The sequence below is a fragment of the Thamnophis elegans genome, chromosome 6, assembly GCF_009769535.1.
Source record: "Thamnophis elegans isolate rThaEle1 chromosome 6, rThaEle1.pri, whole genome shotgun sequence".
In the NCBI taxonomy this organism is placed as follows: domain Eukaryota; kingdom Metazoa; phylum Chordata; class Lepidosauria; order Squamata; family Colubridae; genus Thamnophis; species Thamnophis elegans.
Window position 1 is genome coordinate 54,212,423 of NC_045546.1, and position 144,179 is coordinate 54,356,601.

Consider the following 144,179-nt stretch of genomic DNA (forward strand, 5'->3'; position numbering starts at 1 on the left):
GTATTTTCTATTGTTGGTTTGTTGTCTCTGTTTGGACCAGGGCCAGAGACCAATGTGGTTGGCCATTTCCCGACTGACACTCACATGCCCAATGATAACTCTTCTGACACTTTGGACATTTTACTTTTGGTTTCAACCCCTGATGGAAAAGACTGTGGGATGCTGCAGACATACCCCCCCACACACACACACACCTGAATTCCAACATTCCCTTTTAAAACGACCGGGTTTGCCACAGTTGTAACACTTTCCTTGAGGCTTGCTGCCTTGTGATAAAGCGGCCCCAAATAAATTGGTTTCATAAGAGGCTGTTCCTATATCTTGACATGCTTTAATCATATCTGCCGAATCAGGATTATTCCCAAGACCGATAATTGTCCTTCGGCATTCGAAAGTGGCGTTGTCCTTTGCCAACTTCATCAACTCCTGCTGAGCTTCAGGATTGCTTATCTGCTGCCGCAAAGCATCCTGTAATCTGTTAATAACATCAGGATATGGCTCAGTAGTCTTCTGCCTAATATTAGAGAAAGCTTGATGAGGCTTGCCAGAAACAGGCACTTTTCCAAATGCTCGGTAGGTGCATTCAGAAGAAACCTGTAAAGTGGCAGTTGGTAAAACAATCTGAGCATCAATTGGAGCAAAGGGCCCAGACCTATACAATTGATCAGGAATGAAGACACACACACACACACACCGAATAAAAACCACACACAGCACATTAGTGTTTAAATTCACTGTCCCAAACCACATATTGCGCTGGAGTAAGCAACATGCGAAAGGTAGTTTTCCAATCTTCAGTTACCAAAATTTGATTTCTCATAGTGGCTTCCAGGATTCCCTGCACATAGGTACTACCCAATCCCATATCTCTAATACCTTTTCTAAGTTCCGTTAAAATTGCATAACATAGAGGACGATATTCTACTATCTGAGCTCCATTCTGGTCTACTTGTCCTGTAGCATGTACTGGAAAAACAGACAACATATCAGCAATTTCTTCTGTACCCCCCCCCCCCCTTTGCTACTTGTTCCTCTAAAATTTGCCTCATGGGGGCATACAATGGTCATGGAGAAGCAGAAGAATTAACCTCTTCATGAGGAGCTGAGGGTCCAATTGAAGATGATTTCGGAGGAATAATTTTTATTTACAATACAATACAATAGCAGAGTTGGAAGGGACCGTGGAGGTCTTCTAGTTCAACCCCCTGCCTAGGCAGGAAACCCTATACCGTTTCAGACAAATGGCTATCTAACATCTTAAAGACTTCAAGTGTTGGGGCATTCACAACTTCTGGAGGCAAGCTGTTCCACTCATTAATTGTTCTAACTGTTAGGAAATTTCTCTTGAGTTCTAAGTTGCTTTTCTCCTTGATTAGTTTCCACCCATTGTTTCTTGTTCTACACTCAAGTGCCCTGGAAAATAGTTTGCTCACTCTTCTTTGTGGCAACCCTGAGGTATTGGAACATTGCTATCATGTATCCCCTAGTCCTTCTTTTCATTAAACTAGACATACCCAGTTCCTGCAACAGTTCTTCAAGTTTTACTCTCCAGTCCCCTAATCATCTTTGTTGCTCTTCTCTGCACTCTTTCTAGAGTCTCCACATCTTTTCTACATCATGGCTACCAAAACTGAATGCAGTATTCCAAGTGTGGCCTTACCAAGGTATTATAAAGTGGTATTAACACTTCACGTGATCTTGATTCTATTTCTTGCTTTGATCGTAATCAGGTGGAGGTTTTGTTCTTTGGTCACTAAGCCCATTATACCACCTTTCTTGCCACAGTGCTTAAGTGAATAATTGCAGCTGGTATTTTGTATTTTGGATAGAATCTTTTTTAAATTGTCTTAGACTATTTTAAAAAAGATTCAATACAAAATACCAGCTGCAGTTATTCACTTAAGAACTGTGGCAAGAAAGGTGGTATAGTGACCAAAGTTACAATGGCATTGAAAAAAGTGACTGATGACCATTTTTCACACTTAGCGACCATTTTCACACTTAGCGACCGTTGCAGCATCCTCATGGTCACGTGATCAAAATTTTGATGTTTGGCAACAGTTACAATTTATATTTGTAAATTGTAGTTATGTTGAAATAAAAAATATTACAATACTATTTTTGCGTTGTATGAAAATTTTTGTTGCTCCATATAAAAATTTTAATCAAACACCCCACCCCCACCCCCGTCAAAGGTGTCCCTCTTTACCAATCTGAAAATCTGGTCACCTTATGCATACTGAAAGTTATTATACGTATGTTGCTACTGCCTGGAAAAAAAAAAGGAACAAACTTACAAAATGAATTGCCTTGTGGATTTCCTACAAGCTAGCTTTGTGTGTGTGTGTGTGTGTGTGTGTGTGTGTGTGTGTGTGTGTATCGCTTATCTTAAACAATATTGCCCTCTTGTGTTTGTTATCTAAAAAGCTATCACAATATTTGCAGTAGAAAATCTAGAATTCTTTAACACAATGAATTCTTTCTTTCATTTTTTTGATGTGGTAATGATTACTTGTTTCAAAAAGAAAAAAAAGTGAAATGTAGTAAAATCTTGTACATGCAGTTATGTGCAAAAGCAACATTTCATAAACCTCTAGTTTCACTTGTATATTAATCTTCAAACTCTTCTGAATCAGTGTATATATTTGAATCCAAAATTTTCTAAATTTTTACATGTACATCAAACATGGTAAAATGACCGTTCATTTTGTTGTTAACAACATAAATTTGAAGTGCCTTTATATATTCTAGATAATTTCTCTGGTGACATACCAAGGGTATATCATTTTATAAACGTTCTCTTTAAAATTATAACATAGTCTAAATTTTAACCCTTTCATCCACTTATTTTCTCAATTGTTCATAATTTCTACACAATTCTCCTTCAAATCCAGTCTTACAATATTCAAACATGTATTGTTTTATCTACTTAAATTTAATAATTGAAAATAAGAGAACCCTAGGCAACTATATTCATTTGCCACCAGTTTTTCTTTAAATTGTATTTTACATTTCCCTTGACAGATTTTAATATTTTGTGATAAATTAGCTTTTTGTTTGCCTATTATTTGTCTATAAAATGCTTTTTGTGCTGAGAGCTACTGTTTTGGGACACAATCTATTCCATATTCACAACACAGCATGTTTAACATAGTGATTTTTAAAATTCACATTACCCTTGACTACCACAAGTATCCATGCCACCCAAATCTCAGCTCATGTCCTTCTAACTCGAGGTGCCTTCTAATTCTCATCAACACCTACTCTTTCATATAAACCAAACAGCAAGCTTCAAAGTACACTATTTGGAGAAAAAATCTTCAACTCAAGCCTAGAAAAACCAAGAGTTTGTGGGTTTCAACACTCCTGATTTTTTTAAAAATTGTAAAGTTTCTCCAAAGTTGCTCATTCCAGTTTTTCATTCCACAGTTCATATATACCTTTTAATTCTGTAAAAAAATGGATTTTCATTAGACAGCTAGATACAGTAGTAGATTCTCTTGAAATAATAGGATTTACAGAACTCCCTGGAACAGTTCTGAATGCAATGCAGAGGCATTGAATTGAGATCATCCAAAGTCTGTATCTAAGAGAAGGTAAAGCACTACAACTATTCCTAATACAAGGCTTTCAGGTTTCTCAAAGTAAGGACTACTGTGTCAGATTTATTCCCTATAAGGATACAAGGAAGTGTGCAAGGGTATTTAAGTGCAATAAGTCTTACAGACATATTTTAAACTTATCACACCAATGGACACAAAGGTATGGATTGAACCAAAGCAAAAGTAAAAAAAAATCTGCAGTGGGACTAAATATGCAAAATCCAGTGGTAATTGTCAAAAAGTAGGGAACTGCAAGGACTAAGTGAATGAACCATTCCAGCCCTAGAAACACCATATGGGACAATATACGTCCTGGGAATATCTAACCCAAAATCGTGTGTGTGTATGTTTTATATCTATCTATCTATCTATCATCTATCTATCTATCTATCTATCTATCTATCTATCTATCTATCTATCTATCTATCTATCATCTATCTATCATCTATCTATCTATCTATCTATCTACCTACCTACCTACCTACCTACCTACCTACCTACCTACCTATCTACCTAATATGTATTATGTCACAACCCCTGGTATGCCCAAATATGGGAGGGAGCATACTGCTTCCCTTTTCTGTCTATCGAATCACCCTAGGAGCCATCCAGGCAGAAAGCCATTTTTTTATGTTGCCTTGTTACATTTGTGTTGTATTTGTGCTGATAAATAAATAAAGGGAGACTAGTATAGATCTATTTCAAGCTATTTAGCTCTTATCAGCTAGCCATACCCTTACTGGGATTCGAACCTGGGCTGTATTACATATTAGGCAGATGTGTTAACCACTAAGCCACAAGGTTCTCCTCCTTTATCAGCTGAGCCAGGGAAATAGGTATGTATTTAGTGTCACAACCCCTGGTATGCCCAAATATGGGAGGAAGCCTACTGCTTCCTTTCTCTGTCTATCGGCTCGTCACAAGAGACCATCCAGACAGAAACCCAATATTTTTACTGTTGCCTTTGTTACATTTGTGTTGTATTTGTGCTGATAAATAAATAAAGGGAGACTAGTATAAATCTATTTCAAACTATTTAGCTCTCATCAGCTAGCCATACCCTTACTGGGATTCGAATCTGGGCTGTATTACATATTAGGCAGATGTGTTAACCACCTTGTGGCTTAGTGGTTAACACATCTACCTAATATGTAATACAGCCCAGATATATATATATTCTCAATCTTGCACGGGAAAAGATCCGAATACAACAAGATCAGCATGTGTGTGTGTGTGTGGTGATTTGAGAGCTGACCAGCTGCTATGATGATGCACTGATGTAATGATGGGAATGAGTCAGTAAGGTTATCCCTTCAACAGCCTATATAAGAAGAGGCCTTGTTAGGGCGTCTTTCTTGCCCTTGTGTTCTTCTCTGCTGTAATTTATTGATTGTTTGACTTCTGCCTATAGTACATGTATGTATAGTATATATTCTCCTGGGTTGTCTCACGTAATAAAGCTGTGTGCACTCTGAGACACACAAGCAAACAAATTCATCCTTGTGCCATGATATGGCCTGAAAAAGTACCTCTAACTTAAACGGATACTAGGAATAAATTAAACCTTAATTTTTTGGCAAGAAAAGGTAGCTGCCCACTATCCCGACAAATGCATTGCCCATTTTATTGTCAGGGTGATGGAAAAGAGGCTGCTTATGGGTCAGAAAAAGTCAGACAAGTCCCTATCATCATGAAATAAACGGCTCAATGAAGAAATTCAGTAGAACATGAATGTCACTATTAGAATGGTTATTAAAGAATGTGTCAACAATTCGATACCTACATATAAGGTTGTATTATCCACAAAATGGAATTTTCATTTTCAAACTTGTACATGCAATGATGTGAGGGCTACTGGAGCTGATTGTTAGGGAGAGCAAAGTCTTTTGGAATAAGTATCTTGAGCTTCGTGAAACAGGAACAGAATATCCTGAGAGAGTTGATTGCCCAACAAAATCTGAGACACACGTTGAAAGATACCAAAGTGGTGTAATCTGCATGCAGATGTGCAAGCTGAAAAATTAGATCCTGAGACTGGGCAGTATCAAAACTCAAGCAGCCTGGAAAGGTTCTACAGATTAGAAAGATGGCAGACCAGTTGAAGTGTCAGAATTTGCAGGAACTCAGTTCAATGTTGGTTTGCATCAGAAGTGGCTTTCAAATAAATAAAAGCAGTACAGGGAATTCTACAGGGTGATCTTTTTTTGGACTAGATGTTAGAATGATGCTTGATTAGAAAGGCCATCTTGTTCTACTACATGGTAATTTTTACTATTAATCCAGTCCATTAGTTTCAGAGAGATGGCTGGCATATAATTTACTTTCATATTTAATAAATTGATTGGATGATACATTTGTTGGATTGTCTCCTTTTAAAAAAAAGATAGCTGTGACTTCCACTCATTGGACAGCTACATCAAATGGATTTTGTGTAAAAGGGGATGCTAGTATAGCATGAAATTCATTTGTTTGGACTAAAGAGGATAGCAATAGCAATAGCAGTTAGACTTATATACCGCTTCATAGGGCTTTCAGCCCTCTCTAAGCAGTTTAGAGTCAGCATATTGCCCCCAACAACAATCCGGGTCCTCATTTTACCCACCTCGGAAGGATGGAAGGATGAGTCAACCCTAAGCCGGTGAGATTTGAACAGCTGAACTGCAGAACTGCAGTCAGCTGAAGTAGCCTGCAGTGCTGCATTTAACCACTGCGCCACCTCGGCTCTTAAAGTGGATTAATCCTTCAAGAGGATTAATTAAGAAAACATAGTTTCCAATGTTGTGCATGCTGGAGCAGCTAAAGGGAATCAATGAAATTTCCACACTGAAAGTAACTAGACTAATTGCATGTGTGCAATGGCCGAACAAGATAAACAGAAGTTAATGTTTATCATGCACAGTGGATTGCTTGAATGTAATGTTTTCTCCATTAGTCTCAGAATATTTCTGGAATTTTCTAAAACTTGATGTTTTACACAGCGATTTACAAAGACACAGGTATTAAGCCAAGAAACGCAAAACTGGCCTTATCAGGTAGGCCACGTGGGATCATACCACATTGGAAGCCTATAAAGAAAAGATGCAATTATTCTGGCCATCTACTAGATGTTTGCACCCAAATGCAGTTATCTATCAGACCAAACCTGGAACAGAACCTATTAACCTATGTGTTGTTTCCATGTTCTATGTAGTAGCATTATTATCTTAACATGATTGTATACCTTTCAGGTACTCCCAGGTCAGTCCAAATACTGCTTTAATTCCTTAGCGTTTTTCAAAAAGTTGTCTATTTTTCTAGTTTGTTTGCCAGGTTTGTATTTTGAACTGCAGTCCAGTCGTGATACATATGTGCAGCCATGTATCTCAGTCCTGCCTCTGATGGAAATAGAAAAGGGTCAGCCCTTTGGAACATAAAAACAGAATTTGGACAAACTCAATAAAAGACCTGACTCTTTATACAAGCCTTTGGCTGGAATAATTGAAGCCCTTTCTGAAGTGTGTTGTTGTTGCCCAGCATTGGCCTATTTTGTTCCTTTTGCCTTTATTTTGTTCCTTTCGTTTTACTATTTTTCTGTTTTAGTCTGTGAACTGTGCAGAGTTGCTGAGTCAAGCTGTGTACAAATTAAGTAGGTAGGTAAATGTGTGTTCTGCAATTGAGAAAAGCACAGGGCGACCCTTGTACCTCACAGCCTTTGTTCAAATTTGATATGTTCAGGAATCTGGAGGAAGTTCTGTTAAATGAAGTAGAAAAACTTTTTGTTTGAAAATTCTATTACTGTAGACATTGATAAATAATTCAGCCAATAATTTTTGTTAGGATTTTGATTTTTGCTATGGTACACATCTCCTGTCTTATTTTTCTGCATAACTTAACTTGGATGTCTAACTTCACAAGCATTATTTGTATTTCAGGTTGAGTTCAAATGCATTTTTTTAAATATCTACTTGTGATTAATAATATTTTGAATTCATTCTCTCTAGTATAAATCTGGTAATTCTTAAGAGAAAATTTATTTCATTTCTAACATATGCGCACCATGTGATGAGAACAGAACAATAGATTTCTTTTCGACTTTTAAATTGCCATGATTTGGGAAACTCTGCCCTTTATATTACCCTATAAGTAAATATTCATACTTTAACATCCAACATTAAAAGGGACATTTACATGTTATCTTTCCTTGTTAAAAATTGTTTGATGTTTCTTAATCTCAATTGGCCTGTCTCCCAAGGAAGGAAGAGTCTGCACCACATGCCTTCATGTTATACAGCCAGAGGATTGCATTATAAATTTTTGACTTTCTAATCAACAAGGGCAAAGTAAAGATTGTGTAGGCCTTCCCTCTCATATCACCTGGGATTTAAGGTGGATACCAGGTGAACCCCCTCATCCTCCGCAAACACAGATGGTTGCAGCGTCAAGCTTCCGTCCCAACATACTTGCACACATAACCATCTGCCATTTTCCCTTCTCTTTCCCCAATTTTGTTCTTTCTACAAATTACACATTGGGGGTAGGGGGGAAAAACAATGTAGAGCAACTAATTGTTGTGTGCTATTTTTTGCAAAATAGCTATCTGCAATCTTATGCTTTCTGCGTACATTAAGCTGCAACTCAACGGAGTTCCCATTGGAAACTCACTCTTTTAATCTAAGGCTTAAATAATTACCTTTTTCCAAGCAAGGGTTGTTGAGGTTTTTTGAGTATTACTTAGATAAAATATGGATAGTATTTTTTTAAAAAAACTTTTAAAATGTGAACATGAAAAGTAATTATTTCTTCCCTTTAACTGCCCATAGCAGTAATATATAAGGTGTGAAAAGAAATTATTGAACCAAACCTAGCATTCCACTAGTTACCATAACATGGATTTGTCTTCTAATGTTTGCAAACAGTAGTTGAAACAAAAAAACTTCTACTCCTTTGCTTTTTCAAGGTAATTTGCAGCCATTACTACAATAATGATGTCATTTGAGAACATTCCATTTATTGTATGTCATTGGGAAAATTCATTATTCATTCTAATACTTTAAACGCTTTGAGTGAAACTATTTAATGTTGTATTAGTTTTCTATAATATATATAGAACACAGACAGTTAAAATTCAAGATTATTCCAAAATTGCAAATAAAAGTGCATTTTATGGGCAGCGCACTTCAGAAAAATAACTGAACTTTGGGATTTCTTTTTATCATTTGTTACTTTAAAAACAAAATTACACTTTTAAGTTCGTAAATAAAATGTATTACATTCATCTTCACTTAAAATTCAGAAATGTGCAATTTTTCTCTGAAGCACATTTTAAACAACATACAAAAATAAAGAATTCTGAATATTAGAATTTGTAGACAACCATCTTATCGGGATAATTTTATTTTGAGAAATCAAAAAAGTGGAAGACAAAACCAACATTCAGGGTTTTGTTTCATAAAAATATCACATACGTAACCCTGAATAAATAGTTCTCAAAATAAAATTTCAGGAGGCCTGAAGAGAAAAATAAAACTGAAAGTCGTTAATAGTACTTTTGAAAAGGAAGTCACTAACATCTCATTATGTATACGCTTACAAAGCAGCATGTACTTCCCATTTTTCATGTTACATGAAATGTAATGATTTTATTATTTCAACAATAAACACCACCAACATGAAGGTGCTTTATTTAGTTAAATCAAGCGGTGGAGTGGTTCAATTGCACTACCAATCTGAATTATAAATAATTAAATTTGAAGAACTTTAGTAAATATTAAACTTTACCAATAACACTTTAAATATAGTATTCTACAGAACAGAAGCTTTAATCGTTTTAAAGAAAAAGCACAAAACAACAAATTTTCACACAAAATAAAGACCTGTATCCTAATGAACTTAAATTTACAGCATGGGTGCCATATGTTAAAAGGAGATGACAACAAATTTTAATCCACATATTTATAAAATCAATAAGCATTTAATTATCTATTTGTTCAAGCTGTTTTTTTTCTCAAATCAACAGCACTGCTCATTTTTACAAGTTGCTATAATATTTGGTAGCCATTTTTCACATTTTTGTTCTTTAAAATTAGTAACTATTAAGATTTGTTTACAATATATACTAGTTAATTCTATTCATTACTGATCAATTAAATATTAAACACTGTGGTAGTCAGATTCATCTGGTTCTTAACACACTAATATAGTATGACATAGGTAGTCTCAATCTGCAGCACCATGCTATTTAATCAAACAGCATTAAAGCTGTTATCTAATGTTTACCCCTCTTGCCACTTACTACACTAACAAACAAAATATTATTAAAGACAACAGTTCTGCCTTCACAATGAGGCACATTTTGGCATATGTGCACAGATAGGCAAGTGCAAGTCATGTTATCAAAACAGAGCTTCCACATTTAACTTTTTCATAGAAAAATATAAATATATTCCCTGAATTAGAGGAAGAGAAGTTCCAACGTAAGTCTAGTATCACTAATAAAAGGAAAGTGGGCTAGATCTTCATGTTTCACAATCCTCTTCATCATCTGCATATCTTACCGTTCGCCTGCCCCTATTTCTAGTTTTGACTTTGGAGCGTCGATTTATTGGTTTGTATTTTGTGTAATGTAATTCGTCAGAATCATTCTCTTCATTCACTTTTGGCCGTTTCCTTCTCTGAGGTATTCTGAAAGATTCAGAAAAGCCATTTTTATTTGCTGGTGTGGCTTTCCTTTTCCTTTTAGTTGTTTTTACGCCTCCATTATTATTGATGGGTTTGGATTCTGTTTGAGTTTCCGAATCAGAAGAAAAATGGGAACTTCTATCAGGTTCAGATTTTGAGCTCTCTGGAATGCCTAGTTGTTTATTCTTTGACAAAGCACTTTGTTCCATGTTGTCCTTTTCTCCATTGTGCCTGGTGTTCCTCACATTTGTAAAATTATATTCCTTTTCCAGTTCAGAGTCTGCAGCAGAGTCACTTGTTACATTATCTTGACTTGAACTTTTTTGTTCCTCAGATGTAATGCTGCTGGAAGAGTCATCAAAATGTTTTACTGTGATTTTTTTATATTCAGATTTGATAGAAACTTGTCTTGAGCCATTGCTATGACTCCTCCTCCTCTGTTTTAACACACTTTCTTCTTCAGCATCTAAACATCTTGTTTTTAGTGTTTTATTAGATTGCCTAGGTGAATAAGAACAAGTTTGATTATTTCTCCCCTTTATCTTATGTACTTTCAGTTCTGTTCCACTATCTGAGAGTGAAGGTAAATCATCCAGTACTTTTCTAGCTGCAACAGAGGCACTGCGGAGTGGACGTATTCTGTTCTTTTTTCTACAGTATCCAACTTCTGAGCCTGAGAATTCTTCCTTTGCATCACTAATAAGTTTTATTTTGCTTGCAGCTACAGCAGCACTTCGACGTGGAATTTTCTTTCCATTGAGGGCTTTAATAGTCATTGATATGTTATTCAACTCTGTACAACTTTTGTAAATATTTCTGTTCCTGAGTACTATTGGGCTTTGGTTCAATAGCTGAGAAGCTGATTCTGTAGAAGGAAGAATTTATAGATTAAATATTATTTCTAAAACAAGTTAAGACAAATGATACAATAGTTTAATCATAATTAATCCAAATTGTTATACCAGTGGTAGTCAACCTGGTCCCTACTGCCCACTTGTGGGCGTTCCAGCTTTCATGGTGGGCGGTAGGGGTTTTTTCCAATACTGAAGCACTTTGCTTTTTTTAATTGACTTCCCTACTTTATAAATCACCATTACTGTGGAACCAGTGGGCAGTTAGAAAATTTTATTACTAACAGAGATACAAAAGTGGGCAGTAGGTATAAAAAGGTTGACTACCCCTGTGTTATACACTTGGTTGTGTACTCTGCCTAACAGATTATCTTGGCCTTTCCCTTCACTGTGAAAACATGCTATATTATACTGAAAACTACAATGAAATTCTCAAATTCAACTACCATTTAGGTATTTTTGTTGCTAATCTTCTAAGTGATTTTTGGAACTGCAAGTACTCATCAGTAATGTTAATATAAGAAACATTTTCTTTAAATTTTCCTCAGCTTAGTTTGCAATTTTTTGGTCTTCCTATTTCATAGCTTTGTATATGAAAATCATATGTGCATTTTGTACTGTACAATCCTTAACTACTGTCTTTTTTTGACAAACTTATTTTTTTGCAAATGTTCATTTATTTTAAATAAATATAGGCAGCCCCTGAATTACAAGCAATCACTTTGTAACTGTTTGAAATACAATGGCACTGAAAAAAGTGGCTTATGAGCGTTTTTCACACTTATGACTATTGTAGCATCCCCAAAATGTAGACACTTGACAACCAGCATATATTTATTACAGTTGCAGTGTCCCAGGATCATGTGGTTACCTTTTGTGATCTTCTGATAAGCAAGGTCAATGGAAAAGACAGATTCACTTAATAATGGTTATGGTTATAGTAACATGGTTATGTTACTAACTTAACCTGATTATAAAATGGGGCAAAGCTCACTTAAACAACTGTCTTGCTTAGCAATGGAAATTTTGGGCTCAATTTGTAATCATAAGTCGAGGAATTCCTATAAGTCCATTGGAGTTGGGCAGCCAATAAATTTAAATAATTTTAACAAACACAAAAATTAAAAGCAGCACAAACCCCAACATACAAAACATATTGAAGGAAAAGTAAAAATTAAAAAAATATTAACTATCTATAGCAAAACAGATACATGTTAAACAATATTTAATAATTTCTAGATGAAAAAGGAGAATATTGTAAAATATCAAGAAATCTGCACCCAAAACACTTCATAATTTTCTAATTTGTAGATAAAATTGCATTTTCAAAAAAACAAATAAATTATATATCCCTTGAATGCAATCCTTAAGGAATATTATATTTATTTCATATAAAATATAATATACATTATAATTTACATATAACAAACATAACTTTTAATATTATCAATGAAAAGATCAGTATTATAAAAATTACCTTCCTTAATGTCATCTGTTTTTTCTTTCTTTTTCTTGGGTTGTGTTTTGATAACACTGTAATTGCTAGCATTGTTGCAAGATTTGATTTCCAAATCAGACTGGCAGCTGGAATCTACTCTGGTTTTAGATTTTGGAGTTTTTGAAGATTCTTTGCTATTTGGCAGAGAATCAGTTCCATTTCCTTTGTGCTGTATTTCAGATTCATTTTTTGATTTTCCTGAAGAATCTACAGTCTTCTGAAACTCTTTAATATTGTCATTATATTGGTTTAATTCTGAATCTCCCTCTAAGTCAGAAGTGACTATAGTATTATGTGTAAATATAGGATGTTTATCAGGATTTCTATCCTTTGACAGGTGGCTTTTCAGATTTTTCTCTAGAATGGGATTTATACTTCTATCATATGGAGTTCTAGGCTTGTGCATATGGGCTTTTTTAATATGCATTTTTTTTCTTTCAGCACTTTCAGAATATGAACTGTTTTCAGAGTCACTACCATCTATCTTGGCAGCTGTGGAAGACTGAATACACTTTCTTCTACAGTACTGTTTCCTTTTTGCTTCACCAGACTCTTGGCTTCCATCTGCTGAGCTATCTAATTGCTTTCTAGTTGCAGAAACAATACTGCGACAGTTCAGTTTTCTATTATTGTCACTGTAGGTTCTAGTAGTTTCTGAATTGGTGAAGTCTTCCTCATCATTCGCAAGACTTAATTTATTAACAGTAACAGTATCACTTCTAAGGGGCAATTTTCCATAGATATATTCCGATTTACAAGCTCCTGTCTGACAATCACTTTGGAATGGTCTTTTTCTGGTAGATTTGCTGAGCCCATTTGCTTTGGCAACAGAATCTATAAAGGCACATAGAATAATTATATTAAAATACACAAATAAAAGCATTAAAAACTCATAAATAAACATATTTATTAGCAACTGTGAATAACCTAGTTGAAGATAATAAAGATAAGTAAATACCCTTGCAGTTAAGGCAAAATTTACTCATCATTATTATCAACCTCAGAAAGTTTCATGACCTGAATGCAAAAACTAACAAGATGTATGATGACATTTCAGTATGTCAAACCATTAAATAAGAGATTTAGTAGATAGTCAATCAAGGTTGAGATTTTGAGCACTGCAATTTGAAGAAATACTCAGTGCAGCATCAAAACATGACTGCCAATGAGTTTCATAGGAAGAAAAACTGTCAAAGCCTGAAAAAAGTAATGGATATATAAGGGAGATGGGAGTTTTGAGCCTACCTCTGCCAATTCTATTTCTTGCAGAATTGGTGTTCTAAGCTAGAACACCATTTCCAGCAATCTTCATTCTCAGACACACACAATCCCTTGTAACATATACATAACATGTACCTTGCCTATTGCTATTTAGCCCAATTTCTTATCTTTCCTTCTGTATTCCAGTAACTTGCTTCCACAGCTTAATCTCAACCCTGCGCTATACTGTATGACACCAACTTTCCCACATGTGATGCTCAATACGTATTTAAATTTTCCTGCTTCGAGCCTCCCTTCAAATTAGGCAATGGCAAAATCAGTGTAACTCATGTAGAGCAAGAAGTAATTGAGAAGATTGGGTTGGAAGCAAGATACTGGATCACAAAAGGGTCAATCTATTCCTTCTTTTTATGGGGCGAAGAAGTGAGGGATAAAGTCAGAAATAGGCTAACCCTAACCCTGCATCAGTAACTGTCTACTGCCTTTTTTAATGTACCTCTCAAACAATATATTACAAACATTTGTTTGATGTGACTAAGGCTGTATTCCTAAAATAAATTCAGGTGGATAAATTGCCCATAAATCAGTAGATCTAGAATACTTTGTTATGCTAAATGATACTAAAGAAAAATATGCATGCATAACATTACACCCATTTATTCTAATGCATCATATATTTTAAATAAATCACCTTTCCTGATGCCTTTCCTTCCCTGACTTTTTCTTGAGTGGCTGCTGTCAGTTCCAGATTCTAAATTAGATGAGTCATTTTGGCCAAGTTTTGAAGTTTCAGAAAATATTCTGATCTTTGAAGAAGAAGGTGTCTCATCATCCCTTCCTGATTCCACTTCTGAATCACTCAATATTTTACCTTTCCTGAAGCGAAATGATGCCCTTGTAAAAGCGTGTCTTGGTAAAACTTTACATTCTTGTTCAGAATCTGTCTCAGAGCTGCTATTGGCATTAATTTCGTATGAAGATGACAATTGATGAACTGTTTTCTGAACACTCTCATCATCTGATATATGGTGTTTAGAGTCATCTTCTGAACATTCTGGGATGTGTTTCATTTTGGGAGATACACGGCAAACAGTTCTCAAACGTTTTTTATAATCTTTAACAGAGTACCTCTTTGGTGTTTTTTTCATCCCACTCTCAGAATTTGAATTACCACTTTCAGATCCACTACTATGCCTTTTTTTAACAGCAAAATGTTCAGTTTTAGGAGCTTTTCTTCTGTCAGACTGATCTTCCAATTCTTTGTCACTTTCAGAATGCATGGAACTTTCTTCTTCAGAATCATTTAATAATAACTTTCTGGCTGCAGCAGAAGCATTGCGATGAGGTCGTTTTCTGTTTTTATTTCTGGTACCACCACTTTCTGAGCTGAAGAACTCTTCTTCCACATCACTCATCATTCTTAATTTATTAGCTGCCACAGTAGCACTTCTGCGTGGTATTTTCCTATACCTACAAAATCTATTGCTCAAAGTTTCATAATGTTCATTTGAAGTATCAGTTTTTCTTTCCCATATCCTTTTCCTTGTAGTCCTTTGGCTATCTGCATCCCCTTGTGAAGCTGGACATATAAATGAATAAATGAATACACACACAAAAACACATACTTACAATAAACATTCTAAAAAATAATTTTGTCTATTTCTAAACTCTTAAATTAGGCTAAGTGTTGAGGTTTGGCCTTTTTAAAGTAAATGTAGGTGTTTTTTTTTTCATCTTTTATAAGCCATTTGGAGGAATATTTTCCATAGTTACATTTTACTGACTGACTACATGCGATAAAGATTTCAAATTTGCATTTAAATACATGAAGGGTGAATGGACTGAGAGAAAAAAGAAGATGAGAAAGTTGTCCTTAGAGGTAGTTGATAAAATCCCAAAAAGAGTTGAAAAACTTTAAAGACTTAAAGGGTAAAATGAATGAAATGCACGGATGTGGTAAAAGTAAGCATGGTTTGCAAAGCTAGAAAGAGATGTACAGTGAACAGCACTAATATAAGCTAGGTCAGCAGTTGGTTTTACTATGAAATACCTTTCTGAATACCAGCAAGAAAGCTTAATCTCATTTCTAGTCAGAATGCAGGGTTTAAGGCTTCTACCTGGAAAAAAGTCCCTTCCTCACTTCTAAATTCTGCCTTCCAGGAAGAAGTAGTAGCTTTCTCCTTGCCACATTTTCAGGGCTCAGGAGGGGAGGGGGGGCATATAAAAACAATTTTTGGCAACCATATACCAACTAATTCAGGGGTCACCAACCTCCTGGACCACAGCCTGTTTGGAATCAGGCTAAATGGTGGGCATGAGCGCTTGCACCTGCTATTCACACAGTATCACCACCACTATTGGTAGGCTAAAGAACAACAGACTGGAGTAAGAAATTATATGGAATGATGCTAAGGACTAGTCAACGGAGGAAAGGGATAATTTTCACAGGTTGCCTTTTGAGTAATTTCCTGTCTTTAATTTCTTATGTGTACATACTCTTCTGTATTTTATTGAGTAATGCCCTTACTTACAAAGGAATATGTATGCATGTTTATTAATAGACCTCTAATTACCGTATTTTTCAGAGTATAAGATGCACCAAGATTTTAAAGAGGCAAATTAAAAAAAAAAGTTTTTGCACTCTGCAGACCTCCCAAAAATGGTCAGTTTTTCACAAAAATGGGCCCGTTTTTTGTCAAAAAAGGGCATGCATAGCCTTTCGGAGGCTTGTAGAGTGGTCCTCGGGGCTGGGGTAAAAAACAGTCTGTTTTTCGCTCATTTCTGCCCTCCCAAACCCCCAGGGGCACTCTGGAAGCTAAAGGCTATGCACGACCATTTTTGCAAATGGGGCGGGGTTTCAGGAGACCAAAAATGCTGTATTCAGTGTATAAGATGTACCCAGATTTTCAGCCTCTTTTGGGAGGGAAAAGGGTGCGTCTTACACTCTGAAAGATATGGTAGTTTTCTGATGCCAATTGAAAATAATAAAGTTATTAGCTAACTGTCTGAAGTCCAATTTATCACCAGGAATTTTCCTTTAGTAAGACATCTCTCACATTACTTGGGCATCCAATAATAGGTGGTGCTATTACATCACATGATGCCATTACATGGGCATCAAAATGCCTTTATGCCCACAAGTACAAGGTTGCATTAAGATGTACTTTCATGTAATTATCCCATTATATCCTAGATGGAACATTTGAGGGGGAAATGATACACAACAATATTACAGAAGGCTTTTGGAACAAGAATTATAGAATTCCATTATTTTTTCTTTTTTGCATTACTTAATGTAATCTCTTTACATTTTTGAAATTATCCCAGTAGACCACTCCAATTTGGGCTATTGTAATATGTTCTATCTAAGGCTGCACCTGAAAACCACCTGGAAGCTGCAACTGGTCTGGAATGAAGGAGTAGTAGTAGCATTAATATTAGTAATAGTGTTAAGTAGGTGGATCACATCATGAGCCACAATGGCTTCCTATAATTACTAGCACCTTGAACTCTGGGTACTGCTAGTAATCACCTATTAAGCCTTCATTGCGCCAGGCCAGGTTATTTGTGGGGCTGATTCTTTTCAATTCCTTATTTTCATCCCATGGGAATCTAAAACAGTAATTATGCTTCAGGTTTCTTATATGGAATGATGCCATCTGGTGGGAACGAAGAGGCATGGCTTCTCTGTTGCAACCACTTCCAATCCTGTCCCTGCTAACCATCAGAAATGTCCTGGAAACCTGGTTTTCCCCCCAGACATTGAGCTAAAGTATTAGATGAGCCCATCCAAATGGGAAAAAGACTTGAATGGAATATGTTGTGGTTGGCATTTATTTTGTTTTGGATGGTGATTGTTTTTTACTTTTAATAATTTCTAAGCTGCCAAGCTGCCACTTTTATGCGTTGGTAGTCATATAATTCAAATAAATACAATCTTGTAACAATGTTTTCATGTTGCGTTTATCATACTTTTTAATAAATTTGATTGTCATTAAGTTGCTCAGGACTTAAAGACATGACATACATTTTAATATATATATATATATATATATATATATATATATATATATATATATATATATATATATATATATATATATATATAATATACATACCTATTTGTTTTTGCTGATATATTTTACTTCTAGTAATCCTGAATATACTTTGTTTTTCTCCAGAAGTTCCATTATGTAGCACTGGAGATGACAGAGTTGTAGAACTCTCTTTGCTCTCTTCTGAACTACTCAAAGATGAAGTAGTTGATGAATGTTCTAACTCACTTTCTGGAAGAGTTAAAAGATATAAAGCTAATCAGAATTTTAAATATTTCTCTCATGTATTTTAATATAATAAGAAGTTGCAGACAGTCTGCATTTTGCACCCTTTTTTAATAACTGCGCAATTTTCTTTTCCCCTCTTTTTCTCTCTCTCTCTTTTTTCTTTCTTTTGTATGGGATATGCATGGGATATGCATGTGATTGAGTGAATGATCCCACTTTTATTGACCTATTATTGCTGTATTTTGTGTGTTTTAATTATTACGTGGGGATTGCTTGGGCGAATGAGTGTGTTTGATTCGGAGGACCTGCCGAGGAACGCGGGGGTCGTTGGGGTGGTTGGAGGAATTGCGGACACGGGAGTGGGCCGGAGCATTACGGTCATAACAGGGAGGGGCAGATATGGCGGGGACTTTAGGGCTGGCCATTACCGGGGAAGGAGGGCTCGCTACGTTACAGAGATCCCTCCTTCCGGACCTATGAGTCCCACTCCAAGGCCAGATGGCGCGAGTAATCAGGACCCTGGTCTCCGGCTGTTGTCGCTAAATGCCAGGTCTGTAGTTCATAAGGCTCCCCTCGTCCGGGACTTAATTTTAGATGAGAGGGCAGACCTGGCATGTATTACTGAAACCTGGCTGGGCCCGGAGGGAGGAGTCCCCCTCGTGGAGATGTGCCCAGAAGGTTTTCAGGTGCTCCATCAGCCGAGAGCTCAGGGAAGGGGTGGCGGTGTGGCCATTGTTATCCGAGAGTCTCTAGTACCTCGTAGGATCCCTGCTCCGGAGCTTGTCGGGTGTGAGTTCCTGCTGGTGAAGTTGGACCTCAAGGGTCAAGTGGGTCTGCTGTTAACGTACCTGCCTCCCAACAGCGTTGCAGCAGCCCTCCCCTCGCTCCTCGAGTCGGTAGCCGAGCTGGCAATTGAGTTCCCCAGGCTTATGGTACTGGGGGATTTCAATTTGCCTTCGCTCGGTGAACACTCTGATGGAGCGCAGGAGTTCATGGCTTCCATGACAGCCATGGGCTTGACCCAAGTAATTCGGGGCCCAACCCACTCGGCGGGTCACATGCTCGACCTCGTATTTCTCTCGGAGCAGTGGACTTGTGATCTTGGTCTGAGGGGTAGTGAGATCGTACCCCTGTCGTGGTCAGACCACTACCTACTGAGGCTTGACTTTCGGAGACCACACCTCCACTGTAGGGAGGAGGAACCGACCAGGTGGTTTCGCCCCAGGCGACTTATGGACCCTCTGAGGTTCCAGACGGAGCTTGGGGTTATTCCTGATACCCTCGCCCACAGTCCGGCAGAGACTCTGGTTGCTGCTTGGAACTCGGCAGCGACGGAGTCTCTTAACCGGATTGCGCCTCTACGGCCGCTCCGAGGCAGTGGATCCAGGAGGGCTCCTTGGTTTACTGAGGAACTCCGGGAGAGGAAGCGCCGGAAGAGACGCCTAGAGCACCAATGGAGATCCAATAAATCCGAATCGAACCGAGCACTTTTAACATTTTGCATCAGAGAGTACATCCGGGCAATTAGGACGTCAAAAAGAACTTACATTGCCACTCTGATTGCTTCCGCTGAGTCGCGCCCGGCTGCCCTGTTCAGGATAACCCGCTCCCTCCTAAATAGGAGGGATGCGGGTGATCCTTTGCAGGGCAGGGCTGAGGATTACGTCCAGTTTCTCGCGGATAAAGTTGCTCGGTTTCGGACGGACTTGGACTCCAATTCTGCAGAACCAGCCGAGGCACCAAGGGATAATCTGGTAGGCCATCGCTGGATTGAGTTTCAGGCTGTTGCCCCTGAGGACGTGGACAAGGCCATGAGAGCTGTAAGTGCCTCCACATGTGTACTGGACCCGTGCCCCTCCTGGCTGGTTGTTAACAGCAGGGAGGTGACACGGGGCTGGATGCAGGCGGTTGTTACCGCCTCCCTTCGGGAGGGGGTCTTTCCCCCCGCCCTTAAGGCGCCGGTGGTGAGACCTCTCCTGAAGAAGCCATCTTTGGATCCAGCCGTTCTAAACAACTATCGTCCAGTCTCCAACCTCCCCTTTGTGGGGAAGGTTGTTGAGAAGGTGGTGGCCTTTCAGCTCCAGCGGTCCTTGGACGAAGCTAGTTATCTTGATCCATTCCAGTCTGGCTTCAGGCCTGGCTACAGCACAGAAACCGCTTTGGTCGCATTGACCGATGATCTCTGGAGAGCCAGGGATGGAGGCCATGCCTCCATCCTGGTACTCCTTGACCTCTCAGCGGCTTTTGATACCATCGACCATGGTATCCTTCTGCGACGACTGCGGGAGGTGGGGGTGGGAGGCACTGTCTTACGGTGGTTCTCCTCTTACCTCTCGGACAGGTCGCAGTCGGTGTTAGTCGGAGGGCAGAGATCGACCCCTAGGCCCCTAACATATGGGGTGCCGCAGGGTTCGGTCCTGTCCCCCCTACTTTTTAATATCTACATGAAACCGCTGGGCGAGATCATTCGGCGGCACAGGATAAAATACCACCAGTATGCGGATGATACACAGCTGTATCTGTCCGCCCCGTGCCAACTCAATGAAGCGGTGGACGTGATGAGCCAGGGCCTTGAGGCTGTTAGAGACTGGATGAGGGTTAACAAGCTTGTGCTCAATCCGGATAAGACCGAGTGGCTGCTGTGCTTCCCTCCCACAAATTTGGCTAGTGTTCCATCACTCAGACTGGGGGGTCAAATACTACGCCCCTCAGACAGGGTCCGCAACTTGGGAGTCCTCCTGGACCCACAGCTGACTTTTGAACACCATTTGTCAGCTGTGACCAGGGGGGCATTTGCCCAGGTTCGCCTGGTGCACCAGTTGCGGCCCTACCTGAACCGGGAGGCTCTCACAACAGTCACTCGTGCCCTTGTGACCTCTAGGCTGGAGTACTGCAATGTGCTCTACATGGGGCTGCCCTTGAAGAGTATCTGGCGACTTCAGCTAGTCCAGAATGCGGCCGCGCGAGCGATCGTGGGTGCACCTTGTTTCACCCACATAACACCTATCCTCCGCGAGCTGCACTGGCTACCTGTCGCTCTCCGGGTGCGCTTCAAGGTGCTACTTGTCACCTACAAAGCCCTGCATGGTATTGGATCTGGGTACTTGAGAGACCGCCTACTGCCAATTACCTCCACTCGACCAATTAGATCCCATAGATTAGGCCTCCTCCGAGTTCCATCAGCCGGTCAATGTCGACTGGCAACCACGCGGAGGAGAGCCTTCTCGGTTGCAGCTCCGACCCTATGGAACAAACTCCCCGTGGAGATTCGTACCCTCACCACCCTCCGCCCTTCCGCATAGCCCTTAAAACCTGGCTGTCCCGACAGGCCTGGGGCTAAAGACCTTAACCCCACCCGAATTGTATCAATGTTGTGCTTTTAACAATGTATTGTCTTATGTGTTTAACTTGGTTTGTCCTCCCTCCCTTTGAACTGTGAGCCGCCCTGACTCCCCCCAGGGAAAAGGGCAGCATACAAATAAAATACCTATACCTATTTTGTATAGCTAGATCTTAATGTATTATGTCAACAGAATAGCCATCAGTACTTTATTATGTGCGGTGTTTTGGGAGCTCACCAGAAAAGGTTTAAAAAAAATATAGAATAAGAAGAAAGCAATGTCAAATCCTGCCACACAAAAATTCAATTGTTTAAGAATGATTCCTGCATAAATGAGCTTTATATAACCTTAAGGTAAACATCTCTCAAACTCCAATAATTAATGTTAACTATAGATTTAAAAGATTCTTAACTAGATCCCACTCCAAAGCCATTTTAGAAATCCTTGGAACTTATTTGCTTTTTAGTTACTTACATATGAAACACAGGGGTGATATATTAGGATTCAAAATAGGAATATTGTAATGTAAAATATAGAACATTAGAAGAACTTTAGAAGAATAAAAATATGTTGATAAGCTGTAATATTTAAAAATAAAATTATCAGTCTTAAAAACGCCAAATATTAAACCCCAATAATGGTGACTGTTTCTCCTACATTTTAACAATTGGTAGATTTGAAGCAATTTGACTATTTGGAATATTGGTTTATTTTCCTGTAATTTAAATATAGGGGTTCTAAATAAATACAAAATATTAAATTTTATGGAAATATAATAATCACATTGGAAAATGAGAAACGCTTCCATGATTATTTGACATGTACCTGAGAGACCACCTCCTGCCAATTACCTCCCATAGACCGATCAGATCGCACAGACTAGGCCTTCTCCAGATTCCATCTGCCAGCCAATGTCGGCTGGCAACTCCCCGGGGGAGAGCCTTCTCTGTTGCCGCTCCAGCCCTTTGGAACGACCTCCCCGTGGAGATCCGGACCCTTACTACTCTTCCGGCCTTCCGCAAAGCCACTAAGTCCTGACTGCTCCAGCAGGCCGGGGGGCTGGTGAAGTACCCAGCCCCACGGTAACTATGAATGTTGTGTATTTTAAATTGTTGTTTTGTCTATTTATCCCCTTCCCGTGACATGCAGAGTCCTTCGGGAGTGGGCGGCATACAAGACCAATAAACTACTACTACTACTACATGTAATTACTTTGCAAAAGATTGACACTGGCATATTCCAATCTTAGGAGGATAGACCAAGAGATCCTGGAGGTTTCAGCTTTACCTCTCTAAAGCCAGTGATAATTATTCACATACAGACACAAGAAGATATTATGACTTCTGAAGAAGTTATGGCATCCAGGTAATGAAAGGACTGTGGTGGGGTACATGTCCCTACAAATGAGAGATTGAAATATCATGCCCTTGCGTTCTGATTATTTGCTCCTCGTAAGGAATCTACAGAAACTGAGTTTCTTATGGTTTTGTGAGTTGAGTATCTTGGGAGCCAAATGATTATAATCATGCTCAAAATCATGTGCATCCTTGATGGACACTTGACTTGCAAACCCCCCCCCCCCACCCTTTAGGATCTAATAATTTTACAACCTAACACAGATTTTCTGACCAGCAGAAAATAAATGAAGAAAATCATTGAGTCAACTTCTTTTTGGAATTAAGAAGAAAAAAACCATTATCCTGAAGATTTTAAATTAAAAGAAAAAGCTTAACAGGTCTATATTTAAGAATTTTTAAAAACAGATAAAGGAACAATTATTTTAGAAGACTGTTTTTTTTTTTCTTTCACAAAAGTACTTTTGAAAATAGAGCTAACTAGAAAATCATGGGATTGTTGTTCATTATTAAGTTGCTAAGATATATTTTACAAAATAACATGTTTTGTTACAAATCTTTAAGCTTAGAAGTAAAGCACTTTTTAAAAATATCTGATGACATCCTGGTCTATAAATTGTCCTCCCTTCTATTTTTGATGCGTTTCTTGTGGTCGCCATTGTAATATTTATGGCCCAAAAGTGAAAATGTAATTACCAGAATGAAAGAAAAATTCAAGGTATTCAATGTTTTGATGGCTCTCCTTCTGTGGCCCCATGGCCGTGTTTTACAATGATTTTGTAGAATGTCAACATTTACCTACAGTCTTTGGCAAAAGTGTGCCCATAGTGAACCATTGGTTCACTTAACAACCATGGCACTTGCTTAGCTCTCTTTAAAAAAAGGTCATAAAATCATGGGAGGAATGTTCTGAAGGATAGATATTCCCAAAGACTGATGGTCAAAACTGAATCTGAATTGACTTATGTTTGTTTAAAAACTGGACACTGTTACTACATTGACTGGTATTTCATGACCAGTATTTCAAAAATATAACTTAAAAGTAGAAAGAACTCTGAAAACAAGGGATGCTTTAAAGAATTTATAAGTAGAACAACATGGCAGTGCTGTCCCTCCTTGCAAAAACATTTGTAGGGACGTTTAACCCACCATAGTCCTTTCATGTCCTTGGATATCAAAGAGGTCACTTGGAGCCTCCTCCCCATGTTGTTGGGGGTCCTAAGTGCTCTCCTGACCTTGGTTGTTTTCTTGCAGATGTTTCATTACCAAATTAAATAATAGTCATCACCTTTAAAAACTGTAAATTCATAAAGTATTTTTTTTCTCAATATCATTTTTAAAGAAAAAAACTCCTTTGAAAGAATCCCACCAATTCTTTACTCTCATCATAAAGCCAAGCAGAAAAGAAAGCAATATTAAAATAAACTGGGGAGGGGTTTTTTAAACCAAGTTCTAATTCAGTTTCATTTACCTGTTGATAATGTACTACTGTGTGCTACTGCTGTGTTTCTGGTCCTTGTATTTGATCCAAAATACGATGCAGAGGTAGAGTCAGAAGACATTCCAGCAATACTACGAGTACAACTGGTAGTATACACCTTATGGCTTGTGACACAGGATTTTTTGCCTGATGTATTTTGATTAGAAGAGTTTTCTGCCTCAGACTGAATTTCTGTTTGAGATTTACACTGCTTCTGTTTTGCGTTTCTTAACATACAGAATGAAAACAAAATGTATTTGATTAATGTAATTTATTTTGTAAATGCCTTGGTAATTAATTATGCTGTACTGGTTAAGACTTTGGGCTAAGATTGGGGGTACCCAGGCATTATTTATTTATTTCTCACTTTTATAATTTTTATAAATAATTCAAAGTTGCAAACATACCTTATACTCCTTCTCCTCCTATTTTTCCCCACAGCAACCCTGTTAGGTGAGTTGGGTTGGGAGAGAGTGACTGGCTCAAAGTCAGTCTGGTTTTCATGAATAAGATGGGACAAGAATTCATAATCTCCTGGATTCAAGTCTGGTGCCTTAATTACTACCATGTTTTCCCCAAAACAAGACAGGGTCTTATTTTCTTTTCACCCACAAAATATGGCTTGGGCCTTATTATCAGGGGAGGGCTTATTGTTTTGGGGTTGCTGGGTGGCTGCTCCCTTGTGAGCAGGCTCCCAAAGAGCCGGGCACAGCTTCAGGGGCGAAGCAGTCATGAGGTGACCACCCTCGTGAGCAGCCGCCCGACAACCCCCGTCTCCAGTCGGGCAGTGCGCCATTCACTGACCTAGGGAGTATCCCTAAGGCGCCAAGCCACATGGCGCTCTGGCGACCCTCGAGTTCCCGTGGCTTGGCACATTAGGGATACCTCCTAGGTCAGTGCATGGAGCTCTGCTCGGCTGGAGAAGGGGGTTGCGCGAGCACCTGTTCATTCCCCAGCAAGCATGCCTCCCAGCCTCACCATGCCCTGGCCCAACTCTCCCTGCAGGGCCAAGGCACTGCCACCGCTGCACTCCAAGCATAACTTCTTCTCCAGCTTCCAAACTCCAAAACTGAGTCTTCCAACAGTGGCCGCTCTAGGAGTGTGCTCTATGGTTGTGGGCTGGCTGCTGGACAGAGTCTTCTGGCAGCCGGCCCACAACCATAGAGCACATTCCTAGAGCGGCCACTGTTGGAAGACTCAGCAACTGAGTTTTGGAGTTTGGAAGCCGGAAAAGAAGTTATGCTCGGAGCGCGGCAGCGGTGCCTTGGCCCTGCAGGGAGAGCTGGGCCAGGGCATGGTGAGACTGGGAGGCATGCTTGCTGAGGGCGGAACAGGCGCTCGTGCAACCCTTGTAATAAATAAAATAAAACAATCAATGAAAGATATAATTACTTTATTACCGTATTTTTTGGAGTATAAGATGCACCAGTCTAAGACACACCAAGGTTTGAAGAGGCAAATTTAAAAAAAGTAGGTAGGTAGGTAGATAGAGGAATAGAGTGGGAGAAATACAGTAGGTAGGTAGGGAGAGAGTAGGTAGGTAGAGGGAGAGAGAGAGACAGAGAGAAATACAGTAGGTTGATAGGGGGAGAGAGAGTAGGTAGGTAGATAGAGGGAGGGAGAGAGAGAGAAATACAGTAGGTATGTAGGTAGAAAGAGAATAGGTAGGTAGATAGAGAGATAGATAGAAAAATACAGTAGGGAGGGAGGGAGGGAGAGAGAGAGAGAGAGTAGGTAGGTAGATAGGTAGAGAGAGAGAGAAATACAGTAGATAGGTAAAGAGAGAGTGAGTAGGTAGGCAGGTAGATGTTTCCAGGTGTATTTATCCATGTGCTGGAAAAGGCAATTGCTGACAACCTGCAGCACCTAAGACTTGTTTCTGCTGGCACAGCACTTGATCAATGCAATTCTCATCAATCACTCTAACTAAAGAGCTTTCCAAAGGGGAGGGGAGTTTTTGCACTCTGCAAACCTCCCCAATGGCCCGTTTTTTTCAAAAACGGACCCACGTTTTTCAAATAAAAGGCATGAATAGCCTTGAGGGGGGGGGGTCGTGCAGAGTGCTCCTGGAGGCTGGGGGGGGGGAACGACAAAAAACAGCCCATTTTTTGCTCCTTTCTGCCCTCCCTAGTCCCCAGGAGCTCTTTGAAAGCCTCCATAAGGCTATACACGGCCATTTTGGTGAAGGGGGTGGGGCTTCAGGAGGCAAAAACAGTATTCGATGTATAAGACGCACCCAGATTTTCAGCTTCTTTTTGAGGAAAAAAGGTGCATCTTATACTCTGAAAAATATGGTAGATATTTAAAAATATTAAAATCGTATTAAAATGATGCAATATAACATAATATTCTTAAAAGTATTCACTGTTTGTAGTTTAAAATTTAAACTTTAGAGTTTAAAGACTAACAAACAGAAAAGGGAAATTAGTTATTAATTAAGGAATTTGTTTGAGGTGAATTACAGTTTAGCACCAATGATTCTAAAAGATTAATAGATTAAAAAAATTACCTCAGTATTTTGGCAGAGCGTTGTACAGATTTATTCAGACTTTGCAACTTTCTGCTGGATCTCTCACTTCTCCATATTCTTTCATTGTGCTTTTGCCCAGTTCTAAAGTCAGAGATAATTCTGCTAATTTTTTCCTCAAACAGTGCAGATAATCTCAGTGTCATACTATATATCTAGATTAAGAAATGCAGACTGAATTAATAACTATGAAGGTTATGGAACTCACAAATTAATTTTATTTTTAAAAGTATAAACTAACAAATATACAATTTATTACACTATTCCTTCTCAGTCAAACAGTAGTAAACCAAACAAAAGGAGCAATAAAACAGTAAACCGTATAAGAAAAATGATGAAATTGATTATTTTCACTTCTCTTCACCTAATTTGACAACAATTTATTTCCATCATAACTGCTTGGTTTATTTCTATCACATTAATTGAACCAGCCCCTGTTCTCTTTGACTCAATTCATACTAAAATATGAAGTATTTTCTCTTCCTCAATTTTTCTGCAGCGGTAATTATCTTTTAAACTTCTTTTCTTCATCCATAATCTTTTTCACTTTTACTTTCCACCAAGCATCCATTTTATATCCTATATTAGCATAACTTCAGAGACTTCTGTAGAATGTAATACAATTTTTTTACTCTGTTAAAAGCCATTTCACACATCCTCTTTCCTTATCCCCACTTGCTATTCATTCTGTTGAAATAGTAATTTATTTTCTAATACCTTTTATATAACAATACAATACAATAGCAGAGTTGGAAGGGACCATGGAGGTCTTCTAGTTCAACCCTCTGCCTAGGCAGGAAACCCTATACTGTTTCAGACAAATGGCTATCCAACATCTTCTTAAAGACTTCAAGTGTTGAGGCATTCACAACTTCTGGAGGCAAACTGTTCCACTCATTAATTGTTCTAACTATCAGGAAATTTCTCCTCAGTTCTAAGATGCTTCTCTCCTTGATTAGTTTCGACTCATTGTTTCTTGTTCTACACTCAAGTGCCCTGGAGAATAGTTTTGACTCCCTCTTCTTTGCGGCAACCCTGAGATATTGGAACACTGCTATCATGTATCCCCTAGTCCTTCTTTTCATTAAACTAGACATACCCAGTTCCTGCAACCGTTCTTCATATGTTTTAGTCTCCAGTCCCCTAATCCTCTTTGTTGCTCTTCTCTGCACTCTTTCTAGAGTCTCCACATTTTTTCAACATCGTGGCGACCAAAACTGAATGCAGTATTCCAAGTGTGGCCTTACTAAGGCATTATAAAGTGGTATTAACACTTCATGTGATCTTGATTCTATCCCTCTGTTTATGCAGCCTAGAACTGTGTTGGCTTTTTTGGCAGCTGCTGCACACTGCTGGCTCATGTTTAAATAGTTGTCCACTAGGATTCCAAGATCCCTCTCACAGTTACTATATTGAGCAAGGTACCACCTATACTGTACCTGTGCATTTCATTTTTCTTGCCTAAATATACAACCTTACTCTTTTCACAATTGAATTTCATTTTATTAGATAGTGCCCAATGTTCAAGTTTGTCAAGATCCTTTTGTATCTTAAGCCTATCTTCTGGAGTATTGGCTATTCCTGCCAGCTTGGTGTCATCTGCAAATTTGATGAGTTCCCCATTTATTCCCTCATCCAAATCATTGATGAAGATGTTGAAGAGTACTGGGCCTAAAACAGAGCCTTGTGGTACTCCACTGCATATCCTTGTGGTACTCCACCTCCATGTAGATGCAGTTCTAGTGAGGACTACACGTTGAGTGCGGTTGGTCAGCCAGTTACAAATCCATCTGGTGGTGATGCTGTCTAACCCACATTCTGCTACTTTATAGGATTTGCACTTTCTCTTCCTGCGGTTATTCAATTATGGTTGTATGCAAATTTACCTAAAAGTATGACCTATTCAATCACAGGACATTCTTTAGAGGAAATATGTATATAGTATCACTGGTTACCATACTGAGCACAATACTATGTATACTCACATATAGGTCCATGCATGAAGAATAATATTTTTAAACCAATCATCAGATTTTTATCCATATTACCATTATCAATGTTCTATTTGTAAAAAGCTGGCCGTAAAAAATTACTGTATGTTTTATTATTCAGAAGTGTCTTATCTTCTGGTAATACATTTTTATTGTATTTTGGTTAAAAAATATATCAAAGATTGGCTTAACCACCGATGACTTTATCCGCAACTATATATGGGATATATGGATACTTTAAAAAGTAGTACTGTATAGTCTCACAGATAAACTGAACCCAATTTTAGGTCTGTATTTTGGCACTCAGCAATAGCAATAGCAGTTAGACTTATATACCGCTTCATAGGGCTTTCAGCCCTCTCTAAGCGGTTTACAGAGTCAGCATATCCCCCCCACAGTCTGGGTCCTCATTTCACCCACCTCGGAAGGATGGAAGGCCGAGTCAACCTTGAGCCGGTGAGATTAGAACCGCTGAACTGCAGATAACAGTCAGCTGAAGTGGCCTGCAGTACTGCACCCTAACCACTGCGCCACCTCGGCTCCTCACATAAAATTCTCCATTTATCTGCAAACATGTGACAGTGCTTCTTTGGTAAACTAATCTTGTATTTAGGCATTATATTTCTCATTTTGGCTATAATGAACATCTGCAACAATTTAGCCATAACAAATTGATGTTGCCTAAGAAAAGTGAACATACTGGAATCGAATAGTAGTTGAAAATATTATCCAAGACATCTTAATTAAAACACATTTAATCACATAGTTAAAAGAAGCTGCTTACACATTCAGAGCCTGTATTAAGGAATGTATAAAGTATTGTGCTTATTCTCCTTTAAACTAAATATGTTTTAAAGTAAAATTATTTACCAATTGTTCCTTAAGTTCTCATAACAGAGTTTTGATTGATTTCACACTTTCAATGATCTTCCAACAACTTTCATTTCCTATCCATCTAACCTTTGCCTAACTGCTAATAATACTTACTTGGTTATTGCAGTGAATAGTATAGAAATGTTACCTTAGACTTTTTGTTTGGGGTATATGCTTTAGCATTGCTAAATATTAGTCTGACATCTTTGCACAGTTCCATTGGAGTATCATAGTTTTCAGCTTCTAGTGTTTCCTTTATTGTGGCTAAGTCCATTGGTGTGTCTATAATTTCTCTGTAGTCCTAAATAAAGATAACCAAATGGCTCCATTATTAAAAGGCTGGGGTGGAGTTTCTCGTATACAGGTGAAAGCCTGTAGATAGATAGACAAGACAGACACAGAGAGGAAGTGTGCAGACTAAGTAACTTTAATACACTTTTTTAAAGGATTTAAAAACAAGCACAGCTAAGTATCATAGGACTATGCAGCTTGGAATGAAGTCTAAGATGGGAATCGTGGGAAATTAGTATGTCTACTGTCTCAAATAGCGTTTGAAGAACTGTATTATAATATATAAAATATATATTAACAATCATTGTTTATTAAATTCTAAAATCCTAGTGGAATTGGCTAATCCAGTATAATTTGTTTTTCTAATAATTTTACCATTCCTTTGCAAGGCTATTTAACAAGTCTCATGCTAATGAAACACATTTCCTTAGTCCAAAAAATATCAAAATTTCAAAAGTGAAGTTCTCTTCTTAACTGTGATGATAAAAAGGGGACAAAAACTACAGCAGTTTCTTTCTGAAGATTGAAGAAGCAGAATAGAAAGTGAGAACAAGAAAAAAAGACAAAGCTAGGGAAAGCATCTTTAATATATTTGCAAAAATTTGCAAGCATCTTAATTTCAGATTATTTAGAATGTTGTTCATTAAAATAGCATTAGTACAGTACTAATATAACTGTCAACCCTGAAGCTGACCTGACCAGAGCCATACTGGAGCTTCAGTGTTGCCATACACTGGAGCTAAGGGAAAGGGAGGGGGGATTAGAGATAAAAGGGATTGTGTAGCCAATAAAATACTTTCTCTTGAGAACCAAGGACATTCTCACACCTGCACCATGGAAGGAAGAGTGAGGTCACCAGACAACCAGACAGCATCTTGATTGGACCATATGACTGATTGTTCGGGGTTGTGGGGAAACTTTGTCTTTTAATTAGGTGAAAACCGTGGGAACCTTCAGAGTCGCTTTTTACCAGATTTGTGTCAATATGATATATCCAATAAAGCTATTCTTTGAGGAATTCATCTGCCTCGGAGTTTTGTTTAGTATGGGTCTATTACTTGGAACCCTGACATTAAACCGACTCTCCTAAAACTCAAGCTCCAACAGGAGCCGCTATCTGGGGTCCTGAGCCCCAGCTGCTTACCCAATCTACCCAGGCAGCAGGAAGACTCAGGGAAGATAACAATAATGTAATATATGGACTGTTTCATATCTAATAGGCCTATAAGTGCATTTAACTTATGAAGGGGTAGCTGATAACTGTACTCAGATTCTTCAACTACCTTCCAACAAGGCTTCTCCAATGGTCTTCCGCCAAAGTGTTAAAAGTTTTCCTTCTCCAGAACAGTTTGGGCAGATTCATGCTTCAGACATTACATAATCTTCAACTTACTGGATATGTTAAATTAAATTATTTTCAGCAAGTTTTACCCTGATGCTGATAATATTTGTTTTATTAAGATTGTACTCTGTGACTCAGAAACAAATATGGATGTAAATGCTTAGTGTGTCCATCTCCATTTCCATAACAAGCTTTGAAGTTCACAACATGGAAAAGGTTGTATTGCATGGTAAAAATGTGTTCTTTTTGTTTAAAGTACCCTTTCTGTGCTTAGGAAATACTAGATTCAAGGTTTAGCAGCTGTATATAAAATATAGAGTAACTTGTCATCAAAACAACTGTAACCTCATTTGCTTTTGGGGCAGTGGCAAGATCATGAGAGATTCAGAAGATATGTATTGTTTTATGTCTGTGTTATGAACCATATTCAAAAGAGAAAAGGAGACTGCACATGATCATGGAATTGTAGGCATTCTGTTTGCTTAGGAAACAAAATACTGTATATCCCTTAGGTGTACAATGATTGAACAAGGGTGCCTTCAGACTTATCCACCAGAGATTTCTAACTGAAGCAGACATTTTTCTTGTTTTGAATAAGAAAGTACACCGGATAAGAGAATGTTTTAAAATGTGGCATGTTTGATGTTACTGTAGAATAATTACTTACAGGGTACCGCTCCAGATCAACAGGCTGTCTAAAGGGTTCTGAATCCTCACACTGGAAAATTAGATTAACAAGTTCCATACATTGTTTCCTCCATCTGTTTTCATCATAACGTGATTTTGTAATATTTTTTCCTTTCAACAATTGTCTCTTTTTTTTAAAAAAAAAAAGTAAAATACCCATAAATATTTGATGACTTTTAAAAATGCAATTACATCAAATGAATTGCATTCAGCTACTTAAAAATACAAAATTCCTACTCATTCATATAGAAAAAAGTTATATAGATAAAATTAACTTACTTTCCTAGAAGATGTCCTTAGTTTATAATCATCATCCTAGGAAGTGAACCAGATATATTAATCATACATTTATTTTGAATTAAGGCAGAAAACACCATTTTGCTTAATATGTTTACTGGGTTGAATCCAAATTAATATTAATATTAATAATTAATAACTGCAAAATATATACAAAGCTAGCTTTATTACCGATTCAGTAGCAGCTGTGCTGTCTTCATTTGTTGCAGTACACAACTCAAAAAAGTTAGTACAATTTGGATTCCTGAAAAATAAAAGTGCATTTTAGACACAAAAGTATGACTCTTTAACTTTATCAGTGCAAGTTTGAAATCAATTTTTCTGAATACTAACATTGCAGATGGCTTTTAGAAATAGAAATCCATAAAATGTTTCAAAGTGCAACAAAAACATACAGGTGGGTCTTGACTTATAACCACAACCAGGTCTGGAATCTCAATCACTAACAACCACAATCCTGGCTGCTGTTGTGAAGTGAAAATTACAGGTCATAGTCGAGATCCAGTAAGGAGTGCAAAAGTGCCTCAAGGGAATTGGGGGCAGGGGGAACTGGAATAGACCATGTGCAAGTTAGGGAATGCTGCAATATGGAAGCCTCAGCCACCCCAGATTGGCCCAGTAGTATTGCCACATCACAGAAGGTTCGGCTGCCCAGATAGCTCTACAGGGCTTACAACTAAAGGGGCACTCCAAATTCTTCCACTAGTTTATCTCCCCAACCAATCAGTTTTTTAGCTAACCTGCACAGCAGCACTCAGTGGTGGCAATGTTGGAATGGAAATAGAAGCCCAGGGCCTCTAGCAGTATCAGGTCCCCACTTCAGCTCCAGTACCACCATTACCACTCAGAAATATTGCCTCAAGCCCCAGACCATTGGACTTGCTTGCCTCACACCATTCTCCAAACTAATGTCATGTTTCTTTTATGAGCCAACCTCCTGTTCTTTCTGCAAGATGGCCTAGTATTCTCAGAAACCTCTGGCTCTTCCCCAGGTCTTGTGAGAATAGGACAATGGTTTTTAGAACAGCAGAAGCCCTGTTCTCATCATGCTTCAATGCCTCATTCCCAAAATCATGTTTGCTATTCTGCAAGCCAGTGAAGGATTGAGAGAATGAGATGCTGGCCTGCAACAGAGACGCTGGCATGCATAAATAATGGGGATATGCAGCTTGGAGAATGATGGTATCATGTGGGCAGAAACATATGGAGAAGTACAGTAAATAGTATTATATTAAGCTAGATTTAATTGGATTTTACAATAATACAATAGCAGAGTTGGAAGGGACCTTTGAGGTCTTCTAGTCCAGCCCCCTGCCTAGGCAGGAAACCCTATACCATTTCAGACAAATGGCTATCCAACATCTTCTTAAAGACTTCCAGTGTTGGGGCATTCACAACTTCTGGAGGCAAGCTGTTCCATTAATTGTTCTAACTGTCAGGAAGTTTCTCCTCAGTCTTAAGTTGCTTCTCTCCTTGATTAGTTTTCACCCATTGCTTCTGGTTCTACACTCAGGTGCCCTGGAAAATAGTTTGACTCCCTCTTCTTTGTGGCAAACACTGAGATATTGGAACACTGCAATCATGTCTCCTCTAGTCCTTCTTTGCATTAAACTAGACATACCCAGTTCCTGCAACTGTTCTTCATGTTTTAGTCTCCAGTCCCCTAATCCTCTTTGTTGCTCTTCTCTGCACTCTTTATAGAGTCTCCACATCTTTTCTACATCATGCTGACCAAAACTGAATGCAGTTTTCCAAGTGTGGCCTTACCAAGGCATTATAAAGTGGTATTAACACTTCACATGATCTTGATTCTATCCCTCTGTTTATGTAGCCTAGAACTGTGTTGGCTTTTTTGGCAGCTGGCTCATATTTAAATGGTTGTCCACTACTGAGCAAGGTACCACTTATACTGTACATGTGCATTTTGTTTTTCTTGCCTAAATGTAGAACCTTACTCTTTTCACCATTGAATTTCATTTTATTAGATAGTGCCCAATGTTCAAGTCTATCAATATCCTTCTGTATCTTAAGTCTGTATTCTGGAGTGTTGGCTATTCCTGCCAGCTTGGTGTCATCTACAAATTTGATGAGTTCTCCATTTATTCCCTCATCCAAATCATTGATGTTGAACACTACTGGGCCTAAAACACAGCCTTGGGGTTTTCCACTGCATACGTCTCTCCATATAGATGCAGTTCCATTGAGGACTACACGTTGAGTGCAGTTGGTCAGACAGTTACGAATCCATCTAGTGGTGATGCTGTCCTCTCGAAGTTCCCTGGTGCTCCAGGATTTCTGAAAGATATAGTTCAGTGGTTCTGAGATCTCATCTGCCAGTTTCTTCAGAACCCTGGGGTGTAATCCATCCGGTCCTGGTGATTTGAACTCGTCTAGGGTAGATAGGTGCTCACTTACCATTTTCTTCCCTATTTCAATTTGTGTTCCTAATTTGATTTTTGTGGATCTATTTTTGATAGGTTGGACTGTTTTATCCCTTTGTGTAAAGACAGATGCAAAAAATGAGTTAAATACTTCTGCTTTGATGGGATTTTGCTGTCAGCAGATAAACCTGTTATCACTATAAACAAGCTCACATTTTGCTGTTCTATGGATATATTGCTTACCTAATAAATTCTAAGAGTTGATCAGTGATTTTCTGAGCAGTCTTAGCAATTTTGCTATTGGGTTCATTGAAGGTTCGAGCATTGCTTTCAATACATCTTACTTCCCAAATCAATGCAGAAAGTCTCCTATATATTTAGCAAATAAACAGTTAAACTTGCAGTCTCTAAAACTCAAAATCTATAAGCAAATATATATATTTGCCTATAGATTTATATATATATATCAACAATACATTCTTTTTTATTCTGGATACTACCAGGACTCTAACAAAAGTGGTCAGTATATACTGTTATATAACTACCAAAAATCCCCCAGCCAATTAAAAATCCTTTTTAAAAAAACAATACTTTTAAATTTTATTTACAAACATGTAAAATACACACACACAAAACTTAGACGTACACCACGTTTACACAATACAATACGAACAGGAGCTTCCTGTTCTTTCTAATAGCAATTGCCAATCGATATTGCTCACCTTATATTGTTTCCCCTTCTATTATATTTCATTTGTATTTCACCATTCGTAACCCTCTTATCTTACTCCTTTGTCTGCTATATTGGCTGATTACCTCTAGTAAGTTTAAACCACTTGGATACATATATAAAAAATCCTTAAATGACATATTTTAGCAAAATAATGCACTCTTCCCTAATGCAAAATATACTTCAATGAAAGCACTGTACTTCAGATTAAGCTAAACCTGGTGTGTGTGTGTGTGTGTGTGTATATGTTTTTTTTTATTTGTGCTGATAAATAAATAAAGGGAGACTAGTATAGATCTATTTCAAGCTATTTAGCTCTCATCAGTTAGCCATACCCTTACTGGGATTTGAACCTGGGCTATATTACTACTAGGCAGACTTCTTAGCCATTAGGCCACAGGCTCTTATCCGTTATCAGCAAAGCCAGGGTGAAAGGTATCTATTAGATTTTTACAACCCCTGGTAAGCCCCAATTTTTTTTATTTATTTATTTATTTATTTATTTATTTATTTATTTATGTATGAATGTATGTATGTATGTATGTATGTATGTATGTATGTATGTTATATTTATGCTGATAAATAAATAAAGGGAGACTAGTATAGATCTATTTCAAGCTATTTAGCTCTCATCAGCTAGCCATACCCTTACTGGGATTTGAACCTGGGCTATATTACATACTAGGCAGACTTCTTAGCCATTAGGCCACAGGCTCTTATCCGTTATCAGCGAAGCCAGGGTGAGCCTGGATGGTCTCTTGTGACGAGCCGAAGGACAGAGAATGGAAGTAGTGATCTTCCTCCCATATTTGGGCATACCGGGTGTTGTAAAAAAATCTAATAGATACCTTTCACCCTGGCTTCACTGATAACAGATAAGAGCCTGTGGCCTAATGGCTAAGAAGTCTGCCTAGTATGTAATATAGCCCATATATATATATATATTTCTTTTACTAGTCTCCCTTTTATTTATTTATCAGCACAAATACAACATACATACATACATACATACATACATACATACATACATACATACATACATACATAGATATATACACACATATACATACATACACATACACATACACACACACACAAAATTTATTTAGAGTTACAACCCCCGGTATGCCCAAATATGGGAGGAAGATCACTACTTCCATTCTCTGTCCATCGGCTCGTCACAAGAGACCATCCAGACAGAAACCCAATATTTTTACCCAATACACACACACATACACACACACACACACATACACACACACCATATTTTTCGGAGTATGATGCACCTTTTTTCCTCAAAAGAGGCTGAAAATTTGGGTGCATCTTATACATCCAATACAGCATTTTTTTTTGCCTCCTGAAGCCCCGCCTCTTCACCAAAATGGCCGTGCATAGCCTTATGGAGGCTTTCAGAGACATCCTGGGGACTGGGGAAGGCAGAAATGAGCAATGGGCCATTTTTGACCCCACCCCCACCCCTCAGCAGCACTCTATAAGCCTCCATAAGGCTATGCATGCAATTTTTTTTGACAAAAAACGGGCCGTTTTGGGGAGATTTGCAGAGTGCAAAAAAATTTTTTTCCTTTTGGAAAGCTCTTTAGTTAAAGTGATTGATGAGAATTACATTGATCAAGTGCTGTGCCAGCAGAAACAAGTCTTAGGTGCTGCAGGTTGTCAGCGATTTCCTTCTCCAGCCCATGGATAAATACACCTGGAAACTCCTACCTACCTACTCACTCACTCACTCTCTCTCTCTCCCCTTACCTACTTGTATTTCTCTCTCTTCCTCTCTCTCTACACTGGGGCAAAAAAGTATTTAGTGAGCCAATAATTGTGCAAGTTCTGTAATTGACTCTCATAGTTGAGGTCTACCTATGATGTCAATTACAGGCCTCTCTCATCTTTTTAAGTGGGAGAACTTGCACAATTGGTGGCTGACTAAATACTTTTTTTGCCCCACTGTACCTACCTACCTACCTACCTACTCTCTCTTCCTCCCTTACTGTATTTCTCTCTCTCTCTTTATCCCTCTATCTACCTACCTACTCTCTCTCCCTACACACCTACTAAATTTCTCTCTCTCTCCCTCCCTACTTTTTTTTAAAAAAATTGCCTCTTCAAAACCTTGATGCGTCTTATACTCCGGTGCGTCTTATACTCCGAAATATACGGTGTCTCTGTGTGTGTGTGTTTACAGTATATGTATATGTATACACAGCTATGTATCTATGAATCTATGTGTATAAGTAAAAGGCAAGAATTTACTTTTTCTTTTTTTTCAGAACCTAGCGAGGGTGGATCCTACATATTAAATGTTACATTTATTTGACCACTTTTTCCTCTCTTTTTCGGTACTATTTTTTTCTGTTTGTTGTTGTTAGGGTAGAATGTATGCTTTTGTTTTGTTTGTTTTTCTGTTTTGTATTTTACTTTTTATGATAAAAAATAAATAATATTTACAAAGTCAATGTACTCCTAAATGTTTAATTGTATTATGCAAAACTACAGGGTGGGGCATAACCTTTTCCTAGGGGGTCACAGCAACACTTGTAATAACAACACAAATAATTCATACACCATTCGAAAGCCCATCAAAAACTGAGTTTATTGACACGATTTAATAGTCAGTATGACCACCATTAGCCCTTCGAACAGCATTCAAACGAGGTGGATAAGAACACAACAAATCTTCAAACAGTTCCGTTCGATTTTCCAGATTTTTCAACACAGTTTCCAAATTCATTCTCAAAGTTTCAACCGAATATCGATTTTGACCTTGCTCCTGAATCATCAGAGCTTCCACTTCATCCTTAATTATGGCCCCAATGTTCTCTGCCGGATTGAGATCTGGCGAATTGAGATCTGGCTCCAGCATCGCGAGCCTCTCGAAAGGCAATGCATTTTATTCTGTCAATGATCCTTTGTTCTTCCGAATCGAATTTTCCAGCCATTCTTAAAGCAAATTTAACATTTAATAGCTCATTCAATTCAGTTTTTTATGGGCTTTAAAATGAGGTGTCGCGGAAGTTGTAAACTGCTGTCGATCTTGCTGTGACCCCCTAGGAAAAGGTTATGCCCCGCCCTGTAGTGTTTTAAATATCTGTTTCCTAAGTGAAAAAAATTCTGATTTATCTTGGTCAAGGAAAATGATGTTTCAAAATCTCCTGCAGGATATTTTTCAATTGATGGAATAATTTTTCCTCTAAGAATTTGTGGGCAGGGCATTTGTTGCTCATCAGTGCTAGAATGCCCAATGTCTCTTTTTCTTATATTAATTTTATTCTATTTTAAATAAAATAATCAGAAAACTGGTATGGTGCAATGCTGGCTACCAGGTTCTTTATTTAAATTTAAATTCAAATTGGCCTCATGGTATTCTTAGAAACTAGTTTGTCATGATGAGATGCTAAAGCTTTTTCTACTTTTTCAAAAAGAGACAAAAATAATAGCATGCAACCTGAGAAGATAGAAGGCACACATTTTCACCAGTTTGCCGTCTGGTATACTTGCCATTTTCACCATTTTATGAATACACAAGTTACTCTTTTACAGCAACCATATTTTAAAATATGTAAACTCTGAAAATAACATATGTGTTCATCTCCCCACAAAGATCATCAATCATCTGAGCTTTAACTTCAGAGCAATTTTAGAAGCTAGTTCTATTAAATGGATTCTAGTACCAAATCAGACTAACCTGTAGAAACGATTCGTCAGTCTCAGCTGAATAGTCCAAAGATCTGTTGGATAAGCTACTACTGTACTGTATTTTGGATATGTATAGAGATCAACTGGACCAGCAAAAGCTGCTGAAATATCTGTTAAAATAATAGTTTTAGTTAAAACAACTAAATGCATTGTCAGTAAATAATGGAGTATATAGTAAATTGCAAATTAAATTTATTTTACAAAATCTGTACTGCTTACAACATCCAAGCAACCAAATTCAGTATAAAACACTATATATGTCTTTATATTTATCAAAACACAGCCATCAAATCTTTAAAATCTTACCAAGTCTCAAAAGTTGTTGAATTCCAGAAATAATTCGTTCACACTCTTCACTCTGTGAATTCCCCTGCCATTCTCCCTTTTGAGGTTTATACAGTAGTTTTGCCATCTCTTCAGCAGTTACAGAAACACTTGCTCCCAGTTCTTTAGGCTGATCAACTAATTTAAAGAAAAACAGAGGAAAAGGAGAACAAAAATCAAATGTAGTAAGGTTAGCAATTCATTTTATGCAAGCTTTTATGTCAGAAATTAGTGTCACACACAAATAATCAGGATCATTCATGAAGATGCAGCATCAAAGATTTATTCAAACCTATACACAAGAATCTATCCAACTAACAGTCAGTGTTAAATTGGCACTAGAAAAAAATGAACGGAAATCACAGGGGCTTGGATCTGTTATAGCAACACAAGGACTCTAATCTGGTGAAACCTTTATCTCCACACACAAACACAACCCTGGCTGATCTTTTTCTACAGTTAGTGGTGTTTTAGCAACAAAGTCGTTCCAAATTTTGCTTTCTAAATATTTTATCTTCAGAATTTTCCATGCTAATTTTTTTAGGACTAGGAATGGAAGTATTTACAGAGTTAAGTATCTTCTTTTATTTATTTATTTATTTGTATGTATGTGTCCATGCACAAACCATGTTTTCCCGAAAATAAGACTGGGTCTTATTTTCTTTTGGTGCCCAAAATAAGCACTTATTTTTTCCCATGTACAGGAGGCCCACTTCTGCTTGCTTGCGGCAGGGCAGGAGGCCGCGTGGTGTATTGCCGCTGCCACAAGACGGGGTGCAGGGGCATACCTCAGGGCCCCTGTAGCCAGGCCACCCACACCCCAACACCTGCCTTGCCTAGCTCTAAAAGGATGCCACCTGGGGGGGGGGGGAGAGAGACAAGAAAAAAAGAATTCTGTCTCTGCCTACCAGCACCAGGAAAGAGGTGAGTCTGCGGAGAAGGAGGGCTCTGCATGCTGTAAGATCGGTGTCTCTTGGAACCTGCCGAAAACGCCACCCTGTGTTTTCATGAGGGCAAGTGGCTCTGTGAATTGCATTGGGAATTGGGCCAACAGGCGGCGGTGGCTGGAAAGGAGGGACATTTCACTTTCAGGGCTGCCGCTTGGCTCAGCTCATGGGCACGGATAGGGCTTAAGCGGTGGCTCCACACATTGCTGGGGAGTGAAGTGCCCAAAACAAGCATTGCTTTTTTGGTCTCCGTACACTGGGAGATCGGTGGCAGCAGCGGTTAGGGTGCTGCTTGGAACCTGCCAACAACCGCCACCCGAAAAGCACAGCTTTCTTTCCCAGTTACTCAGAGGCTTTGGTTTAAGGTGGCGTTGCTTTACACTGCTCTCCTCCTGCAAGTGAGAGGTGTCTAAGAGGCTTGGCTGGAGCAATAAAGGGCCAATTTGAACTGCCAGCTACTGTTATCTCTGGGCCGTGCTCCAGGTTATCACATCGGCTTACCTCAGGGCTCCTGCAGCCAGGTCATCCATCCCCTGACATTTGCCTCACCTCACAGCTGCAGCACTAGCAGTAGCACATCCCTAGCGGCCGCAAGCAAGCAGAAGAAGTGGGCCAGTCGCTACTTGGGTTCCTGCTGCACATGGCTGTTGATGCTGCCATTGCGAAGGCAGGTGCCAGGGCATAGATGGCCTGGTTATGGGGGCACTAAGGAAAGCCGTTGCAGGGTGTGTTGGGCAGCTCCACCCTCCCACCTCACCTCGTGGCTGTGACACAAGTGAGCAACCAAATGGAATGAGCGCCTGGCTGATTGGCTGCACAGGCTCATATAACAGCTGCAATGAAATTCTTTTTTGTTTCAATTCTTTTTCTACCAGCTGCTTTTGTTCTCCTAGAAAAATGATTTAAATGCCTATTTATTTTCTCTATCCAAAGGAAAGTGACAAAAGGAATGGTTTTGAGTATATATTATTAGGCAAGTTGTATTTTGGAGGATTAATTTTATTATTGAACAACTACAGTGCTCTTGGTCAATCCAAAATGTTAATAAACCTTAAACATGAATATTTAAGAAATAAATGTGTGTTTTTGGGTTTCTTAGGAGAATATCTATGTGTACACAATTATTGAACAACTACTAGTGTGCAGAATTATTATGCAACTAAATGAAAAATAAAAATTTGGTCATCCCATTTATTTGCATTTGTTAAAGTGAGAATAATAAATAAAATGTACAAATAAATATTTCTGATATTTTTTAAAAAAACAATGACCAATAGAGCCACTCTTCTTTTAAATAACAATCATAAGCCTTCCATTCATGTCAGTTTCTTGATCTCTTGATGATCAACTTTTTGTGCAGCAGCAACCACAGCCTTCCAGACACTGTTCAAAGAGATGTACTGTTTTCCTTCACTGTGGATCTCCCATTTAAAAAGGGCCCACAAGTTCTCAATAGGGTTTAGGTCAGGTGAGGAAGGGAGCCATGTCATTATTCTTTCAGCTTTAAGGCCTTTACTGGCTAACCATGCAGTTGAGTACTTCAATCCATGTGATGGACAATTGGTCTCCATAAAAATCATGGTCTTTTTGAAAGATGCAATGTCTTCCTGTACAGAGTCCTTCCTGGACTGTGCAGTACACATAAAGGAAGACAGACGCCTTAACATTGAAGTTTACAGAAAACTCTCACAACAGATCAATATTTACATTTTGATTCCCACCATCCACTGGAGCACAAAATGGGAGTCATCAGAACCCTACACCACTGAGATAAAGGCCTGCCTATGAGCAAAGATGGGAAAGAAACACATCAAGGAAGTCCTCAGAACATGTGGCTATCCCAAGTGGGCCTTCATCAAATTAAAAAAAGACTCTACAGGAGCTCCTCCATAACAGACAATGAAGAGAACAATAAACGAAACAACATTGTTATTCCATACATTGCAGGAATATTGGAAAAGCTCAGGAGGATCTTCAGCCAACACAACATATGTGCACACTTCAAACCCAAGAATACACTATGGCAGAACCTTGTCCACCCCAAGGGTAAAAACACCCAGATACAAACTGAGCAATGTGGTATATGAAGTACAATGCAGTGAACCATGCGCAGATCTGTATGTTGGGGAAACAAAACAACCACTTCATAAACACCCGGTACAACAAGGAGAACATACCCATCAGGACTAGATTCAGCAGTTCCTCTGCATTTAAAAAAACAAAGGCTACTCTTTTGAAGATAGCAAAGTCCACATTTTGGACAGAGAAGACTGCTGGTTTGAAAGAGGTGTCAAAGAGGCCCATCTATATCAAAATTGAATAGCCCTCTTTCAACAGAGATGGAGGGATACAACATCATCTATCTCTAGTCTACAACACAGTCCTTTCAAAAGCTCCGAGAAGGCTACACACCCATTTGCACCACTCAGGTGACCCTGATAACACAGATAAACCTCCAGGTTGCCTAAAAGACTCACTAAAGGAATGCAAATGACCAGTTGTCTGCAAGGAGCATAAATCGTTTGATTCCCCACCATTCTGTCAGAGCGGAAGAAGCTTCTTGGATGAGAAGCTAAACATCTTCAAGGACAAACCAAAAAGTTCAGTTGCCTCTTGTAAAAGCACCTCTGAGACAACCACAACCTGGATGACTGAAAATGGATGACATAGACGTTAAAAAAAGTATCTTCTAAAAACTGGCAGTAGGTTTGGAAGTTGATTTTGAGTCCATCTTGAACCCGAAAAGGTCCAAGAGGGCTTAAACCGACCCTATGAGCAAACCGGAAGTCCGTTCCTGAACTTCTGGTTTGCCCATAGAGCTGGGTTTTTGAGCTCCGGAGGCTTCAGGAGTTTCCCTCGGGAGGGGGAGGCTCTTTTTGCCCTCCCCAGGCTCCTATAAATCCTCTGGAGCCTAAGGAGGGCAAAAAATGGCTTTAAATTAGGCTGAACTGGCAGGTCAACACCTTGCGTGCCCTGACAAATGGGTCCGCGTGCCACAGGTTCGCCATCCTGGGCCTTTACCATTATCCCATCTCCATCTTGCTGGTATCTGCATTGAAGTGGAGCTCTGGGCCCATTATTGATCCAGCCACAAGCCCATCCATCTGGTCCATCAAAAGTCACTCTCATCTCATCAGTTAATAAAATCTTTGAAAAATCTGTTTTCAGGTATTTCTTGGCTCAGTCTTGCCGTTTCAACTTATGTGTCTTGTTCAGTGGTGGTCAGGTTTCAGCCTTCCTTACCTTGGCCATGACTCTGAGCACTAAACATCTTGTACTTCTGGGCACTCCAGGTAGGTTGTAGTTTTGGCACATGACAGCACTGGAGAATAATGGGTTCTTGGCAGTTTCACAGTTGATTCTTCTCAAATCTCTTTGACAGTTAATGTGTGTCTTCTCCCCACCCCACCTCCCAAATATGTATCTTGCGACCCTGTTGACTATTTGCAACAAAATGTTTAATGGGTCTGTGATAATGCCCCAATATCTTAGCAATTTCAAGAGTGCTGCTGCATCCATCTGAACGACTTTTTACAATTTTTGACTTTTCAGAGTCAGTTAAATTTCTTTTTTAGCCTATTTTGCCTACCTAATAATTATGCATACCTTGATATAGGGTGTTGATCTCCTTAGGCCACACCCTCCCTCATTACACAAATACACATCACCTGATATGCTTATATCCACTAAGCATTCAAGTCTATACAGCTTGGAGGTGGAAAATATGCATTAAAATGATTACAGGATCAAAATGCTCTCTTGCCTAATAATTATGCACACAATGTATGTACAAGGTTAATTTTATCCAAATGCAAATTATGCTTTACATTTTTAGTGCATCACTTGAGATCAAGAGCATGTGTATCTCAGCAAGGTATTATTCAAGCAATATCAAAAGGAATGCATGTGTTGTGCTATTGCTACTGTTATGTCTATAATGAGAAAAACCATTAATGCTTCAGTTACCTAGTTTGCATTTATAAAAAAGAATAGTTGATACATGTAATGGGCTTTATCAATGTCATGAAATTAATTATTCCTATAAGGCAGATATAGCTGTGAAGACATATTACTAACCTGCCAATTTATTTTTTAAGAAACCAGCTGGCAAACATCACAAAAATGTTTAAAAAAACATACTGATTTTTGTTTCTTATTACAATTTATATGTGCTATACTATCAGAGACTTTGGCAGCTTAAGGGGCAGGGTTGGAATCAGGAAGAAGGTCCTTGAAGGTGGCATTTTCTCAGAGCCTCTAAAAACCCTCTTCCCAAGATCTCACTGGACAAGCAGATTCAACTTCCAGAATTGTGATACCGATACATCATGACCTGGACCATGTAGGGTTTTAAAGGTAACAAACAGTGCTCTGAATTGCACCTGAAAGTTAAACGGTGACAATTCCTCAGTAGCTAACTGCTACTTACCGTATATACTCGAGTATAGGCCGACCCGAATATAAGCCGAGGCACCTAATTTTACCACAAAAAACTGGAAAAGTTATTGACTCGAGTATAAGCCTAGGGTGGGAAATGCAGCAGCTACCGGTAAATTTCAAAAATAAAAATAGATACCAATAATGTTTTTGAATATTTATTTCAAAGAAAAACAGTAAACTAGCGGTGTATTCAATGAAATACTTCACTCACCTCATGATGCTGATGTCCCGCTGTGATGATGATGTCCCGTGCAGCCGCGGGAGCGATGTCCCGCCTCCTATGACACACGGCACAGTGATTCCTATCATTGGATCACTGTACCAGAGGAGGTGGGACATCGCTATGTGGCTGCTTGCCATAACAAGGAGGAGGTGGGACATCGTTGCAGAGCGGCAGGAGGGGGAGGAAGGGGAATCGTAAGGCAGCCCTGCATTACATTAGAACGTGAGGAGGGGGGATGGTGCGGTGCGCGCTGCGCGGCAAACTGACACAGAGGGAGGGGAAACTCACAGGGGCACTGGGCCATTCACGAGTGTCACCCAGCGGCATGGCCCCGCCCCTTTTTCTCCTCCATTTCGGGCAAATTTTTCACTGACTCGAGTATAAGCCGAGGCGGCTTTTTTCAGCCCAAAAAGTGGGCTGAAAAACTAGGCTTATACTCGAGTATATACAGTAACTACTACTAGCAGTTCTTAACTACTGGTATTAACTGAATCAAGTGACTACTGGGAAAAATATGAACAAATTAGATTAACATACCATTTTCTGGAATTGGTTCCATGTCCCATGGGCTAAGTCGCTCAGTTTCACCATTGTCCCATCTATTTAACAAATTAGAAAAAACAGTGAAGATATTTCTATGTAGAAAAATCACATTCTAGATGTAAAATTGGACTTTTTTTGTGTGTGTGTGTGCGCGCACGCGCATGCAATCATACATACATACATACACACACATACATATATATGTATTTAGTGTCACAACCCCTGGTATGCCCAAATATGGGAGGAAGTCTACTGCTTTCATTCTCTGTCTATCGGCTCGTCACAAGAGACCATCCAGACAGAAACTCAATATTTTTACTGTTGCCTTTGTTACATTTGTGTTGTATTACAGCACAGGTTCTAATACAGCACAGGTTCTAATCCCAGTAAGGGTATGGCTAGCTGATGAGAGCTAAATAGCTTGAAATAGATCTATACTAGTCTCCCTTTATTTATTTATCAGCACAAATACTACATACATACATACATACATACATACACACACACACACACACACACACACACACACACACACACAAAATCTGGAGATCAACCCTCAGGGTTGACTCAGATTGTTGGGGGAAATATGCTGACTCTGTAAACCATTTAGAGGGCGGTAAAGTGAAGTGGTATATAAATCCTGTAAGTCCTATTGCTATCAGTACTCCCCAACTCCAATGTGCAGGACTTCAATGGTGTGGGTCTAGCAAAGGTTGCATTTCCCCCCATACTCTGGAAACCTAAGCCAAGGAGTTTCTTTATAGCTATAATGGCCATTAGGATCTCTTTAGAGCTACAATGGTCTAACTACAATGGTCTAATTACTATCTCATTACATTTTCTGATGTGTAGCAGTCACATCACTGTAGTCACTATATTAGAAGAAACTATGAAGCTCACTTTCTAGTAAGTGTTTAGGATCAAAGCCCAGGTTACAAATGTCTGCATAATCCATCCATCGAAAGCAGACCTCCTAGATTTATCTTATCTGGCAATCTTTTTTTCTCTTTCTTTCTAAATATATTCAGAAATTTCTAAAATTTGTTTTACTTTATGAAAATCTGCAGAAACTTGTCCAAACACTCAGAAAGAGTCAACTCTGATTCAAAGGAACCTCCAACCAACCCCCACCCGCCCCCAATTCTTCATTATAGGAACTGACATGCTTTCATAAAATTGTAATTTGCAGTTAAGAAACACAACGTTTTTAAAGTTATTAATAAATACAACTATCCTGAAGCAAACATATACATACTTAACACTATAACACTGAAAAGGGCTATCTGGATATTGTGGCTGATATGGCTCTTGGCTCAAAACAATTCCAAACCACCAGGCATCATCAATAATTGAACGAAACCGATCATCTGTAAAGAAAAAAGTCCCACAAACATACTGTACTAAAAGTTATCCAATCTCTTCTGTAAAAATTTCTATAGTCATTCTAGAACAGTGGTTCTCAACCTTCCTAATGCCACAACCCTTTAATATAGTTCCTCATGTTGTGGTGACTCCCAACCAATTTTTTTTCGTTGCTACTCTATAACTGTAATTTTGCTACTGTTATGAATCGCAATGTAAATATCTGATATACAGGATGTATTTTTATTGTTATAAATTGAACATAATTAAAGCATAGTGATTAATCACAAAAACAATATGTAATTATAAATTGTGAAATATTTCTTAATATATCTATATATTAAGAGAATATATCTTTCTGTGTGTGTGTGTGTGTGTGTGTGTGTGTGTGTGTGTGTGTCTGTCTGTCTCTGGGTGTATGGCTCTTTGTCCCTCTCCCCCTCCCTCCCTCTGTCTCTGTCATTCTCTCTCTGTATCTCTGTCTCTCCCCTCCCTCACCCATCTCTATCACTGTGTGTGTATGTGTCTGTCTGTCTGTCTGTCTCTCTCTCTCTGTGTTTCTCTCTCCCTCCCTTATCTCTGTCACTCTGTGTGTGTGTGTGTCTGTCTCTCACTCTGTGCATGTGTATGTGTGTCTCTGTCTGTCTGTCTGACTCTGTGCCTGTCTGTCTGTGTCTCTCTGTCTCTCACCTATCTCTGTCACTGTGTGTGTGTGTGTGTCTGTCTGTCTGTCTGACTCCTTCACTCACACACACAGACACATATACTGTGGTCACCTTTAATCACAGGTTAAAAGTACCTAGCAGTGGCGTTTTTCCCTGGGGGAATCTCCGAGGGTGTGCACATGCCACAGGCCTATGTTCTCAACGGCGTGGAGCCACAACGAGGCTCTGCGCAGCTGGGGATGACTCCAGAGCCCATCCGGGAAGATGAGGAATGCGAGGGGGACCCCTCCCCCCACAGATGGGCTCCAGACCCCACACATCTTTCACAGCCGCCTCGTTTCCAATTGGGGGGATCGATGCTGAGGATTTCTCCCCCCCCATTGGAAACAAGGTTGCTGTGAAAGACAAGGCAGCGCTTTGTCAGAGTGAGAACACTTTCCCGCCATTATGAAGTCTCCGAGGCTGCAATTGTACATGGTATGTGCGCGCACCTATGTTTTCTACGGCGTAGAGCCGCGGCGATGCTCTGTGCGGCTGGTGATTACTCTGGAGCCCATCCACGGGGGGTTTCGAGGAACGCGAGGTGGAGTTTAAAGTTTAAAGTTCCGATGGTCTTAGCGACCCGTGAAGAGGTTGTTCAACCCCCCAAAGGAGTCTCAACCCACAGATTGAGAACCACTGTTCTAGAACATCTGAAGCACTATGCTAAGGAAGACCCCATATTTGGTCCTCAGATAGTTTCCATCATCCCCAATCAGCATAGCTAATGATCACTGTAGTTGCAGTCTATATGGTACTTCAGACTGATGTTTTAAATACAATCATAGCGACATAATTTACCTACTAAGCATTAAGCAAAAATGGATAGGTTTAAAATTGTAAATTATTGGTACTATACAACTGTAAGAAAGTGATAGCCTGAGAAACTTTAATATCTTCTATTTACAGAAAATAATTATTAGGTTCAAGCATTCAGATTTCCCTCATTTTATAAACTGGGAGCATCCTCAAAAAGAAATTCTACTTGTTTGATTTGGTTAACAATCAATTTTTAATACCCACACTACCTCTGTCTGGTTACCAGAAATGTTAGGCAGATTAGACTGAAACTTTCAGTTTAATATTTAAAATTAATATACAATGAAGCTATAAATAACTAAATAAGATTTTCAAGATGATTAATTCCATAGCAAGACAAAATCTAACTTACAAGGTTGCCAGTTCCTTTGCAGTGCTTCATCATAGAACTGACGCAACACCAGGAAGTCAATAACATCTGGCATATCATGGTATCTAGAAAGATTAAACTTTAGTCAAATGCGCAATGACTAGAACTGTGGAAACATTCTTAAAAATAATATAAGGAAAATGATACATACTTGAGAGAAAATGATTTGTCTTGAAGCTGCCCAGTAACATGATCCATGAGGTTAAGTTTAAGACAGCATAGTGTAGGAGGTCCAACTTCATAACGTATCCCAACAATTTTTACCAATTCTTGATCCTAACAAATGCACAAACATTTTTGTTAGTATTAATACAACAATTAGCTAAATTATTTATAGTTCTTTATCTGACAAGATAGCCTATCGCTGTGTTGGCGAACCTATGGCATGCGTGCCACAGGTAGAACACAGAGCCATATCTGCGGGCACGCAAGCCATCAGCTCCAGTGCGCTTCAGGAAAGCCTCTGGAGCCTGGGGAGGGCAAAAAACGGAACTTCCTACCGGAAGTTTGTTGTGCACGCATGTGGGGCACACTTTGCATTATGGATGCTGGCACATACAAACGCTATTGTGTGTATATGCTCGCTTTTTGGCACCCACCAACAAAAAGGTTAGCCATCACTGGCCTATGGCATTCCAAATCACACTGAATGACCTATCAGTATGCCTGCGGAGAAAATGCTGAAGAATGCTAGTTGAAGTTTAACAACATTTGAATACCATATGTTCTATGTGAAAACATGTAAATGACACGATAAATTGGGTAAAAATGAGCAACAACAAAATACTGCACAAATACTGCAAAGAATGAATGCCATTACAAGGCATTCACCAATTTGGTAAGAGACTAGGCATGTTAATGGCACAGGTTGTTTCTCTTTAAGTCTTGAATTTTGAATGACTCTGTATATGAAGTTGGGCAGGCACTATATATTCCAGCCAGATCCCAGCTTTATTGCTTTTTAAGTCATACATGAGATATCTACAAACTTAAAAAACACCATGAGTGAGAGTAAAATTGGTATGGATCAACTTTTGGTGATTCCGTGGATAAATGAAAACCATGCCAACTTCTTGGTATTAATAACTCATAGCTCTTCCAAAAATATTTCAGTAATCACTTTGATCTCATCTATCCACTTTTATTTGTTGTCTTTCTCTACTTTCTTTTTCCTCAATCTTGTCAAGCATAGATGTTGTTTTTCTAATCCATCTTCTACTTTTATCATATATGCAGAGCACAACTGCTTGGTGACTATAACCTCAACAGAGTTAGCTTTTATTTGGTCCAGGTCTCATTGACTGATTTTCCCCCCTCAATCTATCGTACTCTTCATAACTCTTTTGTAATTCAAATGTTTTTCCCTCTTGTTCTTTCCTGATATCCAGCTTTCATAACAAGTTATTACCAATGAAAAGATAACTATTTAACTATTCTGATCTTTATTGTCACAGAATTGTCCTTATGCATCTAATCTGGAAGGCTAGCAACTAGCAAAGAAAGGAAAACTAGTATTTTTTCTTGCTAGTGGTACCCTTCTCTCTCCCAGCATTAGCTGCGATCGACTGTTAATGTTGGGGGAGGAAAGGCTAGTGACTAACAAGGAAAGGAAAACCAAGACCTTTGCCAGCACCTAGGAAAAAGAAAGTTGCTTGTGGAATTCTGCCATGTGGTCCAGCAATGGAATGGCCTTGCCTCCTTCCATACCCCAACCTTCTGAGCTCTCCAGATCTTCAAAAGTTAAGTGCTCGGTGAAGGGAGGTTAGAGGGAAGCATGTTGAATCCAGTGAGCTGGCCAAGCAGGGTCACTGTGTGTGGAAACCCAATGAGGCGGGGAAAACAGAAAGGGCATTCTGAGGATTGTTGCAGCAGACACAGGGATGCTGCAACAGCTTTAACTTTGGGAGGTTTGTCTAATTTTAAACCATCACTAAGTAACCCGTCATAAGGATTATCTGTAGTAATTTTTACATAGCCATAATTATTAAGATTTTACTATTTTCTTTCTAGTTTATTCTATTCAGATCATATATCCCTATTTTTTAACTTATATTCTTTTGCTTTGTTCTTCTTCTATACTTCTATTAAAGAAAGGTTTTTTTTAAAAGACACATTTAATAAAAACAACCAGTAGTAAGCTAGTCTTACCCTAAGCTCCATTTTTCTCCAAGGTTCTTTCTGTGGATTCAACTCATAAATATTGTTCTTTCTTACTGCTTCAATATAAGCTTCATGGCCTTGTCGAAAATATATTACCTAATGTAAAGAGGAATGTAAATCGAAGAATGAAAGACAACCATACATTTAGTTTAACTAAAACATTAGGACAAATTCTGAATAACCACAATCCTAACACTTTTTATTTGACGTGAGATCGGCATCCTGCAATAGATAATTTTCCATTATTGTCCAGGGAGAGATGTTATATGTCCTTTGTCTGTTGTTTGAACCTTTGAACTTAAACCAGAGAAACCCATTACAACAAAGAAAAATAAAGAGAGGAATCTATCACAAACCCAAGTGGATTTTTTTAAAGGTTCTTGGCAATCACTGATTAGCAGTGGGGTTTGGATTATTGTGTCACAACAAAGGATAATAAATTTTCATAATAAATTTAAACATTTAATTCTCAGTTTGATGTGAGACCAATACACAAACCGATTCTATGGGGAAAGTAGCTGACTCTACTGAGAAAGACCAGGCTATAGCTTTCTTCTCTAAAATGCTACTTTTGCAATAGAAATGAAATGCTATCCACTTTGTAGCATTCAGTCAAAATATTTAGTATAGTATAATCCATGTAGCAATCTTGCATCAGAAAGCAGAGAATATGCATGCCATCATTGTAGAATGAATTGTCACAGAAACTTTGGATATCTATCATGATGATTACTTCTCATTTGCTATGAAGGCACCCAGAAAATAACCTATGGTCCAGAATCTATCTGCATCCTATCTAAGTCTTTGATTTCTCAATCCTTCCATGGCAAAATTTTAACCAATACAACTATGAAGTAGTCCATAAATCAAAATGAGATAAGCATTAACATATATTATTTCCTTAAAAATCTGTGCAATCACTGCTCAAGCCTTGTGATACAATTTTCCTTCCCAAACATTTCTAGGATGGGAGTGCATCTTTCATACAAACAGGTCATTTTCAAACCAAGTTTTCAATGTTTCTTTCTCAGTTTAATAATAAAGCACTCAATAGATTATGCTAATTATAGGTTGCCTTAACAATTTCAGTAATTCTTTTCATTTGATATCTAAGAACCACTCTGCCCCACCACCATTTTTGAGCCAAATTTAAGGAAAGGCTACATGTGGCAGGGCTCAACTGCCAAAGGCAGCCCTATAAGAAGCACATTCGCCCATCTTAAAATGTTTGATAAAGGGGAAGATGACTAAATGGTTAACATATAAATTTTTGAAAATAGTCAAAAAAGTGCTGAAAACTGAGGTTGCTCTCATTATAATGAGAAACAAAGTCCACTGGTTTGGGAGCTTCTAATGCTCATAAACCTAAAATATGCAGCCTATATAGAAACATGCTTGACCTTTTAGATTCCAGGGAGGCTGGATGAAGAGAGACAAAAAGTTACTCATTTTGTAAATAGTCTGAACTTTTCTCAATTGTTGTAAGGATTGAGGATAATTAATCCATCCACTTGCCAAAACAAGCGTGCTTGTTTTGAATCTAAACCCCAAGCAAACCTATGCTGTAGGAAGGAAAGTATATGTTTTCCATCTTTGATGTAAACTATGTACTCTGAACAACTGGGAAAAATATTCTTCCAAATTACTTCATAAAATCAATCTAAACCTTATTTCTTGGAAAAAGAGAATGCTGAAAAGACAAAAATCCTTCTAGTATTCCGATGTTAGGCAATTAAGAGTGATAGAATGGGTCTTGTGAGATTAAATGCACCTGATTTGAAATTGTATTTTGCAGCTTTCAACTTGCTGTTTAGTTTGGATGAAAGAGTTGGTGCTGCTGAGAAATAAAGAGTTGGAAGTACACGATCTTAAGATTTTGGGTGGGATGGTATTTATAGTACAACAAAGTCAAAGTTACTGTAGATTTTAAACATCATGTTAGAGATGTCATATTAAGAATATGAAATAGATGCAATCACAGGTTGTACCTGGAAACACTTTTGTGGCTTTCAGTATTTCATAGACAAATTGCAAACACAATGAGTAATAATCATGAGATACTAGAACTTTGCTAAGAGGAATGTAAAATAAAATCAAGAGAATTGCTGTCAGAGGGATACAATTGCCAATGGTTTTCTTATTTATTTACCAGAAAAAATTAAAGTAGACAAAATAATTTATGGTTTGAACACTGTTAAGACTGAGTTCGGGGAAGGGAGGGGCTGACATCGTAGTGATACGACACATCTCCATGCGGCTCGGTAGAATTATACCAAATTTGACTTTCCAGGAAGCTCCGAGGGACCCAAGTCAAAATGTGTCACAAATACCATTGACTGGTGCTAATGGTTGATACGGGTTGCTGCCAACATCCTTTAAGAAGTATCTTTTAAAAATATATATTCCTAATAGCACAGTTTTTTGGAGTTCTGCTGGTGTTATTGCAGGAAGCTGCAATTTCTTGATGTGTTTTGTAAAATTCTTGGACATGGTACCAAGCGCCCCAATGACAATGGGTATCACTGTTAAATGTTTCATCCATAGCCGTGTACTTTCAATGGTCAGGTCACGATATTTTGTGATTTTCTTTTTCTTCAACTCTGGCATCTCCTGGTACAGTGATATCAATAAACTACGCTTCAGCCCTCGACAACCGTGATATCTGGCGTATTGTGTTCCAAATGATGATCTGTCTGTATTTGAAAGTCCCACAAGATCTTCACCTTCTCATTTTCGGTAACTTTTCCACTTTGTGCTCCCATGACATTTTGGATACAGGTAAGTCGTATTTCTTACATAATGACCAGTGGATTAATTTAGCAATTTTCATGTCTAGCTTTGTAATCAGTTTGTTGCTGCATTCACATATTAACTGTGAAACAGTTTCGACTTTGTCATTGCAAAGCCTGCACTTTGAATTGTCAGTGGATTTTTGTATCTTTGCTTTCCTTGCATTAGTTTGTAGTGCTTGTTCTTGAGCAGCCAGTATTAAATCTTCCATTTCTTTCTTGATGGTTCCCATCTCAACCCATATCCATGTAAAGTTGTCATCACATTTTATTTCAATGTTTTTCAAGTGCTGCCCATCAGTGGTGGATTCCAGATCCCATTGCAACTGGTACCTTTCAAAGGGGCCCAGCATCCACCGTGTGTACAGCGCCTGCATGCATACTTACCGCCTGCAATGCTCCAGCTGCTCGGCGGAGCATCGCACAGGCGCCGTATGCTCTGTGCGCATGAGCCCCGATCGGCTCAAATACAGGTAAGAAGGGTAGGCAGGCAGGCAGGTCCTCCAGAGCACCGCACCGAAACGGTACCTAGTGCTCCCAACAGGCAGCGGTACGCCCATTCTGGTTAACGGTTATATCCCACCACTACTGTCCATGCAAAGCTTTGGTTTTCCATCTCTTTAATCTGTCATCCAGTTGTTTTTCCTTATATTCTGCCTTTGTTTCTGTTGTTTTTATTCTGTTCTCCGTTTTCACAGCCTGCAGCAATTTTTCTGTACTTTGATTCACATAATCATTCAAACTTCGTTTTTCTTCTTCTACAGTTTGATGGATTTGCAATAACCCTCTGCCCTGCTTTTCTTGGCAGATACAACCTGTCGATGTCACTTCGTGGATGTAAAGCATAGTACATATTCAAAAGCTTGCGTGTTTTCCAGTTCAGAAACTTATTATATGTGGTTAATCTTTGGTGAGATTTACAGCCTTTGGGGCTGGTTGGTAGCTCAACAGCTCGAGTCCTAACCAAGGACCTAGGAACTGTTAAGGTAACGTTGGAGGATATAAGCTGTTCCAAGTTGGGTGGTTTTTTTGTAGAATCAGAATGTTGAAGTCTGATAAATTTAAAATTTCCAAATAGCGAGGTAGCCCTTTAGGTATTGCTCCAAGGGCTCCAATTACAATCAGGACAACACACAATTTCTTTTTCCACAGTAGCTCAACTTCAATTTGCAAGTCCCGGTACTTTGTGATTTTTTCTTACTGTTTATCTTCAATTCGTGCATCTCCAGGTATTGCAATGTCAATGAACCATACTTTTTTCTTTTCAACTATTGTTATGTCAGGTGTGTTGTGGGCCAAGTGCCTGTCAGTCTGAATTCTGAAGTCCCACAAGATCTTGACTTTCTCATTCTCTAAAACCTTCTCAACCTGATGGTCCCAGTGGTTTTTGCTGTACTCAAATCCAAACTTTTGGCACAATTTCCAGTGAATGATCTTAGCAACGCGGTCATGGCATTGTAGGTAGTCAGTTTGTGAAATTTTGCTGCACCCACTGATCAAGTGGTCGACTGTCTTGATTGATTCCTATTGAGTCACATAATCATTCAAACTTTGTTTTTCTTCTTCTACAGTTTGATGGATTTGCAATAGCCCTCTGCCCTGCTTTTCCTGGCAGGTACAACCTGTCGATGTCACTTTGTGGATCTGTCTTGATTGATTCCTATTGAGTCACATAATCATTCAAACTTTGTTTTTCTTCTTCTACAGTTTGATGGATTTGCAATAGCCCTCTGCCCTGCTTTTCCTGGCAGGTACAACCTGTCGATGTCACTTTGTGGATGTAAAGCATGGTACATATTCAAAAGTTTGCATGTTTCTAGTGCAAGTTTTCCAGTTCATAAGATTATGATTATGATTATTATTATTGTTGTTGTTGTCAATACTAATATAATCAATAGTAATATAATGAACACTGTTGTAAATATTGTGATTACTATTTCCTAAAACTATTTGTTCCCAGACAACACGCAGTTTAATTGAAAATGGAATTTTTATGTTATAAAATTAAAAAACAGGGGGACTGAATTTGAAACAGACTTGTACAAATGATGAACATGTAATTGCTAAACTATAAATTTTTACTGACATTTGAAGCAGAAGAACAAGTGAAAATAATGATAAAGTGGGCTAAAAAGTTTAATACTTTAATACATGTTTATGTTTTTTCTTTCTTTTTACTTCCCCCCCCCCCTTCCTCGCACTTTAACCATTCTCTTTGGCTTCTTTCTTTTCTTTTTCTTTCTTTATCTTATTTTTTATGTTTTTGTCTTCCTTCTTAAAAATATTTAATAAAATTATACACACACACACATACACACTCACACATATATATACACACATACATACATATACATAATTTATATTATATTATAATTTATATATGGGTAACACTTGTATAACATAATTCTAAGTCCTATCATTTCAAGAATTCTCAACTGTTTATAACTTGCTGTCCATAAATAGCAGGATGAAAGGCAAAGATACTTTGTATCTCTTCCAATCATTTAATTTTTGGGTAATGCCACTGTTGAATTTTCTTTCATTTTATTTGATAGTTATGGCTTCTTCTCCCACAAGTTTTCATAAAAATGGTTGCCATGTTACTGAAGACCACCAATTGACAGTTAAAATACATTTACTATGTGTTATATATCAGCATTTTGCCAGTTTTAGTTTACAAATAAAATGCCAGATTTGATCAAAATATAAAAGGATTTTCAGGTATTAGTTAGAATTGATCCGTTTGACATTTATATTCCGATTTGAATGTTAATTTTTGTTTCCAGCAGCTCATTACAACATTTAAAAAAGGATTGCATTACAAATTAAGGAAACCCAGCTTTGTATTTTTAAACTTGAGTATTGAGTACTAAATATTGTGGTTTTAAAATATCATAAATTCTATAAGGTAACAAGAATATGCTAATACAATATAGCTTGCCACCTATGGACAAACTAAAATTACAGAGCCAAGTTTAAATATTATGTTTTAAAAGAAATATCATATAGTACAATTTTCTCACCTCATCTCCCATTTGTGGGACAAAAGGAGATCTTCGGAGTCTGATGTTTGTTATCCAGTCAGGAGGTTGAAAATCAGTTGACAATGTTTGGTCTGCTGACTGTTGAGAAGCATTTACTTGTGCATTATTTTTTAAAAAATTACTCAAAATAACATCATGACTACATACAAGTCACTGATTTACAGATTTATAGCAAAAAAAAAAAACCACTTAATTTTCCCAGGATTACCATGATCAATTAAAAAAAATGTTTGAACTAGACCTTTTGAAGAAAACTATGTTTTACTACACAAGATAGTTAAGTTTTATGAACTGCATCTATAAATTTTATTTTACAAATATGTGCAAATTTAATAACAATATTTATAACATGAAATACATTTTTATACTGTTCTGACCCAGAAAGCAAGAAGCAAAGTCTTGTCCTGCAAAACCTTTTATTTACATGACTGTGAATTCCTTTCATTCACAGTCAGCAAGGCTTAGTAAACATTCTTTTAGAGGAATGTTTATCCCCATGCACCTTATCTCGCTTGGAGCGCTGCCAGATAACTAGTTTCCAAACGCAGAGCAAGGCAAACTTGACAGAGTTTCTTAAAGTCACACATAGAACTTTCCACACTTGAACCAACCAAATGAATGAATTGTTTCCTGCAAAAGCCCACTCCCAGTTCGTTCTTTTGTTTCCTAAGGGAGCTCCCAATCACCTCGAAGGTGTGGCTTTACTCCTAAATTGACCCTAATTTCTTAGTTATTCTTGTCTTCTGGCAGCTCTGTGCATATACACACTGGGAACAGGCTCCAGCTGTTCTTCTGCCTCACTGCTGTCCAACTCACTCTCTGCCTTTAACGCAGAGCCCTCATCTGAGTTTTCCTCAACCCCCAGGACTGGTCCATGTTTCTCCCCAACCTCCTTACTGTCCGATTCTGCTGCTAGTTTTGCTGGCTGCCGGCAGGCTACAACATATATATTGAGTGGTGTGGTAGCCTAGAGGTGGAGCCCTCGCCTCACAATCATGATATTTCTCTCTCTGGGAACAATGAGAATATATCTGCTGAACAAAGCTCCACATTGGCGACAGGAAGGGCATCCGGCCAGTAAGCACTCAGCTCCATTCAGTTTTCCAGACTCCACCCCTCAAGGGATTATGGAGTCATTAAAGGATGATACATTTTTATACATTGTATCCTTCCTTAAAACTTAATTTTGTATATGATTTATGCAAAATATATACTTTTGCACATACTACTCTTTAATAAGAACGTATTAGTTAATACAGACAAGGAATTCAAGGTGAAACTTTAACTGCCAAAGGTAATCTCTAGTGTAAATAAAGCAATACCAATGTGTGTTATGTGTGTATAAAATTTACAGCATTGGGGTAACAGAATAGGTGAAATGACACTTCTGCATTAACTGTTGTGATGCCTACATAGGTTTAGAGAACCTGGTTCTTAGCTATCACCTCCCCATCTATAATATTGAAACTAGTAATTATTTATCTTATGTTCAGTATCCTCACTTACTGACCATTCAACCATCATTCAAAGTCACAATGATGATGAAAAAGGAGTCTTACAACTAGTTCTTGAAGTTACAACCATCACATGCCATCATTGCATCATTCATTTTCAATAGGTGCTGTGTCCCATAGTCACAGAATCACAATTTGCAACCCTTATAGCCAACTGCTGACAAGCAAAATCACTTGGGAAGCTGGCAGGATGTTGCATGTTGTTGCCCCATGATGCCATGCTTAACCAGCAGTGATTCACTTAACCAACATAGCTAAAACTGATGTCATAGGTCAATCAGACATTTGACAGTTCACTTTATGACCAGACTGCTTAGTAACAGGATTGCTAGGCCCAATTGCAGTTGGTAATAAGAGCTACTTGTAGCTTCTATAAAAATTTAACTTAGATAACATGCCTGGAATATTTCAAACACTTGATGATGTTATAGAATTATCGGTTATTTAAATTCCGAGTTTATTTTGAAGACATTTCATTTGCAGAGGTACACTGCTTATATTAATACCTGCATATTAGTTGCAAGGAAAACTATTTTTGCATAGTTCTTAATTATTCACTACTTGAACTAAGAATAATTTAAGTGCTGACTAAATACTGAAAAAAATCAAATCCCAATTAAGTGTACAGGTAGTCTTTGACTTACTATCATAGTTGGGATCAATATTTTCTTTATAAGTTAATGCAGTTGTAAAGCAAGTCATCACGTGACTGGACTGGGTTTTATTAATTTTTTCCCATGTTATTAAGTAAACCAATATGATTATTAAATGACTCACATAGTTGTTAACTGAATTTAGTTTTCACAATGGACTTTTTGACAGAAACTGGTTGAGAAGGTTGCAAACCCTGATTGCTGCAATTGGCTGTAAATCTTAGCAACTGTCAGGTGTCTGAATTGAGATCGTGTGATTGCAAGAGTGGGTCATAAATAACTTTTTCCTTGTTGTAACTTTGAACTGTGATCAAATGAATGGTCAAAGAATTACCTGTATTCCTAAAAGTAGACAAAAACAGATAAAATTCAATACCTCGTGGTTTTTCGGTTTATATTTTTTCCGTCTTTTTCTCCTTTTGGGTGGAGAATTTTTTTCTATTGACACTTCATCTTCAGAAGAAATACAATATCTAATGATTTTACGTTGAGACGTTCTCACAGGAGGATGTAGGTTAATTCCTGCATCAGCAATCCAGTCAGAATACTGACTTGAGGAATCACTGTGAAGGAACAATATTATATAGTACAAGTTGAAAACCAAAATATTTTACTGTAGTTTAAAATATTCTGTAATTCGACTAATAGCTTAAATTCTGTTCTGTTGTTAAATTCTGTAAATTCTAAGATTAATTATTTGAAGCTAAATTTAAATTTTGTGAGTTTTTAAACAAACAGATATTACATGATCTATTGTTCTACTGGTAATCTGTAAACATATGGAATTAGGAGTGAGCAAGCCACAATGTTGAACTTTCTAGAAGTAATATAATAAATTAAACTTCACAATCCATTTTAGTCATACTTTGCAGTACAGAAACAAATCAGTTTGGAGCTATGTAAGACATTTCATTAATGTTGTACGTTAATAAAGACACACACACACATAAATTAATACTTTGCAAATATTTTAGATTATTATTCCAAGGAGCTGGACAGGATTACTGAGCTGCAATCAAAACATTCAGCGGACACAAGACTGTCAACAGCAACAGTCAGTAGCAAGCCATGCAAACAACAGCACAACATCTTTTGTAGTGACAAAGCTGATACAACTCCTCCTGTATTTAAATTCTAAATTACTCTTTTTCAAGAGGTCTCCACAGAAATTAAAATACAATATTGCCAAGTTTCAAGTACCTTGTTTCCCTGAAAACAAGACCTCCCCAGATAATAAACTCAATTGAGCTTTTCAGCACATGCGCTAAAATAAGCCCTCCTCTGAAAATATTGCAACACAGCAGCAGCCATGAGGTGACCATGTCGCCGCCTCCTGCACCTCAAAAATAATAAGACCTCCCAAAAGATAAGGCCAAGCGCTTATTTCGAGGGTCAAAAGAAAATAAGACCCTGTTTTGTTTTCGGGAAAACACGGTATATGACATATGTATCTGACAGTGATTTTACCTGGAACTAGCACTGCTAGATTTCTTGTCACTCTTCCATTCTTCTTCACGGGAAGTCAAACTCAATCCATCACTTTCTTCTGCATCCTAAATTAACAAATAGTTTGAGTACTAAACTATATCCTAATTTAAAGATTATTTATTACACTGATACTTTATCACACTATTTATCATTCACTAATAAAGTAGAATAGTTTATCATGTATATCATGTATAAGGCTTATTGAAAAAAATAAAATCATGTCATAAAATCATTTAAAAATATAAAGTCTTTCTATTCTATATGTGTTTCAAAGAGAATATGTACACAATATTCATTTAAAATAATTCTTAGGTCAAATTAAAATATTAGAATTAGAAATGAAGGTATTCAGATTAAAGCTTAGTACACTACCTCCCTAATTAATTGATTTCAGAGTCAAACTGCTCTTAGAGTTAGGAACTTTCTCCTAATTTAATTACAATTTTCTTAAGACTGGAAATAAAAATATAGACAACATAAACTCTATTTCTGGTCATTGAGGATAACCAAAAAAAACCCACTTTTTCAAATCGAAGACAGGATTAAGACTTCTTATCCCATGGAGACACTTCCTCCCAAGGAAGTCCTAGCTTTACCTTCTAAGGAGGAAAAGATTTTCTGTTCCTTCAATTGTATTGAGCTGAAAAGCAATACATGTAGTTCTTGGCTTACAACCATTCATTTAGTGATTGTTTGAAGTTACAACAGAACTGCTCATTTTTCACACTTATGACCATTGCAGCATTCACGTGATCAAAAGTGGAGACTTTGCAACTGATATGCACTTATGTCAGTTGCAGTATCCTGGGGTCATGTGATCACCTTTTGTGACATTCTGACAAGTAAAGGCAATGGGAATGCCAAATTCACTTAACAACCATGTTGCTAACAACTTTGGAGCTTGGTGGTTCACGTGGTTAGAATGCTACGTAGATAATCTGCAAGCCCATGTTCAAGACCCGAGTGCTCCTGTGTGATGGGGTGAGCTCCCATCATTCACTCCAGCTCCTGCCAACCTAGCAATTTGAAATAGTGCAAAGGCAAGTAGATAATTTGGGACCACTTTGGTGAGCTCATTAACAGGGACATGAAAGGAGCTCCCAACTGGGTATCTTTCAGGCACCCGTGAAGTCACCGGCTAATTCTTTCAATCCAGAAGTGCCTCTGAAACGAATATGATGTCTAATAACTGCAGTGATTCACTTAACAACTGTGGCAAACAAAATCGTAAAAGTCTCAGTATCTACTTCTGTCCTACTATCGCAGCACCATTGAGAGTGTCCTAACATACCACATTCTTGCATGGTATGGGACCAGCTCTGCAGCAGACAAAATAGCTCTACAGAGAATTATTAAAACTGCCCAGAATATCATCGAGCTCCAGTTACCAGCCCTGGATGACATCTTCGCATCTCACTGTTTGAGGAAGTTGCATAACATGCTCAGAGACTCTTCCCATCCTGCTTACAATCTTTTCAGACTGTTGCCTTCTGACAGAGGATACAGAACAATTCAAACTAGGACCACACGTCTTCTGAATAGTTTTTATCCCAGAGCTATAATTGCACTCAACAATGAACTAAAGGGTCACCATCAGTGAGCTATTGGACAGCACTACTTGGTCTGTTATGTGGATGTTTGGGTGGTTCAGGGGCGGAGTTTTTTTCTTGGTGGGTGGGGGTGTGTTTTGGGGATTGTTATGGGTGTTGCGACTGGTCTCTGGGTGTTACGTGAATTTCGTTGTATGTGTAAATGTACAATGACAATAAAGTGTGTGTGTGTGTGTGTGTGTGTGGATAGATAGATAGATAGATAGATAGATAGATAGATAGATAGATAGATAGATAGATAGATAGAGATAGATAGATAGATAGATAGATAGATATAGCTAGATAGGCAAAACTCACTGAATAATGGGGAAAAACATGGAATTGAAATTTATTAGAGAATGTTATCAATGCTAAAATAATCGAATGATTTAGAATAGGATAAAAATAACTATTATTGGATATATTGAAGATGATATAATGAATCATAATATTAATGGTTATATATTTAGAATATCTTGTCTAAAATGGAGAAACAATAGTGATAATCAAACAAAGGAAGCATAATAACAATGTATAGAAAGATATCTTGATTGTCAATATGTGAATTTTGATAAAATTCAAGTGATGACTATGGAAAGGACGCAGAAAGACCTTGTAACCAATCGACACGCTGTATGTAGTTGAAGAGGCTTTTATGTTACATGTGTTGTGTGTTTATTTGATAATAAAAACTTTATTAAAAAAAAAGATATTGATATCACTCATGCATTAGACAGATACAAGACTAAAGAGACCAAGATTATGGGACATAAGAAACTGGCTTCTTCAGGAAATGCCAAGCTTGGTACTAATGAATTGGGTGGAGCTATATGTAGAGATTTTTTTTTGCTGCTGTGGGAATTCAAACTACAAATAGCTTTTACTTTGTCCTAATTCTACTTCTTTGGATTGTTGGAGATTTCATTCTTAAGGAAGGAAAAGTAAGAGTAAATATGCCATGATAAAAGAATGTAGTTCCTCAAAAGTGCTGAAGGTTATTTATGAATTCCTGGCCTAAGAAACTGTTCTTTAAATGAATCAGTTCATTTAAATGGTTATGTAGTAACTATGATGATCTATCATAAAGTGATTATATAGTTTAATATAGGAAAATGTATCGTATTTGTAAAGATAACAGCTTGAACTTTTAGAAATCAAAGTCAATTTTTTGGTAATATGAATCATTAAGGTAAACCAAAAATGCTTACCTGGTCAATGAATCCAAAACTATCACCTATATCTTCACTGGAAGAATCAGATTGCTCAATGTTGTTCCGTGATTGATATGACGCATATTTGCGCCTAAAAAGCCTTCTCTTAGATTCCATCAATGAATCTTCAGAATCACTCTGAATTAATGACATTTTGAAAAAGAAAATCAGGGGTTGAAATAACCATCACTGATAATGGATTGAGTTCAGACAGAAAGGAGAGATCTTTTGGACACTTGACTTCAAAAATAGTGTAATAGACTTAACTACTGGAAAAGCCAATTATGCACAGTTTTTGCCATTTTTATGATTTATTCTGATTCAATAAAGTACAATCCACAGCATGTATTCTTGCTTTCATAATAATTTTATTTAAATTACTCTTAGCTACAATGATACAAATCTATTTCTTTTGCTAGACTGCTTTAAGTAATGTTAAATTCATTGCTTAAAGCAGCCGAGCAAAAGAAATAGATTTGTCTGGATTTTTAACTGCCATATTTTTTCATGGCAGTTTAACAAGCTAGGCTTTTAAATTACATCTGTGTGTAATTATGCGTTTCAAAAGTCATGGATTTCTTACCTTTTCTGAGGACTGAAACAGCTTCCTTTTCTGCTCTATTGTATACAGCCATTTTTCTTCTTCTCCTTTTGAGATCCTATATTCTTCCTGATTTCTAACATATTATTTTGAAAATTTGTCAGAAAAAACCCTCAAATATGAAAGTAACTATTTTATTTATTGCTAACATGTATCTGTAAGAGAACTAACAACTACAAATTAGTTTCCCTTATACAAAATGGTTCTTCAATTAATCTTAGCTTCATAGTTTATTTGACTAAAAAAGAAGAAAGAAAATCCAACTCCAGGACTTTTCGATTTAGAATACCATAAAACCTGTTTTTCTTTTTACTGAAAAAGAATCGATAGCAAAGACTAGAAAGTGTACCTTTATAGTAATACAATTGTTATTATAAAATGATATCTAAATCAGCCCAAGAGATAAATAAAGCCTAAGAGCAACAATACTGTTGTATCAGTATGTGGTTACAAACTAAAATGAATGAGCAAGTGCTTATAGTTAGTTTCAACAGATTTTTAGCTTAATGAGTCTACTCACCTAAATATACTGAATGTTATTTCTGGAACAACTACTCTTCGTCTCCAAGCCTGAAGATCTCTTTCTGTAGCAATTTGACTTCTTGGAGCATTTTGATGCATCTGACGGACACCCTCAACTTGACCACTACGTCTCAGACCAATATTAGGAGGTGACTGAATATCTGAGCTTAGCCTGCGGAAATCTTTTAAAAGATTCATAAAAAATAGGTGAACATATATTCTTGGAACAAAAACTTTAGTATCTATATACCTATTACCATATTCCAGCATTTATTTAATAATATTTTTATTGAAGTTTACAGATACGAAGATTAAAATGCTAATAAAAACTAATGCAAATATTTTAAAAAGTATAAGAGATAATAATTATTATAGAAATAATAATGAAGATATACAAAAAATAAACTTCTAAATTTTTCATCAAGTACAAACAATTTCAGTAACATCTCTTTTTCTCTTCAATAATCCTCCCCCCCCCCATTTTTTATAAATGAAGACAATCTTAAGAGTACTTTTTGAGAGTATTGTTCCAATTCGAGGCATTTTTGCTTCATTCAGTATTAATGCATATCTTCAGCTTTCATTGTAATCTTAGCTCTTTCTCGTATCTTCTAATGTCAACCTTCACAGTCCCCTTATCATGTTCCCCCCCCCCCCCCGATCATCAATATTTTCATATAGGAATGTTTTCTAAAGTTAATTTCAAAATTATATATTGGGCAGGGAGTTGGACTAAAAGTCCTCCAAGTTCCTTTTCAGTGTTATGATTCTATTATTTTAAGTCTTTCTCGCCCTTTAATCCATTTATAACTTTCCAAAATCAATTCTATTATCACCCTGTTGCTTTTATTGAAACTTTTTAAAGAAAATTTTAAGTCCTTACATTTGCATAAAACTTGTCAAGGATATAACCAATGCAGATTCATCCAGTACAATGACATTTGCCTTTCTAAAGGTTCTTGATATCCAAAAAGCTTTTAATAGACAATTTCCAAAAGTGATTGAGAAAGGAAGTATGGGAACCCAGTATCCTTTTAAAAGCTCTTAATCTCAATTTGGGCAGAGATGGCTTTCCCTCAGTTCCCAGGGCAATAAAACCATCAGAGGTCATTGTCTTATAGTCTTCTTATGGGAATTCACTGTATGGAGCACTTGTGGGCAAAGTTGACTCTTTCAACTTTGGCGCATGCGTGAGAATGGGAATGGCCGCCGAGTTTCAACGCTCCGGCTATTGAGAAATAATAGCGATAGATTCCAGGCGACTAGGACCCCGAACATGACAACGGAGGGGTCCTTGCAAGAGATCAACATTCGGGTTTCCCGGGGAGGTAATTATTTGAGGAGGGGGCTGCCTTCGGGTGGCCCCTGGACGGTATTACCTCCCTCGGTGATTTTTTCGAACAGCTGGGCGGCGGCGGTGGCGGCGTTGCGCGAGCGGCGGCGGCTTCGGCCCCGCTGCCTTAGGAGGCTGCCCCGCTACCCTGGGAGGCTTGATTTGTGCCCTGAACAGAGGGTAGGGAACTGTATGGAAGTGCCTGTTTGGACTGGAGGACTGGCTCTCTACCCCCACCGCAACTTTGTCGCTCTGTACTGCGGCCCTGCTGATTGCTTCCTTTCCCCCTGGCACGGCATCCTTTTTGTGTTTTGCCGTTGCTTCCACTGGGCTCTGCAACGTTTTATTTATCATCTATCCACCTGGACTGTGATCCCAGGATTTCAACGACAGGCTCTTTGTTGTGTTGGGTATCATCTGTTGCTGCTGCTGCCTCAGGAGGGCCACGTTAGGCAAAATCGTCCACCGGACCATTCTGTATTGGACGCCATTGCTCTGGAAAGGCAGCGTATGTGGACCTCAGACTCCCCCCAGTGGCCATTACTGGCACTTCCTCCATCCTTTGGCTGGTCTCATCATTTTTACCATCTTTATCATCTTTACCGCCTCTTTAATTACCATCTACCCACCCCTCCTATAATTACATCTACAATTACATCTGTTGGGCTTCTTCACGTACGAACAAATTGTACCCATCTGGTTAATATTGCCCCTCGTCGTCCCAGGGAAACCATCTCAACTACCCAGACTCTGCCTTCACTGACATTATTGACAAACCGGACTTTAACATCTTTGACGATTTCTTTTAATCGCCTGGACTTTTGGGACCTTCCCAACTACGTAAGAAGGGAAGAAATGCTACCTCCCCTTCTATATATATTCTTTTATAAGATCTACGCACGCTGCGCAAATTTTTAAATGGTATGGTGAGTGCATGTGACTGTATGTGTGAACTGGATGATCCCACTTTTATTATTCCATGATTGTTGTATTTCTTATGTGTTTTTAATTATTACGTGGGGATTGCTTGAGTGTATAAATGAGTGTGCTTGATTCGGAGGACCTGCCGGGAATTGCGGGGGCTATGGGGGTGGTTGAGGGGACTAAAGACACGGGAGAGGGTCAGGGTATTGCGGTCGTAACAGGGAGGGGCAGATACGGCGGGGACTTTAGGGCAGGCCATTACCGGGGAAGGAGGGTTCGCTACATCACAGAGATCCCTCCTTCCGGCCCTAGGAGTCCCACTCCAAGGCCAGATGGCGCAAGTAGTCAGGACCCTGGTCTCAGGCTGTTGTCGCTAAATGCCAGGTCTGTTGTACATAAAGCACCTCTCGTCCGGGACTTAATTTTAGACGAGAGGGCAGACCTGGCATGTATTACTGAGACCTGGCTGGGCCCAGAGGGAGGAGTCCCCCTTGTAGAACTGTGCCCAGAAGGATTTCAGGTGCTACATCAGCCGAGAGCCCAGGGAAGGGGTGGGGGTGTGGCCGTTGTTATCCGGGAGTCGTTAGTTCCTCGTAGGGTCCCTGCTCCGGAGATTGTCGGGTGTGAGTCCTTGCTGTTAAAGTTGGACCTCAAGGGTCAAGTGGGTTTGCTGCTAACGTACCGGCCTCCCAACAGCGTTGCAGCAGCCCTCCCCTCGCTCCTCGAGTCGGTAGCCGAGCTGGCAATTGAGTTCCCTAGGTTGATGGTCCTGGGGGACTTTAATTTGCCGTCGCTCGGTGAAAACTCTGATGGGGCGCAGGAGTTCATGGCTTCCATGACAGCCATGGGCTTGGCTCAAGTAATCCGAGGCCCAACCCATTCAGCGGGACACATGCTTGACCTCGTATTTCTCTCGGAGCAGTGGATGTGTGATCTTGGTCTGAGGGGGAGTGACATCATACCCCTGTCGTGGTCAGACCATTGCCTACTGAGGCTCGACTTCCGGAGGCCAAACCCCCACTGTAGGGAGGAGGAACCGACCAGGTGGTTCCGCCCCAGGCGTCTTATGGAGCCAGCAAGGTTCCAGACAGAGCTTGGGGTTATACCTGACACTTTCGCCCACAGTCCGGCAGAGACTCTGGCTGCTGCGTGGCACTTGGCAGCGTCAGAGGCCCTCGACCGGATTGCGCCACTGCGGCCCCTCCGAGGCGGCGGATCCCGGAGACCCCCTTGGTTCACCGAGGAGCTCCGGGAGATGAAGCGCCGGAGGAGATGCCTAGAGCACCGTTGGAGGTCCGATAAGTCCGCATCGAACCGAGCAATGGTAACCACCTGCACCAGGGAATATACTAGGGCACTTAGGGCAGCTAAAAGATCACACATAGCCTCCCTGGTCGCATCCGCTGAGTCCCGTCCAGCCGCCCTGTTTAGGATAACCCGCTCCCTATTGAACAAAAGGGAGACGGGGGAACCCTTGCAGGGCAGAGCTGAAGAATATGCCCAATTCTTAGCGGACAAAATTGCTCGGTTTCGGACGGACTTGGACTCCACACCTGCAGTTCCAGCCGAGGCACAGGGGGACCAAGTAGAACAGCTCTGGGTTGAGTTTCAGGAGGTTACCCCCGGGGATGTGGACAAGGCCATGAGAGCTGTGAGTTCCTCCACCTGTGTCCTGGATCCGTGTCCCTCATGGCTGGTTTCTAACTGCAGTGAGGTGACACGAGGCTGGATCCAGGCGGTTGTAACCGCCTCCCTTCGGGAGGGGAACTTCCCCGCCGCACTGAAAGCGGCGGTGGTGAGACCCCTCCTGAAGAAACCATCCTTGGATCCAGCTGTCCTTAACAACTATCGCCCGGTCTCCAACCTCCCCTTTCTGGGGAAGGTTGTTGAGAAGGTGGTGGCCTTCCAGCTCCAACGGTCCTTGGAGGAAGCAGACTATCTAGACCCCTTCCAGTCAGGCTTCAGACCCGGTTACAGCACGGAAACCGCTTTGGTCGCATTGATGGATGATCTTTGGAGAGCCAGAGATGAAGGACATCCCTCCATCCTGGTCCTCCTTGACCTCTCAGCGGCTTTCGATACCATCGACCATGGTATCCTTCTGCGACGACTGCGGGAGGTGGGAGTGGGGGGCACCGTGTTACGGTGGTTCTCCTCCTACCTCTCGGACAGGTCGCAGTCGGTGTTAGTGGGAGGGCAGAGATCGTCCCCAAGGCCCCTAAAATATGGGGTGCCGCAGGGTTCGGTCTTATCCCCCCTACTATTTAACATCTACATGAAACCGCTGGGAGAGATCATCCGTAGGCACGGGATCAGATACCATCAATATGCGGACGATACTCAATTGTATCTGTCCGCCCCGTGCCAAATCAATGAAGCGGTTGACGTGATGGACCGGGGGCTTGAAGCCGTCATGGACTGGATGAGGATTAACAAGCTTGTGCTCAACCCGGAAAAGACCGAGTGGCTGTTGTGTTTTCCTCCCAAAGATTTGGCCAATAATCCAACACTCAGGCTGGGGGGTCAAATTTTACACCCCTCAGAGAGGGTCCGCAACTTGGGAGTCCTCCTGGATCCACAGCTGTCATTCGACCATCATATAGCGGCTGTGACCAGGGGGGCATTCGCCCAGGTACGCCTGGTGCGCCAGTTGCGACCCTACCTGAACCGGGAGGCCCTCACAACAGTCACTCGGGCCCTTGTGACCTCTAGGCTGGAATACTGCAACGTGCTCTACATGGGGCTGCCCTTGAGGAGCATCCGGCGACTTCAGCTAGTACAGAACGCGGCCGCGCGAGTGATTGCGGGTGCACCCCGATTCACCCGCATTACACCTATCCTCCGCGAGTTGCGCTGGCTACCTGTCGATCTCCGGATGCGCTTCAAGGTGCTATTGATCACCCATAAAGCCCTACATGGCAGTGGATCTGGATACTTGAGAGACCGCCTTCTGCCAATTACCTCCCTACGACCTATAAGATCCCATAGATTAGGCCTCCTCCGCATTCCATCGGCCAGCCAGTGTCGGCTGGCAACCACAAGGAGGAGGGCCTTCTCAGCAGTAGCCCCGACCCTTTGGAACGAGCTCCCCGTGGAGATTCGTACCCTCTCCACCGTCCAGGCCTTCCGCACTGCCTTGAAGAACTGGCTCGCCCGTCAGGCCTGGGGATAAGGATTTCTACCCCGCCCGAATGTTGTATGCATGTTGCTCATTATTTTATTATGTGTTGTTGTCTCAATGTTGTATTTCCCCTTTCCCTGGTTTTCTGTGAGCCGCCCTGAGTCCCCTCAGGGAAAAGGGCGGCCTACAAATGCAAATAAAACCTCTAAACCTCTTATTCTAGAGAGGAATTAATTACAGGTAGCTGATCCATTCAGAATTCATGTATTAGCAATTGTTCTGGATAACCAAATATAACCCTCCAAACACTGCAGTGCCTCATCTAAACAAGATACAACATTTTATATGGTATTAATTAGAATGGCCAAATAGCTAATCTTTTTTTTCAATTGAACAAGTAATAGTATCTGAACATTTGAAAAGAATTAAGAACCATGAACTCAACTCCAAAATGCATTTTTTAAAATATGGATGATTTTTTAACTTGTATTATGTATTTTCCCCATATTATAATTAGCTTAGCATTGAGCTAAGACTTTGGAACAAAGATTCAGACCATGCAGATAGAACATCTAAAGAACAATATGGAAATAAATATAAAGTACTGGGAGTAAAAATCACATCACAGAATATATAAAAGATTATTAACTACTGTAGTAGTTACAACAGAAATGTTAAAATTATATGACAAAATATTGCATGAATGAGTATGTAGTCCAGTTATTTGGATTAGGAAATAATAAAGTCTTAAGAGAATATCTATAAATAAAATTTAAAAGAAGATGAATCTTAACATTTTAGGAGTATTTCAAATAAAAGTATTTAAAATAAAAAATAAACCCAAAGATCAGGAGGCAAAAAGAAATACATTGTATAGTGAATCCAACAATCATGTCCCCCAAGAAACAAAGTGTTTTAATTGTGAAATATCCCCACTCAAATATAATATACTTCCGCTAAATATACTGGCATTAACATTCCTCCCTAAATCTGAGCTATGCTTTAAGACTGGAACAGTTTTCCCTCATAAAAAGAAAAAAAACATTCTTTAGCACACTATGTAAATTATGTACTTTTAAGAATCTACAACATTCTAAAAGCCTTAGATTTTCAGAATGCAAACTGTGCCCCAACTTCTGTTGTTAACCCCCAGAAATTTCTCAAGATTACTGCAGCCTAGTATTACCATTATAGCACTTAGACTTATATATCACTCCACAGTGCTTTACTGTACTCTCTGAATGGTTTACAAATGTCAGCATATTGCCCCTAACAATCTGGATCCTCATTTTACCAACCTCAGGTTAAGTCAACCTTGAGCCAGTCAGAATCAAACTCCTAGCTGTGGGCAGTTAACTTGCAATACTGCATTCTAACCACTGCACCACCACAGACATACAAAAAGCTGGCAGTTAACAACAGAAATAAATATTCAAAATACTAGCAAATATTTAAAAACCTAAGAAACAGCAAAAATTAACTTCATTCTAAACTACCAACCTCTTCTAGGTGTTTCTTGTCCATAGTGTGGATTAGCTGAAACAATATCCTGGTCTATGCCAATTCTTTGATCCTGCAATTGTTGTAGCTGTCTAATCATGCCATCAAGTATGCTGGGCTCCAGATTCTGTTCATCCTGCTCAGCAGTCTGTTGTCCTATTACTTGCTCTATAACCTCTCCGTCACCTTGCAAAAGTTAAATGGAAATATTTCAGTATGAAAGAATTTTCAATAAAACCTGCCAATAGTATTGCACACTCATGTAATTAAAAGGGTTCATTTATACTCTTGAGAAAAGAATATACTCTTGATTTTTTGAACACACATCAAATGTCGATACTATGGGTTCACTTACAACCATACTTCCTTTATACATTAGGACCACACAAAATTCTAATAACATTCAAATGGATATTATGAAGATTTTCAATCAACCAGGTCATGAGGTACTTTTTTAACAGGACTTCCTTTTTTTTCTTGAAAACATTTTGCTTCTTATCCAAGAAGCTTCTTCAGAACTGGGACATTCAAATGATATGCAAAAATTCCAAAAAACCTGAAAGAAGATGCATTCTTCTTCAAAGAACAGAGAAGCCCAATTTCCTATTCAATATAAAATTTCAAATTAAAACATCCTGAACAAATTATTACATTAGAATGACATGTATCAGATATATAATATCTGGAGGTATACGATTCTCCATAACCTCAACAAGTACAGCTAAGTATAATGCACCTTGGCAACTGTACTTTAGAAGTATCTTTGGGACAGAACTTTCCTTTTTGCTAAAATGCAAAATGATTAAGTTGCCCTCTTGTCTAAGAGTAATATTCTTCATTTTTGTCAAGATGTAAGCAGGCAAATATTACTACAAAGACAATAGCTAAAAAAACATTGTTAAAAGACCCTTCTTCCAAAGGCACATCAATGGAAGAAATAGTTTTTAATGTAAAAGCAAATGTGAATGATTATAATTTCATTAATGTGAGAACTAAATGTTCTCTTGAGATGTACTTTTTCAAGTAACTTTTTTAAAGCCTTAACTATAAATCCAGCAAAGGAGACAGAACGATGGATATGCAGTGTGCAAAATGTTTCAAGTTAAAATTTTGTGGCATCTGTTTTCAAGGTTGGAGCACCACTGGAATCTTTAAATAGCAGTCTGGCCAGTTAAAATGGCATATTTCATATTTCAGTTTCACAACTGAAACTTAAAAAGAAAAGATTTTGCATACTGCTGTATGTATAAGGGAGTTCTGAATTCTGGGGAAACCTATATTCATCTTGAGGATATAAAACATAGATCAGAATGTATTACAATAGCATTTTTGTTGAAAATTCCAAGACTGTCTCAGTAATATTAGTGAATATTATGAATATTGGTACCAACTCTAATCTAATTAAAGCATTAATATTTTATAGCTTGAATATCGTGAATGTAATACAAGTACATTTTGAAAACAATATATTTACATAACATTTTTATCAGGTTTCATCAATTCCAAAGATAAGATTTTTGCCATAGATTTAAATATTCCTTTCGTACTTGTTGCTATATAGCCCAGTTGAGGAATCAGATGTTCATCTGCACAATTCTCTCTTCCTGGTACCAATCGCTGGTACTTTGTTGGGTGGGGATTTCCATCTACATCTACCAAGAATGGAGGAGGCATGAGGTGGGGTGCCTGTTGTGTCTGTTCATCTAGGACATAATTGTTAGAATCTCGAATCAGTGGTCGATAGTCAGTGTGGAAGAACATCTGATCAGGAATCTAGAAAACAATGAAGCTTATATATAATTAACTTTATTAACTATATCTAAACTAGATATGTTACAGTAAAAACGAAAAAGGTAAGCTTCATGAAAACTATAATTTATCTTATCAGAAATATTTAACAAATTTCAATCACTGGTTTCCTAAGAAGCACATTGTTTTCATAAGACTTATTTTGATCTAGTTCAATCACTAATACAAAGTATTTTTTTAGCTATTCCTTTTGCAAAAGATGCTTCTCTATGTTCTCTTAAATCAATTTCCAAAAACGGCAATATTTTACTATAATTCCAGTCTAATTTTTTCTTCACTCTTTGGTGTAATATTTGAGATTTTCAAGGTAAAGATTTTGTTTTGCAAAACAACAGACTGGGCATCTAAGCATAAGAAATGTTTAATCTGTGTTTACTCAAAATATAGCTGAATTGTCTGTATTATACACAAAGGGAAATTGGTGAAATTGTTACTTTTCATAAATTAAATTTTTGTATTTAAATATTAACACAAAGGATTAATAGTTTAGCAACAATCTCAATAATTTCTATCATTTAGAAACAAAAGAAAGCCCATCTTTGAGACTAGAGAAGGCAACTACTTGCAGTGATGGACGTTCGTTCTTATTTTTTTAAAGGCAATGTTGTTCATTTCTCCATCCCTCTACAGACTACAAATTAAACTACAGTCTAATTACCAATTCAGCTTTTGCTGAATGTATGCACATGAAATAAATGAATATATGACAAGATTGGTGAGCTTAGAACATTATATATTTTAACAGCTAAAAAAATTAAGCTGTAAGAATACCTTTTCATATGATTTGTTACAACCAAACCCAAATATCAAGAGATGTCCATGAGAATCTGTACAGGTAAAATGCTGGCCATCTGATGAAAATTTGCAGTCAAACACAGCGCCATGTCCTTGACCTTCAATCTAAATAAAAATAAAAATAAAAACTTCCCTCTATAAGTTATAAAAGCTTATAGCTTTTCAGATGAAGTCTTATCCATCTGTAACTAACGACCTTTGCCCCATTAGCACAAAATGTGCATCTCAGCAAGCAGCTAAGATTAGTAAAAAGAAATCAGTCAAATTACTTAAAAATAATGGATGGCAAGTCAAGTTGAAGGATATATTGGCTAATTACAATTGTCTAATTGGGCCACTTCAGCTTTGTTTACTATGCCACAGCCAGACAATATAAATGTATCATGTGTACGGTTCAATTACAAATGCTAAGAATGAATAATTTAAAAGTATTTTAAAAATGAATAATTAAGAATGAATGCTAAGAAGGTATTGGTATCTGAACCACTATTATAACTTATATAAAGAGAATCCTATTTCCTGCTCAAACATTGAGTGATTAAATTGAAAAACAACAAATGTAAAGATTCATTTGAACATATCAGACCTATGGTAGCCCAGAGTCATTAAATGAGATGGGCAGCCATAGAAATTGGGCAAATAAAAAAATTAAAAATGCCATTCTTTTATATGCCAATTGTGCATTTCATAATAGAGCCACAATCATTCTTCAACATGGTGTTCCATTAGAGCACAGCTAGGATAACTTTGGCCTTAGGCTTAAATTTCATTGCAGTCTAATTTCAAAAATCTTTTAAATGTAACCATACCACTAGCAAGAACAGTATTTTCTTTCTTACAGGAATCCTCAGATAAAGAAAAGGGAGAGTAGATATGAATTATAATATTAATTTATACTGGCATATATACACTTTACTGCCCTTTAGTTTAATTAGGACTAACGTCAAAGTGAGAATAACTTCAGGAGTCAGTAAAAGACAGGGGAAGACTGGCTGTGATTCATGGGGCGGCAAAGAGTCAGACACTGCTTAGCGACTGAACAACAACATGATGAGAATTGGTTTTTTAAAGTATTTGTGGTCCTGGAATAAAACTTTTATCAGATAAATAACTCCTCAGGCTAGAACAAGGGTGTCAAACACAAGGCTCGCGGGCTGGATTCAGCCCACAGGGTACTTAGATCTTGCCTGCGAGGCCACCCTGGGAGCAGCAAAGGACAGTCCTGCGGTGCCTTGGCCTGGCCCAGGCTGACTGGGCAGTGATCTACTACCTGGTGGCGGTTGGCAATGTGCTGGTGGAGGCCTTGGCAGCTGAAAACTTGTTTCCTCCTCTTGACCTCTACTGGTAGTTTCCCATCTATCACTAAAAATGCTTTGGTTGCAAAGCCATGTCTCCTCGTGTGGAGAGGGTATGGGCCTTCCTCTGACCCACATACCTTGTCCTCCTGCACACACCATGATCAACCTGACCAAGGAGAGTGAGCACAGCAGCAGGAGCCTCATGGAGGTGGTAAGCACAACCTGGCACACCTTCAGGGAAATGGGATGGGATGGGCTTTGGGACCCCAGTGCCCTGGGAATTTGAGGGCTGGGCTAGCCATTTGCTCTCTGCTGCCTCGGGCTCTGGACAGTCTGCACTTCCATCCGGGGGTCCTCCTGAGAGGGATGGCGAGGCTCCTCTGGAGGACAAAGGTTTGGCCCTCTCCCTGATTTCGTCTTCCTCTGCTGGAGACAATGGATTCCCCCCCCGGCCCCACTTGGGCCACCACAGGTACTCCTGACATGATGACACTGAGCTGGTGATGCCATCCCGGCCACGGCCACCCGGTCTCCCAAGGTCAAATACAAACCTGATGCGGCCCTCAATGAAATCGAGTTTGACACCCCTGGTCTAGAATAATAAACTTTGACTTTTTAATAATTAGTCATTGCAAGTCTATACAACTGGCAATTATTATTGATTAAATTATTAATACTTTAAATCTGATGTGCACTTAGAAATAAAATTGGGAAATTGAATTGCCAAAGTGAATTATAAGATTAAACTTTTTTAAACAAAAATTTTACATTTCCTACTGGAATTGAGAACACTATAGTCTTTTCAAAAATCCTCCTTCCTAGATTAAATTAGCTGCCTGGTGTTTTTAAGAAATAATTATTTAAGTGGCAATAAAGCTGAAGGTAGTAATTTTAAAAAATGCATGCCTTGCTAAAACAATACTTTTAGAAATAATATTTACCATATTAAAATAATGTTTCATTTGAATGCCTTTTTCTATATCCCAGATAAAGATATTGCCATCATGGCCTGCAGACAACATAATCCTGGAATCAAATGGATGGGGCTCCAAAACAAACACTTCATCTGCATGTCCCTTTTTGAATAGAAATTAATATATTAGTCATAGAGAAAAGTGGATTTTTCATTATTAATTGTTAAATTGCAAATAAATATCTATGGATTCTCAGTCAACCAGGTCATGATTATCTCAAAGGTGCTTTTTTCAAAAGGCAACTAGACTGTCTTTGTTTTTTCTTGAAGACGTTTCATTTCTGATCCAAGATGCTTTAGTTCTGACTTCTTCTTTTGCCTTTTGAAAAAGCACCTTTGGGACACCCATGTCCTGGATGTCTGAGAATCTCAAGACAATTTATTTATCCATTTATCCAAATTTAATATCCAAAAAGATTCTGAAAACCCCATCTTTCTGAGGCATAGGGATAAACCATCATTGAAATTTTGCTCTGTTACATATTAAAGTGTAAATAAAAGGTTCCAAAATTGTCCAAATGTTGGCTTTCCTTACCTTCAAGTAAGCATTTTGTTATTTTATTTAATAAAGCCATATCTCATTTTTGCTGCGTTTTTCTTTAAACAAAGGTTAATATTAACTTCAATTTGGTGCTATCATTTCTAGTCTCATTTCTAGTGCCATTCACTACCAGCCACTTAATTATTCATGTTTGTTTCAGCTTTCTTAACACAGTGTCCTAGAAATATATCATATTTTAAGAAAATATATCTAATATTTCATCCAAGGAAAAAATATAGGAAACAGAAATTTTTACTTACTTTGAGATCATGTAAAAGCTGCCCAGAAATAGAATTCCACACTTTGAGCAGATGATTGTTCACAGCAGTAACCACTACATTATCGTTTCGACTCCAAGCTATCATAGTCACTTTGGGTTTCATAAATTTATCCTCCTCTGAACACAGGTCGCTGCTTTGAATGAATTCAAGTAAACATTTAAATACAGTATTCTGCATTTCAAATATGCTATTTAATTCGTGCTGGGAGAAACAGGCTGATTGTCTCCTACTGAGGGCCAAGGCCCAGAAGTATTGTTCCTCTATTGTTGGCCCAGCAATCTACAATGGCCTCCCACTAGAGTTGTACTTGGCCCCAACTGTGGTCACCTTCTTGAAATTTCTTAAATTGGAGTTTTTCTGGAGCACTAACCTAACAAGTTTATCTATTTTGGTTGTTGGTTTTATTCTATAAAAATATTTTATTTTTATGTTTGTGAGCTATGTAAAGAGTCAATGTACAATTGTGATGAGCTATAAATATGACAAAGAAAGTTTAAAATATTAATATAGAAATCACTCTACATTGGGAATATGTTTACAAAAAGGGGCATACCAAACTTTTCTACAAATACCAAACTATATTAACCCAGTTATTTTAAAGTAAACTGACCTTAACCCTTCCACCAAACTATATCCTTTAAAAAAAAGCATTTTCCCCAAATATTTAGAAGGTTCCTGCAAATTACATAGTGCAATGTTTTTCAAATTAATTTAATGCTGATACTATTCACAAATAAGGTATGACTACCTTGGTAATTTGTCAGCCATATCCAACAAAATGCTCTTCCACTCTGCTTGCTGAAATCGCCAGATTCGGGCTGTTCCATCTCTGCTGCCACTTATGAACCTTAACGTAAATGTAAAAGAGTATGTGACATACAAAATAGAAATCATTCGTTCATATTTTAAATAGCATCTTTCTGAAATGCTGAATCCATGCTATCGCATATATAAAATGTAATTAGAGCAATACCTCCCACAAAATATGATATTTAAATGTTTATTAAGAACAGAGATCTTTGTTATATATTTACAGCTCACCAAATCATATAGTAAGGGCCTACTAACAATTTGTCTATTGTAACAAATGCTCTGAACCCCAGTCTACATATTCCTATATCAGTAAAGAGTAGATAATCTCCTGAGCCATTATTTGTTTCTCTCTCAATATATTTATTTCTATGCTGTTCACAGGTTGGCAGCTGCAACTCTGAAGACAGAAAGGGACAAATAAACCCATACACACATTAAAGTACAATACTTGCTATGTGAGATCCAAGCATATGGGCATCTCATTCCTGTACCTTCTTCTACAATAAGCACAATATCTTCTAAAACTAGGTTGTCCAAAACTCCCATTGTGAAGGTACATACAGTGTGTGTGTGTGTGTGTGTGTGTATGTAAATGGATAAGTTTCTTTGATAGATCTTACTACTATAAATGAATAACCGTCTGTCTTCAATAAAAGTTGCTTCTCCCAAACTACAAGTTATTTCAGCAAAATATTCAATAAATTATAATTCAATTCTGAGTCATATGAATATCAAACTTGTTTTCTGGATGAATACTCATAATCATTGTATTTAATCTATATGCTACTTTCTGTCCGTTCCCCCCCCCCCCAAAAAAAAAAAAATCCATAGAGAACTTATATCTTCTATGAATGTCAAAACAATGCTAGCTTACTTTGGCATAATTTATTTAACAAAACAATCTTTATAAAAAATACCTGTCATCTCTGTTTGAAAACTGAATACTGTCAACTTTGTCCTGAAACAAGAAACATGTGTTAAAATAAAATTCAGGCAACATGTGTTCAAATTTGGAAATAGTCCTACTTTTATTTAATGAAAGCAAAGTAAGATCATGGTGATAACAGGATTGTCCATATATAGTAACAAAACTGAATTAGTGTCCAGGTATTATTTATTTATTTTTCACTCTCTTAGATTCATAATATATTGAATATGAATATGAAACTAACAATTTTTTGATAAAAAAAAAGATAGAATTCAGCATATTGTGAGCTTCATCAGAAGGAATTAAATATGCTTTGGAAATCTTCAAATTTTGCATGAAATCACAAACAACTGACCAGGCTTTGAAAGCAAAAAGCTTAGATCCAGTGGCCATTTTCACTGTCACCTTGAGTTCCTTGGTTAGACATCATACTATCTACTTTTCCCCTGCAATGGCTAATCTGTACTATATCTTTCCTTGACAACTTTAAACCAAATATTGCGGGGGGGAAGGGGGGAGTTCCAAACACCAGACTTTGAACCAAATGCTTTCTATTTAGCCAGGAGCAAGAGGCTAAATCAAAATCCCACTCCATTATCTGTTTCAAGGGCCTCCCTATAGAACACAAAAACATGTAAGTTTTGCTTCAGCAGCAATCCCAGTATAAATATCTTGTTTGTGAGAAGGCTTTTGAAACTGCAAGAGCAATCAGATCCTCAATAACCACCCTTAGGTCTTGAAAGTTGGACAGCATACAAGTTTAATAATTATGAATGAAGCTGCTCTGCACGGGATTAAATACCATCAGTATGCGGATGATACCCAGCTGTATCTGTCCGCCCCATGCCAACTCAGTGAAGCGGTGAAAGTGATGTGCCAGTGCCTGGAAGCTGTTAGGGTCTGGATGGGATTGAACAAGCTTGCACTCAACCCCGACAAGGCCGAGTGGCTTTGGATGTTGCCCCCCCAAAGAAAGTCCAGATATTCCATCTCTAAACCTGGGGGGTGAAATTTTACACCCCTCAGAGAGGGCCCGCAACTTGGGTGTTCTCCTGGATCCACAGCTGACACTAGAACATCATTTGTCGGCTGTGACCAGGGGAGCTTTTGCCCAGGTCCACCTGGTGCACCAGTTGCGGCCCTATCTGGACCGGGAGGCACTCCAAATGATCACTCGTGCCCTCGTCACCTCAAGACTCGACTACTGCAATGCTCTCTACATGGGGCGGCCCCTGAAAAGTGTTCAGAAACTACAGTTGGTCCAGAATGCAGCCGCGTGAGCGATACTGGGTGTATCGAGGTACACCTATGTGTCACCTATCCTCCGCGAGCTGCACTGGATCTCTATTGGTCTCCGAACACGCTTCAAGGTGCTGGTTATTACTTTTAAAGCCCTACATGGCTTAGGACCTGGATATCTCCGTGACCGCCTCCTGCCACATACCTCCCAGCGTCCGCTAAGATCTCACAGGGTGGGCCTTCTCCGGGTGCCGTCAACTACACAATGTTGACTGGCGGCCCCGCGGGGGAGAGCCTTCTCTGTAGCTGCCCCGGCCCTATGGAATGATCTACCCCCTGAGATCCGGACTCTCCCCACTCTCTCGGCCTTCTGAAAGTCTACTAAGACCTGGCTGTTCCGGCAGGCCTGGGCCTGTTGATCCTCGACTGAGTTCCAGCCCTACTAAGAACTGAATATATGTTGTGTTCTTTTAACCTCTTTGTTTGTATTTTAAATTTTCTAGTATTTTTAACTGTTTTTTATGTGAGCCGCCCGGAGTCCTTCGCGATTGGGCGGCATACAAATCCATTAAAATTAAAATTCAAAATTCTGCATTCACATATTAAATGTGAAACAGTTTCAACTTTGTTGTTGCAAAGTTAGCAGTTTGGATTACCAGTTGATTTTTGTATCTTTGTTTTCATGGTATTAGTTTGTAGTGCTTGAGCAGCCAGTATTAAACCTTCCGTTTCTTTCTTGATGGTTCCCATCTTAAGCCATGTCCATGTGAAGTTGTAGTCACATTTACCTTCAATGTTTTTCAAGTGCTGTCCATGGAAAGCGTTGGTTTTCTATTTAATCTGTCATCCAGTTGTTTTTCCTTATATTCTGCCTTTGTTTCTGTTATTTTTATACTGTTCTCCGTTTTCACAGCCTGTAGCAATTTTTCTGTACTCTAGTTCAGTGGTCCCCAACCTTTTTATCGCCGCGGACCAGTCAGCCTTTGATAATTTTACCGTGGCCCGCTGAGCGCGCGCAGGGGTGGGGGGGCGAAAATGGGGGAATACAAACATACTTTTTAAATCCACCTTCCCAATTCAACACCTGAATCATATCCCACCTTCCATTTTGTATGTAGATTTTAAGGAATAAACAGCTGAATTAATCAAGGTCAAAGATAAAAAGAGCAAGGGCAAAATTAAATAAGCCAGAGGATAGCAATGTAAAAAGAATACAGTATTAAGCCCATTCACTCTATCTAAGCCCCCCCACCTCACAAGGTTGTCGTGGGGGAAATAGGGGGTGGGAGTATTAGGTATCTTCACTACCATATATAAAAGGAGATACTATCTTAAATAACAAAGTGAGCCCCCACCTCCAAAATATACTAAAAGAAAAAAGATTCCATGTGCTCAACTAATTTTTTTTTAAATCATCACTATATTATGGACTACAGACATATATATATATATATATATATATATATATATATATATATATATATATATATATATATATATATATATATACATACATACATACATACATACATACATACATACATACATACATACATACCATACATACATACATACATACATGCATATATACATACCGTACGTATGTACGTACGTATATATATAATGTCCAAATAACAGGAAAAGCGCTTCAAGGACCAAAGTATATTCCTTTTTTGCAGCCTTAAGAGAACTCTCGTTTTTTGAGGCTCAGAACCAGGCATTCTCGTGGGCTGCAAAAAGGGTTGCAACATATGCAACATATCAGCATGTACAAAATATACAAAAGATAGAAATATATTACAGATTGGGCGGGGGGGGGGGAGGTCTTGAACTGCAAAAAGTGTATATATATATTCAAGGACAGCCCACAGTGGAGGAAACCGAAGGGAACTCGGATTTATGGGTATAAAAGCACATTATCTCGTCGCCCGCACCAACTTGGTCGTGTTGACGCTACTTCCCTTTAATTTCCACGGGAGAGAGCCGAGCAAAGTCTCCGCTGATGAAACTTAACAGGAGGCGGCGTGGAAGCCCGGGGAGAGGGAGGGAGGGAGAGGGAGGCGACGAGGCAGAAACTCCTCGCGGAGAAGAAGGGGCGTGTTGTGGCGGGGGAAGCGGCGAGAGGGGGAAGGACGCCGTCCAGCCCCGCCTGCCACCGGCGCCCTCGGCGGAGGGAAGGCCCTGCGGAGAGCCGAGAGGCGCCCGAGGCTCCCGAGACCGAAAAAAGAAAGAGAGTGGCCTCCAAGGGCTCCGCTTCCAGCACATGGTCCGCCCCCTCCTCGCCTCGCTTCCAGGCGAGCCGACTGAGGCGAGAAAGGAGAAAGAGGCGGAGGCGTTCACTGAGGGGACGGCTGACTCGGGGAGGGGGCGGAGGTGGTGTAGTAGCGGGGGATTCTTCCTCCTCGCCTCACTTGCTCCTGTGCTTCCGCGCAGCTCCCCCCCTCCGGCGACGGCGCTGCATGAGTGAAGAGTCGGCCGTTGCATGGCCCCCGGCCACTGCGCGGCCCGGTGCCAGGTACTCCACGGCCCGGCACCGGTCCGCGGACCGGGGGTTGGGGACCACTGCTCTAGTTCACAGAAGCATTCAAACTTTGTTTTCTCCTTCTACAGTTTGATGGATTTGCAATAGTCCTCTGCCCCCTATTTTTCTTGGCAGGTACAAACTGTCGATGATGATGATGATGATGATGATATTATTATTATTATTATTATACAATTGTATCACAGCGGCCAGTTGTTTCGCCGGATTTGGCATTGGTTTAGTCGGGCCCCACCCAGGGGCCTAGGACGTCGTAACGTATTTTCGTAATATGCGTGCAGATCCAAGCAGTGCGGCTTTTTGCATTTGACTGATGGTGATTTTGTCAATTTTTAACTGTTTTAAATGTAATTCCAGTGCTTTTGGAATAGCACCCAGTGTCCCAATTACCACTGGAATTATCACTGCTGGTTTGTGCCATAGTCATTGAATTTCAATTTTTAAGTCCTGGTATCTTGCGATTTTTTCATGTTCCTTCTCGGCGACCCTGCTATCACCTGGTATTGCGATGTCTATGATTGTGACCTTATTTTTCTCAACCAGTGTGATGTCTGGTGTATTATGCACCAGTATTTTGTCAGTTTGTATACGGAAATCCCACAAGATCTTGACCATCTGATTTTCGGTGACTTTTTCAGGCTGATGTTCCCACCAGTTTGTTGCTGTTTTAATATTATAATTTTTGCACAAATTCCAATGGATCATTTGTGCTACTGAATTGTGCCGCAATTTATAATCAGTCTGCGCGATTTTTTTACAGCAGCTAGTATGTGATCAACAGTTTTGTCAGCTTCTTTGCAAAGTCTGCATTTGGCATCATCAGAGGATTTTTCGATTTTGGCCTTAATGGCATTTGTGCGGATAGCTTGTTCTTGCGCAGCCAGGATTAGTGACTCTGTTTCTTTCTTTAATGTACCTGTTGTTAACCATAACCAGGTTTGTTCACTGTCCACTTTATCTTTTATTTTTTCCAGAAATTGGCCATGCAGTGCTTTGTTCTGCCAACTCTCCATTCTTGATTTTATCACATCTTTTCTGTATTCTTGTTTCGTCTGTTGGGCCTTCAGTAGATTTTTGTTCTTTACTTCAATTAATAGATGTTCTTGACTTTCTTTTAAATAATCAGCCAGTGCATGTTTTTCTTCTTCAACTGTTTGCTTCACTTGTAATAATCCTCTGCCCCCTGATTTTCGGGGCAGATATAGTCTATCAGTATCACCACGTGGATGTAAACTGTAGTGCATTGTCATTAGTTTCCTGGTTTTTCGGTCCAAAAGGTCCAAATCAGCTTGTGTCCAGTTAACTATACCAGCTGTGTATCTTATAACTGGTATTGCCCAGGTATTTATGACCTTGATTGTATTTCCACCATTCAATTTAGATTTCAAAATTTTCCTTACTCTGTTGGTGTAGTCTCGCCTGACAATAGTTTTTACTTCTCCATGCTTGATGTTATCCAACTGCAGAATGCCTAAGTATTTGTAGGCTTCATTTTCTTTGCATTTAATTAATTGGCCATTGGGCATTTCAATTCCCTCACATGCAGTGATTTTGCCCCTTTTTATGGATACAGTGGCACATTTTTCCATGCCAAACTGCATTGAAATATCGGTGCTGAATACTCGGACTGTGTTTGTCAATGATTGGATTTCTATTTCTGACTTTCCATAGAGTTTCAAATCATCCATATATAGTAAATGCGAAATTTTTTCAGCTTCTTTGGCTGTTTGGTAGCCTAATTTCATTTTTTTTAAGATTACTGATAGTGGGATCATTGCAATGATGAAGACAAGAGGTGAAAGTGAATCACCCTGGAAAATTCCTCGCTTGATATTAACTGTTGAGATCCATTACCAGTTCTGTGTATAGGGCGGTTATGAATGCCTGTAAACACAGGCCCAGAGATGGATGCTACCATGATATGAACAAAAACATTCTTGTTAGCAATATGTAAGTTTTCCTATTAATTAGCGTGTTCCTCTGTACCAGCTTCTATCTAGCAGTTAGCACTTCAAAGAGATGCAGGAATGCGAGCTGTTCGCCTTCCTCCACTCCCCCCTCCCTATTCCTTCACCTCCCTCCCTTCTCAACTATCTTTCTTCTCCGGCCCAGACGAGGCAGCCCCCCTTTTGATCCACCTCTCCTCTTTTGCCCAGAGACGAAGCCTTTTGCCACGCTGCATTATTATTATTGGATTATTTAGTCATGTGCCTTTTGATGTAATTTGTATACACCTTCTCTTTGTTTGGAACTAATAAAAAAGCCCCCCGGGCATCGCTCGGGGCCAAGCTTCATCACAAGAAGGATTTGTCCGGTGTCTTTCTTCTCATTCGGCTACAAACATGAGCGGCCCATCAGAAGCGTGCAAAAGCCGCAATTAACCATTCCGTAGATCTCATTCCCTACTGCCAACTCAGTTCTCCATTGTTTCATCGCCTTTTCAGTAAAGGATGTAATATTTTTGCTAATGCCAGTTGTTTCTAAACATTTTATGATCCAACTATGTGGCAGTGAGTCAAATGCCTTTTTGTAATCAATCCAGACCATATTCAAGTTCGTTTTTCTGTTCTTACAATTTTCTAATATCATTTTATCAATTAGAAGCTGATCTTTTGTGCCCCTGCTCCTTCTTTTGTTGCCTTTTTGCTCTACTGGCAAGATGTTGTTTGTTTCCAAATAATCCATCATGTTATCTGCAATAATGCCTGTGAGTAATTTGAAGGTTGTTGGTAAGCATGTTATTGGTCTATAGTTTTCAGGTGTTGTTCCTTTAGTTGGATCTTTCTGAATCAAGTATGTTTTTCCAGTTGTCAACCATTCATCAATTTGGCCCTTTTGTAAAATTTCATTCAGTTGCCTGGCCAATATTGCATGTAAACTGGTCAGATATTTGAGCCAGAAACCATGTAATTGGTCCTTTCCAGGTGATGTCCAATTCTTTACCTTTTTAACTCGATTTTTGACCATCTCAGTTGTTATTTCTAATACTTGCATTTTTTGTTGCCAATGCTTTTCTCAAAGTCATGTATCCATTTTACTTCCTTGTTGTAGTCCTTTGCATTTTCCCACAATTCTTTCCAGAATTCAACTGTGGCCTGCTTTTCTGGTTTTTCACTTTTGGTGTCACCATTCACATTAAGACTTTGATAAAAACGCCGTTGGTCTGATCGAAATTGCTGATTTTGTTTATATTGGATGATTCGTGCCTCATATCTTTCAATTTTTCTAGCTGTTGCTGTTATCTGCTGTTTTACAATCTCTACAGCTTCATTGATGTTTCTTGTATCCAATCTATATCTTCTGATTAGCCGATCTATGATTTTGTTGTTTTTGAGCCGTTGCTCATGCATGTTCTTTAAGTTACTAGCATCTGCCCTTAATTTTTTGATTTTTTGTTCTAAACGGATTTTCCACTTTGGCTTTGATGCTTTTTCTGTTGTGTGACTAGGTACTTTAATTTCAATGCCTAGTTCATTAGTGACTACTACAGCTGCGCTGTACATTAACTGGTTTGTTTCCAAGATGGATCCCGGTTCAATTGTTGAAAACACTGCATTAACCATTTTCATGATAGGGGCCAAACTTTTCTTAGGCACAGTTTTTAGTGATGGTAAACGTTGCCTTTCCTCATTAAGCAGAAAATGCTCCATGATCTTATCCTTCAATTCTTTTTGTTTTTGAGTTAGTTCATCAGTTGGTTCAGTGATAACTGGTTCTAGTGGTGGTGATGTTATTTCCTCCCCGAGAGCTTCTTCTGGGAGTTCTACTATAATGTCTTTAGTTGTGTCTTGAATATCAGTTATTTCCGCTTGTGATATTGTTTTTTGGGTTTTGCAATTTGCCTGAATTTCCTCATGTTCAACTTCACTAAACACTTTATTCCGTATAATAAATCGCCTTTGATCTGCTAGTCATTGTTCACTAACATTTGAATCTGGATATTGTTGTTTCCATAATTCATACATTCGCTTTAAATAGCCTCTTTTTTCTGGCTCTGAGTTGTAGTAACAGGCCATTATGGCACGGTTTTCATCTGCACTATATTTTTGTCGTTTTGTTGGCTGGTCCACTTGTAGCCCACTTGTCGACGGATGTCCAGGGACCCCAACATCCGCCGCGGCCCTTGTTAACCCGCGCGACGACCGATGCGGTATGGAATTCTTATTTGTTTTTTTCACCATATTGTATGGGTTGGTGGGGTTTTTTTACGGGACCAGATGCCAACCTGACCCCAACCCTCCTCCTTTCTCATCCGGGCTTGGGATCGGCAACGGCGGAGTTGTTGTTGTTGTTGTTATTATTATTATTATTGAAACATATTGGCCACCCAACAGCAATGGTCTCTAATATTAGCTAGCTAGCATTTGCTGTATTATTACATCTTATCACAAATTTATTTTTTCTAAAAAAGCTAAGCTGACTTCTACTTTCAAACAGTACAAAGTGCAGCATTTTGTGGTTCAGTTGCCCTTAACAGTAATTAAACTCCAAACCCAAAGCGATGCAAATACAATTCTTAACCCCTTAACACTTGAGATCTCCTCTACGTCCCATTCTGTTGTCTATATGAAAGCAAGTCCTATTAACCATAGACTATTTTCAAGTTAAGGACATTATGATCGTGAATGCATGGTTAAACTTCTTTATAAGAAATAAATAAATCCTACTTGTTCTACATCTAATTATACCAATTACTTCAACCTGAATTGTGAGATAAAATGTTTTCTATTAAAATGTGAATTTATGGCAAATTTAATATTACATTACTTACAGCATGGCTCTCTAGTTCTGCAATTTTTTCAGGAGTTTCAGAACCGAAATAATATATTCTGATAACATGGTCAGTACTTCCAGTTACTAAAAACATTCCACCTAAAAAAAATTAGAAATTGCTTAAAACAATGAAAGGAAACAAATGTAAACGATGGACTGGAACCAGAATAAATTGGATTATTTCTAAAGAAGTTGATAGGTTCGTTAACCAATTTGTCCTGATTGTAATAGGTTCTCTTAAGCTATCTTGAATTGTATCTAATCCTATTTCTGGAAATATTTTTTAAAGTCTTCAGTGAAAAACTTGTCAATTAGTCTAAGAAGATTTGGATTATTCATTGTCCAATTCTGCGTATACCTACACAGACGTCTACTGAGTTCAAACAATTTTATTTCAACACAAAGAAACATAGTACCTGATTTGGGGACAGAAAATAATTATGTATGTATGTACGTACGTACATACATACATACGTATGTTTTCTCTGAGGTTGGGTAAGTATAAAAGTGACTAGTACAGCCCTCAAGACCTGGCTATCCCAACAGGCCTGGGGATAAGCTTCTAATTTGCCCCACTCAACACTCAGTGTTGAGTGTTGAATGCAAGTTGTGTTTTTATTATTTTACTTTGTTCACATACTGTTTATTTTTGAATTGCACCCCCTCCCTAATGATTGTAAGCCGCCCTGAGTCCCCTCAGGGAAAAGGGCGGCCTATAAATCCTAATAAATACAAATACAAATAAATAGTACAAACACATTCGGCTTTAGTATATCACATACTTACCAACGCTAAAAGAAGAACAAAGCATCTGAACTCCAGGTCTAGGTTTTTCTGTGAATTTCAATGGCCTGTTACTTCAAAGACAATAAGAGTTAACTTGTATGTATGTAGCACTATTAATAGTATGGAGATTTTATATTAACAGCTCAAAAAAATAAATTCCTATTTCCAATGTATTTGGACATCTCCATATTACAAAGAAAATAGCTTTTCTTTACTTCCTTTAGTAGCAATAAGATTCTTTTTTTATACTCTGTAATAAAAAATCATTTTCTTATTGAAATGTAAAAATAACTCTGACAAACTAAACATACTATTTATCAAAAAAAAATTAATCAGTAACATAGAAAGATACATACTTAAATTTCATGGATATGGTATCCCACTGCCAAAAGCATACTGTTCCATCTACACCTGTGGACGCCATGTATCTTATTGAACCTTTGACTAACGGGCTGAACTGTAAAATAACCAGTTATAGTGTGTTATAAATAGACAGACAGTTTTGAATAAATGCTAGAAATCCCAGCATTTCTTTCAATGTAAAAATTTCCATGATTAATTCCTTAACTAAATATAGTTTGCACACTATCTCTAAAAACAATCAAAAGTAAAAATAAAATATAGCACCAAGTGATATAATTTATTAACACACTACAGCAAATGTGATTTACAAATAAAATATGTTCAGTATACAACTGTCGAGGCTTTCACATTCTGATTTTAGTTTTGTATAATACTAGATAATTAAATTTGAAGTTCTATCTCATGACAGTCTGTAACACTGTAGCTGCTTCATTTGTCCAAAACTATGCTACATGTTCTTATCTAACAGAGTGAAATCAATGTTTAATTTCTAATGATACAATGATTTTTACCAACCTAGCTGGGGACTAGGAAATGGTTTCCTTCTTATCCTATGAAGACTCTCAAAAACTATTTAGAGAATCAAATATTCTAGAGCATATCTGAGGTATCACAATAGAGGTGCAGTAAGAGAATAGAATTTTATCACCAGCATTTTCAATAAGCAGATTTTTATTCAAATAAATAATGCAAAATGTTTAGGAGAAAATCAGCCAATTCAGATGTTCCAAACTGGGCAGCAAACATACCTAATCCTCCTCCTATTTTCTCCCCAACAACCATCTTGTCAGATGAATTGGGTTGAATGAGTGACTGGACATGACGACACCAGAACATACGGTCGCCTGCTCTCTAACCTGATATTTTAACCATTAGACCAAATTTTCTGTCTTACTTTAATGGATTTGGTAGTCTATAAATGTTATTTTAGAAATTTGCAAATACTATGACCTCAATCAAATTAAACATGTAACAAGGAATCACATCATTTTCACAGATTATTAATTATACAACTGCAACTTTCTGATAATTACCAATTTAGAAACCCACAAAGTAAAGATCCCAAAATGTACTATGGTATAAAAAGCAATTTTAAAAATAGTTTGTCAACATGCATTAACAAGCATATATAAATAAATAAGAATTTACTTGTAAAGATGTAATTGATCCTGTGTGACCTTGCAAAACAGCAATTGGGGCACATGTTCTAAGACACCAAACTCTGATAATTTTATCACAACTACCAGCTGCAATCATTGTGTTCTCAAAGTTCACAGCCATATCAGAGATCTCTGCTGAATGGCCTCTTAGGGTAGCTAATAACCGACCATTATGTGTGCACCAAATTTTTACCAAGCAGTCATCTGATCCCTGAATAAAAACAAAAGTTAATTAGCATCTAATCATCATTTAAATTTACATGTGTTACAGGAGTATATATAGATTCTCAAATGCAGTTTAATATAACAATTTGTAATATTCTACATCTAAAACTGTTCTGAAATGAGTTAACACATCTGAGTAATAGATAAAATGAACACCTACTGATTTGGCCCACACATTATGCTAAGCCAGTGAGGGCGAACCTATGGCACACATGCCACAGGTGGCACACGGAGCAATTTGTCAGGGCACTGCTCCGAAGGCTTCAGGGAAGCCTCCTAAAGGTCTCTGAAGCCTTCGGAGCGCTCAAAACGACCCTCTGAGCAAACTGGAAGTGACTTTAGGGAAGCCTCCAGAGGGCTTCTGGGGGACGGGGGAGGCTGTTTTCTCCCTCCCTAGGCTCCTATAAAGCCTCTGAAGCCTGGGGAGGGCGAAAAAATCATGCAAAAAAGGGGGGGCTGTAGTGCGCGTATGCGCACTGGGGGGGTCATGCATTGCATTATGGGTGTAGCACACCCGCCCACGCCCCCCCTGCACTCCCCCCACTTATGGCATGTGAGCCAAAAAAGGTTCGCCATCGCTGTGCTAAGCCATAAAGTGTTCTCTTCAAGTTCAAAATGTTTGTGAATACAACACTGTGGTTTTTACATTACCATTTATAATTTAGCTCTATTTAAATGGTGGCATAAATTTTGCATGATATAGCTCAAAATGTAAACTTAATTTACAGTCTGTAGTAGTCTACCCTGATTACAATTTAGGTTTAATAGACTGATATACCAAATAAATAGACAAAGAAAGTAACTAATGGATCAATATATTGCCATTAAGTGATATTTAACTTAGCACAAATATATTTCCTGATAAAATATTTTTAACTTTTTTACAATTATTCTCACTTCTATTGTTTCCTTAGCTCTGCCTTATTTTGATTTCTTAAGGAATGTTAATCTGAAAGCAAAAGCATTTCTTAATAGAAGAGAAGCTTGCAACGATAGAATGTTCTATTCACAGCTACTATTTTATCACCATACAAATTAATTATCAGTTTCATAATGAGCTATAAAATAAATGTAGCAAATTATCTTTTAAATAGGACTTGGTGAAATTAACAATCATGCTTTGAATCCTATGGCTCTCAAGCAGTTTAGGTTTGAGAATGGACATACAGAACCTGGCTTCTTGTACCAGGTACAGTATAAGCAGTAAAACCTCCCTGTAATGGATCATTTCAAGAAAAGATGTCCAATAAAACCGAATGTTTGTTAAATCTGAAATTGCACAATTGATGTAATTAATAAAATTACAAAATTTATGTTTTTGTAATTTGTATTAACAAATTACAGAAATATGCATATTAAAATAAATATATTATTATTAAACAAATTACATTCATTGGTGTAAATTGCCTCATTTGTCTGAACAGACTTCAAAAATCAATGGTGAGCCTTTTCCAAAGTTAGTTAAACAGGAACACATTTAAATCAAGATTTCATGATATTAATGAAAATGAGTGACTTTACTCTAAAAGGATTTGCCAGATCTGGATTTCATTCAAGATGATTATGGAAGCTTTCTTCCTATCCCAGTATCCACCAATACAAATTCTGATACCTGGCATATTTCCTGTTTCGCTGAAATCTTGTAGTCTTTAACATATTTGTTTAAGTCACTTTACCAGAAAATTTATATTTCACCATAATCTGTGTAAAATAAAATACCAAATTCCATCTAGGCCAGATTTCAATATTTACTTTTACTTAATATGAATTGTTAAAGTTCATGTTTCTTCATTTTCTATTAAATTCCAAACATACAACTTCAACAATAAACAATAAACCTGTTTCTAATTATCTCTGCTTATCCTATGATGTCCAATTGGGTGGATATGCTCTAAGCTCCCTCAATGAAACAATGCTATCTAATGGGATCCAGGAGAAAATCAGAACCCCCATGATTTGGATGATACTGACTTTGCTGGCTTTTCAGAAGCCATTAAAAACCCAGCTTTTTCACAAATTATAGGATCCAGATATTAGGTGAACTCATTTTGCTCTATGCACATATGTATGTTTTTGATTGCTTTTAATAATAATTTTATTGTATTTGTTAGTCATCCAGAACTCCATATCTATCAGGCAAATCATATACTTCTATCAAAGAAATAAATAAACTCACAGTGAATATCCTATGTCCAGTCCTATCAAATGCTACACAATAGACTGCAGAAAGATGACCAAGAATCCGTCTATGCATCTTTATATGTTGGTACATATTTTCTGGGAATGAACAACTGTATCGTGTACATCCAGTCAATTGTTTTGCATAATTTAATTCCACTAAAATAGGAAAAAATGTTAAGATTATGTAATTTTTAAAGGGAAAGGATAATCACTCAGATTATATAGGATTTCTGATCAATGGTTATTTATGCTGCAATAACTAATATGGAAAAAATGAAGTTCACTTATTAACAGGTTACATCTTCTATCTAGCTTGAAACTTTATTCTCTCCTTTCTAGATAGCTAGAACACAAAATGTGTTTGTTTTAAAGGCAAGGGATTAATTAAATACAAAATTTTGTTGGGTTGAGGTTTCAGAGCAAGTATTAACAGAGAAGTTAACAGATAAGGTGAAAGTACAAAACATGCAGCATTTTTGTACATTTTTGCAGCAATTTTTAATTTAAGATTATTCCTATCAAGTGTACTGCTAATATTTTGATTCTAATCATTGCAATTGCATTAAATAATACATTTCAGTAAGATAAACAGCATACATTTTTAGCAGAAGTAAAAAAAATGTGTGAGCATAGGATATTAAGAGAAAAAAACATTCACTTACCTAGACTTGGTTTTCTGCCACAGTTAATAGGTATTTCAGGTGGTCTTCCTCTATGGAGAGCAGCAATACCTGAGCCTTTCCAATTTGTATATTTGCAATCTGCAAAAGTGTATTTTAGTTGTACAAAAAGTAACATTAGGATTCTAGCTAAATCAGAACATTAAAAATATCCTGAAAAAAGATAATGTCATATATTATCCTGTTAAGAATACTGTTCAAGTGCAATCACCAAAGAGATAAGTTCATTTCAAAAATGTCTTCAGAGCTTTGCAATAATGTACCTTTTCACATATAAAACATTCTATATGTCATATGAGGATTTTGTGAATTTAAAAATGTATGTAACATAGAGACAAAATTTAAAATGTATTTCAAATTGAATTTTCTTTAAAAACAGCCTACTTAACACAGTATTTTCACATTTGAATCAACAACCTTTCTTGGTGACTAAAAGACTGCTAAGCTCATGGGGAAAATATTTTATGGTAATCATTATGATTGTGCTTAATAAATTTGTCAAGACATTATAAAAGACTGCAGATATTTACAAGATTTAACTCAATTCCAAGATTGAACTGTTTAGTAGCAAGATCCACTTGAGTAATTTTATGTCTTTCAATACTCTATCTTAATTTTTAAATTGTATTTCCCCTGTTACATATTAGCATTTTCCATTGCGTGAAAACAACTGTCAGTCTTTAACTGCTTCTTAGGAGAAAGTCATGCATGTGAAAATGAATTGAAAGAAAATTACATTTCTGGTATAAGAGGCTGAAGAAAAACAGGATGCTTATAATAGGAATAGCAGCAAAAATAGAAAGAAACACTTATAAAATACCATCAAAGTTTTGTTTAGCTATAAATTAACTTGGCTATTGAGAGACTGGCCAAGCCAGGGGGAGGAATCAAAAGGGAAATTAGTCTGGAATCTCTACGTGGGCACAAGAGGGCAATCTGAGAAGATTCCTCGGTATTAGGCTTGAACAATAAAACAGCTAATTGAACTCTGCATCTGTAGATGTGGTTATCCGCATCAGACATTAATCTTCTCAGACACATCAACTTTTCTCCTAGAGAGCAACAACTGGATGACAACTGATGCCCAAGTGAGAGCAGCAGCAAACGAAGAAAAAATGGATTCTGTGCTATGGCAACAGGATAGGACAAGAATGAAGTATACAATTTGAGAGCAGTACTTCAGGTAGTGCAATAGGTGCAAAATCTGATACAGCCAGCAACTCCGGTTGCTCTGGCTCCACAGTGTGTTATTGAGTGGCGGAACTTTCAACTGACTCTCAAGGGTATTCTTCATCTTGAATCTGTTAAAGAGTGCCAGTACCTCCCAAAAATCACCAAAAAAGAATGGCCCAATTATGGATAATTATCAGAACTTCATGGACAACTTCAAAGATCATTTTGGAGATCCAATCAGAGTGGCAGCTACTGTACAGATCCACCAGCTTAAACAGAGTAATAGAAGGGTCAGGCTGTATGTAGCTGAATTCAAATTAAATCCATAGATCTGGAGTAGAACAAAGTAGCCCTAACTCCTCAGTATAGACAAAGGCTAAAGGCTAAAATCACCACCAAGCTGATAAGACAAGAAGTTCCCTAGAATTTAGACCAGGTTACCAGCTTTGTATGATAATTAATGCATTCCTGGGAGAAATTTGATGCCTAGAAGAAATTCAGAAAGAACTGAGCTCAAAATCTTACTATTCAGCCTTCTCGCCACTCATGCTGGCAGGGACTGAGTTGGGAGAAGAGGAACCCACGGAAGTAAAGGTGGCAAGGAGAACAGCAGCTGAAGAAAGGCAGAGGTATGGAGTCCTAGCACTCTGCTTTTATTTCAGAGAACTTGGTAAGAACCTGCCCAACCAAAGGCCCTCGAAGAAAGATCATCTAGCCAGGGTGTGAGAGAACACTGACCTGAGCACAGAGTCCAGGCTTGGAAAATGACATGTGAGTGTCAATCACCTTGATTCTATCTGAATCAAGGTATTTTGCTGAAAAATTCTATTACTTTGACTATTACTGTTACCTCATGGGCAAGAAGAAATGCAATTTTATAGATTTAGCAATAACTGTAGCTAACAATAGCAAAACATGCAGAAGAATTGCCCCTTAATGTCATGCACCACCCTCACATCCCAGCTGCATTACCAATTCCATCATGTGCAAGCAACTTCCCCTTTGCCACAGACAAAAGAAAATTTCAAGGACGAAGTGGCAAAATTACCGACTAAGTACAAAGACTTTGTATTTGTTTTGGGGGAAGAGGAACCATTAGTCCTTTCCCCACATAGACAGTGATTGTGCAACTGATTTGGTCCCGGGGCTAAAATCTCTGCTAAGAGACAACATCGCATGTCAGAAAAAGATTTGTCAATTTTGAAACAGTATTTGGATTCTAATCTGCAAAAAAGATTTTATTAGACCTTTAAAATTGCCAGCTTTGGCGCCTACTCTTTGTCCTATAGAAATAAGACCCAAGTTCTCCACAATTAATGAGGTTTGAATCAGCACCATGCATGACTACAAAGCCCTTACTGTGATTACAATAAGAGATCTTTACTACTGATATCGGACTTAGATTGAAAAATGTGTGCATACTAGACCTCCAAAATATACAGTAATCTTATCAAGAATCAAGAAGGGGTCTGGATTTTTGAGTGTTCAAAACAAATATGACAAATTTGATTATGTGCCGTTTGGGTTAGTAAATTGTAGAACTGTGCTTTCTAGATTTATGACACATTTTTTTCTGATAAAATTGTCATTTTTATAGTAATTTATATGGCTGATCTCCTAATCTATTCAGAAGATAAGAAACTCTATGACCATCATGTGTGTGAAGTCTTAAGAAGGCTGAGGGAAAAGTACCTCTTTGCTAAATTAAAGAAGTATGTGTTTGACTTGCAACAGTTAGATTTCTTCAGTTACCACATTTTCACAGATGGAATCCAAATGGATCCCCAGAAAGTGCACAAAGTGTTCTCAAGTCAGGCTCCCCATAATACAAATATGTAGAGTTTTGTAGGCTTTGTGAACTTTTACAGAAAGTTTATTCCTAGATTTCCTCATAAGGTTAAACCTCTATCTTAGTTATTAAAAAAGAGAGTGTAATTTGCTTGGATGAGCACACAGACAGTGTTTGAAGAGTTAAAACAGTTTTTTGCACAATAGCTCCTTCTTCAACATCCTGATATATCAAAGAGATTTATTGTATTCCCCTCACAGAGTTTTCATAGAATAATCTGCACACATTGATTGTTATGACTCCCTTTCAAACTTTGCATAGCAGACACCTGAGGGTTTTACTGAAGACACTGAAGGCTCCATCCAGCAGCGGTAGATTTTTTGCAAGAACAATTGGCTGTCCAAACCCTACTGAAACATGCAGCTTGAACAATCTAAACAGTCTTAACAAGGCTGTGGACGCCCATTAGCAGGAAGGGCTGTCAACAGGATACCAAATTTCTGATTTCTACTAGGCCTTCTAAGAAACGTAAGTCCACCCAGTTTTTCACTGTTCATTGCTAATCAAAGGCCCTCTTAGCCCTATGCACTCTCAGCACAGATTGCCTCCACCAGTGATTGTACATGCTGAGGAAGAATATGAAGTCGAAGAAATTTTGGACTCTAATCTAGAACAAAGGGACAAAGGCATCATTTGATCAATTGGAAGGACTACCTAGAATCCGAAGGTTCTGAGGAAATGCCAGATATGGACATACACATGACTTGGTGTGACAATTCCATCAGCATTTCCCAGAAAAGCCACAGCCTTCCAAACTCCCAGCTTCCTACCCTGCATTAGAACCACCCATGGAATCTGTAAATGAAGAGGTTACCAAACAGAATGGACACCTCTGGGGAGGTGGGGGAAGGAGACATAGTGGTTGATGAGACCTTCACTTCCCAAGGGAGAGGAGGGAAAGACATGCTAATCATTTAATGTTTCCAGATAGCAACTACCTGCTCTAACAGGCCTTCAGATATGAGGGTGGAGGATTCCTTTGAACTGGCTTTGCTTCCACCCACCCAAGTTTCTCTGAGAACTCAATGAAGACAACATGGAAAAAGGGGACAATTATTTTGTGTAGGGGAGTCATATGAGAGACTGTCTGAGCCAGGAGAGAATTCAAGAAGGAACGATTGAGAACATTACATGGAACCGCCACTATACTAATATGTTTGATGCACACGTATTATTGTTGTATGCTCGTTCTGTTAGTTCTTCTGGTGAATGGCTTTTAATTTTGGATGAGATGTTCTAGCGATTATGTTAGTGTTAACTGAGATCCAACCAAGCCAGACAGAAGAAAGTATTTGCACATGATTATGCTGTTGTTTTCAATCTAACCATGGTTTAAAGTCCCACTTCACTATGCCTTAAATAGTAATAATTCACAAGAAAGCAAAATAATATACTTGATACATTTTTTCTATTGAACTAAAATGATTCAACTACTACTATTGACTTTTTTCATGGCACTATAAGGTATTGTCAAAAGCCCCAGAATGATATGAGAGCATATGCATCTGCTTTTTGATGGAAATACATAAAACAGTGAAAGTGTTAGTCAGTGAAGGAGGTCATTGGTGTACACTAGATAGCTGCTGTTGTCCTTGGGCTGCATAGTCTGGACATATTACAGATAGTCCTCAACTTACAACAGTACATTTAGTGACTGTTCAAAGTTACCACAGCACTGAAAAAGTGACATTTTTCACACTTATGACCATTGCAACAGCCGCATGGTCATGTGATTTACATTTGGATGCCTGACAACTGTCTCACATTTATGACGGTTGCAGTGTCCCAGAGTCTTACAATCCCCTTTTGCGATCTTCTAACAAGCAAACTCAATGGAGAAACCAGATTCACTTAATAACCGTGTTACTAATTTAAGAATGCAATTATTCATTTAACAAATGTGGCAAGAAGTGTCTTAAAATGGGGAAAAACTCACTTAAGAAATTTCAGGCTCAATTATGATTGTAAGTTGAGGACTACTTGTACAGCCAAGGACTAAGAAGTAACAAAGCAGATTAAAAGACAGATGAAGAATAGAGAGGCTGGTGGAAAATACCACAGTATTTAGAAAGATAACCAGATATCAGCAAGGACAGGTGTTAAGAGTCCCAAGACAGGTATTAAGTGGAAAAAAGTTATTGTACTCTGTGCTCAGTCTTGTCTCTAAGCTAAAACAAGCCAAGAAGACAACCTCTAAAGGCTCAAGGTTGTTCAAGTTTGGATAAAGAACACCTGTATGAATCAGCAAGGAAGAGAGAGAAGCAGTTAAGAAACTGAAAAACTCTATATCTTTACAGTTTGTTAAGCTAAGGCTATATATATATATATATGTATGTATGTATGTATGTATGTATGTATGTATGTATGTATATATATATATATATATATATATATATATATATATATGTATATGTATATGTATATGTATATGTATATGTATATGTATATGTATATGTATATGTATATATATATATATATTATATATTTATATTTAAAGTCACGATTCCCAGTAAGGGTATGGCTAGCTGATAAGAGCTAAATAGCTTGAAATAGATCTATACTAGTCTCCCTTTATTTATTTATCAGCACAAATATAACATATATATATACATACATACATACACATACATACATACATATATAAATAAGTATATAAGTATCATTAAATAAATGTTATTTAAATAAACAAATTATTTTTCTAAAAAGCACTATAATGAATAATTATCACAACAACTTAGGGAACTCTGGCTATATGGTCTCTATCATTTTCTATGCTTCAACACTATGAAATAAAACAAAGCAATATAAAGAAATGTACTGTATCTTCAAAAGAACTGAGTATGTTCAAGCAGTTTTCACTAAATGGTTAAGGACAGTCATCCTAATTTGGAAAACTAAGATGTGCACTTTTTTATATACTAAGCTCAGACATATTTCATTAGAATTTAATGATGTAATATACAAAATTTAAATATACCTTTTGCTGTTCGCAGCAGGGACTGTTTCCCAGCACCCAACAATGAATTCACTCTTGGAATGCTGGGTGGAATCTCCTTATCCAATAGAGGACCGATTCGCTTACAAATTTGTAACAAATGGTCTGGAGCCACATGTTTGTTAGATAATACCTAACATGCAAATAAAACTAAAATTAAAATTTAAGTTAATATAACTTAAGATGCTTACATAATCTAAATATTTTAGAAACAATTATTTATCCCTTCCTTATTGAAAATACTTGATAGCACATAATTTAGCCTTTTTAAAAAACACCCTCATTTTACTATTTATATTATTTCTCCCTCTCCCCAAAAGATACTTTAGTTTAGCTACAATTAAACAAAATAATAACTTCAAATTAATTAATTGCCTTCTATCAAAAATACTCATAATGTATAATAGGAACATAATACCAGAAGCCAACAGTCGCTGTTTTTCACTATCCTATCTTCATAAAATCAAGACAATCATACACCCCTATAATTTGCCCTAAATCTGAACATCCCGAGGACACCTCTTCAAGAGCAGAAAACTTTTTTTGTGCTGCTATCTATTAAATCTCTTTCATCACTTCCTTTAATATCTTTCTGATCAAAACTATTTTATTTTTAAAAACATTTTCATTTAGTAATTTTTACTTCATATGACAAATATGTTTTCCTATCTGGAGTATCACTTGCTGCAATAAAGCACCTTAAAGTGTGCACCTTATTTTGCTTTTCAGATCAACATGAAAGTTAAATACATTGATCTGGTTTTGAAACAATTTAAGTATAAAATGTCTAGTATCCAGAGAATCATTTGTTATAAAACAAATCAACTACTGAATTTATTACTTCTGAAACTTTCATCTACTGTAATAGTTAGAGTAAGAGAGAGATACAAGAAGAAAATTCAGGATAGAAGCTATTACATTAATGTAGAACAATTATATATTTCTGAAGATAAATGCATGGAACCAAATGAGCAATCTCACTAATGTCAGAAACACATTTCTAATTATAAATTACTAAAACCTGGCAGTTCAATTTTATGTACTGTATTTTTCATTGGAAATCCTATAGACAAAAAAATATTTAAATTCTAATATTTTTAAAGTTTCATCATTTTAAAGAAGTCTCATAACTTCAAGAAATAAATGAAACTTATTTATCAATGGAATTTGCTTTAAAAACAGGATTTCTTAAGAGAACATACTGTGAAGAATATTTAAACTGTGCATCATTTGGAGGAAAGTAATGGAGAGATAGAAAATAAGGATAAGGATCTTAGGCTTCAATGAACTCACTAAGAATCCCTTTCTCCCTGAAAGCCCTAAAATCAGCTCCCCACGACTACTAAGCAGCATTCTTAAAACAAAAATAAAAAATCTTCTTCAGTACAAACAAAATACAGAATGATCCAGGTTATGAGTGAAAATAAATATATCTTCAAAAGCAGAGAAATTTAAGGTAACCAGAAACAACAATCTCTGTTAAACTAAAATTAGTTAAGAAAAAAATATCTCTTCATATTTTCTCATTTTGAAAGACAGGGAGGCAAAAGCAACAAGGCTGTTTTTTCACAACTCATCCTGTGTGTGAGACAGTCTCACAAACCCCGCCTCCATTGTGATGACAACATTCACAGTTTGCAGTCCCATTTATGTTTTTTGTTGTCTGGCAAAATAATTAATACATCACAGTAAATAGGATGATTAATAGAATAATGATGATCTTAGATGGGCTTGTATAGTTCATTTGTACACTAAATCTCACCAGGTCTTCATAACGTCTGTAATGCTCCTTTCCTTCCCAATCCAATCGTTTAGGAAGCAACTAAAGTTCAAAGCGGGGGGAGGGGGAACATGAAAAAGAAGTTACAATGGATTCTTGGACTAATGTCTTGAAAAAGACATGTCCACAAATAAAAACAAGAACTATGAGCAAAACTTGAGTATCAAAAAAGAAAAGTAGAATTTTAAAACAAGTCAAGCAGACCTGATATTGTTCCAGTTCTCGCACCAACACCTGTAGGGAAAGGAAGAACCACATCTTTAAAATCAAAAGACGCCGCCAGTTGGCCGAAGCGAGAGGGGCACTCTGAATTTTTACTCGGAGTAGCCGAGAAGTACGGCGCCGATTCGGAACTCACCTCGGCTGCTTTTCTACAAGGCCCAGCGCCCAAGAAGCGAGCTATGAGGAAATACAGTTCTGCGGGAGAGAGAGAGAGATGAATTCAGAGCTGAGCTCAGTTGGAGGGAGGGGAGGGGGTGGGAGATCCCCTTAGGTGACTGTAATTCATAATCAGGATCACGAGTAAGATGGCGGCGTCGGAGGTGAGGGGAGTTGAGAGGCTGGGCTCGTCCACCTCACATATTTTCCCGTCCCCTTCGCGACAGCGCTCACTTTTTGTTTTACCTGATTCAATCAGCGACATAGAGAGACCGCCAGCGGCCAAGGCAGAATTGGAGGCCTTCGACAACTCGGCCATTTCCGTAGCGGCCGCTGTCGCCAGATCGAGATTAAGACTCAGTGTTCTGTCTGGCGCGGCGGCCCAGGCCTGGCTCGACATAAACCTGCTAGCGCTCCCCTCCCCCTCAGTTCTTAGGGACAGCGATCCGGCGGGCACGCGCGCGCTTTGGTGTGCGCGCCACCCTAACCGTTGCGCCTCAGATTCATGTCTTCCAGTCCCGTTGCTGCCATTATTGCCGTGAAACCTCACACGACTGTGACGTCAGCTGGCCGAGGGGAGGCGGGGAAGACTGACGGCAAAAAGGGAGCGGAGAAAAGTAGTCCATCTTCTGCAACAAATGAAAACGTTGCCTTAGAAAAATACAATCCTAGCCGGTATTGATTGGTTTTTCTTTGCTTATAGGGTATAGTGGGACGATCTACTCTGCATTAGGGGACCACCTGAAAATTGTGGCGTGTGGCCTAAACGCGGAAGGAGATGCTATTAATTGCACCACAGTGAACCACTTCCAAGAGGGAGAAAGCAAAACGAGTCATAAAATGTATTGGCGGGGAAATTTATTGTCGCTGGAGGAAGGAGAGTGATGCAAAAACGCATTTAAATGTTTTTAGATACTCATCGAAAACATTTGGAGACAATTTTGCTACGTGGCGCTTTATTTCCAGAGATGCAGAAACTGCTTTGACGGAACATTAACGGTCAACTAAAGATTGCTGTCAAAAGTGGGACGCTTATTCAAGTCTCATTTCTAATAAATTGGTTTATACCAAAATTATTTGCATCTCATATTTCAACAATATAATCCCAAGAAAACGTGCTATACATTACAGCATATAGTTACGCGAAAGTGTAAGAGCTTGTTTAGAGTTTTTTTTCAAAATAACAAATCTATATACTGAGTACAACTTGTTACTATTACAATAATCCCTTTACTATTGATTATAAGAATCAATTAAACTTAATTTTAATTTAATTTAATTTTAAACTGTCTCATAAAGATTTTTTTCCAGCTGAAAATAGTGCTCGAAAATGATTTGAAACTAATCAGTCTGGTTTTAGTCAAAGTCAGGGTATACTCAAATAGAATTATTTCACAAGATATAGACAGATTTTTAGTAGTTTCAATTGGAAAAATGTGACAATCCTAAATCAGTCAAGTCCAAAAAATGCCAGGGAATTTCTAGAAGCCTGGCACTCTGACAAATTAGGCATCAATAGACACATAGACATTAACAACATCTATAGACTTTGCAAAAGACCAGCCCAAAAGGGAACAAAAAGAACTCAAGCATCTCTCAACCAGCAATCAGTACCCAGATCACCATAGATTAATTACCAAGATTATCAAGAGTATCCCAAAATCAAGTAAACAATACCCCAATCTAGAAACTGCCAAAGAGCCAACAGTAAACAGTCCAATCAAAGAATCTCTAAGATCACCCCTACCAATACTGACAGGACAAGCCACCAGAATATAAACTGACAGCAAACCTTTCTAGCACCAATGATGTTACCTAGTTTGGGTAATAAAACATATGCAATAAAACAAGCAAGCTCAGAGCACCCAGGACCCCTACATAATTGTTGCATTATTGCACCTATATATATTCTGTTTTCAATTCAAAAACTTAGAAATCTAAATTCTACAGAGATGATTTAACAACCACCAAAAGAAAAAGAATGCAGAGCAATAGTTGAACAGGATTTTGCTAACTGCTATAGTATGATGTCTATTTACCTAGAACTACCATAAATAAGCAAAATATACACACATCAGATCAACAGTTTTAGAGCTTATAGGAAGTTAGCATCTATCTCTCTGTGTGAAAATTAAATATTTTAGGAAATATTAAAAAGGGCAGAATACTCCCCCTTAAAAGGGAGGCAGAAACTTATTGCCCCCACTTTTGTCAATGGGCCATTAAAGTCAGAGCCAGAGAAACATGTTTTTAGACAGGAAACAGACTCACTCTTAATAGTTCCCCAACCTTAATCAAACGGCCATTAAAGCCTGAGCTGGTCTATTCTACAGAACCAAGATCTTATTGCCCTTCATTTGCACCACCTACCAAGTTTCAACCAAACTCAGCAGGTTAGGTGGTCTGGTACTCCCATTTCTTTAAGAACCTGTCAAAGTTTGCTGTGATCTACATCAAGCAGAAGTTGATGTTTTTCTAGAATTCCCTTGATTTATCTATAACCCAGCAAATGTTGGCACTTTAGATTTTTTGCCTCTTTGAAATCTAGCTTGTACCTCTGGTAGTCCTCAGTTCACATTGCTGAAGCCTAGCTTATAGGGTATTGAGCATGACCTTGCTAGCATGTGATTTGCTGAGCTGGTATATTTTGCACTTTTAGAGTTATAACTGGGCAATGTTAACTATTGCACTATAGTTATTGCGACATTATTAACAAGATTAATGACTGAAATGTTTAGGTTCCAAAGTCATGCATAATAAAGTTTGCCTCATTACAAATCTTGTCTCTTAGTCAGAAAATTCTTCAGGGTCAAATATAGATTCATCCAATAGGTCAAAAAGCTTTCTCTAGATAGAAATGGGAGAATGCAAATAATGAGACATAAAATACAGGTGAAACTCAAAAAATTAGAATATTATGTAAAAGTTCATTTTTCAGTAATGCAACTTAAAAGGTGAAACTAATATATGAGATACTCATTACATGCAAAGCAAGATAGTTCAAGCCGTGATTTGTCATAATTGTGATGATTATGGTTTACAGCTCCTGAAAATCCCAAATCCACAATCTCAGAATATTAGAATATTGTGAAAAGGTGCAATATTCTAGGCTCAGTGTCCCACTCTAATCAGCTAATTAAGCCATAACACCTGCAAAGGGTTCCTGAGCCTTTAAATCAGGGGTAATCAACCTTTTTATACCTACCGCCCACTTTTGTATCTCTGTTAGTAGTAAACATTTCTAAACGCCCACCAGTTCCACAGTAATGGTGATTTATAAAGTAGGGAAGTAACTTTACTTTATAAAATTTATAAAGCAAGAGTTACAGCAAACCCCTACCTCCCACCATGAAAACTGGAACGCCCAGTAGTGGGCTGTAGGGACCAGGTTGACTACCACTGCTTTAAATGGTCTCAGTCTGGTTCAGTAGGACTCACAATCATGAGAAAGACTGCTGACCTGACAGTTGTGTAGAAAACCATCATTGACACCCTCCATAAGGAGGGAAAGCCTCAAAGGGTAATTGCAAAAGTTGGATATTCCCAAAGTGCTGTATCAAACCACATTAATAGAAAGTTATGTGGAAGAGAAAAGTGTGGAAGAAAAAGGTGCACAAGCAGCAGGGATGACCACAGCCTGGAGAGGATTGTCAGGAAAAGGGCAATCAAAAGTGTTGGGGACTTTCACAAGGAGTAGACTGAGGCTGGAATCAATGCATCAAGAGCCACCACACACAGACGGATCCTGGACATGGGCTTCAAATGTCGTATTCTTGTCCAATTATTTAACTTATGCAAATCTCTATAATTCATAGCAACACCTAGTGGAGGGAGAACACCTCTAGAAAATTGAGTCCAGGATGATCCTCCCAACATCGGGGGATTCGGAGAAGGTGTCTCATTTATTTCGAATTCTTCCACTAGGTAATTCTTTCACAGCATATATATCCGGGGCCAACAATCCCAACGTACATACGCCTTGCCAATTTCGTGGAGTCTGTCGGTAAGCCCTTCTACCACATATGAGCCACATATTAGGTATGTCATAAGTTCCTTTTTTCGAGGAGTTGGCAAACTGTACCATGATCTGCATTTGACTGCAAGCCCAGTATTTATTGACTCCATCTGGCGCTGTTGTATTAATAGCATTACAACAAGTAGCCAATCCATTCCACGGAATCAGAGTCTTACAATTAGTGTAGTTGCCAAGATATGTTGCATTCGTCCATCGGCCTGTGCTTGAAAAACAGTAATGAGCAGGTTCCTGCACATGGGTGGCTACAGCATATGTGATGCCGAGCAAACTTTGTGTTCTAGGCCACGTAGCTTGTTTCCATCCTGTTTCATTAAAGGGAATAGCGTGTAACACCATGCTACCTTTGCTATCAGGCGGAATATGTAAGCAAATCCAGCAATTAGTTAAATTAAAAAGGTGTGAAACCTTCTTCAAGTCCTGTAAATAAGAATTGGGACCCCAGGCCCCCAAGTCATGTGTACTACACCGTGGGAGCATCAGCAGGCACCATGTAAGGCCGAACACAGCGAGCAGGTGTCCAGATAATTTCACCATGGTCTTCAACTGCGGCGTAACCACGGCCCCAAGTAATGAGGGAGGCAGGACCTTCCCAGGACGGGTCCGGCAGACATCGGTAGTACACTTCTGGACGTGGAGAGTCTGCGGGAGAAGCAGAAAAATGCCTGCTGGCAACCGTGAGACCCGGGGTGCCAGTAACATTAAGAAAGTTGAGAGTGTAAAGAGTAAGATTTAAAACATTTTGTATTACAGGTAAGCCGGGGTTATTTTCCCCTTTATTTTTGGAGTGTGCAGCAAGAGCAGTTTTCAAAGTTTGATTAGCTCGTTCCACAATCGCTTGACCAGTGGAGTTATAAGGAATACCAAATTTATGGATAATGGACCAGCGATGGCAAAACGCCGCAAAGGCGGAACTAGTGTAAGCCGGGCCATTATCAGTTTTCAACTCTGTTGGGTTACCCAAAATACAGAAAGTCCGAATACAATGATTAATAACATGTTTGGTGGCCTCACCCCGTTGGGGGGTGGCCATAATAAAGCCTGAATGGGTGTCAATGGAAACATGTAAATATTTCCAAGGGGCAAATGGCAAATATTGAGTCACGTCCATTTGCCACAATTGACAACTTTGCGTACCCCGAGGGTTTGGTGGGAACTGCATGTGCTTGAAGGCTACAGGTAGGACATTGTTGAATAATGGCTGAAGCCTCCTGAGCTGAAAGAGGAAATTGTTTCATAAGAGCTTTTTTATTCTGATGAAAATAGGCATGACTATCCCATGGAGTAATCGGGGAAAGGACTAAAATGGAGGAGGCTGCAGAAGCAGCTCCATCTGCCCGGGCATTGCCCTCTTGAAGCATGCCCGAAAAAGACAAGTGGCTACGAATATGGGCGGGGAAGAAGGGACAAACAGGACATTGCAAAAGGAGTTGAAGGGTAAGAAAAAGGCTTAGGAGAGAGTCGTCCAAAGAGGGAGAAACATAGGAATTAGGCAGAGATGCAAATGTTCGAATGCAGTGGTTGATAACATGTTTTGTGGCTTCCCCCCTTTGTGGGGTAGCAAACAAGAAGCCAGAGAATGTATCTATGATTACATGTAGATACTTCCAAGGAGCAAAGGATGGATATTGAGTCACATCCATTTGCCAAATTTGGGGACATTCTGTCCCCCTGGGATTAACTCCCATAGGGAGAGAATGCGCTTGCCGGCTACAGGTGGGGCATTGTTGAACAATGGCAGAGGCCTCATTTGCAGTAATGCCAAATTGTTTCATGAGCGCTTTCTTGTTTTGATGAAAGTAGGAATGACTCTCCCATGGAGTGGGAGCTGTCAAGGTTAAAAGAGAAAAAGAGTTGGCAGCAGCCGCTGCTGCAGCGTCAGCCACATCATTGCCTTCCTGGAGAGGCCCAGGGAAGGGCTGATGGCTTCTGATGTGGGAAACATGAAAAAAATGAGTGCGAGCAAAAATTAACTTTTGCAAAGATAAAAAGAGCGAGAGTAATTGTGGTTCCAATGAGGGAGAAAGATAGGCCTCATAGATTGATTTCACAATCTGAGTTACATAGAGGCTATCCAAAATCAAGTTAAAGGGTTTATTTGGAAAAGTAGAAAAAGCCAAAATAGAGGCAGCAAGCTCCGCACGCTGAGCGGAAGTCTGCGGGGGGGAGGTAATTTTTGTGCACCACCAACCATTCTGCTGCCAGGCACAAGCACCATATGTTTTGCTTCCATCAGCAAAAATAGTCATGGCTTGAGGAAGCGGGAGAGGGGAATATGGAGTGTGCCATTGCAGGGGAACAGTTTCCAAAAGAGCCAATCTAGGGTCGGGAGGTGCATGGCAAGAAATCTCACCTGGCCAGTCAGCAAGTGCGAATTAAAGGTTTTCCGAGTTAGCAAGTAAAGTCTCCCAAGTTGATAAAGAACAAGGGACAAAAATCGTGGAAGGTTCAATTCCGGCCAACAACTTTGTTCTGACACGGGCTTTTGTAATTAGAGCTGCAAAAAGGGTAGGTTTCTGAGAAATAGTGGATTCTGGGGTGTGAGACAAGTGTACCCATTCAATAATTAATAATTTTGAAGTTTTTTGCACCACGGCTCCTGTTGGGAAACCCAAGAGTGTTACATATAATGAAAGCTAAGGGGGTGTTGTCCTGAAGACGATCCACCCAAATTTGAGCAAGGGCCTCATTTACCTCTTTTAAAACTTGCTGATGTGTTTCATCTAATTTAATAGCATCTGCAGGGTTTTTGCCCATTGTTAATGCAGAAAACAACGGAGCCAATTGAGGGGTTGTGAGCCCCATATATGGGCGTGCCCAGTTAATGGAGCCCAAATATTGCTGTAACTGTACTAATGTGGGAGTATGTGGCAGGTCCAATTTTGGCAGTGCAGGAGCAGCATGAGAAGCCAAAAGCTTATGACCCAGGTACAAAAAAGGTTGTGCTGTTTGAACCTTTTCTGGAGCTATGTGCAGGCCATTTTTATGGAGAAGGTTAGTCAGAAAAGGTAATGTTGCTAAAACCGTACCTGGGGGCCCACATGCCGCTACTAAGATATCATCCATATAGTGGTAAATTAAAAAGTGAGGGTGTGCCGTCCGATACGGCTGCAAAGTTTTATCTACAAAATATTGACACATAGTGGGGCTGTTGAGCATTCCCTGAGGCAGGACTGTCCATTGAAAGCGAGAAGCAGGTTTGGAATTGTTAAATTCCGGAACAGTAAATGCAAACAGTTTGTGATCATTTTCATGGAGTGGTATAGAAAAAAAGGCATCTTTTAAATCAATGATCATGAGATCGCATTCTTGGGGAATCAAATTTGGATTGGGGAGGCCGCACTGCAGCGCTCCCATGGGTTGGAGAATTTTATTAACAGCCCGCAAATCATGCAAAAAATGCCATTTACCAGATTTCTTTTTTATAACAAACACTGGGGTGTTATACGGGCTCAGGGATGGCTCAATGTGTCCTTTTTGTAATTGTTCCTGCACTAGTTCTGTTAAAGCCTTGAGCTTTTCCTGAGTTAATGGCCACTGATCGACCCAGACAGGGGTTTCAGTTTTTAAAGTTAGTCGCAAAGGATCAGAAAGCAAGGCAGAAGAAGACATGACAAACAAAATAGAAAGCAGTTACTGCAAGATTAGTTTGGCATTAAATTGATGCATAAGATCACGGCCCCACAAATTAATATGAAGGGGCAAAATGACAGGTTTGATATGGGCTACTACAGAAGAATCAGTAGAAACAACGGATAGCCAATGCTTACTGATTTTTGCCGTTTGGACGCCGTCTACACCACGGACTGCGGGAGACGCTTCAGTAGGCCAATCAGGTGGCCACTCCTCCTCACGGATGACCGAAAAGTCTGCTCCGGTATCTAAAATACCAAGAAAGGAGCGGCCCTTAATTTGAAATTTAGCTGAGGGGCGGGCATGTTTCATTGTTTTTTCTATAGCTATGGCTTCATGGTTGTCTTGGTAATCATTTGGGTCTGTCTCGAGGGGTACCGGAATGGCCGTGGCCATCAGAGATCCCTCGGGAACATGCATTGGGACATTAGGAATAAAAATCAAAGCAACAGAAGAGAAATCAGAAGAGTCAGTAAGAAAGGGAGTAGCAAGAACTCCTTGAGACATGAAATCATGATGAGGAAAGACCAAGAGAGGCATCGTAGGGGGTAATGGAAGAGAGGTAGCCAGGATGACCGGAAGAAAATAAGAAGAGCCAGGCATTGGGGCATCAATTGATTCACTTGCCAAGAGATTGAAATAAAAAGGAAAATAAGAATCAGCCTTTTGTGTGGGGCTGGCTGAATGCCCCAGGATTAGTTTCCCAACTGTGAGTCAGGTTTAGGCATGGGGTTTGTGCGACATTGATTTGCCCAATGAAGTCCCCTTTTGCAACAGGACAGACAGTTTTTGGCTTCAGTGGGCGAGAGCCTGCGGCAGCGGCCCCACCCCCGGGTGCACGGCACTGAGAGCGAAAATGGCCAGGCTTCCCACAATTAAAACAGTTGCCTGATTTAGGATTATTTCGGGAAGCTCCCTGAATGGCCATGGCCAAGGTTTCCATGTTAAAGGTGTTAGTGCCAACCACCCGACAAGCCTTCAGGTAGTCGGCAATGGTGGCATCAGGTTTGCTCACAAGAGGGTGCAGAACCTTTTTTTAATTAAAAATTTTTAATTTTTAATTTAAAACAAATACAACATCCTTCTTTACATGCTATAGAAAGTGTATCAGTTGGTTACAAATAGACTTTTGTGCATCTCTTCCACAGTCAACAAACATAATTCATGTTAACTCGAGCATTTTAACTCAAATATTCATACATGTCACCATCATCATATATCCATTTTCATTTGACTACAATTGTTATTTAAAAAAAAATAATTTTTGTTACTTAAACAACACATGCCCACACCAGTGGGAAAGGAAAAAATCAAAACACAGAGAAAACAAAAAGAACAAAAAACAAGGCAGGGAAAAAAAAAGAAAGAAAGAAAGAAAAACAAAAGAAAAACAAAGACAAAAAACAAAAACAAAAACAAAAAAAACCACAGGTATATATTATAAAAAAGTATATCAGCTGGTTACAACATGTTTTGGTGCATCTCTTCCATTAATTCATATTAATTCAAATATCTTAACTCAAATGTTTACCATATTGTTGTTATTAAAAAATAATAATAATAATAATTTTTGTTACTTAAACAACACATGCCCACACCAGTGGGAAAAGAAAAAATAAAATAAAAATAAAAAAACAAAGAAGACAAAAAGAACAAAAAACAAGGCGGGGGGGGAAAAGAAAAACAAAAGAAAAAAAAATGAAAAAAAACCAACAACACAGGTATATAATATAAAAAAAGTATATCAGCTGGTTACAACATGTTTTGGTGCATCTCTTCCATTAATTCATATTAATTCAAATATCTTAACTCAAATGTTTACCATATTGACATCATTATACCTCCACTTTTAGTTGACTACAGTTATTTAGACATCCTTCATCCTTAACTATGCCAAAGATTTAATCCATAACCACATGCTGACATTTCATTTACTTGTTTGTAAAATCCTCTATTAACATCAAATCCTCATATCCTGTTTTAGCTGAACATCCATAATATTTAATACCAAAAATTTCATCTTCCATGCAGTATAGTTTATTATCATTCTCCCTTCTTTATGTAATTATATCGTATATCGTAACATTTTCCCCATATTAGTTAACATTTAACTGTATATATTTTATTTTATTTTTTAATAGTGATAATTATTGTGATTAATAACCTTTGTATATGGTCCAAAAATATTTCCAACTTTCCCTTCTCATATCCAATTATTATTTATCATATCAACTCCACATTATATACATTACTATCAATATCAATTATTATCCAGCTATGTCTATTACAAATAAGAGTAATTAGATTTAGCTAATTTTGAATTGTATTCTTCCATCTATCAGCCTATGTCTCTCCAATAACAAAACCTCCTTAGTCCTATTGCCATTCGTGGAACAAGTTCACCAAACGTTTTTATAAGCAAGTCCAAACAGGAATATCTTCGCACCTTTTTGCTTGGGATGCTTCTGATGTAAAAATGTTGTCCTACGCTTGTTGCACTTTTCAGCTTGTCTTTAATTTTCAAGGGTGGTATCGAAAATTCTGCAAATGATGTTTCATAAAGTATAGATTCTTTAATGCTTCTCATTCCTCCTGCGCTCTGTCTTTTGAAATAAATCTTCTGTATGGCTGCCCCCCTTTCAAGCGTTGCATCTCTTTCTCCCTCCGAAGTAAATCAGACGCCCGGCGTGTCAGCAAGTTGAGAAACTTCATTTCTGACATTCTTCATTTGTATTTCAGGAACATTCAAACATTCAACGTTCTCACTTTTTTCTTCATATTTTAATGTTAAAAACAACAAATAGTCCAGCTTTTTTTCAAATCTTACATATGTGTCAAACAACTTTTGAAATGCGGAGAAAATCATTTGAAACGAATCATTTGAAGCATGGCGTATAGACGCCATGTTGTGACGCAGCTAGAAGCTTTAAGATATTTGCAAGTAAGAACACGCTGGGAGCTGTGCAATCTTATCTGATCTTAGACCAACACAGCCAAGTAATAAAAGTATCAAATTGTTAGAAGCCAAATTATAGTAAATTGGTTTGCAGCCCACTTAAGGAGAGTCAGAGGGAATGTTGAAGTAATCTTTCCTTTATCCACGTAAATAGCATTCAAACCATTTAAGAAATAGGGTAACCACCAGCCATAAACCCATTAAAAAAATCCCAATTCGCCGCTAGATTCTTCTGTTCTTTGGTTTCAATTAGCTTAAATTTTAATGCGGACCGTATCTCTTTGAGTAATAAAATCAGCTTACCAGTTGAAAACACTCCCACCATTCTTAGGGGCAACCTGCAGTTTCGGTTACCTTACAGCTAATCCAGAAGGAACTGGCAAAGGAGGTTAAATTCCAAGCCCCCCCAGAGACTTTGCGAACGTCTCTGAGGTCACTGGATCTCCTCCAACCTTTCACTGTCTCTCCGGGACAGCTTGGGTCCGAAACGACCCGTCCAATTTCCTTCGGAATAGGGGAATTTCAGGAATAGCCTAAAACTCCGTCTTCTCACTGCTAAGCCCTGCCTTCTTCTCAAGAGGGTGCAGAACCTTTTGACAATCTGAATTAGCATGTTCATAAGCCAATATCATGAGCAATTCATTTTGAGCATCAACATTTTCAATTTGACGTGTCAACGCCTTTTGCAGGTCATCAACAAAGTCAGAGTATGCCTGATTTGGGCCCTGTATAATTTTAGAAAAAGATTTTAGGGGGGCGGATGACATCTCATCCACCTTTTTCAGGGCTGCCATGGCTGCTTGAGAAATTATGGTAAAAGCAGCCGCTGGAGAGGTAACCTGCTGTTGAGCCGTGAGAAAGGCACCTGTGCCATACAAATGAGCATCGGTCACAAGAGCAGGTAAACCCCTGTGAATGGCTTTTTGAATTTGAATATTGAGACCACCAAATAGAATATTGGGAAGGGGTCATCAGCATACCACACAACAGTTTCCAGTCTTCTAAAGTCATAGTGTAAGTATTAGCTGTGGTTTCAAACAACCCTTGTGCATACGGAGAGGTGATCCCATACGAGGAGACAGCAGACTTAAGGTCCTGAGAACTTTGTAAGGGATGGGGACATAATTTGTACTATTTTGGCCCGGATTATTTGGGTCCGGAATCATTTCAATTGGAAAACAGGCAAAAGCATCCTCTAAAGGGATGTCCCCTTGTTGAAAACCTTCCCTTACAGCTGCAGCTATGGCACCCTCACGAAAGGGTGTCACAGAAGAAGCCAGTGGCGTTTCTGAATGCTGAGGAGCTTCAGGGGCTGAGGGTGACAGAGGCATGCACACAAGGGAGGAGGAAGCCTTGGATTCAGAGGGTGAATTTAGTGAAGAGGTTTCCAAATATGGCGGGGGGGTCTGGTCCCCCCATCATGGCTTTTTCATGAACTTTTAAACATTCCATGACGATCCGCCAAGTGGAAAGTATTTTCGGTGGTGCCCTTGGAGGGTCATGGAAATACTTTCCCCTCCCCCACCGGAAGCCTGCTGATTTCATTTTCCAGCAGGACATGGCACCAGCCTACATTGCCAAAAGCACCAAAACCTGGTTCAATGACCAAGAGGTTACTGTGCTTGATTGGCCAGCAAACTCACCTGTCCTGAACCCCAGAGAATCTATGGGGCATTGCCAAGAGAAAGAAGAGAGACATGAGAACGAACAATGCAGAAGAGCTCAAGGCCGCTATTGAAGCATCCTGGTTTTCCATAACACCTCAGCAGTGCCACAGGCTGATAGCTTCCACACGCCATGCCACATTGAGGCAGTAATTGCTGCAAAAGGGGCTCAAACCAAGTACTGAGTACATATGCATGCTTATACTTTTCAGAGGTCCGATATTGTTCTATGTACAATCCTTGTTTTATTAATTGCATGTAATATTCTAATTTTCTGAGATGGTGGATTTGGGGTTTTCATGAGCTGTAAGCCATAATCATCACAATTATGACAAATCACGGCTTGAACTATCTTGCTTTGCATGTAATGAATCTATCTTATACATTAGTTTCACCTTTTAAGTTGCATTACTGAAATAAATGAACTTTTGCACAATATTCTAATTTTTCGAGTTTCACCTGTATAATTTTCAGAATACCTAGTTCTATGTTCTATACTTAGTCACATATTACATATTTAATCAAGTAAAATTTATTTTATTTTTAGCTAAAAAACTAATTTGTATTAAACAAGCAGATTTTTCACTTCCCCACCTTTTCATATAACTATATTAATCTGGGAGATTTGATATTTTAAATGTGTACACTTTTTTATGACCTCTGTATTCTAGTAACACTGACAAAACTATGAGAAGTTCTTTTACCAAGTGCATTTAGGCACCAGGATTAAAAATCTTATTTTTCTTACTACCACTGCTGCTATTGCAAAACAATCTTACAATGACTGCCATTAGATCATCATTCAAAGCACAGTGATGCAAGGTACTTCCTCCCATTTTATATTCCAGATGAAAGGTAACCTGGAAGAGAGGGATATGGAAAGTATAGATAGGACAGGACTGAGGGAAACCTCAAATGCAAAAATAGAAAAATCTCCATCTATTAGTGACAATATGAATATATATTTAATTCTAGCAAAGGCCAAGATTAACAGCTTGCTGAAACATCTAAGATACTAGGAGCCAGCTTACAGTATAAGCAAGCAGCATACATTAAACAAAATAAACCTGAACCATATTAAAAAACTACTTTATGACCTATTATATTCTCTAAAAGCTATTTTGATACCTTTTAAAACCATCAAATAAAGAATATTGCATATACAGTAATAGGTTGTGTTTTCCTTAATATCACAGTTCACACAATTACTGTGTGATCTTCCTCATGTTCCATCAAGTTCACCATGTTAATGAGGATATATTTGATTTGGAAGGAGCAATAATAAAAAAAAACTCTCAATGAAAGCTGTTAACTAGTTAATTGAAAGAACAAAACAATGCATGGTCAACATTTGAAGGATTTAGAAGAAAAGCCGATAAAAAACCCACATAGAGTTGGTTAAGATCAATAGGGTTAAAGAAATTAAAGGCTTTATTTTAGTGGCTCAAGAATAGTTTTTGCCAACTAATTGCATGAAGGCAAAAATTAAACCTCTTACAAACAACAGCAATTATCACTTTTCTAGTAAAAAGAATAAAACAATTAACCACTTGATCAATTGCTGTATCAAAATTTCACAGACTGGCTATAAGTAGTATTATGACCGAGTTGCCAGAATTATTGGAAATTTTGCCAGACATTTGAATTTGAATACAATAAAAAGTACTGGGACCATCAAGTTGAGGATTGGGAAAATGAGTGGATTACGTTTTTATGGAACTTTTACATCCAAACAGATAAGACATCTTGTTCATAACATATCAGCAGATTGAACATTTGTGGAAAAATAAATCCATTGTTGTACCAATCGTGATTGGAGCCCTTGGAACAATACCTAAACGACTTCCTTGATACCTGGAAATATTGATCAGAACTGCCTGCATTCTTAAACGGTACTGTAGGAAGTTAGCACCCATCCCTCTCCTGGATGAATTAAATATTCTAGGAAATATTACGAAGGCAGATTATTTCCCTGGATGAGAAATGGAGAAACATTTTTTGGCAGGAAGCAGACTCACTCTTAATAGCCCCCACCCTCAATAGCCCACAGATGTCAGTACTTAAGAGATAGAGTTGGCTAGGTCTATTCATAAGCAAATACCCTCACCCAAGCTCCAACAAAGGTAGGATTAGCCCTCAGCCATAATAGGAATTGCCCAAAGCACCTTCATTACATCACCCAGCACGGTTCAACCAAGCTTGATTCAGAAAATCTACAAGGTTAGCTATGACCCCTACAGCAGTCAATAGCTTGCCACGGGAACAGGAAGCTAAAATTCAAAGCCCAAGAGTGGGTATAAAAATGTCTTTCACCCATGTGCTCGACTGCCCGGGACTTCAAACCATGTGGTCCTGTTCACCATTAAAACCATTTTCCAAGTAGTCTCCATGTTTCCAGTGTCTTTCTTTCCACTTGGAACTGAACCCAGATTGACATTTCTTCCAACAGTACCTTAATTGGGTATCATCAAAATACTGATACCAAACCAGCAGATGACTTGCCCAGTGGTTTCATGTGGATGTTGAAAACAAAGACAGAATAAAGTCCTGCAGTACCTCACCTGATTGATTGGAAAACAATCTCTCCCCACCAATCAACCCAGAATGAACATTAGTAAATATTATCAGGGAATATATGCCTTCACTTCTTTTATATTTTAATTTTTATCAACAAAATCAATATATTAAATTGAAAAGTAACAAATGTATTTCATAAATTTGGCCTAGTGGGTCCTGCCTTAGGCATTAAAGCCAGTTGGGTGACTTTGGGCCAGTCACCCCAAGCCAACCCATCTCACAGGGTTGTTATGGGGAAACAGAAAACAGGAGGAGGAATGTATGTTGGATATGTTCACCACCTTTAGTTATTTGTAAATAAAGACAGCATACAAATAAATGCATTAAAAATAAAAGGGCAGAGGATGAGATCTTTGCCCTGGTTTTTTTCCTAGAACAGGGCTGTCAAACTTCTAGCCCGCGTACCAGATACATAACATGCTGGCCACGCCCAGTTTAGCGAAGGAAAGGTCCTGATACGTCACGCCGCTGTGACATGTGTTTGACACCCCTATCCTAGAAGTTAAAGCTTTTCTGGTGACTCTATTCCTATAAATGAGAACAGAGTTTTCACTACCACTCCTCTTACTAATTGCAGATGTCAAAATCATCCATATAATTCACTATAAAGACTACTAAAAGTAGTAAAAGCAAACATTTGTGATCTCGTATTAACAGAAATAAACTTTAATGGTAGCAATTTACAGACTTTGGGAAAAACAATTACTATATAACTCTCCAATTATTGGAATTAAAACAAGACATAATTTAATTTCGTAAACTATTACATAAAAGTTGATTTAGAATCAAGTTGAAACTGTAAAATTGTAAATATTTTATTAGATCATAGGATGAATCACATAAAGTATTCATATCATTTTTTCTTTCAATAATTCAATGTAAATTCCATGTTATCGCAATTTCTTTTATAACCCATTCAAATTCAAAAAGTACTATATTTTTCGAACTATAAGACACACCTAAATTTACAGGAGGAAAACAAGAAAAAAATAGTTGTTAGCCTGTGTGTGTTGAGTTTTCGCCCTCAGCCCCCAAAAGCACTCTGCAATGCTCCACATGGCGCGTTTGCACCAAAGCGTGCCCATTTTTGGCCTGCAGAGTGCTTATGGGGGATGGGAAGGCAAAAATGCAATGTGCAGAGGGCTTGGGAGCCCAAAAATGGGCCGTGTGAAGCACTGCAGAGTGCTTTTGGGGACTGGTATTCATCCCTATTCGGTCTATAAGATGCACCTAAATTTTCACCCACTTTTTTTGGGGCAGCGGCGGAAAGATGCATCTTGTACTCTGAAAAATATGGTACCAGTGTCTCAAATACTGCCATGTCAAGTCGTATCGTTAAACAGAAAATTTATATAGCACACACACTACACACCCAGATCCCAAATCTTTCACAATGTATTAGAAAACTTGAAAAAATAAACTACAGCTGTACTACAAAAAAATAACTCTGTCATAGATTAACTAGAAAGTGAGATCAACCATCAAGGAATCAAAGATGAGAGCTGTGAATTCCCCCCACTTACTTTCCTTGAGGTAAAGCTTCTCTTAATAAGTTTCTTGAACTATCTTTCAATCTACAGAAGGAATAAGCAACTTATTTCCTACTAGCATATATTTAAGCATTGTTTTCAATTAAGAGCTAGAAATTTAAAGAAGCAATCCTGTATTCATTAAAATAAAAGTCCTACATAGAAGATATATTGTAATTTGCCCACCCTGGGCTTCTGGAATGTTAAACCTACAATCCTATGTATGTTTACTGAATTAAGTGCCTCTAAATGGACATCCAGAAGATTGCACTGTAAAGTAGTAAAAAATTGAAAATATTCCTTCATCTAACATTCCATTTAATTACTGGTTGTACAGAGAACATATAACCAGTACATGATTATAATTTCATTAAAACAAGGCATATACAGTCAATTACATTAAAAGAGATATGGGGAAAGATCCTATTTTAAAAATGTATTTGCTAAAATCACTAAAAAAACTTGCATTTAAAAATAGTTGATAAAAATATTCCTCTGGATTGTACAAGGCAGCGGTGAGAGAACCACTGATTAAAGACTGTTACTCAGATTTTTCTTCTTTTTCTCCTGGTGTATCAGATACTGGGTCCTAAAAAAAGAGAAAACTTAGTAGTAGTAATAATTTATTTCCAAGTTCAAACTTAAAAACATACCAAATTTGATATATAGGCCAAAAAAACTTTTATGTCAGGATCCAAGATGTATTAATTCATTTCAATCAGTTTAAAATTTCTGCTTCAGTGTAGCCATTATACATTAACATGTTCAATCCACAAGAGGAAAATATTTGGAATAAAGTATGAAACACAATGAACTAAACAATGAGCATGCATTCTGAATTTAGAAGATTTAAGGTATACAATACTCTTCCATAACTAAGAGCTACAGTGAGAGTTATATCACATCTGCATTTTCTGCAATTCTATTTTTATTAAGGAAACCTAGCAATTACTGAATAATTAAGCTAGAGAACTTTACTTCATTACACTCAAACATAAAAAGGATACATGGTTGAAATTTGATGAATTAATTTATATGCTCTGAATATTCAGGCTGAAAACTGTTTTGTTCTCTGTGTTCTTAAATAGGAATATTTATAGTGGACATTAAGTCAAATCTATTTTTTCCATTATTTTATGGAAAGGAAACAGCAAATGGAGGACTAGTTTACCAAACCTGAGAACAAGACTCCACTTTTTGAATCCAGAATAAAAGTTGAACTCCAGTGCATTTTCAACCCTTGAACTCTGTTCTCTTTTTCTTTCTGCCCTTTCTTTCACCCCATAATTTTTTTAAGTGTCCTCACATAAATCCAAACAAGCTGCAAGGGTCTGGTAGGAAGCATCTACATACAGTTCTTTACTGAGGTGAAATGAAATCTACCTTTCGAAACAAATTAACTTAAAAGAAACTCCAGATATCTATGAAGGTTTGATAGAATTACCTCCTCACTTTTTGTTTCTCCATTTTCTGCAGGCAAGCTATCCTTTATTTCTTTTTTGTTATTATCTTCAGTTTGTTTCTCTTTCAGTCCTTTTTTCCCTTTTGTTGAAGCTCTCTTTTCCTCAGATTTAACCTATAGTAATTCAGAATAGATAATTCATAAAAGCAATTGTCAACCATTGATTGGTAACTTTATTTCTAAACCACTGGGCAAAGTATACAATAAATTACCCAAATAAAACTATTCTTATAAGTAACTTACAAAAAAGTAGTCCTGATTCACAGTAAGAATTGAGCTCTAAATTTCAACTGCTAAGTAGGGGAGTTGTTAGTAAGTTTTGCCAATTACATTTTTTTTGCTAGTCATTAAGTGAATCACTCTAGATGTTGTGAATCATGGGGTCATTAAGCAAATCTGGCTTCCCCCATTGATTTTGCTTGTCAGAAGTCTTCTGGGAAGGTTACAAATGATGATCATGTTACCCTAGGACAGTGCAGACAAACATACATTCCAGTTGCCAAGCAGCCAAATTTTGATTATGTCACCATGGGGTTACTATTATAACTGTGAATATGTGTCATGCCACTTTTTTCAGTTCCATTGTAACAATCACTAAACAAATGGTTGTAAGTCAAGGACAACCTGTATACTACAGTGTTAAATTTCCGTTGAAAATAGGTTTGCAATTTATAAAGTTTTACAAAACTAAGTCATCAGATGGTAAATTATAATAGAGAGACTACGGTAGTTAAAGTGCATATTTTAAAATCAACAGCCAGCTTCCAAAGCAGAGTTTAAGTAATCTAATAGACTTCCTATAAAAAATAAATCCTTACCTTTGAAGTGGGCTTTTTTGGTTTTGTCTCGACTTTTGCAATGGCAGGTTTCTGAAAGGAACACAAGTACTTATTTATTATGCCTCCCTCTTTCTACAAATTACAGTAGTAAATCAACCGAAATTTCTACTCACAGCCGATAATCGTGCGGACCGCCTCTTCGGCTGTTTCAAAAGAGGACAAAATCCTGAAGTTAATAGCCCGCTCAGTACTACCTATATAATCTTTTTCCCTCCGTTTTTTTATTATTCCAGCTACGCAACAGACACTTACCTCTTCTTCAGCAGGATTCACCTGTAACGAAAGTTAATAGTATTAAAAACCGCGCGGGAGGTGACATCGCATGCGCATAACGGGCTGAAACCATACCAGGAGCTGTGACCTCACGGCGCACACGCCCCCTTTCCCACAGCCGTATCGGGATCTCTAGGCTGAGGCCGAGTTGCGCCAAAGGCCGCGCAAAATTTAAGAGTCGGGAGTGCGCTCGAAGCTCTCGGAATGCTATCAGACCTCCTAATTACTTCGAAGGGAGGCCCACACGCGGCCAGTAATAATCGCCACGTCCCTCACCCCCTCTTGGCTCCCTCGGTGAGCACCGAAATACTGGGCCTCACGCCGAAGTCGCCACAGAAAACTATTCCAATTGTAAAAGAGAACGCCCTCCCGGTCTTATTTTTTTAAATAAAATTTCTCAATCATAAAGAAACGGCAAGATAAGGCAACGACGAGAAAGAGATTTTGCGTCCTTGACGCACGTTAGTGTGCGCGCGCGCGCGCCTGTCGCCAACCTTTCTCTTCGGCATGGCTGAGTAAGCTGCCCTCGCCTTTTCTTGTGCGTTATATTTTTTGCCCTTAGCGTCAGGCCGTGCGGGTGCTTGTTCTTACAACCGGAGCGGTGACGACTGCTAGTTCTTACTCCAGCCTACGGGAGTCGGATTCTCACTGCTGCGCACAAACTGTCTCTTGCCTGCTGATTCCCCCCCCCCCCCCACATCCCAGCAGCGCCAGCGGCACTGCAACAAGATCCAGCCGGATTGAAAGGAAAGGGAGGGAGTGCGCGCGCTCTCCTTAGCGCCGCCCTCTCTTGACTGAGCGCGCTCCTTCCCATTGGCCGCCTGACTTGTAGGACAGCTAATACACCTCAACACTCGGCCCCATCTGCAAGCCCAGATTTGTCCCTTTGAATTTGGTCTACCTCGGAGACACGGATGCCTTCTAGGCGGATCTAACCATGGGGCCCCGCCCACTTCCCACACGTCACAGTGGAAGTGTGACAGATGGCCGCCGCATCTGCGCAGTATTGTTGAACGGCTCCTGTGAGGCACCGTCGCTCCGCAAAGATGCGCGCCTGCGCATTTTTGATAAGTGGGCGCCCGCCTCAAGTGTTTGTCAGCTCGCGAAATTATTTATCCTGAGAACAGCGTTTCTCTTTCTCCTTTTTCTTTGCACATCTCTAACCCAAGACATGACTGAACTACGTATTGAGGCGAAACATTTGACGACGGAGGGTGGCGCATGGCTTCTCGTCCTGAGCTCCGTGTTCTTATGCAACCTCCTCAAAATCCTTCTACCTTCCTGTTCTTCCATTGTAAGTGTCAACGGCCCATCGGGTTTCCATGGCAACCGCATCTTTGACCTTTTATTTCTCAGTAGAAGAGAAACTATTGAATTGTCCCCTGGGGATGGAAGAGAGATGCAGGAGAGGAAACATTCTAAGGTCGCCTCCTATCCCATTTTTATGTTCTCCTTATATTTAGTGTAGCAACACTTTCCAATCTAGTATTCTTCTGCAAGTCCAAGATTTGCTAGCTTGCATGGATACAGCAAGTTATAGTCCCAACACATGTTCTTTCAGAGATGTTTTCTTGCCAGATTTCTGAATGCCTTCAACAGTGACAGAGCTTCTAATGTACTGCTTTCACTGGAAAAGTTCTTTAGAATTCTGGGACACATTCCAAGATGTATCTTGAAAATAACGTGTTGAGCTGTATAATACAGTTAAAAATGGAAATGCTGTGTGACACTTTGTATTTATTCATAAAATGGTTTGTGATCATTTTGTGTCATTAAATGCTTTATAACATTTTCCAGATTTCAGTTCCACAGGAATCATGGTTCCATGTTATGTCAGTTAGCCCATTTGAGGTATTTTGGCTCAAATATGGTTGCCCTATGATGCACTGCTTTGCCCAGTTAAAAGATACACTCCGTTTTAGTATATAGATTCAAAAGGAAATATCCATTGGATTGTGGTGTCAAAACTGAATAATCATTTGAAGTTTTTAAATGTATACCTATAGTAGATAGAAGAAACTAGATTTGCTATGGAGGCCCTCCTTATGTAAGAATAAAATTAAGGCACTCCTCAAAGATAGCTTGTCTAACTTTTCTGCATTTGACAAAAAAATAATTGCAAAACGGAATCAGGATTCCTAATTAGAACCACATGTGAATTTCTCTTAGTGTTAGAAAGTTGTCTTTCTAATATTTTATTGGATTCTGCCTTTCTGTAATTTTTATTTATTGTCATTTCAAAATTGTAGGCAATTTTATTTCCAAAAGCTCCAAGCGGCTTATAAAATATTTTACAAAATAGGATTAAATACTGTTAGAAAAGCAACAATAAGCCATGTGATGTACCAACATTTGGGATAATATGTTTTCTGTTGTTCTGGAGTGCTTTCCTAAAGAACCATGTAAACAAGTCTCCAAAAATGTAATAGGTAGAATGTGGTCCTGTAGCAAGCTTTCGCTTCCAGATTTCACCAGATGAGGTGATTCAGCTTGGAAGAGGAGTTTTACAGTTCAAGTGTGATGAAATTCTAATTCTGCAAATAACCATTTTTTCCAAATATTGAAGACAAAGAACAGAAAAATATTTGTTATGAATGTTGTGATTATTTTATGTAATAACCCTATGTTAGATACTCATTTATAATTATGAAATAAGACTAAATAGACTTTTAGACTTCCTTTTCTCTTTATCAGATATCTAGATTGCTACAAAAGGATGCTGAGCAGGAATCTGAAATGCGATCTGATATTCAGAGCATGAAGCAAGAACTTTCTACCATTAGTATGATGGATGAATTTGCCAGATATGCTCGTTTAGAAAGGAAAATTAATAAAATGACTGATAAACTTAAAACACATGGTACAGTTTTGGTAACTATATTTGCATAACGTCAGTTCATTGTTGCCAGCTTTTTTCAAAAGTGTTGCTAATCTTATGACTTCATAGCTATAAGATAAAATGTGGCAATATTGAAATACATTTTGTGGGGATTAAGCAATATTCTGGCTCATTTTATATTCTTATGTGAACACTTTAGCTTTTTAAAGAAATTAAAACTTATATGTGCACTTTTAATTCAAATAAACTGTAGATTTATTCTTTAAAAATAATGCAATTTTTCATTTAATTAATTGGAATTGTTGAAAGGTTTTTTCTTTATAAGTTTTTGCGTGTATGTTCACTCCAAAATTCAATTTATTTCATTTGTAACATTCTTCAATACAGGTTATCAAAACAGCATAGTTTTTTAAAAAAATCTGATTTTGGTATGACATTTCTAGAGTTGCTGAATTATTAGAAAAATGTTTTAATAATATTCAAATGTGTGTGTGTGTATGTATGTATATGCTAGTCTTGTATTCGGGGTTTTCCTGTTTGAGATTGAGATTGTCTTGGCAATGTTTCGGCGAGGTCTCATTCGCCATCTTCAGGCTGGTTTTTTCCGCTTAAAGCGTAGTCGGAGCTGCTGTCTTTCTATAAATCTTGGTGGGGGTGTGTGGAGTGCTGGCTTTGTTTCAGTAAGTGGATTGATTGGATGTGTGGTTGTATCATGATTGGTTGATTGGTGCTGGCTGTGTGTACGTTGTTTTGTGTTGTAACAGCCTGGGTGGTGAGTGGGGCTCCAATGCAGTAAGAAAAAAAGAAAAAGCTACTTCCCTTTTCCAGCACTTTAAAGCTACAGGACATGAAATTAATTTTGAAGGAACCAAGTTAATCTCCAAAATTGAGCACTTCAACAAGAGAATAATTATGGAAGCTATCGAAATAGAGAAACACCCCCACAACATAAATAAACGTGATGATACCTCTCGCCTACAAGACATCTGGAAACTAGCCAGCACTCCACACACACCCCTACCAAGATTTATAGAAAGACAGCAGCTCCGATCACACTTTAAGCTGAAAACACCAGCCTGAGGATGGCGACTGACACCTCGCCGAAACGTTGCCAAGACAATCTCAATTTTACACGGGAAAAGACCCGAATACAAGACCAGCATACACACACACACACACACACACACACACACACACACATACATACACACACACAAATGTATGTATATAGGTAGTCCTTGACTTACAGCCACCAGTCATCCTAAAATTTATGTTGGTAAACAAGATAGTTGGTAAGTGCATTTTGCCCTATTTTATGACCTTTCTTGGCACAGGTGCTAAGTGAATCACTGCTGCTGTTAAGTTAGTAACATGGTTGCTAAGTGAATCTGGTTTCCCCATTGACTTTGGTTGTCAGAAGGTTGCTAAAGGTCACCACATGACCCCAGGACACTGCAACTATCATAAATGAGTCACTTCTGCTACAATAGTCGCAAATGTGAAAAATGGTCATAAATCACTATTTTCAGTGCTGCTGTAAGTTCGAACAGTCACTAAACAAATGGTTTTAAGTCAAGGATTACCTATAGACACACATCTGCGTGTCTATATATACACATACATGCAGTATTCTATTGAAAAAAAAGGAAAGTGAAATAAATTAGATATAAATAAGTAAAATCAAGTAAACAGGGATGAAATAAAATTGCCATAAAACTATTAACTTGTTTATATAAATCACACATTGTTTTCTATTAACAGTGAAAACACGAACTGCTCAACTAGCCAAAATAAAGTGGGTAATAAATATTGTGTTCTACATTTTGCAAGTAAGTAAATTTGAATTATGTAGACTAAGATACATGCTGTAAAAATAAATTATCTATAAAGTAGCTTAAAAGAATTAATTAGTAATAAAAATAACCGCATAGAAAGTAAGATTAGAACTTCTTTCCATATGTCTGTCTCTCTGTTAGTGTTAGCTTTGTATATGAATGTTACTGTTTCATACAAGAGCCATTCATTTGTCTGAATAATTGCAATTTACAATCAGACAAGTTTTGTTAATTAATCATATGATTTTTCCTTTTTCCTACCTTTCTTTTGAGCAATTAATCATATAATGTTGCGTTCAGTGATGTGCACTCTGATATAGCTGGGAAAGAATGCCTCAGTCCCTTTCCTTAAACTGCAGAGCCAAATCAAGAGAGAGGCAAAAAGTAATAGTGTTTCTGATGTTTTTTAAAATAAAAATATTATATGAAGTAGAGCGCCCTGGATTCATGCAAGTGTAATTTTCACAATATAGTAGTTATATCACAGTAAGTTTCAGAAATATATACTATAGTTAGTGTAGTAAAAATGTAATGACTTTGTTTGTACCTTTCACATATATCTGAATATTTTCTTTAATTTCAGGGTGCCTTAATGATATCATTAATTTGGAAATATTATTCTGAACCAGTTACTGTGCTTCCAAGAAAATGGCTAGCCCCTTTGGAACGTATAGTAGCTTTTCCAACAGGAGTGGCAGGTAAGCCATATAAAATACTTCCTGCTCTTTTGTATGAATCTAATACTTATTTTTTTTTATTTTAAATGCATAACTCTATGTGGGTTTTCTTCAGAAACTTTGACCCATAATCTATATACCTGTATCTGTATTCTATAGATGTATATTTAACAAACAGAAGCACACGTTAATAAATTTTTCATGATTAATTTTTCAGAGCTGAAAATGTTCCAAATCTAATGACTATCTGCCTGTTATTGTAAATAATATGGGGCTAAATAAATCAGTGTTTCAATTCTAAGAGTTGTTTGTGTCTAACAATATGCCTATAAGATAGAGCTACCATTTTCATACCAAAGCAAGGGAGGCTGTTGCTCAGTGGCTAAGACGCTGAGCTTGTAGATCAGAAGGTCGGCAGTTCAACAGTTCGAATCCCTAATGCTTTGTAACAGGGTGAGCTCCTGTTATTTGTCCCAGCTTCTGCCAACCTAGCAGTTCGAAAGCATGTAAAAAATGCAAGTAGAAAAACAGGGACCACTTTGGTGGGAAGGTAACAGCCCTCCGTGCGCCCTCTGTGTTTAATCATGCAGGCCACATGACCATGGAGAAGTCTTTGGACAGCGTTGGCTCTTTGGCTTACAAACGGAGATGAGCACTGCCCCTAGAGCTGGAAGCAACTAGCGTACATGTGTGGGGGAACCTTTACCATGGGTTATATATTTAAGTGAAAACTGTGTATTAAAGAGCCATAATTGTGGCTAAATATTTAAGATTAGGAATGTATTTCACCTATTAATCATATTACTGTATATTTGGTTTATTCCTTTAATGCATTTGAATAGTTCTCATTGGGAACCAGTTATATATTCCTTTAAAATGAAAAATATGCTAAAAGCAGTATGTTGAGCAATTCCTATTCTAATGAAAATTACAGTAAAGCAGTTAATTTTGGGCTATGGCCAATGTACATAAAATCTCCAGATTTTACATATTACTTATCACCTAAATCAATAATTACTTTTTCCCCCCTAAACTCTCAAGGGCAGATTTAAGTATTTATTCATTTTTGCTATGCAAATATTTTTAATACATATGCCTGAACTACTGATTCTTGGTATTTACAACATACCTTTTTATCTTTTTAGGTGGTGTTGGAATTACATGTTGGTTGGTTGTTTGCAACAAAGTTGTTGCCATTATGCTACACCCATTCAGTTAAGAAAGAAACAAATTTCACTTTCAGCAATTTAGACCTCCCTGTCTTTATATCAGTATTCTGCTATGGTAGGACATAAAGCCCAAGAACATGAAAGACTAAAAGGGTGCAGCTTTAAAAAAATAAAAAAACAAATATTCAATAATTGAAATACAATCTACAATGACTTTTGTTATATAGTTATTTCCCTTCATTTTTAGATGTGTAGAATATATGCTGAATATGAACTATTACTGTGTTCGATGTTATATTTTTATTTCTATTCTCATCTGTTATTTCTTGTACAGATGCAAAAGAAAAATAGTCATAAGCATTTCAGGAAATCGAGTACTTCAAAATAATCATAGAATCATAGGAGAACAGGGTTGGGAGGAACATTGGAGGTCTTCTAGTCCAACTCCCTCCAGGAAATCCTATAGCCTCTCAAGCCAAATGGTTGTCCAAGCTCTTTTTGAAAACCTTCAGTGATGAAGCACTCATAGTTTCTCCTTAGTTGTAAGCTGGATCTCTCTTTAGTAATTTTCCATTTGTTACTTCTTGTCCTTCCCTTAGATGCTTTGGAGAATAGGTCAACCATGTCTTCTCTGTGATAACTCAAATATTGGGAAATTGCTATTATGTCACCTCTAGTCCTTCTCTTTGCTATACTAGACATGCCTGGTTCCCTCAACCATTCATCATATGCTTTACCACCAGCGGTCCAATCATCTTAGTCACTATTCTCTGCACTCTTTTTAGAGTCTCAACATCTTTTTTGTATTGTGCAAAAGTGCAATTACATTGTATAAAATAGCCAATCATAATTGCTTTAATAGCATTCCAGACAGTCATTGAATTTGTCCATTTACCCAGATTATTATCAAAACATTAATTTCTTTTTATAATCCTTTACAATCTCCTTTTGTGAAAAATTTATTTAATCTCTACAGTTCAAATTCTTAGATGTGGCATATGCCAAATGATAATAAAAATAAATTAAGGATTCAGGGAAATCTTATTTAGAGGGAGAAATTGATAGGCATAAGTCAGAAAACATCTTTTTTAAAAATCCTTTAATATTTATATTTAAAGAATGTGAAAAAGTACACAAAATAGAGTTTTTGTGATGCTAATAATAACTATACAAACTAATATCTAATATGTTAGTTCTAATACTATCCACTATCATCATTCTAATATTATCTAATATCTAGCATGTAATTTCTACTACTTCTAATATCTATACTCATGCTTTAGAACATTTTTTCAATAATTAAAAATACTGGGTATGGGGTGAAAAAGCAAAACAATTAAGATTGCCTGAGAAGGCAATTTTCTGAAAAACATGTTTATGGGCTTGACTGGAATCATCACACTGCAAGCCATCATTTCTGTATCAAACCTCATCATAGGTTTTTTACTCTACAACACTCCCCCCCCCACATTACCCTCAATGCTTAAATTAGCTTTTGGACCACTGTTATTTAAGATGTGGTTTGGACCAAACAGCCTTTCTTTTCTGGAGGTATGTTGGGACCATTTTCTTCATTGGCAGTTGAAGGGGTGTCTTTTTGACTATCCTTGGGAAGTTTGGCAACTGAGGCTGTTATTTCACCCTGTTGCCATTTCTTTGGTCTTCTACTCATGGTATTTGGGTTGATTAAGAGACCTGTTGAAGGATATCCCTGATGCAAAATTTCAATAGCCTCTGAAAATGCTGTACATACTGTTTTTTTACATGTAGGTGGTGTTCTATGTATTACTGTTGTTAATTTGGCTCAAACAGCTTCTTTGGCCTCTTTGTCTTCTTCATTTTAATGTTTTTCAACTGCAACATCTTCCAAATTATTATTTTTTGGCTGAATATGATGTTTAGGAAGACATGATTGTTCTGTCTTTAATTCAGTGGTTCTCAACCTGTGGGTTGGGACCCCTTTGGGGGTTGAACGACCCTTCCACAGGGGTCGCCTAAGACCATCAGAAAATACATATTTTTGATGGTCTTAGGAACCGAGACATCAATTTTATGGTTGGTGGTCACCACAACATGAGGAACTGTATTCAAGGGTCACGGCATTGGAAAGGTTCACTGCTTTAATTGATCGAACTCTTCTTTCAATAAGTCTAGTCCTTTGCCTTTTTCTCCTGTTCTTCTGATTTGACTGGAATTGGGTGTTGGTACATACCTGATACACCTGTTCTCAGGGCGGTGGAGCCATCATCCAGGCATGGGGATGACTCCGTCAGGATCCAATACGACTGGGTCTACAAGTATTAAAGCCATGCCCACGAAGCTCCTCCCCAGAAATAGACGAAGGAGTGACTTGTAGACCGCTGTGTAAGCAATCTGAAATGATAGAGATTATCTCTCCCCAAGGAATATAAGAAAGATTAATAAATTAAAGGAACAGGGTGGGGCTGGATGATGTCTCCACCGCCCTAAGAACTGGCGTATCAGGTATGTACCAACATCCATTCTCCAGTAGGTGGAGACATCATCCAGGCATGGGACATACCAAAGCCCACAGTCCCATTGGGAGGGAAAGAAGAAAGAAAACTTAAGTGACAACGACATGCTGTAGCACACGCCGTCCGAAGGAAGCATCAGCTGAGGTGTATCTATCTAGCTTGTAGTATCGAATGGAGAAATTGAAGTCCATGTAGCTGCTTGGCAAATTTCCTCCAATGAAGCTTGAGTTTCCCAGGCCGCAGAGGTGGCTGCGCTGCGTGTAGAGTGCGTCGTGATATGCGGAGGCACAGGCAGCGAGAGAGAGAGAGTGGAATACGCCCTAGAGATAGCTGTGTGCACCCAGCAACCAATGTCCAAAGAAGAGGCTTTGGAACCACTCTTATCTCCGGGTTGGAACTTGACTTGACTCAGAACGCCTGAAAGAATATATACTGTTCCTCGGTATCCCCAGCAGGCGGCTGAGAGATGCTTGCAGAAGTCTCCCCCTGGGCCTGGGTGGAACGACCCTTCTTAGGTCTGCTGGAAGAGGAGCAATGAGGAGTGGCAGCAGCAGGAGTTCGATGCTGAAGGCCTGCAGTGATGCCCCGCTCAATGGCAGCTGCTATGATGTCAGCCATATCATCAGGATTAATGGTGACAGCCCTGGGGGCAGGGGAACCCACATTAATATCAGGGGTGATGCTGCCATCCCTTTCAGAATCTGATTCCCCCTGAAATCCAATCCCGTCCTCAGGGTTCAAGGGAGAAGCTAGGGGGGAAACATCCCCATCAGTATCAGTGGAGAGGTCCTCCATAGGGTTGAAATTAATTGGAGAAGCCCTGGGCAGAAGGACAGTAGTAGAGCAATGATTGGTCTTAGAAGTGGCCTTCCATGGTGCAGGATCAGGGCCCTTATCGGTAGTTGCACCAGGACAGGGAATTTCCTAGGTCTCCTGTGGGAGAGTAGACTTAGAGGCCTTAGAAGGCCTGGTAGAAAAAGGCTTTGAATGGCCTTTTTTCCCCCTTAGGCTCAGAGTGACTGGAGCTGATGGGGCAACAGAGCTGAGCAAATCCCACCCCTCCTCTCAGAAAGGGTTCCGTTACTTGCCATTACTCACGATTACTGGTTTAGCTGAAGAGATGTTGTAAAGCGATGCAGCAGGCTTCCCACCCAAACAAAATGGCCGTCACTTTTTTTCACACCCAAAACTCAGAGAGTAGACCGGGCCCTGAGAAAGGGCTAAGATGGTGAGCTGACCAAGCAGCCTATCGCCCGGCAGTTTTGCTGCCTGTTAAGTGCTCTGGCCCAAGGAGAGGCCACAGGAGCCGAAAGAGAGGCTGTCGAGGCTCAGAATGAGATTTCTGTGGCCTCCGCGATTAGAGGAGGCTTCTCCCGGCGTGCGCAGCTGCAGCGATCGTTCCTGAGGCGTCCGGCTGCAGCAGAATGCCTTTTGAAAGGCTTGGGCGATTTTTTTCAGCAGCACGGCAGCAGCAAGAGGCTGGAGCTCTTTCGGACAGCGCAGCAGCAACGAGCGGCACTCAAAGAGCCTGAGGCGAACCTTGTAGGCTGGCCACGTGGCTGTAAGCTGCTGAGGCAGCCAAACCAGAGGGAGGCCAAAGCCTCAGAAAGGCAGAAATGCTTAGAGAGCAAGGGCCAGATAGAGAATGATTTGGAAGGAAGCCAATTTAGTAATTTGAAGTTTAGAGGATTTTTAGAGAATTTAAAGGAAAATTAGCAAGGAGAGATAGGGAGACACAGCTAATCGAAGGATTGACTGAGTCTATTTCTGGGGAGGAGCTTCATGGGCGTGGCTTTAATACTTGTAGACCCAGTTGTATTGGATCCTGACTCATATCCATACCTGGATGATGTCTCCACCTACTGGAGAACACACAATGCAAGCCATCATTTTGATTTAAGATGTGATTTCAACCAAACAGTTTTTCCAAAAGAAGCCTTCCAAAAGAAGTCGGTGTCTTGGGACTGTTTTCTTCATCAGGCGATGCAAGGTTATCTTTTTGTCTTTCCTTGGGAAATTTGGAAAATGAGGGCTCATAAATGGTGACAGAACCTTCTATAAAGTCGCCTATTTCATCCTTTTGCCAATTCCTTGGTCTTCTACTGCAGTGTTTTTCAACCACTGTGCCGTGGCACACTAGTGTGCCGTGACATAGTGTAAGGTGTGCCGTGGGAAAATTACTTTATATATAGTCAATATAGGCACAGAGTTAAATTGTTTTAACATTTTCTAATGGTGGTGTGCCTCGTGATTTTTTTCATGAAAAAAGTGTGCCTTTGCACAAAAAAGGTTGAAAAACACTGTTCTACTGCATGGTATCTTTGGGTTGACTAAGGGACCTGCTGAAGGATATCCCTGATGTAAATTTTGAATGGCCTCTGAACATACATACTGTTTTTTAAAGCTAGATATTGTTCCATGCCTTGTGGTTAATTTGTGACAGTTTATTTTGCCTCTTCTTCGCTTCCCTGTTTTTCAACTGCAGCTTGTTCCAAATTGTTTTCTTTTGGCTGATCAAGATGTGTAAGAAGAATGATGGCTCTTTCTTTAATTTCTCAAATTCTCCTTTCAATATGTCTAACCCTTGCCTTTCTCTCCTATTGTTCTGTCTTTCTGTATTTTCGGGCTGAATATTGTCTTCTGCCCATGAGCAGATCTCTTCACTTTGTAATCCTGCAAAAAATGTTATTTAAACTATTTAGGAATATGCATTATTTGTTAGACAAAACAATAGTAACAAAAGAACATCATTCTATCTAGTGTTACAAATTATTTAAATTTGCACCTTCAGTTAAAAAAACGGTTCAAGAAACGTGCCACATTCTGTATTTCTTCTGAAGAACAGACATTATTCACAGTAACAGACAACAATTATAAAATAAAGCATTATACCACTATGTTTTGAATCCTTAAGCAAAAGGTATGTCTTCTGATTTTTACAGTTCAATATTTATAGTCATTTATCGTTTTTACCCATGAATGTCCTGTTTGAAATATTGTCCACTGGTAATTTTTCAGGGAGATGAACTCGTTTCAGGGGCAAGTGTTTTAGCCATGTTAAATCATTCTTCCACCTCCATGTTGGCTTTCAATTCCTAAAAGGTCACAGAAAAAAGCATATATCTATAAGTGCATGTTATCCTTTACGTGTATAAGTGATAAAGTGTCATTAAATCTCCATTAATAGCCTCCCATTTCGTTTTTCTCTGTCTAATAAAGTATCTATCTAATATCCCCCAATATTGTATTAACATAGTTTTAAATTATAATCCAAGATAGGAAAACAGAAATAGATAAGGACTTCATTTTATTTGTTAGATTTATATCTCACTTTTTCTTCAAGACTTCCATATTTCCTCCAATATTTCTTTACAATAGAAACTCCATATTATTTGACTGATAGTCACTAAAGCAAAGTTGCCTATGGTATTGCGAGTGAAAGTGGACTTGAACCTAGAATTCCCTTGAGGTATTCAGCATTTTAATTAATACCAGAGACCCCACGACCTGTTTGGTTCTTCTTTCAGATGTATCACCTTACCACATTCCTCAATGTCTTCAACAATAACAAAGCTTCTAATGTACTGTCTTCACTAGAAAAGTAATTAACAATTCAGGAAGATATTCAGAGATGTATCTGCCTTGAAAATAGGTATGTTGAACTATATAGCCTGGTCAAACATCATCAGCTGACCCCAGGAAATATTTTGTGACATTTTGTCTTACAATAATTCTATATCATTAAATTTGCCCAATTTCAATTCCACAGAAGCCATAGGTTCCGGATTTTGGACTATAAGCCCATTTCAGGTACCTTGGTTCAAAAATGATTGCCCTTCTTCAGTGGGCATTCTTTTGCCCACTGAAAACTTAGACAAACAGGAGAACTTTAATAGGATATAGATATCACTCAGATTACCTTCATAAACAGAGTCTGCAAGACCTTGTCTAAAAGTGCAAAATTATAAAGAGAGAAAAAATGGAACTATTCCTAGCACAATAAGCCCTATGTGGATCTCAGACAAGCCAGGGGAGAGAGAAAGAGTACTTGCAGGGATGTTTAATTTATTTATTTAACATATTTATAAAGCTGCCTGCAGTGGTGGAATTCAAATAATTTAACAATCGGTTCTCTGCCCTAATGAATGGCTGAGTAGGTGTGGTTGAGTGGTCATGTGACTGGGTGGGTGTGGCCAACTCAACGTCACTCACATTAAGGGTGGCTTGCGTCGCATGGCTGCTCCCCTCATCTCCCAAATTTTTATACAAAATGGACTTGCTTGAGAAACTGACTCCATGTCACTTGGTTTAAATCTGATTCAAACTAACCTAATTCACCTCCATGAGTCAAGTATCAAAGCTAATTGTACCAACCATATCCCGTTACTACAATCTATTAAAACTGCAAGTAGTCCTCAACTTATGACCACAATTAGGATCAAAACCTATGTTGCTAAGTGGGGCATTAAATGAGTTGTACCCAATTTTATGATCTCTTTTTTCACAGTTTTTAAGCAAACCCATGATTGTTAAGTGAATCCAATTTCCTACACTAACTTTGCTTGTTGGAATCCAGTAGAAGAGGTAGTAAATGGCAATCATTTGATCCCAGGACACTGCAACCATCATAAATACATGCTGGTTGCGATGTGCCTGAATTTTGAGCACACAACCACAAGGATTCTGCAATGATTATTAGTGCAAAGACCAATCTAAAACTACTTTTTTCAGCACCGCTATATACTAACAGTTGCTAAGCAAATGGTTGTAAGTCAAGGACTATCTGTATTTACATAAAGTACATTCCCAGCCGCTCCACAAGCATATTTTCTGACTCATGTACCTTTTACGTCATAGATCGAAAACCTGTGAAATAGTCTTTATCTTCCCCTGAGGATAACTTTTGCACCTGCCTGTTTATAGTTACTTAATAAAAAACAGATTTTTGTTTTGTTTTGTAGATATGGGAACACCTTGGATATACAGTCAATTTTTATAACTCCCTATTGTCCAATGAGCACATTAACAAAATTAAGGATTTATTAATAAATGCAGTGGATTTCAAGAACTATTTCTAGTTATGAAATATTTATTATTAGCTTGATTAAGAAATAAGTGCTATCAATTGCAAACATACATAGAGTACATTATATAAATTTAGCATTTTTACGTTAGCTTTATTTTCCAAAGATATAATGCCAATTATAAAGATTGCTTCACTGAGCGGCTTCATTTGAGAAATGATTCCATACCATAAATTCATCTGTTTTTTGAATTTACAGTTGACCAAAATATAAAGATTATTGCAAATTTTGCATTTTGTGTTTTGGATTTGATAAATTACTACCTAAAATAATGATGGCAGGGTTCAGCTAATTGTTCTAAGAAAAACATAATAAATGCACTTTTATGCCCCTTCATTTTTTTTCTTGCTTTTGAAATATTACATTTAGCAACAATAAAAAAGATAGTTTTAGTACAAAACTATTATTTTTGCACCTTTAAGTCTTTTCATTCTAAAATAGAAATAATAGCGGATGAAGCTGCAGAAGCTAAGGATGGCGCAAGAAGTGAACAGCAATTTCAACTCCTCCAAATTTCCCATCCCCTACTTATTCTGGTAGCTGCTTTTTCCTTCCCATCTCCAGGGCTGCCCTGCTCATAGTTGAGGAGGATCAGGACCCTTCATTGCGCCTCGTTACTCTTCGCTTCTCCCCGCTATGGTCCGCCGCCGCTGCCAGCACGTCTGCTGCTTGTTTAGCGGGGGTGGCCTTGGCTATAGCAGGCAGCTTTGTTTTGTTTTTTTTACCACTGATCCATCAGGGAATGAAGGCAGAGGAAATGCACAGCTGGGCGCACTTGGCGGCAGAAAGCGCGTGTTTCGTTTGCCGCTGACAGAGCCACAGACTAACTGACCCGATCGAAGCTGAGCCCAATGTAGGGAGATTGTGGGGTTAGTTTGGCCAGGCAAATTACCCCCCCCCCTATAAAAGTGGAACCTGGGCGTGGCACTGCAATGTAGAAACGGGCAAAAAAACCGGAAAAAGCAGGGAGAAGAGAGGGCCGCTCCGTTGCCCATTTTGCCATTGCAGCACCGCGCTGCGGAGCATGCCCCACCCACCACCACCCAGATGCCTTTGCCTACCTGATTTCCAGCTCCATCGCATTTCTCAATCATGTTTGTCGCCATCGTATGCAAGGAAACTAAAGTTTGTGAGACTAAAAAAAAAGTTTACTCAGTCAATTCCAACTTTGCAAGACCTTTTTTTTTTTTTTTCAAAAAGTTGGAATTGATTCTTTCTTTTTAATCTCACAAACTTTTGTTTTCTGGCAGATGCGGGCCAGGAGGGAGGGTGCAGAAACGACGGCAGCTCTGGGAACACCTGCAGGGGAGGGGGAGGGGGAAGAGTGCTGGGCTGGGGCTGGGCCTGTGGAGGGAGGGTGGGAGCGATGCCCCCTTGCCCTGCCCACCTGCAGACTGCCACACACGAAGAGGCTGTCCAGAAAACTGCGGAGCGCCAGCAGCAGTTTGTGGATCATGACGCGGTATGGGAACCAGGACTAAGCCCCTCTTCACAGGAGCCCCAACAACACCTCCAGCCTTCTTAGGGCAGAACTGGCTCTGAGTGCTAGATTGGTCCTCTGAAAAGCCCGTTGTCAGCCAAGGACCCCTAGCTGAGGTTTCACTCACTGCCTGCTGAGGCGCCTGGACTCCCAGTGAAGGATGGGGTCTTTCAGGCACTTAGTTTGGCTGCCATTTTAGTAGCTCCAGCCCCTCCAAAATGGCCTCAGAGAAGGCCAGGCAAGGAGTGCCGGGGAGGGGTGGCCACATGTTGATTCAGCCGGTTCGCTGAACTACACACAGAGTTAACAACTGGTTCAGCGAACCGGCTGAATCCTACCTATGGCTGCCTGTCTCATGCATATGACTGGGCAACACACAAAATTCAGTCAAAGCCATTATAAGCCATTATAAAAACAAAAATATTATAAATATGCTCAAAGCCTCTGGAAACTTCATTCAAAATTCTACATATAATATAGCCATTTCCAGTTTCCTATTTCTGTAGGATCAGTAAGCTCACTAACAAAACCATATTTTAAGGGCTTTCCAGAAGTGAATAGAGTTAGAACTGCCAGCTGCCCACCCCCTCAAAAAGATGGCAGGCATGCAAGAACCCTCCCTGAATTTCTACATTGGACTATGCAAGTGGATCAGGAATAGCTTTGTTTGGAGAACTGCTTTGACTTTTTTATGGTTTGCCTTGTCTTGACATGTCTAGGCCAAGTGGTGAATTAGCCATGGTGAACTAGCCATTATTTCCTCAGCAAATCATATTTGCACCATGCACCAGTATAAAATATTGATAAATTGTTCCATGTCTTAACTCTTTCTTATTAAAATATTTTCTTAACTAATCCAAGGATTTCCTACTAATACAATAAGAAAATTTAAAATTGCATCTGTGGAAAGTTATCACCCAGCCCTTTCCCAGAAAAATGAAATATCCTAGGAAATATTGAAATGGCAGAATATTACATTTCCCTGAATGTGAAAAGGAAGAAACATGCCCCCACCCACTTTGTCAATGGGCCATTAAGCTGGCCAAGCTAGTCCCTTTACATAATAAAGAGTTGTCTCCTTCAGCTCCAGGGGGATGGAATTAAGGCATGATAATATTGGCCCTTTACCCAACTCCCCACATGGCATCTGAGAACTCAACCAAACCTGGATTCAAAACACAGCCAAGGAAGTTGCCCCTGCATGGCCCCATGGGAGTCTGACAACCAATCAGAATACAAGCTCAAGATCAAAGGCCAGAGAGGGCATAAAACCAGGGACTTACAGCATCTCAGTCCCGCCTTCTCTTTTCTCCACCAACATTGAAGCATGTGATCACTTTTTCTGTTCAGGACTCAAGCCATGTGGTCCTGTCCACCATTAAAACCATCTTTCCAAGCAGCCTCCATGCCTCCAGTGTCTTTTTCCCCACTTGGAGCCGAACCCAGAAGGACATTTCTTTCAACACATCCTTTAGCTTCCAGGTTTAAGAAAAAAAAACCTTATCAGTCAGAAATTTATGTTAAAAACATAGTTATAAATATAAATTTCTTATGAAAGAATTAGTTATGTTTATAAAGTTATAAATTTATAATAGTTATAAATAGTCTGCAACACCCCCCCTCCAAAAATCTTACAATAAGATGCATGTTACAAGAAGGCAATTATCAGCAGAAACAAAACTTACAATTGATCAGGTTAAAAACGATAAAAAAAATTGTTCAGCTGTTCCATACCTCATGGAAGGTCATTGGACTTCCCTTAAACTCATGCTTCCAAAGAGTTGTGGCTCTTAGACTGGTATTTACTTGTATTGCTTTGCTGACTTTAATAGCTATGAAAAGCCAAAAAATAAATAAATAAACATGACACATTCATGACTGACATTAGTGATAGGCAAGTTATATCTTACTTACAAATTTTAAGTGATGTAATTATGCTATCATATCACTTTTTGCATTTTTTTGGTTAGTAATGCAAATATCCAGTTTGATTTGGTGAATAAGGCCAGCTGATCTTAGAAGAAGTGGAAATGTCTCTGCTTGCCAAGCTGATGCAGGGCTGCTAACCCTCCTTTTTTTTTTTTTTGCATGCATTGGATGCGGATGTCATGCTGTTTCCAGTGCTCTTTCTAGTGCTGTTTTCAAAATGGTGATTAAAGTGATTGTGGCAACATCCTCAGAGTTTATGATTTAACTTTCCCCCTAGAAGAGTCTTTCAAAGCTGCTTGCTTGCTTGCTATTTTAGAAAGTGATGCTCCTCCGAGTTCGGAGCCCATGACAAAATATGTGCCCCCAATTCTCTCTCCCCCCCCCGTTTCAAATTCTCCTAGGATGAATCCTTGTTAGTTCCTTTTTGCAACCAAAGTTAATGTCCAGAGCATCAGAGAATAATTTTCTTTCTGGCTTGCCAATTCTTGTATTACAAATTAGTCAATTCCACACATAGCAAAAATACTAAATATTTATTTAATACAGATGGAAAATGCCCAACATGTTAGTGTTTTATTTTCAGTAGCCTTGATAAAGAGTGGTTAAAGTATGCTAATTACATGTTTGGAAGAGAATAACAGTTTCAATTGATTACATTAGTAGAGAAAGCATTTTTAATTTTTAAAAAATGCAGTGGATATATTAAGGCGTTCCTTTCTCCAGCTCTCCAAATTCCTTTAAGGTTAATTTAAGCTTTCCTTTGTTAATGGAAAGATGGCCGTGGAATCCATCACAGTGACATGTCTAAACAAACTAGTTGCAGTCACACGTAAATGATTTCACTGCTTGTTGGTTTTCATGAAGCAACCTCAAGAAGGTTCCAGAGAAGAACAGTTGGCAAGACTAGATTAAAGAAGTTTCAATGGTGTTTTTTTCTAGCCGGTGGTCCACCAAGTAACAGCAGCAGCCTGTGAGAAAGTTGTCTATATTCCCTGTTGTGTTTCTCTTCCATTTTATTGCTATGCATGTCCATGTAATGAAATAGATGATGTGCTCAATTTGGAAAAGGTTTAAATGTATGAATATTGGCTGTTTTCAGTTAACACGATAAATAAGAATTATTACATAATTGTAACTTCTGTATAATATCAGGCCCATACAAGTTCCCTTTCTAGCTTTGGGTGCTCCACTCTGATCTGTTTGGCTACATTTCCCTATTAAATTAGACCTTCTGAAACAATCAACAATGGTTTCAAACTTTGCTTAGCAAATAATGATACATCACAATTCCCCCCACTGTCTTTTATTACTGTTGTTTATAGTTTGCTTATGTCCAAAATTGTTTTATTGATAACATCAATAGGTTTGACCACCAAAAATATAGATAAAAGAGAAGATGATGTCATGTTTCCCTGAGGAGTGAATATGGACAGGAATGGTCAAGAAGATCAGTACCTTATTTATTGGATGCCTTTTGCTCTTAGTATTCTTTCAAGAGGACAGTTGTTTCATAGTGTAAGTTAACAACCCTTTGTCTTAATAGGCAACTTTCACTAAGAGTGAGCTGAGCAGCCATATAAATTTTCATAAAGAAATAGGACCATAGTCCTGTGATGGCAAACCTACGGCATGCATGTCAGAGGTGGAACTCAGAGCCCCTCTGTGGGCATGTGCACCATCACCAGATGCTCTTCTGGTTTCTGGCATGTGCGTGCCCGCTGGCCAGCTGGTCTTCACCTGCCTGAGCGCCAGAAACCTGAAGACAATCGCACCAATAACCCAAAGACTAGGTGGCCTGCGTGCACATGCTCACCAGCCAGCTGGTGTTCAGGTTTCTGGCGCTCAGGCAGTTTTCAGTTTGGGCACTCATTGCCGAAAAGGTTCACCATCACTGCCATAAGGAAAGCAAAATCAATGCCATAGTGACTGTGATCAGCTATGTAAATCAGTCAAGTTTTGCTGCCTGTCTGGATGTCTCTGTAGCACCCAGTTTATCTATTTATTTATTTTACAGGGAAACAAATATAAGGGAACGCTGAATCAACCTTGATCACTGTCACCGGAACGGGCAAAAAATGGTGTGCAAAGAGGAGGTACTAGGCAATGGCAATCCCTGCAGCCTGAAACAGCTAATGGTCGGGAAGACAATCCAACCGACAATCAGCTGCTTGTGCTAATCAGGCTGTGCTGAAACTGAAATAGGCTGTTTGCTGCAAAGAGGCCAATTTCTGGGCAGCAGAGGCAAAAAAAAATATTGTGCAGATCAGACTGTGCTGAAAGTGAAACTGAAAGAGACTGTTTGCTGTTTGCTGCAAGGAGGCAAATTGCTGGGAGGCAGAGGCAGATTTTTGTTCTTGTTTTTCTTTTTTTCGTCCCCAAAAGCTAGGTGCGTCTTATACTTTGGAGTGTCTTATATTCCAAAAAATACTGCTTCATGATGCTTTACAAACCCCTCTAAGCAGTTTACAGGGTCACCATGTTGCCCCCAACAATCTGGGTCCCCATTTTATTGACCCAAGAAGGATGGAAGACTGAGTCAACCTTGAGCCCTATCAGGATTGAACTTCTGGCTACCAGCAGAGTTAGCCTGCGATCCTGCATTTAACCACTGCACTGCCAGGGCTCAGTAATTAGAATGCAATTCAAGCTTTGTTTTCATTGCCTGAATTACTTCATGTATTTTTGCTCTATATTCATCCCAAAAAGCTCTTGAAGATTTAGCTACTCCTGAAAATCTTCTTTCAGATCTATCAGTTCTCTTATGTGTAACCATTGTTCCAAAATAGAATTAACATTAAAAAATTAAAAGTTTATAATATTAATTCCAATTAGTCTAGTAAATATTATGTTGCTGTTACAGCAATGTTAAAATATTATAGTCTAGCTCCCTCATGTGGTCAAACAGCCCCAGTGAATATAAGCTGCAACGAAATATTCTCAAGGAAATTTTATTTAGAGGTAGAAATTGATAAGCATGAGTCATAAAACATCTCTTCCAAACTTCCTTTAATATTTATGGTTATAAAAATGTTCAAAAAGTTCACAAAACATAGCTTTTGTGATGCTTATTACAAAATTATAGAAACTACTAATATATTCTAGTTCTAATACTATCTAATATCTACTAATATATCCAAGTTCTAATACTAATATCTAAAATTGCCTAGTTCTAATACTATCCACTATCTACAATCTACTAAATCCTACTTCTAATACTATCTAATATTTAGTATCTCATACAGTATATCCTAATTCTAATATTAATATCTATTATCTAATATCGCTTAGTTCTAATACTATCTAATAGCTACTATCTAATATCTCCTAGTTCTAATAATAACATCTGCTATCTAATATCTCCTAGTTCTGATACTATCCATTGTCTGATATCTACTAGTTCTATGGGTTTGACTGGAATCACACAATGCAAGCCATGATTTGTGCATCAAGCCTCCTCATAGGGTTTTTTTACTCGACAAAGGGTTTTTTTTTCATTACCCGCCATGCTTAAATTAGAGTTTGGATCACTGCTACTTAAGATGCGGTTTGGACCAAACAGTTTTTCCAAAAGAAGCCTTTTCTTTTCCGGCAATATCTTGGGACAGTTTTCTTCAGTGGGAGTTGAAGGGGTGTCTTTTTGTTTTTCCTTGGGAAATTTGGCAAATGAGGGCTCATAATTGTTGACTGAATCTCCTATAAAGTCAGCTATTTCACTCTGTTGCCTGTTACATGGTCTTCTACTGCATGTTATCCTTGGACCCGTTGAAGGATATCCCTGATGTAAATTTTGAATGGCCTCTGAAAATACATACTGTTTTTTAGAGGTAGATGGTGTTCTATGCCTTTCTATTCCTGGAGTTAATATGTCACAAACAGCTTCTTTTGCCTCTTTATCTTCTTTGTTTTCCTGTTTTTCCACTGGTTCGGTCTTCAATTCCTTAGCCTCTGCTTTAAGTAGATCCAGCCCTTGCCTTTCTCTCCTGTTCTTGTATCTTTCTATATTTTCATACTGGATATTTTTTTCTACCCAGATATCTTCACTTTGTAATCCTGCAAAAAATGTCATTTCAACAGAAACTATTTAGAAACATTATTATTTGTTAAAGAAAACAACAGTTACAAAAGTACATTGCAAGTAGTCCTTGACGTACGACCACAATTGAGCCCAAAATGTATGTTATTAAGTGAAACATTTGTTAAGTGAATTTTGCCCCATTTTGTGATTTTTCTCATCACTGTTGTTAAGTGAATAATAACACGGTTGTTAAGTGAATCTGTCTTCCACATTGACTTAGCTTGTCAGAAGGTTGCATAAAAGGATTGTAGGACCCCAGGATCCTGTAATGGTCATAAATATGACCCAATTGACAAGCATATGAATTTTTATGATGTCACCATGGAGATGCTGCACTGGTCATAAGTATGAAAAATAGTCGCCGTTGTGACTTTGAACAGTCACTAAATGAACTGTTGTAAGTCAAGGACTACCTGTATTCTATCTAGTGTTACAAATTATTTAAATTTGCACCTTCAGTTAAAAAAAACAGTCCAAGAAACATGCCACATTCTGTATTTCTTCTGAAGAACAGACATTATTCACAGTAGCACATAGCAGTTATAAAGTAAAGCTTTATACCACTATGTTTTGAGTCCTTAAGCAAAAGGTATGTCTTGTGATGTTTGCAGTTCAATATTTATAGTCATTTATGGTTGTTACCCATGAACGTCCTGTTTGAAATTCTGTCCACTGGTAATTTTTCAGAGAGATGAATTCCTGTTTCTGGAGCAAGTGTTTTAGCCATTGTAACTAATTCTTTCACCTCCATGTTGGTTTTCAATTCCTAAAAGGTCACAGGAAAAAGCATATATCTGTAAGTGGATGTTATCCTTTACATGTATAAGTGATAAAGTGTCGTTAAATCTCCATTAATAGCCTCCCTCCCATTTCGTTTTTCTCTGTCTAATAAAGTAACTATCTAAAGTCTCCCAATATTGTATTAACATAGTTTTAAATTATAATCCAAGAGAGGAAAACAGAAATAAATAAATAACTTTATTTTATTTATTTGTTAGATTTATATCTCACTTTTTCTTCAAGACTTCCATATTTCCTCCAATATTTCTTTACAATAGAAACTCCATATTATTTGACTGATAGTCACTAAAGCAAAATTGCCAATGGTATTGCAAGTGAAAGTGGACTTGAACCTAGAATTCCCTTGAGGTATTCAGCATTTTAGTTAATACCAGAGAATCCACGACCTGTTTGGTTCTTGTTTCAGATGTATCACCTTACCACATTCCTCAATGTCTTCAACAATAACAAAGCTTCTAATGTACTGTCTTCACTAGAAAAGTAATTAACAATTCAGGAAGATATTCAGAGATGTATCTGCCTTGAAAATAGGCATGTTGAATTATATAGCCTGGTCAAACATCATCAGCTGACCCCAGGAAATATTTTGTGACATTTTGTCTTACAATAATTCTATGTCATTATATTTGCCCAATTTCAATTCCACAGAAGCCATAGGTTCCGGATTTTGGACTATAAGCCCATTTCAGGTACCTTGGTTCAAAAATTGATTGCCCAAGGATGCACTCTTTTGCCCACTGAAAACTTACACAAACAGGAGAACTTTAATAGGATATAGATATCACTCTGATTACCTTCATAAACAGAGTCCACAAGACCTTGTCCAAAAGAAGCACAAAGTTATAAAGAAAGGAAAAGAGGAACCATTCCTGGGAAGACGTGGTAATGGGAAGTATTTTAGAATACTGGAATTATTGGCTTAAAAATTTGTTCTGCTTGTACAATTGAACTATTATTAAAATTACAATTGAAAGATTAAAATAAGATTGATTAGGTGGCAACACTGAAATTTAAGCTGAGAATGCCACCTGCTGACAAAACGAAAATATACAAGTCTGGGAATACTTACATGAAGGATTGTGAAAATATTTAATGGGTTATATCTACTACCACATAACTACTGGAGACTCAAATATGAGAACAAGGAAGTTGTTTAATTAAAGTGACCCCTGAATGTTATCTTAGGAGATTGAATCTGTAAAGGGGACGTAAAGTGGCACCTGTTAACTCCTGGGGGTATTTAAACAGAACTGATGGAATACCTATGTGATATAAAGAACTGTGATTAGTGTACTTCTTGAAGGGCAACTTTAGGTCTGAATAAATAGTTCTTGGACTACTGGACAAAAGTTGGATTTTTAGAAAGAAAATAAGATGCTTAACAAGGAAGAAATGAATGGAACTTTGAAGGAGATGGCGTTGATTTTCCAAAGCACAAAGGATATCATGGAGAAAGGATTAAAGATTACAGAAAAAATGGAAAATACTATATAAGGGATGATGAGTAAGGATCAAGATGCTCAGAAAAGGGAGGAACTAAAAGAAGAAATGGAGGAAAAGATTGAACTGAAGAACCAGCAAACAAGAAGAAGATAAGGAAGAGATAATAATAACAAAAATATCAGTGATTGATGGATTAAACCAGCAGGAAAAATATCTTAAGAGAGTTGAAAAGAGAATTGGAGATACAGGAAGATATCTTTGAAAGGGAGAGAGAGGTTTGGGCAGATATTGTGGAAGCTAGGCAGTGCAAAACGGTAGTGATGGGAGAAACATTTGCACTGAATAGTCAAGGAGTTAACTGCAGATAGAGATAAAGATCCAAGAAAGGAATATGGGAGGAAAGTTAAAAAAAAAAAAGCGTAGCAACCAAAGTTGGAAGTGGGCAAGAGACAATGGATGGGAAGTTTTGCATCTTGGAGCGAAGGGAAGGGACGCGACAAGCGGGTATGCAACAGCAACCTTTATTGAGAA

General features: G+C 38.4%; 4 protein-coding genes across 9 annotated transcripts; 1 reads left to right on the forward strand and 3 right to left on the reverse strand.

Annotated features, from left to right (window-relative positions):
- Positions 1-9,204: 9,204 nt before the first annotated feature.
- Positions 9,205-101,875, reverse strand: BRWD1 (bromodomain and WD repeat domain containing 1). 5 transcript variants are annotated; one of them, XM_032219205.1, is made up of 42 exons: positions 101,102-101,864; positions 100,836-100,894; positions 100,682-100,711; positions 100,460-100,519; positions 98,680-98,830; positions 92,663-92,761; positions 91,996-92,156; positions 89,584-89,805; positions 88,428-88,528; positions 88,072-88,142; positions 87,284-87,384; positions 78,724-78,764; positions 77,742-77,840; positions 76,973-77,123; positions 76,140-76,274; positions 73,877-74,005; positions 72,844-73,069; positions 71,297-71,482; positions 64,417-64,600; positions 63,879-63,972; positions 63,293-63,433; positions 60,475-60,560; positions 59,384-59,570; positions 56,820-56,918; positions 50,996-51,103; positions 48,999-49,123; positions 48,830-48,912; positions 46,848-46,959; positions 45,587-45,648; positions 39,422-39,577; positions 39,105-39,225; positions 34,921-35,046; positions 32,468-32,540; positions 32,279-32,314; positions 31,980-32,126; positions 29,828-29,980; positions 26,798-26,970; positions 24,280-24,515; positions 17,948-18,115; positions 14,521-15,408; positions 12,588-13,442; positions 9,205-11,124 (listed from the first exon to the last, which is right to left on the reverse strand). In XM_032219205.1, exons 1-42 carry the CDS (start codon positions 101,253-101,255, stop codon positions 10,097-10,099), a joined length of 7,617 nt encoding a protein of 2,538 aa, XP_032075096.1. In that variant the 5' UTR covers positions 101,256-101,864; the 3' UTR covers positions 9,205-10,096. The 5 variants fall into 5 exon arrangements, with proteins under 5 accessions (XP_032075096.1, XP_032075095.1, XP_032075097.1 ...); XM_032219204.1 differs by having other exon boundaries at positions 76,973-77,126; XM_032219206.1 differs by lacking the exon at positions 100,460-100,519 and having other exon boundaries at positions 76,973-77,126.
- A 14,493-nt stretch (positions 101,876-116,368) lies between these two features.
- Positions 116,369-120,698, reverse strand: HMGN1 (high mobility group nucleosome binding domain 1). Of its 2 annotated transcripts, none has more exons than XM_032219342.1 (6): positions 120,316-120,698; positions 119,801-119,821; positions 119,662-119,691; positions 119,528-119,578; positions 118,700-118,823; positions 116,369-117,836 (listed from the first exon to the last, which is right to left on the reverse strand). In XM_032219342.1, the coding sequence occupies exons 1-6, from the start codon at positions 120,328-120,330 to the stop codon at positions 117,823-117,825; spliced, it is 255 nt and encodes an 84-aa protein (XP_032075233.1). In that variant the 5' UTR covers positions 120,331-120,698; the 3' UTR covers positions 116,369-117,822. The 2 variants fall into 2 exon arrangements, with proteins under 2 accessions (XP_032075233.1, XP_032075232.1); XM_032219341.1 differs by having other exon boundaries at positions 118,692-118,823; positions 120,316-120,696.
- Positions 120,699-120,777: 79 nt separating this feature from the next.
- On the forward strand, positions 120,778-126,548 carry GET1 (guided entry of tail-anchored proteins factor 1). Its single transcript, XM_032219340.1, has 5 exons — positions 120,778-121,115; positions 122,516-122,681; positions 124,422-124,489; positions 125,079-125,193; positions 126,318-126,548. The coding sequence occupies exons 1-5, from the start codon at positions 120,993-120,995 to the stop codon at positions 126,389-126,391; spliced, it is 546 nt and encodes a 181-aa protein (XP_032075231.1). The 5' UTR covers positions 120,778-120,992; the 3' UTR covers positions 126,392-126,548.
- Positions 126,549-140,618: 14,070 nt separating this feature from the next.
- On the reverse strand, positions 140,619-142,860 carry LOC116510718 (lebercilin-like protein). Its single transcript, XM_032220368.1, has 4 exons — positions 142,811-142,860; positions 142,626-142,677; positions 142,047-142,170; positions 140,619-141,379 (listed from the first exon to the last, which is right to left on the reverse strand). The coding sequence occupies exons 1-4, from the start codon at positions 142,858-142,860 to the stop codon at positions 140,775-140,777; spliced, it is 831 nt and encodes a 276-aa protein (XP_032076259.1). The 3' UTR covers positions 140,619-140,774.
- Positions 142,861-144,179: the final 1,319 nt, after the last annotated feature.

What these genes read in the sequence shown, in the direction of transcription:
- GET1 (XM_032219340.1), top strand. Translation starts at nt 120,993, where the DNA reads ATGACTGAACTACGTATTGAGGCGAAACATTTGACGACGGAGGGTGGC. An exon ending in TACCTTCCTGTTCTTCCATT is followed by an intron (nt 121,116 to 122,515) that starts GTAAGTGTCAAC and finishes TCTCTTTATCAG; the next exon opens with ATATCTAGATTGCTACAAAA. An exon ending in TTTTCCAACAGGAGTGGCAG is followed by an intron (nt 125,194 to 126,317) that starts GTAAGCCATATA and finishes TTATCTTTTTAG; the next exon opens with GTGGTGTTGGAATTACATGT.
- LOC116510718 (XM_032220368.1), bottom strand. Translation starts at nt 142,860, where the DNA reads ATGGCTTCTGTGGAATTGAAATTGGGCAAATATAATGACATAGAATTA. An exon ending in TATAATGACATAGAATTATT is followed by an intron (nt 142,678 to 142,810) that starts GTAAGACAAAAT and finishes TTACTTTTCTAG; the next exon opens with TGAAGACAGTACATTAGAAG. An exon ending in TTCAAACAGGACGTTCATGG is followed by an intron (nt 141,380 to 142,046) that starts GTAACAACCATA and finishes CATTTTTTGCAG; the next exon opens with GATTACAAAGTGAAGATATC.
- HMGN1 (XM_032219341.1), bottom strand. An exon ending in TGAATCCTGCTGAAGAAGAG is followed by an intron (nt 119,692 to 119,800) that starts GTAAGTGTCTGT and finishes CTTTTGAAACAG; the next exon opens with CCGAAGAGGCGGTCCGCACG. An exon ending in CAAAAAAGCCCACTTCAAAG is followed by an intron (nt 118,824 to 119,527) that starts GTAAGGATTTAT and finishes GAATTACTATAG; the next exon opens with GTTAAATCTGAGGAAAAGAG.
- BRWD1 (XM_032219204.1), bottom strand. Translation starts at nt 101,255, where the DNA reads ATGTCGAGCCAGGCCTGGGCCGCCGCGCCAGACAGAACACTGAGTCTT. An exon ending in CGCTCTGCCAAAATACTGAG is followed by an intron (nt 24,516 to 26,797) that starts GTAATTTTTTTA and finishes CTGTATGTTAAG; the next exon opens with AAACGCAAAACAGAAGCAGT. An exon ending in CAGTAGTACATTATCAACAG is followed by an intron (nt 18,116 to 24,279) that starts GTAAATGAAACT and finishes TAACTCTTCCAG; the next exon opens with AAAGTGAGTTAGAACATTCA.